At 46.0% G+C, this 144179-nt stretch overlaps 1 protein-coding gene across 1 annotated transcript; it reads right to left on the bottom strand.

Moving 5' to 3' along the window:
- Positions 1–34245: 34245 nt before the first annotated feature.
- On the bottom strand, positions 34246–111513 carry SYNDIG1 (synapse differentiation inducing 1). The gene is made up of 3 exons (XM_065632617.1): positions 110982–111513; positions 95926–96063; positions 34246–34404 (listed from the first exon to the last, which is right to left on the bottom strand). Exons 1-3 carry the CDS (start codon positions 111459–111461, stop codon positions 34246–34248), a joined length of 777 nt encoding a protein of 258 aa, XP_065488689.1. The 5' UTR covers positions 111462–111513.
- Between the last annotated feature and the right edge of the window lie 32666 nt (positions 111514–144179).

The raw sequence follows: 144179 nt of genomic DNA, 5'->3' as shown, positions 1-144179 counted from the left end.
TCCTAGAAAAAGAGGAATTGTTCCAGTTGTCACTGTGATGTCCATCAAATGTCTTTCAGAGATAATCACACCAGCCACTGAACTTGCACAGCCTCCCTGCAAGGCACAGCACTGTGTCTGCCTTACTGCTGCAAACAGCAAGGCACTTGGCTTAAGGAAGAAGCAGTCCCTGACGGGGCCAACACCAGCGATACCAGGCTTCAGTCTGCACTACTAGTGCTTCTGCATGGTGCAGTATGCAACCATCAGGTTACCAGAGACAATTTGGGATGAAAGAAAGTACTCCACCATCACAGAGGCATTAGCGTCAATTCAGAGTCTCACTCGGAAAAATGCTGTGTAAATATTTTATTCTTTAATGTAACAAAACAAAACTGATTGCTTAGTGTGCTGTGGATATCTACCAGGAAACACTCCTATCAGCACTGGCTGAAGCTTTCAGAAGAGGATATTTCTCCTTGCAGCTTAGCTGATCTTTCATATTGCAAGCTAACTCCTCCTCTACAGGGCAAAACATCACTGTGTGATACTGATTTGAGTGAAGCTGTGCAGCTTTACACCTGGGGAGGATATTTTGCATTGAGCCTTGTGCAGGCAGACCTGACTCCTGGCAGCATGGGGATTGAGTATGATTGCCCTGGCATACCAAGGGTGCTAATTACACAGTGGAGTTTATTTGGGTCGGCTGGGTCTGCTGGGATTTACAGGCCCTCACAAGGAGGCAGGTGGTTTGTGACCATGGTTTCACATGACTTCTTCCCATGCAAGTCCAGACCAGCTGCTGAGGGATGAGTTGTGCTTAAAAGAGGGATTCTGCTGCAAATTCCCACAGCATCAGAGAAGATGAGTTGCAGCTCTCATTGTCTTTTCCTGGAAGGCAAACTCCCTCAACACAGCATCCCCCACACACCCTTGGATGAGGCTGCATCAGCCCATATCTCCATCAGGACAGGTTTGGATGCAATTTAGCCACACAGTCACAGCCCACCCTGCCTAGCTCAGAAGAAGTTTTGGACTATCACAGGCTGCCTTGCCAAGGACTCGGTACCTCAAAGAAATGACAGCTGTCAGCAGGAGCTGGTGTGAGACCCACTGATAGCAGCACTTGCAGGAAGCCCCAGGTCAGATGGGGACCTGAGCTTCTCCTACCAGTGCTGTGGGCTTACAAGAGGGCACCAGGGCCAGCAGCACCCTGCAGGGCCAGGATGACTGCTACGCTCTTCTGCGAACTAGGTCTGGGGCATGATCCTTAACATCGTGATGAAACTGTCTGGATCCAATCTCTGGCATCAAATCAAAGCCTGGGGCTGAGTCTGGACATGAAGGACTGGACCAGCTCCACTATCTGCATTTTCAGGTTCAGTCAGGCCTTTGGGCCAAGCTAAAGACACAAAGAAGAATGTGATATTTAATCTAGCTGGATTAACATGTGCATTTAATTAGATTTAATCTACTCTCAATAAAATCTAGAACACGCTTTAGAAAAATGGTGTTTAATCTTTCTCCAAGCCTCTACCTATGCATCTGAGCAGGGGTCCTGCAGCTTAGCCATGGGCAATTGCAACAAAATGAGAAGCCACGTTTTAGTAGCACCCAGAGGATGGGGCTAAGATCAGTGTCCTGTTGTCTTCAGATTTGCTCTAGTCTGATTCAGAGGTTCTTCTGCCACAAAACCTCTCTGTGTGACAGAGGTGAGCATGGCGAAGGCAGAAGAAAGTGAGGAAGGAATGGTCACGGGGGCTGGTACCTGCCAGCCTCAGCCCTGCTCCTGGCTTTGCTTGAGAGGCAGCAGGGCTGATGTTGATGATGTCCTCACGTTCCTCTCGGTGCCCTCAGGGACTGCAGAGGCCTATGCTGCTCTGCCAGCTCCAGGGGAGTTCCAGCAACTGCAGGTCTCCCCTTGCAGAGCTGAGAAATGCATTCTCATGGGCCAGGCAAGTGCATCAAAGTCAAGGTGGCCACTCTGGTGCCACCAAAGTGAAGTGCATGTGTCCTTTGGGAAAAGCACGGTGCCAGGTTGCTGCTGGGGACTGCTCATTGTGAGCATGGCTAGGTCCTCCAGGAAGAATGTACAGCCACAAAAAGCACAGTATTGCACTCGCTTTGACCACATTTAGGTAGTTTGACAAAAGAAGGCTCAAGTGGCTCATCACAAAGCAAAACATAAAATGATTTGGAAATATTTATCAGGAGGATATCACCTATTTTGTGGAGTTCAAGTAACATTAACTTGCAAGAAAGACAGAGATAGCAAGAGAAGGAGAGGGAGAAGGCATTTTATTCCTTTCCTGATTTTGCCTGCCCTGGATAAACACAGCCTGGCTGTAGCAGAGGGCTGGAGGGTTAGCTGCCCAAACCAAAGGCAAATTCATTTGAGATCCAGAGATCATCATCATACCATCATTTGATCTCAGATTAAACAGTGGATGAGCACCACAAAGGATAGATTAAAACATTTGGAAAGGTGTTAAGGAAAATCAGCAGGATTAAATTACAAAATAGCTGCATTAAGCTAGAATGCCTCCCCAGATCCCAGGAAGCCAGGCATCGAAGAGCCTGCCAGCAGGGACAGGCAAGCACACTCAGTGCCAGGGCTCTGCAGCATCTGGGGATTGAGCAACTGAGTATGGGAAGAGCAGGGCAGAGTCCTGTCTGGGGCAGGTGAGCTGTGCGTGTGATCTGGCAGAGCTGGTGTCCCAGCCCAGCCTCACCAGTCCCATTCAGGGCTCTCGGGATGGCGCAAGGGCAGCTTGGAGTCCCCACTGTCCCTGAGCAGCCTCAGGGATGGAGCAGAAGGGATCACAGGGGACCTGTCTCATGACTCCTGCTGGCTTTACAAACAGCATTTTGTGAGCAGAGGAGCACCAGGGCTGCCAAATGGCTGTCACTCCAGATGAGGGACATGTGGCAGGTGCACAAGATGCTTCACATCATCCCAGGCCCCCAGTGCTCCCACACCAGCACTGGCCTCTCACTGCTGCGCAAGTTCTTGCCACAGCCTCACTGTTTGCAGTACCTTGACCTCTGTGCAGGAGATGCAGAGCAAACCCCAGAAGCCCGGAGCATCTTTCCTCCACGACCACAGGGCCATGCTGATGCCCTCCCTGCTCTGCCAGCACAGCATTCAGAGAGGGATAACTTGAGCTTCTTCAGTGCTGTCAGCCATCCTACAGCATTTCTATTTCCCACTCACCCTCTGAGTTGAAAACAACAGGAACTTGCCCTGCCTCACATCAGTTTGTTGTTCATATTGCACCGCTCTCCCTTACACTAAGGGGAACATGCCCACCTGCCAAAGATCCTTATTAGGAAGAACTTACCCAGTAAAAATAGGTTAGCTAGCTGTAAATGCATGCTCGAGGATGGCAACCCCAGGGCAGCAAGGCTTGGGCTCTGAGCGCAGTGTGGCTGCTTCCTAGCCTTGCTTTGGGAGCTTTTGGGAGCTTTCTCCACCAGCGTGGTTTCTTTGCCTGGACTTGGCCTGTATTTCCTAGGACAAATCACCCAGCTCCCACCAGCAACTGCTCATTTGCAGCCAACACAGGTCATCACTAGCCCTTACCAAAGGTCTCCCGGTATCCTCCACATACCTATTTTGGCTACTTTGTTCTGCAGCACCTGTTAAATGAGTGTCAGTCCCAGATGGGCAGAACCACCCAAAGTTATTGCCTGGGTACTGTGGCACTAGCCCGACCCCTACATGCTGGTAGCTGCTGCAGGGGTCTCAGCCCCACCTTTTGCTCCACTGCGACTTTATGGAATGCAGAGAACAGCTGTGAGGCTGAAGGACACAGAACTGTGCTGGTTGGACACCAGGTCTCCACCAGGTCTGGGCAAGGTGCATCGGGAACTGGCAGCCATCAGCTCCTGCTGCACCTTGCCCAGACCCAGCACTCCAGTGACAGGCTTGCACCCATCAAGCTGCAGCATTCTGCCTTTTCTCACAGTGGCCAAAGCCACCTCCCCACTGTGAACATCAGGCCACCAGCTTTACAAATAAGTTGTGCCCTTGTAAGGCTGGTGCTTCCATCACCAAAAAGCATCTTGCAACAAGGAACCCCAAAGCAGCTGCTGGGAAGGGTCCAAGTGTGGGACTGCCCAAAATCATGTAAGTGCTTTTCTTTCTTGTTCTTCTTGTCCAGGGCACAGTGGTCTTGCAAATCACAACCTGTTTTCCAGACAGCCCCACCGCCAGCCGCAGCCACCTGGCAGACGCAGTGACCCCAAGTGATCATTTAACAGCGGATTGTATAACAGAGCAGGGCAGCCATTACATTTCTGTCCCTGACCTCAGCCCTGGGACATCTCCCACCCAGAAAACTTTCAGTCTAATCTTTCAGATCTTGGGGGAGGAGCCTTGGGCATCTGACGCTATCCTTCAGAGAGGAGCGATCAGTGGAGACTAGGTAGCTCTGGGCAGGAACGTGCTGCCCAACACATCCCAGTCCTGCAGAGGCAAGAAGAGAAGACACCCTGATGCCCCACCAAAGGCTCAGGTCTGGAGCCCAGACCTTGCTGAAATGCCTAGGTTGACCCTGCAAAGCCCCCCCGCTCCCTGGTATCCATTTAAATAAAGCACCACAGTCACCTCTCCGTCTCAGGATGAGCGCTGCTGGTAAGGTGGAGGTTGATGAGATGGCCTTGGGCAGGGCCAGCCAGCTCCCCTGGGTCCAGCCACACTGTCTCTGGGGTCTGAGAGCAGCTGAGCCCCCTGGGCCTGCCCCAGCAGAGGTGGGCAGTGTCCAGGTGGCAGTGGAGAAGTGCCAGCTGCTCTGCAAAGCCCCACAAAGTCTGGGGCTCAGGGTATGTCAGCCTTGTGCTGGTAATGTCCCCAAACTGTGTTTCTCCCAGGAAGATGCTCCTTCACGTGGTTGAGCAGAGGAGATGGTTCAGGGCAGTGTCCTATGGCCTTCAGAAGGATGCTGCAATGTTGCAAGGAGACAGGCATGGGCAGGCCATGCTTATCACTGCTGGGCAATTGCCACCTTGTTCAGATCCATCTCATTCAGAAATCAATCAAAACCAGGTTTTCCTGAAGCCTTAGTTGAGCAGACGCAACGGGGAGCTTGTTTCTGAGCTTGACTTCATCCTGCCCTGGCTCTAAGGAACCCCTTTCAGCTAGTCTCAATGGCTGTGAACAATGCCTCCAGAATGAGCATGGATCTGCTGGGAAGCTGGAAAGGACCTAGCAGGGCCACCTTGCTGGTTGAGGTCAGGAGATGCTGTCTACAGGGAGAGGTGGAGATAGCTGCCTGGGTTAAATGGGAAGAAGAGGAGATTGGGGTGATTTAGCAGCAGTCTACAGTGACTCAGAAGGCAGATGCAGGGAGGATGCAGCCGAAGTTCTTCCAGTAGGTCAAGACAATTTAACATGAAGCAAGAGGCAGAGATTGCAGCCTGGCTGGTTCAGGTAGGGCGTTGGGAAAAACTCCTTCCTCAGAAGGGTGGTGCAGCCCTGGGACAGGTACCCAGACAAGAGGGGTCTCCATCCATGGAAGTTTTTCAGCCTTAGCTCTGCGGAGCCTCAACTGCTCTGACCCAGCATTGGCAATGGTCCTGTTACAAGGGTTGGTTGGATCAGAGACATCCAGAGGCCCCTTCCCACCAGCACTTTTATCAGTCCATGATAACTTGGGTGGCAATTCTACACCAAACTGAGCAGAAATCAGCCTCCTGCCTTCAGCCATACATGCTGACTTAGATCAAACACTGCTCTGTGCAATTTACAAAGAGGTACCTGATCAGGGGTGCAGCAGCCCATAGAGGACTTCGCAGCAGCCTGAGCTCAGGAGTGCAGAGTTTATCAATAGCCCCAGCAAAAACAAGTTCAAAGGTCAAGATCAGAAAATATAACGTATAAATCCATGACTCTTTCCACAGCTGGGTGAGGGAGCCAGCTGCTGCAATGTAATTAAGTCTAACCATTAACCAGGGAGCTACAGAGGTGTGATGCTCTCTGAGCAGCAGGGTGCCACTTTCCTGAGCCTGAGGTTTGTGTGTAGCAGTGCTGGGAGGTGACATGCAGTGAGGCACAGGGATGCTCCTGCAATGACCAGTGAGCAGCACAGAAGGATGCTCACTCTGTGAGCTGCCACTGTGCCTGACCCCTCCGCACCCTGCAGCAGCAACTGGCTGTCAGAATTCACCTGAAACCACATCTTACCAATTTCTTTTGCATAAAAGAAAAGAATACAAGGCTAAATTAATTTCTTTTTAATAGGTTACATAAACAATGAACTCCAAAGCTGCCTTATAAATAGGTGGCACAAGCTGTCAGTGTTTTCACTGAAGGGTAAGCTGGGCCTTTAGTGCAGAAAACATTTTGGCTGTTTCAAAGGCAAACTGCTCTCCCCTTGAGTGAGTCAAATCTCATCTGGAGGAAGCAGCTTTGGCTTGTTAGGAGTATTTTGATTTTGCAAATCTAGTGTGCTTCATTTACAGGCAACAGAGAATTGCTTTGGAGCTGGTCCTTGTATCTTATACATCTTGTGTGCATGCCTGGTGCTTTACAGCTCAAAGCAGGCTTGGGCTGGATCGTGTTGTGGAGCTGGGGGCTGCGCAGCCTCCCTGGGGTGCAAGAGCTCTGCTCCAGCTGGGAAGCAAGGTCTCTGGCTCAGATCAGCTTCCAAAAGAGCCAGTCTAAGCAAGGACATAGTTTGAATGTAGTAACGCTACAGGAACACACTCACTGTGGCTGAAGCTGCCATGGCTATGCCTGGTTTTGCTGCAAGCAAGTAAAGCAGTGCTGCAGCACCTGCTCATGCTGAGAGTTGAGGTTATTCAGCCTGGAGAAGAGAAGGCTCCAGGGAGACCTTATTGCGGCCTTTCAATATTTAAAAGGAGCCTATAAGAAAGATTGGGACAGGCTTTTTAGCAGGGCCCGTTGTGATAGGATAAGGGGTGATGGTTTTAAACTAAAGGAGGGAAGATTCAGGCTAGACACGAGGAAGAAATTTTTTACAATTAGGGTGATGAAACACTGGCACAGGTTGCCCAGAGGGGTGGTAGATGCCCCGTCCCTGGAAACATTCAAGGCCAGGCTGGCTGGGGCTCTGAGCAACCTGATCTGGTTGAAGATGTCCCTGCTCATTGCAGGGGGGTTGGACTAGATGACCTTTGAAGGTCCCTTTAAACCCAAACTATTCTGTGATTCTATGGTCCTGGGGCCAGCAGTGCTCCTGCTGGCAGGGACAGCCCCTGCTTTGCTGTCGCCCTGTCACCCACTCCAATATGATGTAAGAGATGTGTTTGCACTTTGCCTCCATAGCAAACCAGAGCTGGCAGCAAACCCCCAAGGGAGGCAGCTTGGGGTCACATGGCAAGCACAAGAGTCTGGGGGTTCAGGATGGCAGCACGCTCACCATATGGCAGGGTATTTAACAGCTCTGGGCAAAGGGTTTTCCCAAGAAGCATGTCTGGGTGCGAGTGCTCCCTTAGCATATATTCATATGGCTCTGTTTATCAGGCTGGTTCTCAGGCTCTCTGTGAGCTGGAGTTTCTACCATGTTCAAAGGGCAGAAGCTCACAGTTGCTTTTGCCATCTCATCATGCTGATACAGCAATGCTTCAGCCCTTAAGGACAACTTGCCGCACTGCATGGCAGGAGGTGTTCCAAGAGTCACAAATATTGGAGGAGTCCTGGCACAGAAAAGATTGAGACCCCAGACCCTGTGCCTCACCCAGGCCAGCAGGACAAATGTCAGGGTGTTCCCCACCTGTTACAGCTGCCTGGGGAGCAGGGATGCTGCCAGCAGCCCCACAGCACTTATGCAAGAGAGACAGAGCAAGGGCCTCTCATGGGCCAGAGGCAGAGGGTTGCTAGAGATGCCAAACGGAGGCTGGTTCTTTTCCCCTGAGAGTTACAAAATCCAAGGCCAAGGTTAAACACTGAAGAGACTGTGACCTCTTGGCTCTGGGCTGACCCTTGGAAAACATATGCCCAGGCCTGAAAGGAGCACAGACAAAAGGAAAACCAAAAAAGAGCAAATCCAGAAGGAAAGCAAATCAGGAGCGAGCTCAGGCTGAAGCCAAGAAGGGAGGGCAAAGGAACAGCTTTCCAACGGGTGCAGTTATTCACAGCACTATGCAGCTACTGTATGACTGATGCACCATTCTTGTTCTGAAGCCCTGTTTAAAGCCAATTTTTGTTACATGTAATGAGGATGGAAAACAAAAAGAAGGTGGACATTCCCCCCAAATCACCAACATGGTTTACTTCGTATCAAAACAACTGTTTTCTTTTGGGTATAAGCGATCTGGCTCCAAATGTGAAGCTGGCCCTGTTCTTTGCCAGGAGTGAAGGCAATGCCAGGGAACCCAGAAAAGCAGCCAGAGCTTGACAGCACACACTGGTGGGACCAAGCCTTTGGCTTCTGCTCTGGCCCAAGGCAGCCTCCACCACTGTTAATGTTTCTCCCTCACCTGCGTCTTCCTTCTGCAGCCCATTATTATGATACAGGTCTCCTTGAAAAAAGCCACCAGAGAGCTCCTCAGGCACGCAGCCAGGGGGAAAGGGGATGGGACCCTGTCCCACCACCTCCAGGTAAACCTGCAGGTTCCCTGCATCCCTTTTGTCACCCTTTGAGGCAGATGTCTTGCCCCATGGGGGACCCTGATCTATTCTGGGCTCTGCTTGTACTACTGTGACAGACAGTTTTCTCATGTCTCTCACTACGCCTCTTTGCATTTATTTAACATACACTCCTCAGAGGTCCCAGGACACTATAGGCACTGCTCATGCCTTGGTTGTTGGATCCTTTTCCATTTCTTCCCAGTGGAAGCAATCACATTTCTCTTGCAAGATTTGTTCTTCCTTAGCCAGGCTGCCATTTCTCCATTATTATTGAAGTATCAAGGGCATTTGTGCATGTTTGGAAGCACATCAGCTCCCTCAAGGAAGAGGGATGAAATTTCCTCCCCTGCCCGATAAATTAAATTGGTTACACAAGTGGAAATAAATCCAGGTTTCTGGGTTATTCAGTGGGGCTCTTTTGCAATGCTGCTCTTAGGAGAGGGGTTGCAGAAATGTCTTAGCTCACACATCAGAGCTTGCAAGACTGTAGGAGGGATTCAGACATCGAGTTTACCAACTTGGACGTTTCTGGGTAACCCAGGGAGGATTCCCAAGTCAAGGATGGGTTTCTGCAAAAACAACCTTATACACTACCCTCTCCAAAGCATAGCTGTGTTCAGCAACATACATGCTTGCTGCCCTTGGCATGCTCTACAGTCTCTCTCCTCTCCCACAGATGTCTTGGCAAATTGCCCCACGCAAGCTGGGGCAGACATCCTGGTGAATAGGAGTCCAAACTCAAGCACTATGGGCAACCATGTCCAGCAGCTGCTGCTGAGAGGATGTCCTTGCTCTTCCAGCAGATGTCCTCCCTTGGGGTGCCACACCTGCATGGGGACACTCGACAGACAGGTAAGCACAGCTCCTCCAGGCTCCGGCCCAGGAGAGGGGACCCATCTGTCCGGCCCTTGAGACAGAACTGAGGCAGCAGCACCTCAAGCGCTCAGCAATGTCGAAAAGGTCCTGAAGGCTCAGCTCTCTCCTGCCAAAGTGTGATGGGTACTGATGTCCTCTGGGCAAAGGGCAGCAGCAGCATCCTCAGTTCTGCAGACATGCTGGATCAGGAGAAGGGCCTCCTTGCCTTTCTCTCTAAAACTCACTTGGTGAGCAGCCAAGTTCCCCTCCATTTCCAGATGAGGCTGGCTCAGGCCCTTGCTTGCAATCAGCCTGCAAGAACCAGGCTGCACTGAGAGAGCAGCCCTACAGCAGTAAGGGCCACCGGCGAGCTGCCACTGGCACGAGCAGCCTGAGCATGTCAGAGCTGAGACCCTCTGCCCTCCTGGGCTCTCTGCCCCAAGGTTTCCTCCCAGCATCACGAGTGAGGACGTCCTGGCTTTCCTTGTTGGCTCCCCAACCCTCTCCACACCCCAAGTCGCACTGCAGGACCCTCCCCTCCCACACTAGCTCACCCCACAACCTGGCACAGCCAGAGGCAGGTGAAAGGCAGCCATTCTCACCTCTGCCTGGCCCTCCATCAGACTCTCCAGGCTCCTGGCACTGAATGTCCCACGCTGGGCAAGATAGAAGGAAGGGAAGAAGGTGAGCAGCCATGCCTCTGCTTCTCGGCTGGGGGAGCAGTGCTCGGGGACAGATCTCAGACCAGAGAGACAGGGCATGGTGAGGCTCAGTTGCTTCTGCAGGTGTTTGATGGGTGGGAAGTGACTCACTTGGGGCCTCCTGGCTCCTTCTGCTGTCCTGTGCACCAGGAAGGGACAGGGAGAGATCTGGGTGCACCCCAAGCTGCCTCTTCTCTCTTGTCAGGCAGGTCTGTCTGAGAGCTGCCCGCAGCCACGGCGGCACTTCTTTCCAGCCGGGGAGCTGTGTTCCCCCATCCGGCTGTGCCTGGAGCATCTCCCTGCTTGCCCCAGTAGTGTGCCCACCCACAGCTCCTTCACCACCCAGGAGCTGCAGAAAGACAGGAGAAAACAGCATCAGGGGCCAGCTGCCCCCATAGCCTGTGGGCATAGGCAGGCATCTGCACAACCCTGCCCCATGGGGAAAGACACAGGGGCAGGATGAAGCCTAGTGGGGCTGGACAGAGTTGCTGCCCAAGCCCTGGCTCCCTTTGTCCTGCCAGAGCAGATGCTAGTGCCCTTCATTTCTGTGGACCAAAATGTGACCGAAGGTGCAGGGATGGGATAAGCCATCTCAGAGCTTCCAGGTTTTTGTCACAGCTCACATCGCAGCAAAAGAGGACCTATCTCTGTCCATCAATATTGTATCCCCTGTCCTGACAACTCTTCTGCCCAGAAAGAAAACATCTTGCCTTTGTCATTAGCTAAAGAGAAACTACCCTCTGTGGCAAAATAGGAGCACTCATGTAGAAAGCCGCATGTGGTAATTAAAAGAAGGAAATGAAGTTGATACTTCTGGTTGTTACAGATGCGGCAAAGCAGCACATCCTCTTTGTTACAGCCCACCTTCATCATAGGTGACAAATGGTGGCACCTTCCTCCCTTGGTTGCTGCACTAGCGATAAGCAATGTCCCCCATTGCATAGCTCTCACCACCAACACCTTCCCACCAAGAGAAGAACTGTGTAAGATTCCTTCAACAGTTGTGCCTTGTGCCACGTTCACACCTTTGTCCAATGACTTTGTGTCAACACAACCTGAGAGATCCAAAAGCTCAAGACAGGAGGACACTCAGGTGCAAGCTGTCAGTCCACACAAACACACACACCTCAAGCGGTGGCTGTGGTGCGGCTGTGCCATTGCTGTGCAGAACACTGGCAGGAGATGCAGGAGGACAGTTGCTTCACTGTGGAGATGCCCAAAAGGGCCTGGGATCAGAAGTGTGTTCTGGCAGTGCAAGAGCCTCCAGGCCAGCACTCCCAGATGCCGTCCTGCCCTGCCCTGTCTAAAGTGTGGTGCTGAGTGGTGTGGCGCTGAGTGGTGCAGCAAGACAGGCAGGGAGCTGGCAGCTGGAGTCATGGCTCCAGCTCAGTGGCTCAGACGCTCCTGAGAGCCCACGTGCCACTGAGACAGCCTGTGACAGCCCTCGTCCTGCCCTCCTCCAAGCTGTGGGCAGCAGCAGAGGCTCCATGTCCCTGCAGAACCACGTCCAGCAGCTGCTGCTGAGAGGATGTCCTTGCTCCTCCAGAAGACGTCCTCCCTTGCGGTGCCACATCTGCATGGGGACACTCGACAGGCAGGTAAGCACAGCTTCTCCAGGCTCCGGCCCAGCAGTGGGGACTCATCTGGGACACCCATGCATATGGGCACCTCAGTCCCAGTCTCTCAGTGCAGTTAGGGGTGAGGTTAGGTTAAGGGTTAGGGTTCTGAGAGCCACAAATCCTACAGCTCCAGGGACATTTGGGCTGCAAAAAGCATGCCAAAGAGAACACAGCAGTGCAGCAACATTGCTCCCTCCACACCTTTCTCAGCTGGGCCACCCATACATGTGGGGACCTGAGCCCTAGGACCATGCTGCTATTAGGTAAATGGTTAGGTTTAGTGTTAGAGTTCCAAGAGCCACAAATCCTACAGCTCCAATGACACCAAGGCTGCAAAAGGCATGCCAAGGAGAGCACATCATTGCACAAACTTTGCTCCCTGCACACCTTTCTCATATGGACCACCAATGCATGTGAGGACCTGATCCCAAGGCCCAGGCTGTCCTTAAGCTTATGCTTTTAGGGTTAAGACTACCCTTAGTGTTTCAAGACCTACAAATCCTCCATCTCCAGGGACACTGGGGCTGCAAAAGGCATGCTAAGCTGAGCATGGCACTGTACCAACATTGCTTCCTCCAAACCTTTCTCATCTGGGCCACCCACGCATGTGGGTACCTGAGTCCCAGTTGCTGGGTGCAATTAGGGTTAGAGTTAGGGTTCCCAGAGCCACAAAGCCTACAGCTCCAGGGACAATGGGGCTGCAAAAGGCATGCTAAGGTGAGCATGTTCTGTGATGCCACGTGTGTAGTACTAAATTCTTTACGGCTGCTCAAGGCCTGTGCATGCACAGTGCCACTCTTTGAACATGCTCCGTGCTGCAGTGTGGTGATTAAAATTCCGTGCTGGAGCTCGAAAGCTGCGCATGCTCAGTGGAGATCTTTGAACACGCTGTGTGCTGCCGCCTGGACGAAAACTTTGTTGCTGCAGCTCAAGAACGGCCCGGGCACAACGGTACCAATTTGCGTGCTCTGTGCTGCCGCCTGTTGCATAAATTTGGGTACTGCATCAGGAACACGGCTCAAGCGCAGTGGCACTCCGACACATGCGATGTGCTGCCCCCTGGTGACGAGACATCATATTGCAGCTCAGAAACGGCACATGCGTCCTGGCCCTCTGCGAACTTGATCTGTGCTGCCTCCTTGTGAGTAACATTAGGTACAGCAGCTTGAAAACCGTGCGTTGCACCCCGTGACCGGGGCTCAGCTCCACACATGCTTGAGTTGCCCAGCTGAGAAAGGTGTGGAGAAAGCAATGTTGGTGCAGTGCTGTGCCCCCCTTGGCATGCCTTTTGCAGCCCCAGTGTTCCTGGAGCTGTAGTCTTTGTGGCTCTTGGAACCCTAACCCTAACTGCATACAGCAATTTGTGTGAGGTCCCCACATGCACAGGTAGTCCAGATGAAAAAGGTGTGGAGAGACTAATGTGATTTCAGTGCTGTGCTCCCCGTAGCATGCCTTTTGCAGCCCCAGTGTCTCTGGAGATGTAGGCTTTGTGGCTCCCAGAACCCTAACTGTAAACTTAACTGCAGTGAGTGACTTGCTCTCAAGTCCCCACATACGTGGGTGGCCCAGAGAAAAAAGAAGGGAGCAGTGCTAGTGCAGTACCTTTTTCTCCTTGACATGCCTTTTACAGCCCCGGTTTCCCTGGAGCTGTAGACTTTTTGGCTCTCAAAAACATAACCCCATCTCTGACCCTAACAGCACCCAGCAACTTGGGCTCAGGTCCCCACATGTGTGGGTGGCTCAGATGAGAAAGGTGTGGAGGGAGCAATGTTGGTGCAGTGCCGTGCTCCCCATTGCATGCCTTTTGCAGCCCCAGTGTCCCTGGAACTGTAGCCTTTGTGGCTCTTGGAACTGTAAGCCTAACCCTTAATATAACTGTAACCCTCACCCAAATCATAACTCGAATTGCATCCAGCAAGATGGGCTCAGGTCCACACGTGTGGGTGGTCCAGATGAGAAAGGTGTGGGAGCAATGTTAGTGTGTTCTTCCACGCGTCTCCATCTTTCCCATAAACTGGGTGCGATTTCTAATCATCTCCAAGAGATGCCGCCCGTGGCATGGAAATGACAGCAGTATCATATAAAAATACCAACATAAATATGCAAGACAAGAAATTATGATCTCATCAGTTGATATTACACAGGACAGCAATAGGACAAACCTAATCCTTCTCCAAGGGGTCACAAACAGCACTGCAGGGAATACATATGGCATGTAGGAATTCAGATAACACAGCCATGTGGACAAACAAGTAGCATCATGACCAGTGACTCCCTAACTAATATAGTAAATTTGTATTTTAGCACACTCTGGTCAGCTCTGTCTTTATCACAACCCTTCATTTCTCCTGCCTGTCTCACCAAAAAAGGCTGTTGTAGTTTAGACCCAGCGCTCCCACCCAGCCAGCAGCAAAACCACGTGCTGCTCACTCACCCCTCCATCACCCCAGATGGGACAGGGAGGAGAATCAGGAAACAAAAGGCAAAATTTGTGAGTTGGGATACGAACAGTTTAACGGAATAGTGAAGAGAAAATCAACCAAACAAAGAGTATGAACAACAACAAAAGAATTTAGAAAGCAATGGATACACAGCACAACCTCATCATGTGGCTGTCCTGGTAATAAAAAGGAAATGCAGACTTTCTTGGGCGTTGTGGGTTTTTGGAGAACGCACATTCCAAGCTACAGTCAGATTGTGAGCCTTCTCTATCAAGTGACCTGGATGAAGAATGATTTTGAGTGGGGCCCTGAGCAAAAGCAGAGCAAGCCTTTGAACAAATTAAGCAGGAGATAGTTCATGCCATAGCTCTTGGGCCACTCTGGGCAGGAGAAGATGTGAAAAATGTGCTTGACACTGAGCTGGGGAGAATGGCCCTACCTGGAGCCTTTGGCAGAAAGCACCAGGCAAGACTCAAAGTCGACCCCTGGGGTATTGGAGTTAATGATACAGAGAATCCAAGGCCTGCTGTACTCTAACTGGAAAAGAGATATTGGCAGCATATGAAAGGATTCAAGCTGCTTCAGAAGTGGTTGGTACTGAAGCACAGCTCCTCCTGGCACATTGACTGCTGGTGCTGGGCCGGATGTTCAAAGGGAAGGTCTCCTCTACTCATCATGCAACTGATGCTATGTGGAGTAAGTGGGTTGCATTGATCATGCAATGGTCTCGAATGGGGAACCATGACAGCCCAGGGATCTTAGAAGTGATCACAGACTGGCCAGAGGGTAAGGATTTCAGAGCATTGTCAGAATAAGCTACCAGAGAATGAGAAGTGATATGCTCTGTTCACTGATGGGTCCTGTCATATTGTGGGAAAGCATCAGAGGTGGACAGCTGCTGTGTGGAGTCCTACATGATAAGTCGCAGAAGCCACTGAAGAACAAGGTGAATTGAGTCAGTTTGCAGAGGTGAAAGCCATCCAGTTGGCTTTAGACATTGGTGAATGAGAAAAATGGCCAGTGCTTTATCTCTGTATTGACTCATGGATGGTGGCAAATGCCCTGTGAGACTGGTTACAGCAATGGAAGAGAAGCAACTGGCAGTGCAGAGGCACACCCACCTGGGCTGCTGAATTGTAGCGAGATATTGCTGACCGACTAGAGAACCTGCCTGTAAAAGCACACCACATAGATGCTCATGTGCCTAAAAGTCAGTACACTGAAGAACATCAAAACAATCAGCAGGTGGATGAAGCTGCCAAGATTAAAGTGGCTCAGGTAGATTTGAACTGGCAACATAAAGGTGAATTATTATAGCTCAGTGGGCCCATGATGCCTCAGGTAATCAAGGAAGGGACGCAACATATATATAGGCTCTTGATTGAGGGGTGGACTTGACTATGGACACTATTGCACAGGTTATTCACAGTTGTGAAACATGTTCTTTGATCAAGCAAGCCAAGCAGTTAAAGCCTGTGTGGTATGGGGGGGCGATGGCTAAAGTATAAATATGGTGAGGCCTTGCAGATTGACTATACTACACTCCCACGAACCCACCATGGCAAGGGCTATGTGCTTACAAGTAAACACTTGTGGTAAGTGTGGACATATCTTCGTGTGTGGTCATGGTTGTGCTTGTATGTTGGGGGGTGCATGTTCAAATACATAAGCGTGTATGTGGAAGAGTGAATATACAGTTGTGGAAAGAGTCTGGCCAAGCAGTGCTGCCCTGGCACCGGCACCAGCACCTGCTTCACATCCTCTGTGTGGCTGTCTGGGACACATCCTTGGTACATGGCGAGGATCCTCCTGTCCTGGGTGGGACAGGCCAGGTGAACTACTGCTGCAGCTCCAGGTGGGCTCCCCCTGTGGCACGGGAACATGTGGGCCTGCTGCTCTCTCCTCTGCAGGGAGGCTCTCACTGAAGCCAGGCTGGTGCTGAGCATGACCATGCAGCCACCCCGGGACTGCAAGAGGAGCGAGGGGTGCCTTCTCCTCGAGGAGGATCTGGTCATAGCCAAGTTGCAGTAAGAGCCTCAGAGCCCTCAGAGCCTTTGCCCCATCCCTGGCCCTGGGACCTGGGCAGGGACACCATTGCACCAGCCCCAGACCCTGGGACCTTGGTGCTGGATGCACCAGTGTCTGTCTCAAGGACAGGTCAGGGACAGGGCTCTGCCCAGACAGACTCCAAGAAGGCTACCTCCAGCTCACTGCCTGCATCTCCTCTCTGCTGACATGACACCATCCTGCGCCCACAGCTCTGCCTGGTCCTGGACTAGCTGTGGGTGCTCGGTGATGGGAAGGAGGTGTCAGGGAAGGAAGAAGAGGAGGAGGAAGGCAGTGATGAGGACAGGACCTACATCATCCTCATCTGGTCCACTGGCTCCTGTGTTGCCATTTTTGGGTGAGTTGTGATGCCATGTCCTGTGGCAGGGCAGGAGAGGTTCTCAACCATGACCACGGCATCCTGGGAATGGCCTCTGCACTCCATGCAGAGCCTGGGCAGGGAGTGGGCAGCATGCCAGCAGGGAGGGATGGGGAGGCGTGGCCACATCCTGCATCCCCTTGTCACCTTTTGGTCCTCAGAAGGGAAAGGCAAGAGCAGTTGCTCTGGCAGGACAAAGGGAGCCAGGGCTTGGGCAGCAACTCTGTCCAGCCCCACCAGGCTTCATCCTGCCCCTGTGTCCTTTCCCACGGGGCAGGGCTGTGCAGCACCCACTTCTACCCACCAGCTGGTGAGCAGCAGGGCCTGATGTACTTTCTTCTCTCTTTCTGAAGCTCCCAGGCACTGAAGGAGCTGTGGGTGGGCACACTACTGGGGCAAGCAGGGAGATGCTCCAGGCACAGCCGGATGGGGGAACACAGCTCCCCGGCTGGAAAGAAGTGCCGCCGTGGCTGCGGGCAGCTCTCAGACAGACCTGCCTGACAAGAGAGAAGAGGCAGCTTGGGGTGCACCCAGATCTCTCCCTGTCCCTTCCTGGTGCACAGGACAGCAGAAGGAGCCAGGAGGCCCCAAGTGAGTCACTTCCCACCCATCAAACACCTGCAGAAGCAACTGAGCCTCACCATGCCCTGTCTCTCTGGTCTGAGATCTGTCCCCGAGCACTGCTCCCCCAGCCGAGAAGCAGAGGCATGGCTGCTCACCTTCTTCCCTTCCTTCTATCTTGCCCAGTGTGGGACATTCAGTGCCAAGAGCCTGGAGAGTCTGATGGAAGGCCAGGCAGAGGTGAGAATGGCTGCCTTTCACCTGCCTCTGGCTGTGCCAGGTTGTGGGGTGAGCTAGTGTGGGAGGGGAGGGAGGGCCCCACAGTGCCACTCTGGGAGTGAAGAGGGTTGAGGAGCCACCAGGAAAGCCAGCACATCCTAGCTGGTGGCATTGGGAGGAAACATGCCACATGGGGCAGAGAGCCCAGGAGGGCAGAGGATCTCAGCTCTGATATGCTCAGACTGCTGGTGCCTGTGGCAGCTCATTGGTGGCCCTTTCTGCTGTAGGGCTGCTCTCTGAGCACATCCTGGTTCTTGCAGGCTGATTGCAAGCAAGGGCCTCCCCTGGCATCATCTGGCAATGGAAGGGGACTTTGCCACTCGTCAGGTGAGTTTGGAAAGAAAGGCAAGGAGGGCCAGCATGTCTGCAGAACTGAGGATGCCCTTTGCCCAGAGGATGTCAGTGCCCATCATGCAGCAGCTGGAGAGAGCTGAGCCCTCGGGACCCTTTTGACAGTGCTGAGCGCTTGAGGTGCTGCTGCCTCAGTTCTGTCTCAAGGGCCAGACAGATGGGTCCCCTCTCTTGGGCCGGAGCTTGACGAAGCTGTGCTTACCTGTCCCTTGAATGTCCCCATGCAGGTGTGGCACCCCAAGGAAGGACATCTGCTGGAGGAGTAAGGACACCTGCTGAGCAGTGTCCGCTGGATGTGGTTCTGCAGGGACATGGAGCCTCTGCTGCTGCCCACAGCTTGGAGGAGGGCAGGACAAGGGCTGTCGCAGGCTGTCTCAGTGGCACGTGGGCTCTCAGGAGCGTCTGAGCCAGAGTCACTGAGCTGGAGCCATGACTTCAGCTGCCAGCTCCCTGCCTGTCTTGCTGCACCACTCAGCACTGTGCTGCAGGCAGGGCAGGAAGGGTAGGGCAGGCTCTGGGAGTGCTGGCCTGGCGGTCTCCATTGATGGGCTCTTGCTCTGTTTTCCTTTGCAACAGGAGGGAGCAGCAAGAGGAGGAGGAGTGGGCAGCCCGGCCACTGCCCAGGCGCCAGGGCAGGTGGGCTCCAGCTGCAGCAGGGCGCTCTTTGGCCAGCCCCTGACAGCCCTCTGCAGGTAAGATGGCACACTGCCCCAGTCCATCCAGGTAACCAGCCTGGACAGGGGATCTCCAGCCATACCTCTGGCTGCTCTGGAGATGTGGTGGGTGTCCCCCAAGAGCTCTGGGGAGGGGATTGGGCTTTTCACTCCCAGAACGCATTTCTGGACAGAGTCCCTTTTGGGGCAAGGAGCTGGATGTGGGGCAGAGCTCTGTCCACCACTGTGGGAAGGCACCTCCTCAGTCAAGCAACAGTCCTGCCTCTCCTGCAGGAGCTGCTGGCTGTCCTGCAGTGGGAAGAGCCAACAACGGAGGGGATATTCCACAGAGCTGCCAGTGGGTCCGAGTTTTGGGAGCTGTGGGAGGCCCTGGACTGCGGAACAGGTGTCAACCTGGGTAGCCAGCCTACGCTGCTTCTGGCTGTCGTCTTGAGCGCTTTTGACTTACAGCTGGAGGAGCTCCTGGCTGGCCTGGAGTGTTCAGAGGTTCACCTGGAGCCTTTGGCATTGCAGGACTTCCTCTGAAGTATCCCTGCCGAGCTCCTCACGACCCACCTTTACAAGGACTGGAGGGCAGTGTTGCAGAAAAGCAGCCAGGAGGGGAAGACTGAGAAGCTGAAAGCATAAGTGTGGGCAGCAGCTGGCCTGTCCAGCAGAAGCCTTGACTGCTGACTGAGAGCACCTAGAAAAGCTGCACAACATGGCCAACCTACCTTAGGCAAATCTGGGAGATGACTCTGGGCAACATCTGCTTTATTAACCTTGTGTTCCTGTTCCCTCAGGGTGGCCAAGAAGTTGCCTGCAGCCAATCTCCTGCTCCTGAAGTGGCTGCTGTCCCTCCTTTAGCACATCAGCCACAACACGTCCACCAGCAGGATGAGCTGCAGCAACCTGGCCATCTGCATTGGACCATCTGCTGAGCCCAGCTAATGAGGAGCTGCTCCCACTGGAGGCCATGCTGGAGGTGGCTCCAATACCAAAAATTACTGTTTTAGGCCTCCATTGTTTTACCTCCACCCTCCCTGAGACCATGCCAGATACCCTGGGAGAAGTAGAAGAACTAAAGAGCCTTTCAGAGGAAAGAAGGTAAAATGAGTCAGCTTTATTTAAATCTAGAACTGATTCCCATGGATCCTGGCTTTACCTGTCTAATAACACTGTGGGATGGAAAGCCTTGCAGGCACCTCGTAGGAAATTGAAAACCAAAGAAAAAGAAAGAGAAAAGAGGCTTGGGCAGAGGAGTGGGAATGCCAACAAGAATAGAAATGAAGGAAGAGAGAAAAAGATGCAAGAAGGCCAGGAAGCTCAGGTGTGTACCAGGTTCTGCTGCCCATATTTCCCAGCTCTCAACACTGCTCTATACAGTCCACCTCACTGGCAAGGGACAGCAAGGGATGCTGCTGTGCAGAGTTTGGAAATAACTCCACAGCAGCTCCCCAGGGGCTCCTAGTGGAGCCCGGCTCTGTGGCACAGGGACACTGGGGATCTCTGCTCATGTACGGGTCTCTCAGGGCATCACCCATGGGGAGAAGGTGCCAGAACCAGCTCGTAGTCAATGCCAGCAATAGCTCTCTCTTTCTGGGCCATGAACAATTCCTTGTAAATGGCGCTTCTCAAAGAAAGGAGAACCAAGTTGTGCCCATTCCTGCCTTTGTGGGTTTATCAGAGCTCTCTGACTCTCTCATTGTAGGTGCCAATTTCCTGTTACTGGCTGAAACTCTGTGACTCCTGGGCTCTCATGTTTGGTATACATAATAAAATTATATTTTCTCTCTTCTGACTGTGTCTGTCATATCATATTCTGGACTAGGTAGATGATGTTTAGTGATGAATGGTGGTGAAGGAGTTTGGGATAGTCCTTTATCCCAGCATCCTTTCCAGCAGGAATCGCGGTTGAGTTCAAACCAAAGCACAGGATCACACAGAACGGCTGAGCTTGGGAGGGACCTCTGGAGGTCACGTGGTCCAACCCCTCTGCTCAAGCAGAGTCGCCTAGAGCAGGTTGCCCAGGACCGTGTGCCCTTGGGTTTTTAATATCCCCAGGGATGGAGACTCCACAATTTCCCTGGGCAATCCATTCCAGCGTTTGAATTCCCCAACAGTAAGTAGTTGTTTTATTGTTTTCAGCTGGAATACCAAGTGTTTTAATTTGTGTTACCTCTGGTCCTCTCAGTTGCCACTCTTGAGAAAAGCCTGGCTCCCTCATCTTCATTCCCTCCCAGCAGGTTTATGTATATACATGCATATAGAGAGAGAAAAAACACACACATCTCCAGGTGGTGCAGAAAGAATAAGCTAGCTGGCCTAGATCTCTTCGGCTGGGGAAAAAAAAAAGGCTGACAGAAGACATAGCAGGGATATGATGAAGACTGATGAATGGCAAGGAGAGGCCATAAAGGGACTGACTTACATTTCTACTTCCAGCAAAAGACCCAGCTCTTTTCTAGGTCAGAGTGAACACAAAGAGGTGGTTCTTCATAGAGCATGTAGTTAAACTATATACTACTAGACACTGTAGAACTGAAATGGTGTACAATCACAGGGGTTATTTTTGTTAAAAATCCTTCTAGAAAGAATTCTTCGTAAAGGTAACTACACCTGGGAACCATGAGCCCCGTTCCTCCACCTGATTTGGGAGAACTGCGTGGCCCTCACTGGACCAGCCTGGAGCAACAGCTTTTTTCTCCTCTAGGCCTGGCAGCTCATACAACTGAAAATCAAAAATGGGCTCATATTTAAACGTGAACATTTTAATTGATGCATCTGATTGATATTATGTTGTAATTAAATTATATTCCCATGGTGTGTATAACATCAGGGTTGTGGTAATACAAATAATTAGCAATCAACTCTAATGAGATCAGTTAGCAAATGGCAGATTCCAGGTGAATAAGCTGGCGAAATTCATTTTCCAGAGAACATCTCTGCCAAAGAAAATAATAATGCAATCTTAAATATCCTTTAGACAATAGTCATCACCCTGCAGCTCAGTTCTTGGAAGATACTTCACTTGGACCTGTCATACCCTGCCATGAGTCCCTTCCAAATGCTCATGCTTCTTGTTGTGCCTTAGTGCTGAATTAAATGAAGGGCCAGTACAGCAGCATGCACAGAATACCTTCAGCGAAAGGGACCTTCCTGAGCTGCCCCTCATCTGACAATCCCTTGATGATGACAAGAGATGATGGCACTTCTGTGCCTTCCTTGGCATGCCAGTGGCACCTTGGCTTGGGAATTTAGGAATGGGTTCCTAACCAGTCGCTCCTACTAATCTCCATGCATCTTCAGAGCTGCAGAGGCAACTTGGAGCTGCAGAAAGAGCTGGAATAGGAAGGTACATGGATATGTGGTGGGAAGAGCAGTCTGAATATACTCCTGGGTCCTTACGAAGGACTACAGCACAGGTCATAGGAAAAGAGAGTCAATATCTTGATGGTGTTGCAGATGCACAGAGCCAAACTTGAGCACACTAGAGTATGTTTCCCAAGGCTTCTTCTCTAGCCAGCAGAGAATTACATACCTCCAACATGTATTATAATGCAGAGCATTAATCTCTTGTTCTGAACTTCCCTCAGGAGGCACTGATTTCTCTCTATTAATGACTGCAGGAGTCAGCAGACACCAGCCCTCCTGGGATGAAGCTGGCTGTCAGGAATCCCTTTCCTTGAATGAGTCCGAAAGGAGTTCAATGTTCTGCTGCAGTACAGGGTCCAGAGATAACAGGCATGATCTTCATCTCAGCTCTAAAAATGCTGAACTAGCTCCTGATCAACCTGACAGCTTAGCAAATAGTTGCAAGTCTTTGGAGTTTAGGGTCTGGCAAGATCCCAAGGGCTGACAGCGTTGTGTCTAACCTTCAGAAGATCAGTGTCAGGACTGGATGGGAGCCTGTGCTGGTTTGACTGAAAATGAGTTAATCTTCTTCATGCAGTTAGAAAGCTTTCTTTTCCATAGCTAGCACAGTCATTATTTGGACTTAGTTTGAGAACAAGAGATAACACCCCAGCACAGAGTTAATGCTCTTAATTGCTCTGGTCTGAGAGCCAAGGACATTCTGAGTGCTCTGCCCACAGGTGTGAGGCAGAGAGGAAGTGCGGCATGGATGGGGCAGAGCTTGACTGACATCCAGACTGATCAATAAAAGTATTCCATCCCATTAGTGTCATGCTTCATACTTAAGGAGAGTCGGGATCTTCCGTTCTCTCTCTTGGGTGCTCTTGCTCTCTTTCATGTTCTTTCTTTGTTCTTTTTGTCAGAGCTGGGGGAGTTTGGTTCAGGACATTTAGTTTGGCCTTTTGCTGTTTTGCAGAGGCCTCTAGGCCTTTCTGCCTTTTTCCTTTTTTCTCTCTTCAGGATCAGCTGTTCAGGACCAGGTGCTGCTTCCTGGGACTGACTGCTCAGTGCGGATACAGTTTGTGAGGAATTCCCTTGAGTATCTTTTATTTTATATTATATTTCTCTTTATATATGTATTTACTAGTAGTGTATTGGTATTTTGTTATTTTATTAAACTGTGTTTATCTCAATCCAAGTTTCTCCCTTCCCTTTTGATTCTCTCCCCTGTTTGGGGGTGGAGGGGGGACACGGGGGTGAGTGAGCGGCTATTGTGGTTTTATTGCTAACTTGGGTTAAGCCACGACAGAGCCTTTGAAGCTGGCCATAGCAGAAACCCAGCTCCACCTTCCTGCTGAATAGGGGCACACAGCACACCCAGGGTCTGGCATAGATGATGTAGGACACTCACTGCTTTCTTCTTGGTGCAGATTGTCTGTCTTCGTTCAACATCTTTTAGTTGTCTTCTTTCTGCCTGACTATAGCAGGAGGGCCGCTGTGCATCAGTCTGCTAGAATGTTCAACCCTTCAGCTTCAGCATGATGATCTTCACTGTAGAAAAAAGCAGAGTATATGGTTCCTCAATGCAGAAGGCTTAGGATAACCATTCTTCATGGGGCCAGGGAGAATTTTTCTACAGACCAATGAAGTATGAAAGATCTGAGAGTGGGAATTCCTATGTGCCAAGTAATACTACAGTCTGAACATCTGTTTCTGGCTTGAAACAGAACAAAATATTGCATTTTTGCAGTGCCCTCAACAAAAGTAAACAACCAAAATATTTTTAACAATTTCAGTCTGCATCTGTCAAACAAAGTTTCAATTAAAATAAAATTCAAGATGTGCTCTTGCCAGCTGGGCTGCAGTTTGATCAATATCAAATAGAGACAAAGAATTTCAAAATAAAATAGTCTATGTTCCATCTCAAAAGGGTCAATTTGAAATATTCTGACATTGTGAAAGGGTTTAGCTTTTTATTTTCTAAATTATAAAACGTCCTTGAAACAGACATCTTCATGAAGCAAAGCTTTCATTTTGATTAAATGGCATTTTCTGATGGAAAATGTTTTAAGCAAACACAAAATGATTAGAAAATGTGACCGCTACTAATTGCTGTTGTACCTAGAGTATGCCAACCGGCCCTTTCTTGGAGGCCAGCAGGAAAAGGGAGGTTGCCTGGGCTCTTTTTATTTGATGATTTAGCATGTCACTGGCTGCTCGAAAGTTACTGGTAAGAATTCACAGGCAAGGCTCCAGAAATGGTCAAGTGAACTAATTAATCAAATGAAATAATAAAGGAAGGTAAGGACAATTTGTAATGAGTAGACTCATTTCAGTTCTTTTCCAGAATCCTACAAAAATATGAAGAAACGGGAGAAAGAGATATGTTAGTGCGTATCATATAGGGTACGAGCAATGCTCTACAGGCCCATATAACATCAGTGACAGTGGTTTATCGAGGCATTTGCAAACACTCTGGAGTGGAAAAGAGCCTTGTAACTATATGTATATGTGCATTGCTCTATCCGAACATGTAAACGTTTATTGAGCAATTTGCTGAAACAAGGGCTGCCTGCATTTTCATGCCTGTCTCCTTTCTTGATTAGAGAGAGTCTCCACAGCTTTGATGTGATGAGGAAGGTTGGCATAACAAGAATTTGCAGTATCCCAGTCTGCATCAGATTCAATGTTAATCATTGTTCTCAAGGCTCAGGTCACCTGATTACTTTCAGATATGACTTTTTCTGCATCTTCTACTTAACTGACTGTTTTCAGAAGTGCCACTGTTAGGTGTCATCTTAAAAGTTATTTTCCTCTTGCATGCAAAAAAAGTGTTCAGCCCTCATGACGTGTTTTGGGTCACTTATTTAACAGTTCAGTTTTGTGGGTTGCCTTCGCATACCTGTGACACAGAAGTTTCTTGGGGCTACTGGAACTGGGATCACTCCTCAGGAGCACGGGGAACTGGGACTTGGGATTCCCAGCTTTCTGATTGAAATCCAACAGCTCAATCCCTTCTGGTTTTCCAGTTTTCCAGAGGAGTAGAAACCAACAGTAATGACAAAAAGTTCCTGGGATCATCCTTCCCACAGGAATTCTGGTAGACTATTGCCTTAACCACATGACAGAAGATCCTGAGGAAAGAAAGTGGTGCAGTAGTTCATACTCAAGAGAAATTCTGATTAGATGTAAGGAAAACATTTTTCATCATGGGAGTGGTCAAACAGTGTGGGATCTCTGTCCCTGGAAATATTCAAAATTCAATTGGACAACCTGATCTATTTGGCCTTGTCTTGAACAGGAGTCTGGAGTCAGAAGTTCTCTGCAACCTGAGTTATTCTATGGTCTTATATGCAGACCACCATCTCCAGTTTCTAGAGATTTCGGATGACAGGATGACTAGAGAGTTGGTAGACTCTCTCTGGTGAGCTGCCAGTTCCTGGAGGGCAGTGCAGACTGTATTAAGCCTTAGCTAAACATATAGAGGAAATCCATGGCCAAGCTGGATCAAGACACCCCTTCCTAGGGGCTGGGTCCTTTCTGCTGCAGATTAGTGGGCAGCATGCTGCTAAGGATGTGCCAGTACCACCTCCATGCATGATCATCATCTTGCTCCCACTCAATGCTAGCAAAATATGCATTGGGCAAAGGTGGCAGGGAGGAGAAAGCAGCAAACAAAACAGGGAAGTAGCAAAATCTTGCTCTCATGATCCATTTTGTAGAGGATTATTGATCAGTATTGTTGGGGTTTCTTTCTGTTGAAATCCATTGCAGCATTCTCCTTGATGGAGAACAAGTCAATTGATTTCTGTGTGCCTCTATGTTCAGTATTGCACATATACATCTATGCCAGATAAGTATATGTATGTGTATGTGTAAGTATACATGTATATATGTATGTATATGTATGTATACACATGTATGTGCACATATATGGCACTAAAAAATGGCATGAGTCTGAAAGAGGGGCATCACCTCTGAGTTTCCTGGAAAGTCAAATTGAATCCGAGAGGTATGCAAATATTTGACCTTATGTTGGGAAGGCTACTGTGACCAACCTGGTGCATCACTTCAGATGCTTTACCTTCACACAAACACTGTTACTGGTCAGAAAAGTCTGTAGAGGGAGGGTTCTGACCACAGGAAAACAGCCCACTGTAGATTTAGCAGCCAAGAGAAGGTGGCTTTCTCCCCAAGCACATGGCACTCTCGTGTGCAATCATAGCTTGCATGTAGTAAATTACAGGCTCTCTCCTATCTACCACCTTATAAAAACCTGTCTCCCAGAGCCCCTTCCCATCCTTCTGCTTCCATCCACAGACAGCTAGCTCTACCCTGAAATATCTAGAGCAGCCTGTCATAAGTACACTTGGACATGTCCAAAGAAGCCAATGTGATGTCATGGACTAGCACCTACCACCTGACCACTGAATGCAGCAAGGGCACCAGAGCTGGCTCATGATCTATAAATGTGAGACATATGTTGTCTCCAACATAAAATACAGCAGCGTTGGTAGCTCCTGCTTTCATTCCCTTGACATGGCTGTGATCCTGGTGTCTGCAACACCGAGCACTGCCCATGATGTCTGATGCTTCCAGACAGCCCTGCTATGCCCTCTTCTTGCCTCAGCAGTGAGCTCTTGCAAAGTAGTCATACGATGGGTGTTGCGTGGAAGATGGGAAAAAATCATTTCAGACTGACAGAGCAATAAAAAATGCTCCGGCTAGCAAGGTTCCCAAATGAAAGCACTGAGAATCAGTGTAGAATCAGGGGATCATGAAATGCAATCAGATGGCAGATGTAATGTATAATTAGTCTGTGACCCAGCTGAGAGTGTCTTTGTTCCCTTGAGCTTTGAAACTTTCACAAAGAGGATTTTTTTCTTCCCTCTCAGTGAGCTTCCAGCACTCCCTATGCATCTTTTGAGGTTAATCCACAATGACATCCTACACTATACCATTAAGTTGGAGCCTTCTGACCCTGGACTTTACAGCTTGGTATTTTTCCTTGTAGTAAAACTTAGTTGTCTCTACAGCTTGTCATCTGGTAAAGATATCAGCGCTACTTCTTTAACACCTCCTGATTGAGCCAATATGGGATGAAGGTCTCAATTCAGAAAGGGAGGGAAGAGTGAGGCAGCTGGAGTCTTTCAGAAACTGGCTTATCTCCTCTGTCTCTGGAGTGGCACAGATCTTTCATAAACAAATTAGGATCTCCCTGCATACATACACAGGAGAGCAGAGCACTCTGCTATGCCAAAAGGGATGTTTGTCAAAAATAAAATTGCCTTTAAGCCTGGAGAGAGCATAAAAGGAGCAATGGCTTCTGAACAACAGGTAAAGCTCAGGCAAGCTCAGAAAGTGGTGGCTGGATGAATGCACGGTGAGATGGGTCATGAACTGGCTGTATGGCAGAGCTCAGGGGGTTGTGATCAACAGTGCAGAGTCTGTTTGGAGGCCTGTAGTTAGTGGGGTTCCCTAGAGGCCAGTATTAGATTGAGTCCTGTTCAACCTGTTTACCAATGACCTGGATGAAGAGACTGAGTGCACCCTCAGCAACTTTGCTGATGATACCAAACCGGGAGGAAGGGCTGACACACCAGAAGGCTCTGCTGCCATTCAGTGAGACATGGGCCGGCTGGAGGACTGGGCACAGAAGAACCTGATGAAGTTCAACAAGGGCAAGCGTAGGGTCCTGCACCTGGGGAGGAATAACCGCAGACACCAGTACAGGTCAGGGGTGGACCTGCTGGAAAGCAGCACTGCAGAGAAGGACTTGGGAGTTCTGGTCGCCAATAGGTTGACCATGAGTCAAAAATGTGCCTTTGTGGCCAAGAAGGCCAATGGTATCCTGGGGTGCATTAAGAAGAGTGTGACCAGCAGGTCGAGGGAGGTTATCCTACCCCTCTACTCTGCCCTGGTGAGGCTGCATCTGGAGTACTGTGTCCAGTTCTGGGGTCCCCAGTTTAAGAAGGACAAGGAATTACTGGAGAGAGTCCAGTGGAGAGCTACAAAGATGATAGGGGTCTGGAGCATCTTTCCTATGAGGAGAGACTGAGAGAGCTGGGTCTCTTCATCCTGGAGAAGGCTGAGAGGGGATCTTATCATTGTTTATAAATATCTCAAGGGTGGGTGTCAAGAGGATGGGACCAGATTCCTTTCAGTGGTGCCCAACGATAGGATGAGGCACAATAGGCACAGATTGAAGCATAGGAGGTTCCATCTGAATATGAGGAGAAACTTTTTTACTTTGAGGGTGACAGAGCACTGGAACAGGCTGCCCAGAGAGGTTGTGGAGTCTCCTTCTCTGGAGACATTCAAAACTCGTCTGGACACATTCCTGTGAAATCTACTCTAGATGTACCTGTTTTAGCAGGTGGGTTGGACTAGATGTTCTACAGAGGTCCCTTCCAACCCCAGCCATTCTGTGATTCTGTGATTCTGTAAGTTAAAGGGGAGGTTCAAGTTAAACTGAATGACAGATAGTTAACTCAGTGTCAGAAAGCAGCCTTGAAAAAGGAAAGTGCTTGTCAGGCCATGGCCTGTAGCAGTTTGGAGCTGGTCCTCAGGAGACAAAAACTGGATATGTGGTTTCTGTTGCAGCCTGTGTCACACAGGCTGTTCTTGGTGAATAAAAGGACATGAATCTCATGTGGCTGCCAGTTTCAGAGCTGTGTTGTCGAGTTTAAGCAATGGAGACTTGTGATTTCATTTGCACATAGACCCTCCTCCCTTCCACTGCTGAAAAAGGTTAGAAATCCCCCTAGGTGTTTGAAAAGCTGTTTCCTGACTTTGGTAGTTTAAGGTTTTCATCAACATCAAACAATGTCACAGGCAGCCCAAGGCATCACTCTTACCTTTGGTTCTTGCTGTTCATCTTGCTCTCATATATCTTATGAGAGTACAAACCATGTTTCTTGCAGCTTTTTCTAGCTGGGCCCATCAGGATGGCAGAACTTTATGCATCTCCCAAGTTGATGCAGAAAGAAGTACTGGTATGCAGTGGCAAATTTATTTCTTTCAGGAGTATCACTGCAGATAGTGAGATATATACACATCGAAAATCAGGGTGAGCCTTTTTTTTTTCTTCTGAGTGGCCATGTATACATGCAAACCTGAAAACATTTGGTATTCCCTCTGTGTGTGTGAATGTGCAGTGACTTCTTGTGAAACCATACATCTTTGCAAGGTCACTCCAGTCACCTGCTCTGTTCCTCCAGTTCTGTGAGAGTCAAGCCCCTCTCTGCCAGGATGGCCCCACTGATGTGCTGACTGGAGGCTCCTGGCCCAGGACACACCATAAACCTACAAGAAAATTTATTTCAGGTGCACAGGTAAAGCAAAGATAGCTCCTAAAGTCTGCCTCTGCAACAGGCTACTTCAGTGTCTCAGACTGGTGGTAGTTTGTATCTGACTCCTCATCCTGGTGCGATGAGGTGATGTGGACAGGCAGCAGCTGAAATGCTATATCAGCTCCTCTCAGCCCACTGTGCACTGAGCATAAGATACTCTTGCAAGAAGGTAATCTTCCTGGGCAAACGCATCCTCCTGCAAGCTGTGAGACAGTACCAGTGCACCCCATGTGGTCCTTCTTACATGGTCCTTCTTGCTCTTCCACCAGCTGCCCCTACTCAGAGGCAGTTCCCCTGCTTCAGCCACATCACAGCATGTGGCAACCCCAAAGCCTGAGCTGAGGAAACCCCGAGTCAAATGCTACCTCTACAGCATTTCCTTCAAATTTTTCCTTCCTTCATTAGAACATTCCTAATGTTGAGCAGCAAACTTGTCCCATCCAGCTTCAGAAGTCTTTCCTCAGCAGAAGCTCAGACGGTAATGTGATGTCAGTGGCACTTTCTAATCTTAATATCATAGATTTTTCTTTAGAGGATTGTATCTGTTCTGCTGGCCAGAGATGCTGCATCAGGCCATGCCAACCTCACTTACTTTGGGAAGAGAGCCTGTTCAGCTCCTGGCTGACCCACAGCCCTGGGTAAATAACCATGCTGTTTATTCAGCAAAGTGGAACCATACTAAGGCATGAAAGCTATCAATAGGAGCTTTATCCCCACGTTGGGCTGCAGTGAGGCCCAGCTCTACCTCCCCAGGATGCAAGCCCCTTTTACGTTCCCTGCTTGCTTCCATGAACTGCCATGCCATGTGCATGGCCCACGTCGTGTGGTGGGTTGCTCCAGCATGTGCAGCACAGAGGCACAACCTCAGCTTTCAGCCAGGCGATGCTCTCTGGAGTACTCTTGCTAGGCAGGTCTTTCCCACTGTGCTGCTCCTGTTTTCTCTCCCCTGGGGGATCCTGGAGACATGCAAGACTGCAATCCCCAGTTGGGGATATTGTTTTTAGGGCTAGATGTGAAGGCTTTTAAGGCATTTTTCAGACTGCCCATCTAGGAAGATTTCTTCTAGCTGGAGAGCTGGCTTTTGCTTCTCAGGTCAACATTCAGCCTGCCAACTAGCATCAAAAATCATAAGGCAGATCCCTCAACCACAAGATTGTTTTAAGAATGGCATTATTATTATTATTAGGCATGTATAATGACCTTGGAGTCTCTGTTTTTGCTTTCTAATTTTTTGAACTCCAGGTTAAATTCAGATCAGCCCTAGGAAATATTAGTTCCTTTATTTTTAAATGAAAAATCTGAGTTTCTTCTTCAATACCATGTGCCCCAAAATTCAGATTTTGAGGGAAAAAGCTAATTCCCCACAAATCATGCTGACATAAGGGAAGAGCACATTACACATGGCAATTCACATCCTTGGCTGCATGGTTGTTCAGGCTGATGTGAGTGTCAGGTGCAAAGCATAGGAGCCCGTGGTGAAAGCCAAGTCCTAACTGAAATGTGTCTGCTTGCCCAAATTCGAGCTCACCAGGCACCTGCATGTTGCAAAAGTGAACATGTGTGCTCACAGGTTTCATCGTTTATCTCACATGCTTCAGCATTTAGGGCCTTTACAAAGAGATAGAGTGGTGTCCTGGGAGAGCTAGCTTGAACCCAAATCATCACTTTCTTTTCTTGTGATGAATCACATCCCAACACACTTAAATCTGAGTTATTTAGCAAACAGACTAGTTGTTGACATATGGTGCTCAGCTTTGGGGTCTTGAATTGGGCTTATGCGGTCCTCAAAGATTCCCAAGGTGGTGACGGATGAACAGGTGGGTTGTCACTTGTGGGCTGAGTGAGACGAGAGGTCTTCTGGCAAAGCATGGGGCTTTTGCTGTGAGATGGTCCCTGTCAGTGATATGTAGCTCCCAAGGACCTCCAGCCATGCATATCACCTACCTATCTGACTAGCACAGGAGTCACCATGTGAACAGGCTGCATCTCTGCCCTGTGACAGTACGAGACCTTGGCCTGGCTGCTGAGGAGCATGAGGCAGAGGGAGACACTCACACCTGAATGCACAGAACCAGTCAGGTCTGCTGAAACATGGTGGATCCTGAATGGGTCCTGTGCTGTACCCCAGATAAGACAACCATGACAGTACTGCTAGGAGTGCAGCTGAGGGTGATGTGCCTCATAGTGCTGCACCTCCTTTCCCCACCAAGTCTTCATGAGTATTTTAGATTAAAAACAACTGGGAAAAGGCCCAGATGGAAATGTCTCCATTTAAGTTAAATAAATAATCAGTATTTTCAGTCCTTGTATTTTCTTGTCACATAAGGGCTTTCCTAGCCTTAGATAAGGGCTTCCTAGCCTCAGACAAGGTTTTCTCTCAGACAAGGCATTACTACACTATGAACTGAGGCAAAATAAGACCTGGACTGAGATATAAATTTGACTACATCCAGGCTTTGCATACATGACCTTGTTGTCATCCAAGTCTGGCAATACTTCATCCTTAAAAACAACCAAGAAAGAAGCTTCTCATTCTTCCTGAATGAGAAGAATAGTTTGAAATGGGGCAAATGTGAAACAAAATGGTTTTATCCACCTGATTTCCAGGAGGAAGTGAGGCAAGGACTGCAACACACATCCCAGGTAGGTTTTTAAAGCCATGACACACTGTGTTAGAGAGCCTGCTGTACGCACCGTAGCTGGAAACCCTGTGCATCCTCCTGGAAGAATAAAGATGTAGTAAATTGTGCCCTTGTGCCTCACCTTCCCAAACCCAGATATTGCCTACTGGGGCAAATACAGAGTGGGGACTCTAACTTGCCCGCTCACTACTGCCTTGCTTTAAAGGGAAGGGGCTTCCATGACAGTTGCTAGAAAAAAAAGTTGAAGGGGCAGAATTGACTTTACTGTAATAGAGCAACTTGGCCAAAGAGCTGCATTCACTAGGCCCTCAGCTTTAGCAGTGGCTGAGAAGTGATGAAGATGACTACAAGTACATTGCTCATCTCCAGGCCTAGTCTGAAGCCCAACAAATCAAGGCAGAAGATGAATTGTCAGTGACTGCAATAGGCTTTTGGGTCAGTATGGGATGGTCCATACGGATACTTCTCCAGTTACCTGAACTCATGGTATTGGGGCAATTTTCACTCAGTGTAATCCTTCACATCTGTCCAAAGAAAGTGTCACACGGAGTATCAGCAGCTGCATACCATGTGTTTTAATAAACTTTATAACTAGCAGGAAAATAGTTTTGGATGTGTTTGTCCTCCTCCCCCCTAAAATTAAAAAAACCTCAAGTTAAAACCAAAATAGTGCCAACTGAAAACAGAAGGAAAAAACTGTCCCAGAGCAAAGCTGACACACAATACAGAGTTGGTAAAAAAGGCCTATGATGACAGTTTTGGGTAAGGCAATTATGTTTGTAAAACACAGGGTAGTGAATAATAAAATGCGTATTGTTTTAATCAATTTCTCTCTCTCTCTGTATATATATATGTAGGTACATATATATCTATGCTGATACGCCCTTGTTGGGATGGAATGATACATCTGTAATATACCAAAAATAAAAGGGTGACTGTGGGGAAAGAGTAAACAAGAAAATAAGTGTATCATTTCAGTTAGTGAAGTAAGGACAATGCTCGATTCCCTTACAATACACCATTGCACTGCTTTTTGAGGGACACGCTTGTCTCTCCATGGCTATGCTGTGTCCCTGGTCCACGGATGAGCTGTGAGCTTGTAATCTGAGTGGTCTCCTTGACTGCTCCGTGTATGAGCAGTACCTACGTATGAAGCATTCCTTTCCCTGGTTAATTCCCATGCTTTAGTATTTCAATTTGCAGGTTTCTTGCATTGACTGCTGTGCAGATTTCCACAGCAAGGCAGAGCAACCCAGATGAGCAATATGCCACAGGAATGTGCCCTTATCATGATGTGGCAGGATAGAGGAATTAATTTTACAAGGGATCCCATGCTACTTTGACTTCACAGTCTGCGGAGCCAAGTCATGCAGTGACCTCATCTGTTCTGCATTGAGTGAACCTGTGGGTCACATCTTAATCCAAAAACAAGGATAGGAAAGAAAAAAAAATTTATTTCTTTTTCTCCTTCCATTAAAACGTACCCACATAAGAAAAGTAGGCAATACCATTCTACACTGAGGTCTCTGCTTCACTCTTAGGCAAATGAGTCCCGCATTCAAAAAACCACATTTTCTTCCTCCTGTTGTTATATTGCTCTTTGAGAGAATCAGCTACTGTCCATGCTTTCCCAGATCTCAGTGCTGTGCTTAACAAGCAAACTAAGCACAAGCTCATGCTGGCTGCAAAGTTCAGGTGACCAAGAAGGTATTAAGAAAACAGTTCAGTTTGCCAGCTTGTAAACACCACACTGCAAAGAAGGCAAAAGCTAAATATCCCTCTCCACACTTCCTCCAACTGCCTTCCTTCTTTCTTTTTCCTTTCCTTTCTTTTCTCTTTTCTTTTCTTATCTTTCCTTTCCTTTCCTTTCCTTTCCTTTCCTTTCCTTTCCTTTCCTTTCCTTTCCTTTCCTTTCCTTTCCTTTCCTTTCCTTTCCTTCTTTTCTTTTCTTCTTTTCTTTTCTTTTCTTTTCTTTTCTTTTCTTTTCTTTTCTTTTCTTTTCTTTTCTTTTCTTTTCTTTTCTTTTCTTTTCTTCTTTTATTTTATTTTTATTTTCTTTTCTTTTCTTTCTTTTCCTCTTTCTTTCTTTTTTTTTCTTTCTTTCTCTTTCTCTTTCTCTTTCTCTTTCTCTTTCTCTTTCTCTTTCTCTTTCTCTTTCTCTTTCTCTTTCTCTTTCTCTTTCTCTTTCTCTCTATCCTTCTTTCTTTCTTGTACAGGGGTTCATGAAGAGAAGCAAGACTTGTGCATCACAAATGATGGAACCATCCCCACCCCAGCCAACTTCTCACCCTACAATAACGCACAGGCCTATCTTATCCTGTACCTGCCCCCAAAGGTGTTTGTTTGTCTCTTGATCTTTTTGGAAAATAATGCAGTCTGATCTGCTGAGGAGTTCTGCAGTGTGGGTGCCAGGTGGCTGATTCTCTCCATTTCCTGAAGCTCATAAGTGATTGTTTTTGGACAGATAGGCAATAAGAGCCACAGCCACCCCAACGTAGATGCCAGTTCCAATTGTGATGGACAGGACAGCCAGGAAGAGTGCTCGCCGGGAGCTGGAGCTTGCATGGTGGAAGTCCCCCTTGGCTATTGCTTTGTTAGTCTGCAAGATATACAACAACAACAATGCAATATATTTATTTTTTTCATTTGGAAATGAAGATGTGATGTTCATTTCTTGACTGAAACATGGTCCTGGAATATGACAGTTGGAAATCAAATACTTTTTCATTAAATTAGGTTATTTGAATAATTAGGATGACGATGGAACCAATGGCATCTCAAGTTGTACTTTTAAGTGCCTTTAAGCTTAAACATATCCTAGGATTTAATATAATGCATCATAATGACTCCTGAGGTGGCTCAGCCTCCCCTGAGAACATCGACAGATGGGCTGTGAGCCAAGGGTCTTCCATCTCCCCTTCGGACACAACTACAACCTTGCTTCCATGGGGCGGTTGGATTCCAGCCTGGCTGGGAAAGGTAACAAGGGAAAAGACATGAGACTTGCACAAAAATGTGCTTCCAAGTCAGCTCAAATGGTTGATCTATTCTTACCTGGACAAAGACAAGAAGGGCTGAATTTTTCCTTCTAGTGCAGTGCTTTTGAGCATACTGACTAGGTGGAATGACTGGCCCAAGTTCACCACTGCAGAGAGGTCAGACACCACCAGTTACCTTGCAGCCACTTTAGGTCTGAGCTTTAGTGCAGGACAAACACCTAGGAAAACAGAGCTAGTAGACACCTTTTCAGCCTTGATTCAGGTGAACACTTATGCATATGAGTAGGGCAGTTCCCTTGATCATCAGAAGGATGTTTAGTGGGGCCATTGGTGTTGGAGCCGTGGTCTTCTCTGTTGGGGTTAGTGCATTCAGGTGGATGTGTCAGTTGGAGGAAGAGTTTCATTTTGATGGTGTTAAAATAGCTTTTGTGTCTCTTGCTATTGTTCCCAGTAGCTCAGAAGACTAATCCAAAGCTCTGGTAATTGTATCACATCTTCATGTACCTTTGAGTACCCAAGCAGGTACCTTGAATTTAACCTCATCAGCTGGAGTTCTCAAAGTTATATGCAAGACATTTAGGCTTGAGCACAACGAACCTCACAAAGATTCAGCTCGTTAGTACAGCTGTCAATAATGAACACAGAAAGCAGAATCACAGCTGGATGGGGATCTCCTGTGATGATCCCACAGTCGCACTTGACATCAATGGGATAGTCACTCCAGAAAGCTACATCTGGAGTTTGAGAAGTATTCAAATATCGGTTCTTCTAATACACCTTTCCAGGCACCTTTGAGCCCAGGAGCCAAGACAACACAAAATCCTTGCTCAAAAGAGGTAAAGGAAAGCTAAAATTGGGCAAGACTGATCCACCCATTGATAAGACCACCTAACACCATTTCAGGGGGTATCAGTCTTCCAGCATGATGAAAGGAGGATGCCGTTTTTATAGACCATGGTATGATATCAGCAGGGTGACCCAGCAGCCAGTAACAAAACTGTCACCAACAAGAAATATCTTGTAGAAGTATATGATCTCTGTAAGTTCTGAGACAGATTTTGTTTCCTCATTGCAATGAATACAGAATTCATAATGCCTCAGTTGTATTTCTGCACAAATGCTCAATTTGCTGGGACCCTTTCTGCTTCAGTGTCATCTATTGCTCTGTTTTTGGTGTGGGTTTTGTCTGTTTTTACTATCTTGCTACTTAGAGCAATTAACAGCAGCCAAATGACAAGTTTCCATGCTGAAAAAAGAGTCTTCTGGCCTTTCCTGTCAATGACTTTATTATGGAAACCATCTCTTCTCATTCATCAACCTAATTTTTTAAGCATAATACCTTATAAATATTTCAGGCATAAGCAATGTCAAACAATGCACATGAAAAGAGAGAGAGACTACACTGCATGCAGGAGGGAAATTATCATTTCAAAACAGCAATATATAAACAACTCCCAGGTTTGCACCTAGTGTAATGTCCTTTAGTTTAGATGGAGAAAGCATCCTACTCACTTTGCAAAGGATGTCCTGCCAGGCCTCTCTGCAGGATGACCAGGGATTTCATGAGCTTCTTGTCTGGGCCCTCCAAACACTCAAAAGAACAGCCTTTTCCAGAAAAATTCCAGAGGCTTTGGGGATCATGGAAATATTTCTTAGGGTCACTTAAAAGTGTTGGCAGGGAAAGCAAAGAAAGCTTCGGAAAGAGCTGGTCATTCAGTTCTCCTCAAAGATTTTATTCAAGTATCTGCTACCCATCACAGCATTAATAAAGGCTTGAACAGAGAGGCTTCTGTTCACTGAATTTAGGTTGGATTTGTCAGGCAAAGGTAAATGCACAGCAACTGAAGTAATTTGAGCCTTTGGATGAACTGAGGCAAAGAGCTTCAACCCCTAAAATGGAGGCAGAGTTTGAAAATGCTGGCACACTTCAATTTGATGTTGCTCAAATGTCACAGTATGTTATGGAAAATTCTGCAATATTTTGGGCTGATCTCCTTTAAATGAAACTTTGTACAGTTTCAAAACTATTTTTTTCACTTAAAAATAGATGGAAACTCAAAAGGAAAAGAAACTATTAAACAAAATGTCAAATAATCTGCAAACCTGACAATATATCTTGACTGGATTCAATAAAAGAGGTCATAACTAGCCAAAATGATGTGTTAAGCGACCCAAAGGGATTCAGAAGGCTGATTTGTTGAGCACTGATAGCCTTTTTTCTGACAGGATTTTCAACCTAGTGACAAGCCTGCTCACAAAGAACAGCTTTTTTTCTTGCTGAGCTCTTTGAGGACACCTCCGACTGTTGTGAAAGGATTGCACCTATGGTGAGAACCCAACTTCCCATTAAAATTTGCAGCCCAGCCAAAATCAGATGTCTCGTATCAGTCACGTGCTGCCATAGAGTTGCTGAATTTTACAGCTCCCATCATTACAATATAGCTTGATTTTGCTTGGAGAATAGGTATGTACTTTCACAGAAGTTCTAGTTTCCAACAGATTACCTAATCCAAGTGGGTTTTGTTCTTTTAACCTAGTGCATGCTTTGTGACTTTGCAAAATCAAATCCCTCTTATATAAAATTCTGAATGTAGAGTGCATAGGTACAGGCACATGGGAAGGACAATTTTATATTCCTTCTTTAATCCATTCAGAAAGGTTTCCATTGATATGAAGCAATCACCAACACAGAAACCATCCCCCGTAAGTGCAAGACTAGTCTGAAAGGATTTGCTTATCACTAAGAAAATTCTTTGTTGGTATTTCCTAATTAGCAAAACAATTCCATGACTCCCCAGTGTCACTGTATGCAAACTACAGCATTTCTGCATGTTTAATCTAAACAGATCTTGAAAACAATTCACAAAATCCAATTGAGGTCAATTTCAATAGGTTAGCATTTGGCAACTAATAAGCATTTTTTCCTGAACTTTTTAAAAAATGTGTATCAAACCTTTGGTATCTCTGTGCATTTTGAGGAACTCCTTTGGTTTTGGTGCTGAGCCAGCAGCTTATGACCCAGAGCCTTTGATCATTGATACAGAGAAGTGACACTCTGGGGGCTTCCACATCAGGAATGCCTGTACTCTAGCAAACTCTATGTGGCAAATTAGGACAAAAAATGACTCGTATAGATCAGAGACCCCAGTGAGACCCAGCCTCACCAGCTTTTCCTTGTTGTGGCAGAAAAGGTGAAAACAATGGTCATTAAGCCTAAAAAGAAACCAAGACATCTAAATGCAGACAATGGTCAGGATGTTCACTTGTCTTCACAGTGTCTGTATCTTGTGTACTGCTAGCTTAAAGATAAAACCTTTCTACTTAGACAAGTCCAGTCTCTACTTAGGTCTGGCCAACTATACCCCATGATCAGACACCACAGACAGAGAAGTAGATGCAGTGGTTCAAGTCTCAAGAACCAAAATAGGTGCAAGTACAGAGAGCAGTATCTGTTGTGAACCCTTCTTGGTAATTCTGCCAACCATAATGCTGGGACCTCAGACATCAAAACAAACTCAGTCTTCCTTTCCAATACATGTTTTTGGGTCAAACAATAAATGCTTTCACAATGCCACTGTGGGTAAAATTGCTCAGAAAAATAAATCAATTTTAGCTAATTAAAAAAAATCAGATAAAAATATTGAGGAAGGAAAATACCCCACAAAATTTTGCTTAAAAATAGGGTTACATTTATGGCATGCTAGTCTGCAACCTAGTGGAAAGCAGGACATTTTAGACTGATGACGTCTCCACTTTCACTAAACAGCCCCATCCTGGATGGGATGGATATGCTCTGCGCATCCCTGTGTGCCACTGGCATCCCAGTCTACTCAAAATCCTGGTCTGAAATGACAAAGCCCTCCATCCACCCAGGCATTTCTGCTCAGTTAGAGGTGGGGATGGAGTAACGGGCACCACCAGCCCCTGGAGCTGGTATGTCAAACAATACAAAGGCACTGTTTGTCCAGACATTCATGTCCATCTTGGAAGTGGATTTCTGTGGGCTCCTCTTGGCAGACTCAGCTCCAGCCTCGCTAAAGCAATATTTGCTTTTGCTACTTCTTTCCCCTGAAAAGTAAAGCCCCAGCTATGAATATTACTGTGCTGAATACTTAGCTGGTATTAATTGGTCCATCATGCTTGACTCCGAGAGTAATGCAGACAGGGCTGGTGCAAGAATTAAGATTTGAATGCCCTACTAACAAAGGGCCTGATTCACTACAGTCTCTTCAAGCTTAATTTAAGTAGTAAGGAATACAAACAGCTATTCTAACAGGCTTAAAAGTTGCTGCAGAAGTAAGCACTTTTCCTAATCAGAATTATATTATCTGTGGAGTTTTACAGTACTTCTATCCATTCATTTCTTCCCTTCCCTGGCAAGACTGTGGCTGGCAGCCAGATGATTGATGAAGTAATTTAATACAGTCTTTGGGAAACAGCCAGACCAACAGGTTTGATAAACAGAACAGAGGATGAGTGCAAGACGAGATGAATTATGAGTGGGGGATAATTTATCACATAGCACCAGGCAAATTCCCTCACTGCACAGCCAGTAGTTGAGATATGTTTCTTGCGAAGGGTTTGTACTGCTGGACTACCCATGTCCCTTCGTTTTCCCTTGGTCTGTGTCCTCTGGATGCTCAGATATGACTATCAACTTGCCAGCTTCTGGCTGGATACTCCAAAGCTAGAAACAGGGGCTTGAAAAGATACCAGACTCAAATCTCTCTTTAGAAGATTTGAAAGTAAGCCAGGAAAGTAAGGAGAGGAGAGGCAAGAATGGTTAAGGAGATCTGGATGGTTTATCTCACTTTGTTTAACTAACAAAATGAATGTCTTGTTGTTTAGAAACACTTTCAAGGAACTTCCCTGGAGTTTCCACTTCAGCTTCTGCAAAACATATTCATCTTGTCTCTGGGCTGCATGTTTTATAGGCTGAGAGAAGATGAATACTGTACCTTCGCAGCTGCAAGGCCAAAAAATTCTGATGCATCTCACAGTGACTCATATATCATACTCACAAAGTATCTCCTGGTATGCTGTATTTGGAAACAAGAAACACACTGATCACAATTATTAATCCTGCATCATCTCCCTGAAGCTGGACAGCAGGAATGGCTCCTTGTAGGAGGAGAAGAGAGTATCCTGATCCCTTTGGTGAGGTGATGGGAAGATTTATTTTCACCTCATGGGAAGAAATGGCCAGCAGGGAGCAGGGATGCACAGCCTCCATGCAGCCACTGGCCAGACCCTGAGTCTAACCTCTTTAAGCGACATGCAAAAAAATGGCACAGAATGAGGAGTAACTCATACAGAAAATGCTCCTGCTCCTGTATCTTCTCCTATCTTTCTTCTAGTCAAAAGCTCTGGCTACTGCTTTTAACTTGCCCAATTTGTACTTCTGCTGACCTCAAATTTCTGGGTAGTATCTTCCACCCTCAGGCTTATACCACTTTTTTTCACTGGTGGTGAGAAAAAGGCTCCAGAGCCTATGCTAAGGATATAGATGGGAAAAGGGTGAAGTCAGGATTTGCCTCTGAACCATGAATGATAGCAGGGAGGTGCCAGTCAGCAGGGGAAAGCATGGAGCTGGCAGACACCCAGTGCCGGGGTTGGGCTACGGCAGGAGAGTTTTCAGTCCTAAGAAGAGCATGAAAGGGACTATGAAGTCCCATCAAACAGCTCCACAGACAGAAATAGTGATCCAAATAAATGACAAATTATTTTTTTTGCTCCATTAGGCATTTGCAAATTCCGTTGTGCTCGTAGTATAATAGAAACTTCAGCCCATGGCTGTCAGGGACCATATTTTGAGTTACGTGTCTCAAAACGTGTTTGCTCCTGTCTCTGCTGTGAATGATGATGTCACTCCCCAGAAGCCTGCCTGGCTATGAGCCCCAGGAAACCTGCCTAGCTACAGGCAATAGGGGACCTGTACTGCAGGGAACCTGTACTGCAGGGAACCTGTCCCACAGGGAACCTGCCTGGCTACAAGCAATGGGAGACTTGCCTGGCCATGAGCAAGTCACCTGCCCCACCAGAGTATGCACAGTACTACATGGGACTGGCATGCCAGGACCAACAGCATATGCAAAGGCGCGAACCAGGCAGTACTTGCTGTTGCCAGGGGAAACCACATCCCAGAATATACCCCGATGCCTTTTTAAACACCGTACGACCACACAGCACGCACGACCTGGAGATCTCCAAGCCACCGACCGGCGCCACGTGTGGACCTCTCAGTGAGGTAATGAGCTGCCTTCCTGAGACGCACCACCCCACCTGCTGAAGCCGATTGGATCCTGGATCCATGGTGGTAAAATTTCTCTTGCAAACCTGTTCCTACTGCTTGCTAAGTTTCCTGTTTTCCTGCCTTTTTCTCCCTGTCCTATTGCTATCTTCTTCACAAGTGTTCAATAAAGCTCTCTAGTTAATGGCATCTGACCTTGTTTGTGTCTTAATCTCACTTCGAGCAATATTAAAGAATATCTCCGGCTCAGGGCTTCCCAGACTGGACTCCCAACAAGGGCAACTTGCCTTTCAGGTACCAAAGAGCTCTTCTGGAGGTTTCCACCATTTCTGCTGGGAAGTTGGCCCAGAAAATGGACACGAGCCTCAAGACAGGAACTCCTGTCTGGAACTTACTGTGGAAACAGTTGGGAGCAGGTGTCACCTGAAATGCAGGCACTTCTAAACAGATACACAAAACTCTTAGACTCAGTGCTGGATTTAATCTCTACTGATGCTTAAATTTCTTCTCCTCTTCAAAGGAAGGCATCCAGCCTAGCCTATTCTAGTCTTCAGACTGCAGTGTCCAAAACTAATTGCCAGATCATCTTCAGGAAATCCCCATCCACACTCTAGTGTTGATAGGTAGAGACTAGATCACTTGCTTGCGATTGATGTCTTTCCTTCAGTGAGGGATCAACCCCACCCTGAGCATTCAGGAAATAAAAAGCATAAGATCTTGACCATAACCTCCTCTCTTACTGTCTGGTAGCACTGGGATCCAGTTGGGATGGCTGTTAAGGACCTTGAGACACTAAATGTGGAGCCCACATGGAACTTCCCCTGCAGAAATGCTGAGATAGTATGAGTATTTGGGTAGCAGTGACAAAAGGATGATACAAGGATATCACCAGAATTTCATTAACACAGAGAGAAGGGATAAACTGGCATTTGCAGCTGCTGCTGCTGCTGCGCTCAAGACTTTTCCATATGTCCTAAGTGTTCTGCTGTACCTCAGAGTGACAAAACAAAATCCAGTGTGAAAACTTAGCCCTGAAGGATTTATTTCAACAATGAATCCTCATTCTAGTAAACAGGCTTGTGCCCTCAGTGGCCTGAGTATAGCTCTGTCCAATGTGAGTGCATTATAGTAGACACTTGCTGCTTCTCGTCTACAGCCTCTCTTTCCTGCCTCACCCCCTTCCTTACCATGACTGTTCAGGAAGGCAATGAAAGAAACAGGCTCATCACAGTGGAGGCAGGAACAGCCACCTATGTGCAGGCAGTGAAGAGGACAGGCTGGTGGCCATCCTGTGTCTAGAGTAATCTCTCATATTGCACTTCAAGGACAAGTGTAGTTGCTGAGAGCAGACCTGCAGAGAAAGGACTGAGGAGTACTGGTGGATGAAAGGTTGGACATGAGCCGGCAAGTGCACTTGCAGCCAAGAAGGCAAATTGTATCTTGGGCTGCATCAAAAAGAGCATGGCCAGCAGGTCAAGGGAGGTGATTCTGCCCCTCTGCTCTGCTCTGGTGAGACCCCACCTGGAGTCCTGTGTCCAGCTCTGGAGCCCTCAGCACAGGAAAGACATGGACCTGTTGGACAGGGGCCAGAGGAGGCCACAAAAATGATCAGAGGGCTGGAACAGCTCTGCTGTGAAGACAGGCCAAGAGAGTTTGAGTTGTTCAGCCTGGAGAAGAGAAGGCTCCGAGGAGACCTTATGGTTTCCTTTCAGTACCTAAAAGGAGCCTATAAGAAAGATGGGGACAGACTTTTTAGGAGGGCCTGTTGGCATAGGACAAGGCGTAATGGTTTTAAACTAAAAGAAGGGAAATTCAGGCTAGACATGAGGAAGAAGTTTTTTCCAATGAGGGTGGTGAAACACTGGCACAGGTTGCCCAGAGAGGTGGTAGATGTCCCATCCCTGGAGACATTCCAGGCCAGGCTGGACGGGGCTCTGAGCAACCTGATCTGTTGAAGATGTCCCTGCTCATTGCAAGGGGGTTGGACTAGATGATCTTTGAAGGTGCCTTCCAACCCAAACTATTCTATGATTCTGTGATACTATAATTCTACGATACTATCCAAATATTACTCCAGCAAGCTCTTCAAGTGGCATTTCCTTCTTTGTGAGCATCACCTTCTCTGTTCTGCAACAGCATAGGAACCTCTAGCCTGGACAAATTTCCACCAAGCTCCTGAACAGTGATGGGGCAGATGAAAACAACTGGCCTGAGTAAAGGGATTTCTACTGCCACCAAATTAAATGATGCTGTGTTGGTGGACAGAGATGTACTGGCAACAATATTTATTCCTGAAAGCCCATGAAAGGCTCAGGAGAAGAGAGTGTGAATGGACACCAGCATGAGTCTGCCGCTTCTATTTGATCAACTTTCATAACATCTGGGTTTGAGCCATTGCATCATTTTGGTATCAATGTTTTCTGCTGGAAATTGAAAACATGTAGACGAGTATGTGATTCAGCGCCGGGCTGGTGCTGCCTGTGACATTTGATTGTGTATTCAAGTGCAGATAAAACTATGAATGTCCAAGTGAGCTTTTGGCACTTGATAAAACAAGAGCATAATAATGAGAACAGCAGGTGTAAAAGGCCTGAATGAGCAGAATGCAGAGAGATGTTTTTAGACAAGATCCTCAGCAGCAGCAGTTCCTTTAATTGCACTTGAGAGAATGAGACCTCAGCCTGCAACACGAGGGCAATTCTGTTTTCCTGGCATATACAGGAATTTGTATGTTTGTGGTGAAGAAGATGATTTCACCCCCCTGCATCATTTCTAGCCCTCAAGCAGATGTTGCCATTTTGTGATGAAAGAGAAGAAAACTTGGGAAAGATGATGTGTGGTGAAGCCTAGTTTACACACACACACAGATGTACCCACACACACAAAGCTGACGATTTGTCTGTGTCACCAAGAGGCTGTGGAGTCTCAGTTCTTGAAGATATTCAAAACCCCACTGGATATGGTCCTGAGCAACCTGCTCCATCTGACCCTGCCTGAGCCAGGAGTATGGTCTAAATGACCTCCAGAGGCCACTTCCAACCTCAACCATTCTGTGATTCTGTGATTTTGTGGAGACTTGACAGCTGTACAAAGTCATGCAAGCTGTTATTCAACTGTCAATTTGTTTATATACAAATATGCCTGTAGAAATTCCTCTCTCTGTTTCACAGGCAATAGCAGGGCTTTTAAAGCCCTGTGATGTCTTTGTTAGGGCTTTGCTGAACGACCTGATGGAGATAATACGTTTTGGAAAAAGCTGCATTCATATCTTTCTACCTCTATCTTGTTATATAAGGTTGGTGTAGAAAGTGAATTCCACATCCAACCCTACTGACCCATGATCCTCCAGCTCCATTTGTATCAAGATGCAATGTGTGGTCCCAGCCTGGGTAGTTGTGGATCTTAGACCTCACCATTGGGACTTTATCTATCCATGAGGATAGATAAAGCCATGTGGGTATGTGTCTCATGTAAAAGTGGTATCAATCCCCAGTTCCAAGTTGAGGGCTCATAATTTTGGCCTAATTTGCTATCCCTTGGGGTAGATGAGCAGGCCATTACATAGTATCACTGGAATTCAAAATGTCCACAGTACCAAGCACGAGGAACTTGGTGAAGCACCAGCTTTGTGCCATTTGGCGTGACCTGACTTTCTTTTGCTTTGGTTTCTTCTATCTGCCCCTGGTCTTCTTCCTCATTTGTGATGGGAGGAAGACCATGTCCGTGGGTACTTTACATTCACTGCAGCAGCCATGATCTCTCTTCCCTCCAACATGAGTCATACTGAAGAGGAAAGGGTAAAAGATGCTGCCCAATGCTGCCAGAGAGGATCTCAGCTCTGGACACCCACCTCCCACCCTGAGAATAGACAGGAAAAGGGTTCTGGGACAGGTACATGATGGGGCTTTCTGTCTTGGGCACTCTGAGTCACATTTGGCAGAGGACAAGATTGGGGAAAGAGAATTAGAGACACTGCTGATTTGAAGTTGTCTCTGAGGTGTTTTCTTCTCCTGACAGGAACAGATTTGATCAGAGAATGAGTTCTGCCCATTCTGAAACCTCATTTTTTTTACCTGCAAATGCCCCTTTTTGAGCTGAAACTAAATCTCTGGGTTTTAAGTGAATGATACAATCTCCTAAATCATTAAGGACTTTTTGAGGTAAGATTAAGAACTCTTGAGGAGATATTCACCCTTGTTTATTGATATCAATAGCTTTCTCAGCTTTGTGTCACAATCACCCATGATTTCTCTATATGTAATTTGTTTTACACTGTTCTTTATCTACTCCCAATTTCATGCATTGAGGACATTCAGATTACCTCTTTCTGGTTAGTTTTTGGCAGACCCTGGTTTCCTTAGGACAGCTGTTTTTTTTTCCCCAGCACTTGGGGTAGGTATCACATCAGTTACATGGAAGTGTCTCCTGAGGATTGTTCCTTGGGGTACCATTTGCCAGTCCAGCCTGCAAACTCTGCAAATCTCTGATCCTCACCAATGCTGTGGTGGCATCTTTCTAGGCAGGAGAAACAATCCGGGCTATTTCTGAGAAATGTTTTGTCATTTGATGTGTTAACTACTGGGGTAAAAAGTTATCAGGCACCATGAGCTCTGCAGCATCTGACAGTGAATGTGAGCTAACTCACTTCTCTTTCTTCAAGGGGTACATTTACCTTGAATGAACTCAACTTTTTGACAGGGTACTTCAGGCACATCCATAAAGTCACCAGAGATCAAATTATGAAGACTATCCCTTTCATGTGACAGGACTCTCCCATTTCCATTCCTTCTGCTTTCTTGAAGCTCACAAGAAACACAGCATTGGGAACAAAACCCCAAAAATGTATGTTTTCTTGCATCACTTCTTTGTTCTCTTTAAAACTTAATGCTCTTTTCTCCCCTTCCCCCAGAGAGGCAACATAAGTGACGCAACAGGCTTTACCAGACAGACACAAGGGACTGCATGAGCAGAGGGCTGATTAATATGGAGCAAAAACCTTCTGCTCTGAGGTGCTCCATGGATTGTGTTGAGTGCAATAAAAGGAAAACAACTGACAAGCACATGCTGCGAGAAAGCTCTTCATGGGTTCCCGTCACATTTAATTCAACAGAAAAAATCCTGGGGGCAACCAAGACCACAGGCTGTGTGTGTTTTAATATACCATCTCTTCAGTATGTCAGAAAGTTTAGTGGATTTCCTTTATAACTGGAGACAATAGCAAGTAATTAATAGTCTGATGATCCTGTAGCACTCTTGCAAGGAGAACAACTTTAGTGAGGATACACCCCTCTTAAAGTCCAGTCTGAATAAAGCATCAGGAGTTTGCCTTTAGTTTCTTTCTGGACAGGAATAAGACCGAACTGAAAGAGTTTCCTGCCAACACCAATAGGCCAGGTTCTCAGTCCTTTGGAGACACTGGAAGGATTCATCTTGATCCAATGTGTTTACAGAACATGGCTCAAAATTACAGTGTTTCTGAGCTTGCAAGATCCTCTGGAGAGACAACTGTGTCTTTTGCATACCTCTCATTGGAAAATGCTATTTTATCCCTAGGACCAAATGCCCACCAAGGTCAGCTCAGTAGGGCTGCTGTGACCTGTGATGGCTGAGGATTTGCATCTCATTTGGTCGACAGTAAAGCTTGATATCAAGGAGACATGGAAGTTTAACCTTACTTATGCTGTGGAGGGCCCCAGATGAGCAGAGACAGAGCATACTGCTGCATGGAGCCTGGATCACCAATGTCTCTCCAACCTCTCCACTCTTCACTCTGGTCCTTTGGTTTAAATTAAATTAAAGAATAATGTCCAGTTTTCATTCAGATTTTTAAATCAGCCAAACCAACTTAATGTAAAAATAGGGAAACAGAGGCAGGGAGAGAGAGGTGGGGTGAACCCACAACATCAGGCTTCTGAAAGGTATCCTGATGCCACTAAGCTTCTTTTATTTTAGCATCAATCAGAAAGAAATCTAACTAAATCACAAAGGTTTCAGAGAATATCTACATAGAATATTTGCTGGTTTAATTGTATTGCTTTAAGAGGCAAATCAGTTTACATTCCCAGAGCCTTTTGTATCAGCCAGCTCAGAGACAGGTTACTGGGTCAGATGGACCCCTCGTCGACCCAGAATTTTCATCTGTTCTTAGGAGGGTTCATCATTGTTGGTTTATAATGCAGAGTGATACTTGAGTTAATCCATTATGCTAATATGCTTTTTCTATATTTATTTAACAAAAGACTGTTGATTTTGATGACAGTAAAATTTCACCTATTTAGTAGAAGAGCTAAAGTCACCACATTTTGATCAAAAAAATCTGTTTATTCTTGATTGAAATACATTAAAAGCACTCTGAACTAGTGGGTCCCTTAAGCTTTCTGCTCAGATTTCTATTCCCATTTTTACTGTAAACTTCTGACCTGTTAAGAAGCTCAGGAAATAAGACAGTGGGTTTTGTCCTTTTTGGTAGACATACTTCTCCTAAAAAATGTAATTAATTTTCTCTTCTCTTCTCTTCTCTTCTCTTCTCTTCTCTTCTCTTCTCTTCTCTTCTCTTCTCTTCTCTTCTCTTCTCTTCTCTTCTCTTCTCTTCTCTTCTCTTCTCTTCTTCTCCTCTCCTCTCCTCTCCTCAACCCTCCTCTCCTCTCCCCTCCTCTTTTGCTTTTTCTTCTTTTTTTTCTTTTAATGTTATTGCTGCTTTTACAGTAGGTTCTATATTTGTATGGCGAAAAATGTTGACTGAAGTCCCGTCAAAAATACAGCTGTGACATTCCAGAAGATAGAACCTCAGAAGGAAGGTTTTAAGAGCTCCAGAGGAGAAGAAAGTTAGAAGGAGAGATCTTTTAATAATTTTAAACCAACTCAAACCGTATTCAAGATTGAACAGAGATATAGGCAAGGGACTGAGCGTGAAAAGTGACAGAAAAAAGGGCAGAAAACAGTGTAAAAAATGTGTTGAATACAAATGTGTGCTATCAGGGTTTTTTAAAAAAATCATGGAAATTAATTTAAGCACTTTATATACATAGTTTTGAAATACTTCATGTTGGTTTTGAGCTTTTGTTATTTTTTATTATATTTATACATTAACCAAGCCTTTCAGATGAAAAATTTCTTTCCAGTTGAAAAAAAGGGATTTGTTTTGTTCTGCTCGGAAATGTATTGATATGGAATGCTCCAACCTTTTCAAAATGTTTTTGAAAACCTTCTGAGACAAGAAATTTCTCAAAACAACTACTTTCTGAAATTCATACAATATGTATATATGCACACACAATCTTAATAAATCAACAAAACTTTGATGCATGAATTCTCATTTGGCTCCAATATTGGTCATGATGTATCCAATTTTTAATTGCTTTTCAGTAACCAACACATGTTGCTCCTTCATAAATATGACCTTTTCTTAGGAAGCTGCTCCTCTTGTCGAAGCCGGGATGGCCGGTGGAGTACTGATGTTCCTGAAAAGAGATGATCTGCACTTATGGTACATTTTGCCCCTGCTGCTGGATGCAGACCTGAAGCTGCCTTGGAAAACACCTAGGAAGGGGATACTAAGGAAATTATTCCTGGCTAGGCTGCTCGTTTTGGAAACTGCAGTTGGCAGGTGGCGTTATCACTGCAGTACATAGAAGATATTATCCATCCTTTGTGCCTAGCCCCCCAAACTGTCCTTGGATGGGAAAAGAATGAATAAGGAGAAAAAGATATGCTATAAGGTAGGCATCCTACCTAGACACCCACCAGCATCCACTAATGCCAGCAACACCTCTGCACAGAGTGAAGAAACTGGAGGGCATGTTCATCTCTTGACTCAATTCCATAATCAGTAGAGGAGGACTCAAGAAGATCTCATTTTTTACTTTGGGGAAAGTTCATCCACTGACCTGGAACAATTCATTTGTATTTGTCACCATTGCTGTTGGTATGGAAAAAGAAGGTCTAACCTTGTATTAAGGTGTCAACACCCTGAAATAACTGCTCTTTCCTGCGACTCTGCATCTGCAAGACAAGAACTCCATGTTCTTCAGCAATAACACAGCACAGTGTTGTCATGTCAGCAGATATCAGCCCCTAACTTCTTGTGTACATAAGTCCTCTCTCCTACAACTACAGTACTCCCAGGCAGATGGCCCTGTGCAGGGCCTGTATGTGTGAGGATTCTATCAAAGGGCTTTATCTCAGCCCTTGCTCTTCCCCTGTAGGCTTCTTCCCCTTTGATCTCCTCCTGTAAGTAATTTCTGCTCCTCTTGTTGCCCTTCTGCTCCTAGTTCACCCTCTCTTTCTTTTATCCAAACAGAAACCCTGCCTTTGTGTTTTGTGGACACTATCTCAACCCTTTAAAAGGGTGCAGGATGTCTGAAGGGTGGAAGGTGTGGTATAGTGCATTCTTATGCTGAGTGTTCCAGCAGGAAAAGAGCTCTCTGCAGAGCTGAGACATAGGAGTAGAGAAGACATCCAGGAAGCAGCACCACCTTTCCAGAGGTGGGCAGCTAGAAGGAGCCCAGCAACAGCAAGAGTGAGCTGGAAAGGCTTTGCTCATCCTTCTGCTGCACAGTGAGCAAGGCAGAAAGAGAGATCAGGGGAACTCTCCAGAAAAGCTGCTGCTGAGGAGTGAGTCACTTGCCTGAGCACTAATAGTAGCCTTTCCCAACCCAGTTTGTCTGCTGACATCACAGAAAGAGCAGCGAGCTCCCACACCTGCTGTGCAGTTAGCAAAAGAGGGAGAGACCTCTGCAGGTCTTGCAACCCAGAACTGCTGTTTTCACCTCCATGATGGAAAGAGCATCTTGCTAAAATGTGCTTTCATTGTGCCTGAGCCAGCTCTTATTCCTGCCCTTGGGAAGAAAGCAAACTGTCTTGAGACATGCATCCCCAAGGATTCCCTGGCTTTGTTACTCTCTCTTCATCCAGCATCTTACTAACGCCTGCAATAACCACCTTATAAGAGGGAATTGAGTGTACTATCAGCAAGTTTGCTGACGACACCAAGCTGGGAGGAGTGGCTGACATGCCAGAAGGCTGTGCTGCCACCCAGCAAGACCTGGACAGGCTGGAGAGTTGGGCAGGGGAAAATTTAATGAAATATAACAAGGCCAAGTGTAGAGTCCTGCATCTGGGCAGGAACAACCCCAGGTTCCAGTATAGGTTGGGGAACGACCTATTAGAGAGCAGTGTAGGGGAAAGGGACCTGGGGGTCCTGGTGGACAGCAGGATGACCATGAGCCAGCACTGGGCCCTTGCGGCCAAGAAGGCCAATGGCATCCTGGGGTGTATTAGAAGGGGGGTGGTTAGTAGGTCAAGAGAGGTTCTCCTTTCCCTCTACTCTGCCCTGGTGAGACCACATCTGGAATATTGTGTCCAGTTCTGGGCCCCTTAGTTCAAGAAGGATAGGGAACTGCTGGAGAGAGTCCAGCGCAGAGCCACAAAGATGATTAAGGGAGTGGAGCATCTCCCTTATGAGGAAAGGCTGAGGGAGCTGGGGCTCTTTAGCTTGGAGAAGAGGAGACTAGGGGGTGACCTCATTAATGTTTATAAATATATGAAGGGTGGGTGTCACGAGGATGGAGCCAGGCTCTTCTCGGTGACAACCAACAGTAAGACAAGGGGTAATGGGTTCAAGCTGGAACACAAGAGGTTCCACTTAAATTTGAGAAGAAACTTCTTCACAGTGAGGGTGATGGAACACTGGAACAGGCTGCCCAGGGAGGTTGTGGAGTCTCCTTCTCTGGAGATATTCAAAACCCGCCTGGACGCCTCCCTGTGTAACCTCATCTGGGTGTTCCTGCTCCGGCAGGGGGATTGGACTAGATAATCTTTTGAGGTCCCTTCCAATCCCTAACATTCTGTGATTCTGTGATTCTGTGATAATATTGCTTTCTTGCTGTGGGCTTGCTCCCTGAATCTCCTATTGCCATACTAAGAGGAAGGAACAGGATGGAGCAGAACTGCAGCAATTCTTCCATTGGTGTGCTGGGACCATTTTATTTTTGATTCTTGGGGCCCTCAGTCAGAATATTTGCTGCTTTGATGACAACTGGTGGAACGAAGAGGCCATCCCAAAGCTCTCTCCTCCCTTTAACAAACTGCTCCACAGGGGTAGGACTCTTCCTCAGTGGAAACTCATTAGCATACAAACACAAGTCCTGATTGTCCAACAGGGAAAGTACAGGTTGCTAAGGATCCTTCTTAGTGGCTCTGAGGGGTCATCAACAACCTGGCCAAGTTTTTTAATATTAAATTATACCAGAGTGTACAAAAACCCACAAAGTGTTCTTCTTTTCTCTTTCCATCTCCTTCATTCTGTTGCATAGGTAGAGAAAGTATCTCACTCTACAATTGGCGCTGCTGTGCCTGCCAAAAGTAATGAAAATCAAAAAGCTTCCCTCTCCAGCTAGTTGGCTTGTTTAGCAACAGGCGGGTCAAGCCTGAACAGCGGCTGCTGGGGATGCCAGGTCACCATCAGCAGGAGGGTGGTGTATTTTTGTGTGTGTCCCTGTGTGTATGTCCTCCACCGAGTGGGACCACTGCAGAGAGGCAGGGAATGCATAAACATTTACTGGGGGAGGATGCGACCAATATGGCACACTCTTTCTGTGAAGGACGCCCTGGTTGAACACAGGACTCTTTCTGTGAAATGCAAACCTCAGGAGTCAGAGCAAGCTCCTTTTGATTTGAAAGGACTTTACTTCTTGCTGTCCAGTCCCTTCCCTTTAAGGTACTGGGAGCAGAGTGTGCTACCCTGGACATCGGGCAGGATGACAGCCACTATGTAGAAAATTCCTTTCACATACAAGTCCCTTTAGTTTGGTCATCTCGTGTCTGTCCAGGACTACTCCATCACATACAGGCAGGCAGAGGAATGCTATAAGCCCACCTTTGCTTTTCTTGCAAAACTCAGATGAAAACCCTTCATGCCTGTTAAATACAGAAGACTACTTTTCGTGGTAGGGATCAGCATGCCATACCACTACAGCATGAGTTGCCATCCCTCAGGTGAGCTGCTGACAGCGCACAAGACAGTGCCCTCTGCCTACCCCAGTTCGGAATAACAAGTGCACAGGGACAACAGCCTCCATAGCGGCTGAGCTAATGGGCTTCACCTCAATCTCAAGCAGGCTAAGAAACAGTGTGCCTTGGGATCTGACAGTGCATGGGCCACCTATCTGAAGTTTACTCTTGCCAGGGTTTTCGCAGGAGCTTAGCCAGCTGAGGAGAGAGGGAGGGTGCAGGCAATGGCAGACTGTTGTTAAAACCTGCCTCCTGAGTGAGTCCCCAAGTAAGAGGAGAGTAGTGAAAAAGATCTGGTCTGCCCCTGGGGGTCTTCAGAACTCACTCAGAGCGATTTCAACTGTGTGGTGAGGGTAAACAAGGGGCAACAGACCCATCTCATTTATGCAGCAGAAGTTTCATACAAAAGGATATGGGAGAGGATGGGCCGATTCCAGAGGTGACAAGTGAACAGGGTGAAAATCTGGATGCAGATATAAACCAAGTGGATGCTTAAACATATTCCAAACTGCAACAGTGGAGCTACAGAGAGCTGCGCTAGTGAGGCACAAAGCCTGTCCTGGTCTGAAATCTCTGCTGCATTTGTCCATCAGAAGATTTCAGCAGGAAGTCATTCACATGGGGATGGCCTCTCCCCTTCTCTCCCTCTCTTTCATATCTCTGCCTCGCTGAGCTAATACATGCTTCACAATTGAAATATATCCTTTTTGAAAATATTCCGCTAAAATATTAATGAGCAACTGTTTTTATTATTTGCTGAGTGCTAAATGGCTTCACGATAGCTATGCAGCCACAGGTCTAAAGCAACTATCTGTGGTCGTGACCAGTGCTCCCCCACTGTCTCCTGCTCCCTCTTTGTCTCACTTTTTCTAAGCTATAAGCCCTTGGGGACAGGCTCATGCATTTTTCTTGTCATTTCCAAGGTGATAGATCTGATTTGTAGAGCACAGAGCACAATAGGGATCCTTGACCTGGACAATTACTGGCAGCAGTAAAAAAGATACTGACATTATCAAGAGCATCCTAGCAACACTAAGTTAATTGTATACACCTTTGTCCTCCACTAGAAAACAGCACAAGGCCATGCTCTAACCCTTTTTGGAACAGGATACAAATGTTGTTACAGGGTGCCCTCCAAGCCTTCGTTCCCTTTCAATTTAGACACAAGGTTCTCACAGCAGCAAAGATGCTAACTGCAAAAACACTCTGAGTATCAGATAAGATATGTCGTACTTCTGCTTACATTTCTATCTCCCACTACAAAAAAGCTGTCTGCAGCCAGAGGAACTATTTCTTTCTAGTATAATTACAAATAGAGCTATTCCTGCTCAGTGGAGTTACCTTGTGGTTCCTTGTGCAAGCAGCAGCACCATATGCAAAACTCGCAGAGATGGGAAATCTCTTTCACAAAGCACAGCTCCACCACTCCTGATGGGACTGTGCGCTGCATGACTTTGTCCCTGACTCCCTCAGCAAATGCCTCTGTGACATTTCAAACCTCCAGCTGAGACAGATTAAAGATGTGCTGTGTGGTGTCTGCATGATGGAGGGTGATCAGAAGTTGAGAGAAGTATCAACTTGAGGGAACCATTTCAGGGGATGTGAACAGGTACGTCCCACAGGCTGGTACTGGGCAGAAAGAGCGACTTCAAGTGTCCAGAGACATCAGGCATGATGGGGAACGACTGGAGTGCCAGAAAAATGGGAGATTTGGAAGCCAGAAGGCCTCCCGACATCTCTGGAAAGTGGTGTGGAACAGTCACAACTGTGATTTTGACAGCCTTGGGCAGCAGGACAGATTGCTAGTGGTGTGCACACCACTAGAGATGCCTTGGTCTGTGTTGGACTCCAGAGTGGATATGGCCCCTACCTCTCCAATGTGCTGTATGCCCTCTTGGGCAGGACCAAAGACAGAAATTTCCCTTCTGCAGTTCAGGGTCAGGTAACATAGTGAAGAGCAATGGGCAGGGGACAGCAGGACAGCAACCTGCATAAAAAATATTCTGTATAGCTGTTTCTTGAGTGCCTAACACAAGGGGTCCTAAGCCCAGCAGTGAAATATCAGTGAGGTCAGGTTCCTACTGTGACCAGATGACTTTCATGTGCCCATAGCTGGACTAGGTACACAAGGATGATGAGGGCGCGCCAGTTCATTTGATAGGAAATAAATAATCACAGTCAAGCAGGGGCTGCCCTGCTGAGCAGGATGATATGTGTCTGCAAATGTGGTTTTACTGCACAGTGCAGGAGGAGTTGGGTAAAGGAGCACAGCATCTAGCTTTAGAGCACAACTTTGCAAGAAAGGGAACTTGGTCTCTTTCCCAGCGCTGTGTCCTGACTCAGACCGACCAAAACTCCTTGCTCAAGTTCTGTGGTGCTTTTAACTTGGGCTAGCTGCTGGAGCTGCCAAACTGTCCATGGGAGGGTGCTAACAACATTTCTATTGTTTCTTCTCCTGAGAAGGCCCAGTGGAGGCAATGTTCCCCTGGTAGGAAAGACACACCTGGAGGTTGACCTTAGTGGAGCACAAAGGACTGCTTTCTAGGCTCCTGGCAATGCTGACAGGAGACTCAGCCCCAGACAAGGCCAGGGATGTAGTGATGGACATGAGTGATCAAGGTTCATACAATAATGTCTCCTGCTGGATGAAACCCTGAATAAAATATTGCACGTGTAGGATCTTCACGGGGAATAAGAGAACGAATGCGTGGTTTTGTGGATCAGCCAAACAGCAAAGGTACGCTGCTAAGCTGTTCACTGGGTGATGAGTGTCAAACAGGACAACTTTAACCTGATGTATGTACAAACAAGGGGAGCTGCTTTCTGACACACCAGATGGACTTTTCTATGGCCATCACCACTTCTGGGCTGGACAGTGTTTGAACTGTGAACCAGCTGAGACACATGGCTCCTCAGAAGGAAAAACATCCATGCTGGAAATAGAAGCAGCTGTGTCACCAAGCTGGAATGAGTACCCTTTCAAATGAGCCCTTCACTAGGGAGAAAGAGTGGTTTTATTATTTGCAAGTACGTGGTTTAGAGCAAAGCGCCAGGTCGCAACAGCAATATCGAGCATGTTTCAGTTACCATCACTGCCACTGGAGGAATTAGGCTGAGTCACTTCAGTGCTCTTTAAAAATCATCTTGTTTCCTCTTTAACATCATGTGAGAGAGAACCAAGATTCTGGCCCTTGCCCACAGTAAGGAAAGTAATGAAAGAGACGTCTGCAGCAATTTGAGGCTGCTTTACTCTCTGCTTTCAGATTCCCGCTGCTTTTGGAGAGCCTTAAATTATTTCCACAGGAAAACACTGCCTTTCTGAAACACTGGAGTGCTAGGGGTATATCTTCTCAGGCAGTTCTTTGCTTTGTTTCTCCCTCTCTATTTGGTCCCTAAAGGTTTTGATTTTTCAGAAATGCCATTAGGAGTGTAAAGCAAGGGAGCTGTGCTTATCTGAGTGGAACAAGGCTGATTTACATCCATTGTTGTGTTGTCTCCCTTCTTTTCATGCAGCAGCACTTGACACTCCTGTGACATTCCTGCACACAAGTGGGATGGAGAGATGTGAATCACCAGTCCCATAGCCTTTGAGGGATGGTTGCTCTTCGATACTTGCCAGCAACAGGGCTTGTGATGTCTACTGACCGGCTCCAAGTGGAGTCCCAAGCTCACACCTTTTCCCCTGGATGTCCTGCTCATTTCTGGCTTTGCTGGGGTCTGATCTGAAGCTGGGTGAAATGGATGGGACACTTCCCAGTGGCTTAAGAAACTTTGAACGGGTTCTTTAGAGAAGGCCTTTAAATCTGATTCCTTAAAGAAGCCCTTTAGATCTGAATTCCTTTGTAGGTTTGTGCCAATTTTGGGGCCAGATCTTTCAGTATCTCCCAGCTTCAGTCTGGAGAATCACTGTTTAATCTGGTTGTGGTGGCAGAGAGGAGCTGGCTGAGTGTACACAGGAAATGATAATCCTCTTGAAGATGTCCATGTGTGACTTCTTACAGTCTAGGATTATATGTTGATGAGAATGCCTTTGGTCTTTAGCTCAAATGCTAATTTCTCCCTTATTCACTTCAGCTACTTCTTTCTCACACTGTATTTCCTACTTCAGCAACTGCAAAAGCAGACTGACTAAGTCAATTACGGACAAGAGTAGTGCTCAGTTTTCCGCTTTCTACTTGTGCTTGCAATTTCCAATAAAATTCTGAAGTTTTCAATGTCTTGTCTAAAGAACAGAGATGTTTGGGGAATATGGTGGGCTGGGAAGGGGAGACCTAACACACTTAGATGAACAGCTCCATCTACTGAGTCTCAGTGAGCACTTTTTCTGTGATGTATAGGCAGAAGAGGTGGGACATGCATGGGATATTGGCCAGGGTGGGAAGCAAAGTGGCATGATGCCTACAGTGAAGCATAAAAGCTGAAATGCATTTCATGAGACTATGTGCCATGAGGTCCTGTTAGCACTTAGAAAATGAATATATATTTAAAAGAGAATGTAATAACTACAGAATATTGGACATGGGCATTGCTGAAATTATTGAAATCCAAGCAAACAAGGGTATAAAGACATGTGTAAACCCCAAAGTGGTAGGTGACAGTAGTGACCTTTATGGCCCAGGGTCCCACCTACTAGCATACCTGTCCCTCTTGCACTAGGTACTCTGCAGAGCAGAGAGATTCTCTCTCCTTGGAGCACTTCTTGTCAACAACCATCAGTTTAATCTTGCTGCAAGAAAGCCAGGAAGGAGTTCATGCCTGAACTTCTAAGGGCTGGAGTAATTTTGTATTTGGAAGAAAGCCATGGTGTTACCCAGATCTGATGCAAGCTTGGTTTTTATGGGGATGCAAATGCAGGAGACCACTAGCACACCCAACATAGCCTAATGGCAGGTGAAAGGTAAACTAGCTTTCGTAAGACAATTATAGAAGCTAATTTTCAAACAATGTGCACTGAAGTGTGCCACTCTTGACCTTGAATAAAGCATCCATATTCACATTCTGTATCAGTGCAAGTCTATGTGCTTATAATGTGATTTAAATCAAGCAGGGAAAACTTCTCCTATAAGAAAAGAAGCTATCCTCTCAGTGCTGCCATCCTAAAGCTGAGTGGCAAAACACCATTTTCCACATGTTGCAGGATGGGGATGGACTTGGAAAAAGTATCTGCACAATAGTGTATTGAAACATACCAAGCAGCCAAACTATGGCCACTAATACCTGGCAATATTTAAATATATCTTGTGGTTTAACCTCAGCCAGCAGCTTAGCCAAACATTTGCAAAATTAGGACTTTTTAATGTGTTCTTTTAACTGATGGTTACCAGCATTCTGTGGCTGGCTGAAAGTTAAGACCATTTCTGCAGTTTTGACATACAGACTGATCACTGTGTAGAAACACTAGTTTTAAAAGCAGCATTTTTTAAGAAGAGGAGAGAGCTCGTGATTCAAATTACGGTGAGGTGCTGGAATTTCCATAATTTATTTTATCCTTTTCTCCAGTTTTTACAAAATATGTGCATTTGTATAGTTGTGGCTTTCAAGGGTAGAAGGCATTTTTAACCAGTGCTGGGCTTCAAATGGTAGAAAAACTGCATTTCATAGAGTATTGAATTCAGGCCAGCTACACATAAGAGTAATGTCTGGAACATTCCTAGGTCAGTATCTTAATTAACAGTCTCAGTTTTTATACCCACTTCCATTACATTGAAATGAATAGTGTATCTATGGAAAGACGGAACAGTTTAGATCCCTTTAAAGGCAATGCCTGTCTTCAAGTGAATGGATGAATGGCAGATATATCAGCAGTGTAAAACTGGTGTCATTGTAAATATTGGGCCATAGCTTTAATAATACAGTTGGTTAATAATACATATTGGTTTCCTTATTGAGAAGGATATATTTAAGTTGCAACTGTTGCTAAAATTTTTAATTATTCTAATTGACTTATTAATTCCAGGCAAGCTCTTGTCTAGCTTGTAAAGGGCCAGAGCACAACATGTGCTTTTCTTTATACGCTACAGGAGGACAGGTGAGCAAGAAAGCAAGCTCTTGGAAGGGTTCTCCTGGGTCTAAAGATACATAATCTGCCAGATTTCAACATTTCTGCTATTAAAAATATTTAAAAATTACCTCTGTAATGACATCTTTTTTGGCATATCAGGTGCCGCAAGATTGCTGAGGAATATAAAAGTAAGTGGCATTTTTGGAAAATGCATGCCCTCCTCCTCTCTCAGCAAGTCAGGCTTTTCATCAGCTTCCAAGAGCGGGGCTGTATGACAGCTATAAAGTCATGCTTCAGCAGCACAGACTGACTATGTGAAGCCAGTCTGAGCATCCAGGACATATGGCTGCAAACCAAAATCATGTGAAGGTCCTCCAAGGAAATTCAGGGATGTATAGGCTAGACATCAAGGCTGATATCCTGGTGTGAGAAAGCAGAGTATTTTTCTATTACCAGAGGTTCTACTTTTGAAATCAGATGGATGAGTAAATATGGTGGATGGGTGACAGTTACTGCATTGGATCATGGGCTTGAACCCAAAGATGTTTAAAACCTGTTGCCTTACAGGCATTGTGAAGCTTTTTCTGCTGCACAGGGATACCTGTCTAGCTCTAAAGCAGAAAGGTGGGTGACTGAAAAGTAGCCTATTCACGACAATGTGGATAATCAGTCAGACAGATCTCTTCATTGCTAGTCCCTGAGTGGATATGGGTTTATCTGTCTCCATGTGCCAAACCTGGATATTGCCCCTTGCAAGCAGAGTTGAAAGGAGAAGTTGGAAATCTTGCTGACAGACATCCCACTAACTTGTTGGTTGGCTTGTGCTGTTTACTCCACTATTCTGAGACAAACAGAGACTGCAGCTGCTGAGCCTCTGGGAGGAGAAGAGCCACCAAGTAAGAGAAGTCAAGGATGTTCCCTGAAGACTGAGCTTGCATTTATACCAGTCATTTAAGTCAGTGATATTTACCCTTCACATGCAGACTCAACAGTTTGGTCATCACTGGTCTCATGGGCAGAGTGATCTGGGATACTCAGGACATGGCCTGCATGCAAAGTTCACGATCACATCAAATTTTTAAGTTTGGATAACTTCCTTCAGATATTCCTGTGCTTGACTCTTCAGAGTGGGCCATGGGACACATCCAGCCCTTGCTTGAATTAATTGCAAGGGCACATCTTGGGTGGATATGAACCTACGCACACTTGGACACACACATAATCTCTGATATAAATAAAACCACTGTAAATCAGATGCCACCTTTGAAAAGAGTTCAAACCACTTTGGATCAAGTTTTGAGTGAGGATCATTCATGTTTTCAGGGAAGAAAGTACAGCTTTCCTGCCACTGTCAGCTGATGTCTGTGCCAAGTGGGGGTGGCATTCGCGTTTTGCAAATGGGTCTGGGCGATTTGCAAGGAGCTGTAGCTTTTCTCACTGTTGTCAAGCTTCCTTTGAAACTTTCTGCAACAGTTTTTTTACACTCACCCACACAGAGAATGACACACTCCCAAGGCTGTTCGGGGAACTTGGCAACACAGTTTTGCTGGGAAGCCACGCAGCCAGGTCTGAAACGCCTCTCAGTGTCTGCACCAGCTATTCCCCTCACCTTCTCTTAGACAAATGCAAGGATACTAATGTGCCTCATCAGGGATCTTGCCTCAAAGAACAGGATCTATCTTTGGCATCAGTCATCTTAGAGTGCACTGCATGGAAAGAGGGGAAAGCAAAATCTCAGATCACACAGCAGAACCAAGAACAGCCTTGGCTCCCTCAGTCCAACCTTGAGCTGGGTGGCTTGCTCTTTCTCTGGTGTTTAAGCATAAATTGGTGGAAATGGCAGCTCCTCGGTACAAGGATACTTGGTGATGAGGCACATCTGCAGCTGGGACAGGGTGCAAATATGGTAAAGCACCAGCCTAAACTGCACTGGAGTTTGACCATGTCTTCAGTGCGCAATGCAGAGAGGCACATGGAGGGTTTATCAAACTCCTCCTACGCACACAGAGGTCAGGACAGACTTCTGCAGAAGGGAAAGGCAAGTGGAGGGCCAATGTGCAGTCAAGTCTTTCAAGAGGTCTGACAAAGTGTGACTCAAAAAAAACTAAGATCCCCTATGAGCTTAAGCAACATTGGCAGCCACATACTGAGGATGGCCCTTTCATGGTCCCTGCTAAGGGAAAGCAATTGATGAGTTCTTATGGGATAACAGAAAACCTACAAGAGGTTTGGGGAAGATAGAGGGAGGAGAGGCAGCCAGACTTTGCAGGTGAACCAACCATGACAAACCTTCCTCTTTCCCCAGGCTCTCCTCTGGCATCCCTCACCCAGTTTGCACAGCTGGTGGAGTGAGTGCCTCTTCAAAGCAGCGATCTCCCAGAGACCTTTGCCAGTGTCCCCTCAGTTTCTCCAGTGGTACAACAAAGATGTGCCATGTGTGGGGCAGACTTGAGGTGGCCCAAGGACAGGACCCATCCAGGCAAGTTTGATTCTGTGTTCCCATCTTACAAAACAAACCCCAAAGAGTATTCTGGCTGCTTTTTTGGTACCCAAAAACCCAAGTGAGCCTTGAATGTAGTTGAATGTAGTGATCTCATTTCATATGTGTTGATCTGAATGCATCTGAATCCTTGGAAATCTCATCTACAGTGCTGCCAGGTTTGGAGGAGAGACTGCTCTTTGACATACAAAAAAAGCTGAAGATCACTGCTTACTCCATCAGCAGTACTGCTGTCCCTCAGCAAGTCTGAACCAGGAAAAACTAAGAGTCTGCATAACATGAAATAGCAGACACAACAAGTAAGGCAAGGCTCCCCTAATCCTGGTGTCCAGCAGTAGGAAACATGTGATCCCCTGGGAAGTGTAAAAGGGCAGGGCAAGGACACCGTGCTATTTCCTCTAAACAGACCTCTAGTATTCAAGGACGTTTGGCAGGGAACAGCAGTGATTTAGAGATCTTAGATCCCATTGTTCATTTTGTTCCTTTATTCACTTCTTCTTGCAGTGAAGATCTCAGCAGAAGCATCACCCTGGCTAATACAGTGACTGACAGATCTTAAACATTAATAAACATATCTGCCTTCTGTAATTTGAAGCAATGTTCTGGTAGAGGTGCTGCAAAAGCAGCTGTTTGCTTGCATGATCTAGTTGAAGAGGACGTGCATGTCAAAAGGGACAGATGCAGAATGCAGCATTTGCAAAAGACGGTTGTGAAAATATCTGTGACTGCTAGTGGAGCACACAGTAGCAGTGCTCCTGTTGTAAATTGGTAAGTTGCAATGGAGGAGATAGCTGTCAGCTGGCATAGATATTTACCCCAAACAGCCCAGAAAAACAGACCCCTGAGGGGGAATTTGTCATAGCCCTTCACCAATAAACTTGCAAAGCCTAGATTCACAGAAGCAAACAGCAGGGTCTGGCTGAGAATTTTCTCTCAATGTATTTTATGTCTGTTTGCCTGTATATGGAATTTGACAGAACATGACTGTTCTCTGTGAAGATTTTCCTTATTTGTAAAAAAGTGCTGAGAAAAGGCAAATACTTCAGCTCCAATACTCTGATGCAGTGCTACTCCAAGGCAGCTGCAGTTTGCCTGCCAAATATCTCACTTTCATCTGAGGACCAGGGTCCCCACTGGAACCACCATGACACACTGTGGCCAGGAAGCACCAGGATGCTCCTACAGGGAGTCCTGTTAACACTCAAGAACATGAATATAAAGCAGGATAGTAATTCTGTATGGAGACGTGTAGTCTTTTAGCTGCAAACTTGGTTTTTCTTTTGTTTTGCTTTGCCTAGTGCATTCTCACCAAAACATTTTTCTTGTTGGATGAGCTACCGAACCCTTTTTGATGGCCATAAATATATCAACACAGCCTGCTGGTATGAATTGATAACTATTTTTAGTCATCCAGTATGGGTTTACTGAATATTAAGAAACCCACATGACAAACAGTTTTCTTCCTGCTGGAGGAAACTAGCTTTTATTTTCAGAGTGTAGGGGTTTAATGTCATAAAGCACCAAATAAGTAAGTGTTACTCCAAAAATACAGTTTTGAACTCAGCAATCCTGCAAAAGCAGTTAGCTCATCATCTAGGAAAGTTGCCAAAACAGTACATCATATGTAGTTTCTTTATGACATCTGACCAAGATCTGAGCAAGTTACAGATGTGACAGAGCTCTCTTGTCAGTTCAGTGAGGTTACCTTCACCAATCAAAGGACACAAAAGCTGCAGGAAGAAGTGAGGCGTAAGAGTACCATGCAAAGGTGAAATAGAGAATTAAACGAAGTCTGACTGTATAAATGGCACAAAGAGCACCTCACAGATAACCAAAATAATTCAGAACCATCCAGCCCAGAGTCCTGATCTGTCCCATTGCTCAGAAACTGAGTATAGAACTTAAGTTGAAAATGAAACCCTAGAATCTTAAATGCACTTTTTAAAGGCAAATGGAGAACTGTTACCTGGTAAGGCAGAGTCTCCAGATCTGCAAATTGATTTTTAACCATCAGACCCACCTCTTTCCAATCTCTTCTTGAAAAGCATTGGAAGTTCAGAACTGGAATTTCATGCTAAGGCATATTTTTGTAGTCTTGAAAGATCTCTCAGAATGATTTTTTTTTTTCTCCCTCTAGTTGATGGCAAAGTTACTGGTTGGACAAAGCAGGCACCAGGTCTTTACTGCAAACTCTACCTTGATCCTTGAAGAAACAAGTTACTTTTCAGTCCCATTCACCTGCTTCTGTGGCTTGAAAGACTGCTGGCATTATGTTTTATAACAAAGTTGAGAGGCAATCTTGACAGGACTAGTAGCCCACATCAGGATTTGTAAATAGGCTGGTTCCGAACAGACTGCAGATGCACCAGTTACAGAATCACACAATCACAGAATCACAGAATGGCTGGGGTTGGAAGGGACCTCTGGAGAACATCCAGTCCAACCCATCTGCTAAAGCAGGTACATCTAGAGTAGATTTCACAGGAATGTGTCCAGGCGGGTTTTGAATGTCTCCAGAGAAGGAGACTCCACAACCTCTTTGGGCAGCCTGTTCCTGTGCTCTGTCACCCTCAAAGTAAAAAAGTTTCTCCTCATATTCGGATGGAATCTCCTATACTTCAGTCTGTGCCTATTGCCCCTCATCCTGTCATTGGACACCAGGGAAAAGTATCTGGTCCCATCCTTTTGACACCCACCCTTGACATATTTATAAACATTGATGTGATCCCCTCTCAGCCTTTCTTCTCCAGGCTGAACAGACTCAGCTGTCTCAGCGTTTCCTCATAAAAAAATGTTCTAGGCCCCTAATCATCTTTGTAGGTCTCTGCTGGACTCCCTCTAGTAATGCCTTGTCCATCCTAAACTGGGGAGCCCGGAACTGGACAAAGTACTCCACATGCAGCCTCACCAGGGCAGAGTAGATGCAGAGGATAACCTCCCTTCGACCTGCTGGTCGCACTCTTCTTAATGCACCCCAGGATACCATTGGCCTTCTTGGCTACAAGGGCACACTGTTGACTCATGGTCAACCTGTTGTCAACCAGAACTCCCAGGTCCTTCTCTGCAGTGCTGCTTTCCAGCAGGTCCACCCCTGACCTGTACTGGTGTCTGCGGTTATTCCTCCCCAGGTGCAGGACCATACACTTGCCCTTGTTGAACTTCATCAGGTTCTTCTGTGCCCAGTCCTCCAGCCTGTCCAGGTCACGCTGAATGGCAGCAGAGCCTTCTGGTGTGTCAGCCCTTCCTCCCAGTTTGGGATCATCAGCGAAGTTGCTGAGGGTGCACTCAGTCTCTTCATCCAGGTCATTGATGAACAGGCTGAACAAGACTGGACCTAATACTGGCCTCTGGGGAGCCCCACTAACTACAGGCCTCCAACCAGACTCTGCAAGTAGCCAATAAACCAATCCAAGACTGAGAGAGATTGCTACAGTGTGAAATTAAACATTATTATGCTTTTTTTTTACTGAAGTTAGTTAGATGTAACAGAGCAGAGGCACATTAATGAATCAGTTCCAGTGTGATCAAACCAGCATCAGAGAGGATTTTAGTAAAAGTAATAACAAGCTTGTAGAAATCTTAAGCTCTGCCTATAAAAACTGCAAAGCCATTCTTTTCTGTTCATCTAAACTATTCTCCATCCTCTGCCCAGGTGAACTGATATTGTATTTTCCCTTCTTTACCTCTAGAAAGCTTTTTCTAAAGCTGAACCCAGACCTACCTCACTGCAATCTGGTGTTGTCATTACCGCTTAAAAGAATGAATCTTGCCTGCAATTGCTAACCTAAAGATAGGTAAATCCTTTCAGTTTTAGGTCAGTCCACTCATCTGACAAAGTCTTGGAAAATACCTAATCAGAGAGACTGACCTTGCAGCTTTAGACATTCTGAAGTCCACACAATTAGTTGAGTCTTTCTTTTATACATATCTCAAGACTATTGGATAAAGTGTCCTTTAGCTGAACATTGCTCATTATACACTAAAAGGATGATGTAATGCAATATGCAAATTTGTAACCAATGGGCTCTTTAGGGTGTGAACGTAGTGATAAGATTTTTTATATAATGACTGTTTACTTTTCTTTCTGGCATGTGGGCTTTGTTCTAGCACCCAGGCCTGAGGAACTTTGTAATAAACAATTTCTTGTCTCTTTGTGCTACAATTTTGCTTTTTTGCACACTGGGTGACAGAATCCTGGTTTTAGGACAACACTCGGGCTGAAGTTTTTTAGCCATCCTGGAGTGGATGTGAAGAAGTTTATTCTCTCCCTGTTTGCATCTGCCTATCACACACCTCACACACGTTTCTGCATTTCTTCCTGTTCACTTCTTCTCTAGGCTTTTCCTCTGCTCTGATCTACAGCAGCAAGGAGCCCTAGCTAGCGTTCAGGAGCTGATAACACTGCTACAAACTGAAAATATATGCAACAGCAAGGAGGAAAGGCTGGCACAGGCAGAGATAATAATATGTATTATGCTGAATTTTGTGTCGTGACCAGAAGGCTCTATATTACATAATTTTCTTCTTTACAGCTCCCAACAGAGCAGCAAATGCATATATTGTAAACCTCTACAATGAAATCTATGTAAATCACAAATATAGAGCCATGTAATGGTTCCCTCATGGTGATCCAACATCAGCATCATCAGCACTGTCAAAGCCAAGTGGGATGCATTCTTTCCTTTGCTGGCTTGTCTTTGCTAGCAGAGATAACAGAAAGGATTTCTCCCTTGCTTGGGTTGCACCCCCCAAGCCAAGTGGCCTAAACAGCCACTGCTGACTAAGTGACCAGTAGCTCATTATGTTGCAGAGACACTGGCATGAAAGCTGACCCACAGGACTGTGCAGTCCTGCAAAGTCATCCCAAGAAATTCCTCTGTTGTTGCTTGCTGGAGGTACCTGGGAGCTGAAGGCTGAGCTAAGCCCTGGAGAGTGGGAATCTTAAATGCTTGTGTGGGAGCCCCACATGCTTGCAGAATGGCTGGCCAGTGGTTACTGCTTGGAAATTTCCTTGCTGTCAGGAGAAAATGAAAGGCATTCGGTGAAAGGGATTTTCTGAGGATGGGGAATAACTAGTGGAAGGGACCAGGGATATCTCCAGGCACAGCCATTCCCAATACAAGGAGACTTAATCAAGAAATTTTATAAGATGAACAAAGGAAGTGCAAGACAAGGGTTCCCCTTGAGTTGAGAGTGAAGGCATAACACAATGTTTAATGATCCCAGAGGACTCGCCTTTATTCCTAGCTGGGGTTTTGCACCAGAAATTAGTTCCCTGCTCCTAACATGTACAAAAACTGCCCAGTGCTGCTGTGTCAACACCACCAGGGAGGAGCAGCTGGTGGAGTTTGTCACTGTGCCATTGGCATCCCCTCTGAGGTGGGAGGTCATTGTAAAACAGTCTTGAGTTTTGGGGAGACCCTAAACTGGCCTTCAGCCCATTTCTCGTCCATTTTCCCACCTGGAGCTTGAAAGGAGGTGTGGAGGAGGGAAATAGAAGTGTATATACCATTGCATGGGAATGCTTGCAATACAGGATACAGGTGGCATGCTGGGGATGTTTGTGCCTCTTGCAGCACCTGCAGGGAAAATGTCCACAGACAACTCTTTGTTTCACGCTCACCTCTGAGGAAGCAGATTCACTTGGTGTTTGAAGATGTTTCACTAGAGGAAATCCGGCCTGTGAACCAATCAAGAGACCTGACTGCTGAAATACACAGTGGCACATAATTTCATGTTAAGAGGCATTTGCCTCCTGAGGGCCATGTTAATGGAGTCTGACTGGGTGTTGATTTGGTTATCCTTTGCTGATAGGTATACAGATACCACTTTCCACAGGCGAGGAGGCTGCATGTTAATGGTCCTTCCTTGTAGGGGCTCAGAGGCAGCAAGCTCTCACAGAAATCCCTGCCACAGACAGCTCATCAGACAGTCATGGCATCCTCATGAGGGAGGGTCTGTGGGAGGGCGGCTGTCCCGGTCACTCCTGATACAGAAGGAAGGCTTGGACCATGTCAACATGCTGCTGAGGCCACAGCAAAAGTGATCCTGGGAGCTGAGGAGTGAACTCATCAAGCGTCCTGAGAGCAGAGTTGATGCACATCAGAGAAGTATTAGGTCTTCATATGTTGTCCTGTGGATAATGATGTCCAGTGGGTTCTCATGATGTTAGAGAACACATGTGGTCAGAAAACAAGTGAGGTGAAAAGGTAACTGTCTAAATGTACATGCTGGCATTTGCTGATGCAAAGCCATATTGCCAGCTCCTGCAAAAATGCTCCCAGGACAGCAACCAGAGGACCTAGGCTCACAGTAAAACAGGAACAGCAGAAGTGAATGAGTAAGCAGGAGAGGCAGAGAGTATGACTGGCTTATGTGTGATTAGGTTAGACACAAGGAAGAAATTTTTTACAATTAGGGTGATGAAACACTGGCACAGGTTGCCCAGAGAAGTGTTAGATGCGCCATCCCTGGAAACATCCAAGGCCAGGCTGGACAGGGCTCTGAGCAACCTAATCTGTTGAAGATGTCTCTGCTCATTGCAGGGGGTTGGACTAGATGACCTTTGAAGGTCCCTTCCAACCCAAACTATTCTATGTTTCTATAATTTCAGCTCCTAACTGAGAGGTACTGGTGCAATGCACCTGCTGAATAAATATACCACTTGTCTGTACTGCACATAGGAGCACCAGATGTGAGTTGGTATGCCACAAGGCCATAGCCTTGAAGGATGGTCCCTGTCCCACCCAAAGGCAATGGTGTGCAGGGATTTGACATGTGTCATTCAGCCTTGTCTCAGGGGCACCAGGGTCCAGGTATGCCAGGTTCTGTACAGAAGTATGGTAACAGATGCTTTCTCCTCCACCAGCTTTTGTTTCCAGGCTTGCCTCTCATAACTCTGGATCTCCAGCAGATTGCCTTTCTTTCTAGAAGTTGTATTTTTGACTACTGAACCTGGGATATTTCCAGTCACAGATGCCCCCCCCATACAGGATGCTCTGGGGCTTTATTGTTCCCAATGAGTTCAACCAGTGGTTAAAGAAAACCAGTAGCTCTGAAAATTAAGCACTAAATCTAAAAGGAAGTCACCAAAACAGGCACGTGACAGAGAAATAGTGGGAAGTGATGTAAGCAAGAAGAAAGGGATAGAGGAATGGGTAGGGATGCAAACAAGCTCTTCCCCTGTGGAAAGACTCTTTCAGCCCAGAAAAAGTGAGATTTCTTTCAGTCTCATTCGACACCATGTGGTGTTGACTTCATTTGCATTGACTTCATGGTCTCTGGTCTCAGACCCAGGGTGGTATACACAAATGACCAAAGAATATCTTAGTACTCCCATTCTTTAAGAGAACATTGTATCTGTCTCTAATGTGGTTTTCTTGTTTACTGTTCTAAATAACAACCCAGTGTTAGCAGAAAGATGGGCAAGATGAACTTAAAAGTCTTTGCCATGCCTAATGTCTAGGATTTTGTGAGTCATTTCAATCAGAAAAAGAGGAGATTAAATGTTTGATTGGAGTTTAAAAGGCATGACATCATGGTTCTTCTTCCTTTCTTTGGAATTAGTAATAAACTGAATTATGGTCAGCCACCTATCATTAACAAAAAATCTTTAACCTGCTTTATGCAAAATACATTTCCCCTCTCTCCTAAATCAATTCACCAGAGAAAAGCAAGAATCTTTCTCTTGTATATGCAAAGTAGAACAATTTGGTCCTTGAGCAAGCAATAGAATTTCATGCATCACAAGTAAATCAGCAGTATCTTGGCCATATGTACATACAAACAGCAACTGAAATACCTAACTGTGGCCCTTAGCAGCACTTTTTGTTCTGGCTGCTTTGTTGAACATCCTGTCCTGCTGGGCTGGATAAAATGCCCTAGTGAGATCCTCTTGTTATGGCTCTTCATGCCTTTCAGAGTACTGCTCTCTTTAGCTTATTTCATTTTAAAGTGAGAAGTCAGGATTTTCCTCAGTGGACTTTATGGCACAGTGACTGGTGACCAATGATAGGACCCCAGGGAATGACAGGAGGATGTGCCAGGGGAGGTTTAGGTCAGATATTAGGAAAAGGTTCTTCACTCAGCGGGTAGTGGAGCACTGGAACATGCTCCCCAGGGAGGTAGTCACGGCCCCAAGCCTGACTATTCAAGAAGCAATTGGACAACACACTCAGACACATGGTGTGAATTTTGGGGTTTTCCTATGCAGGGACAGAAGTTGGACTCTATGATCCCTGTGTGGCCCTTCCAACTCAGGATTCTATGATTCTATAATAATTTTGCATTAAGTATTCTATGCTTCTGTGATTCTAAGTGGTGTTCACCCGCAAAGGGGCCTGAGCTGGTTCAAGGAGTCCATATCATTCATAAACATTAGATGAACATGGGCTCACCGCCCTTCCAGCATGTGCCTCTCTCCACCTCCTTGGAGCACAGGAGCCCTTCCTCCAGCACAGCCTCCTCTGTCCTTATACCTCCTAATCCTGGCCCTGCTCCAGGTCTTTGCTGCAGAAAAGGAGGATTACAACCTGTCAAGGGTGATGGAAGGAAGAGCATTGCCCATCTTCTGCTTCTCCCATGCCCCCATACTGATTGAATCACTGCCTGGTTACAAGAAGGACTTTGAGACAAAGACACAGGAGCAGATGATGGCAACCAGGTGTTGAGCTGCAGTTTCATCTGTAAATGCTTGCTGTGACAGTACAGGGATATTGGAGTAAAATTCACCTTTTCTTGAAAGACTATCCCTTCACTATTGACAGCTCAGTGACCTTGGGACTTTACATGAGGGAAGAAGAGATGGAGCCTCCCAACGCAAGCACAGGTGGTGTTAGCTGACTTGCCTCTTTTATAGTGAGTAAAATGCTGGTAATGAGGAAAGAACTTCCAGCTCATGTCAACATTGCTGTTTGATTTTTCTTCTTTGCTTGTCTCCCAATACAGACTCCATGGTTCTGCAGTGTGCACCATGCAGCCAATAAATAAAAATAGAAACTATACATAACACAGTATTTGCTTCTGCAGCTGCAGGGCTGTAAAACCAACCCAGAGATGCCATACCTAAACATTACATCTTATCCAGTCTTCCTGCCTTCCCTACAAAGCCAGAGCTTCCTAATGAAAATGGACAGAAATCTCTTCCCCACACACGGTCAGATTTTCCTTTTCTCCTTAGAGAATTCTCCCTTTGTCCTTGCTGCTTTGCACCACTCACACCAGTGTCCTTCACACCCTTCCAGCACTGTACCTCATCGTTTAGTTGTTGCACAGCCTGACTCCATCTCTTCCAGGTTTTCTACCACAAACTATACTGCTCAAGCTAAAAAAGCAATTTGTTTTCAGGTATTCACAGGCACAGGTTGAAAGCAAAAAGCAGACACCAAACTCTGCAAGGCATCATATTAATCTACCTCTCTGACCAAGTATGAGGATATACCAAAGTGGCAATATAGCAAGCAAGTCTCCTATTTAAAGGAATAGATGGCTATTTGCTCCTGCTGCTGAATAACTTTTCTGAACTATTCATAGCCATGTAGGTTTCAGATCTTATGATACGTGTCATCTTGTAAAAGTCCAGATAGAATCACAGAATGTTAGGGATTGGAAGGGATGCCGAATGATCATTTAGTCCAATCCCCCTGCCAGAGCAGGAACACCTAGATGAGGTTACACTGGAAGGTGTCCAGGCGGGTTTTGAATGTCTCCAGAGAAGGAGACTCCACAACCTCCCTGGGCAGCCTGTTCCAGGTTCTGTCACCCTCACGGTGAAGAAGTTTCTTCTCAAATTTAAATGGAACCTCCTGTGTTCCAGTTTATACCCATTACCCCGTGTCTTATCATTGGTTGTCACTGAGAAGAGCTGGCTCCATCCTCGTGACACTCACCCTTTACATATTTGCAAACATTAATGAGGTCACCCCTCAGTCTCCTCTTCTCCAAGCTCCCTCAGCCTTTCCTCATAAGGGAAATGCTCCACTCCCTTAATCATCTTCATGGCCCTGCACTGGACGCTCTCCAGCAGTTCCCTGTCCTTCTTGAACTGAGGGGCCCAGAAGAGGACACAATATTCCAGATGAGGTCTCACCAGGGCAGAGTAGAGGGGGAAGAGAACCTCTCTTGACCTACTAACCACCCTCCTTCTAATACACCCCAGGATGCCATTGGCCTTCCTGGCCACAAGGGCACAATGCTGGCTCATGGTCATCCTGCTGTCCACCAGGACCCCCAGGTCCCTTTCCCCTACACTGCTCACTAACAGGTCATTCCCCAACTTACACTGGTACATGGGGTTGTTCTTGCCCAGATGCAAGACTCTACACTTGGCCTTGATATATTTCATTAAATTTTTCCCTGCCCAACTCTCCAGCCTGTCCAGATCTCGCTGGATGGCAGCACAGCCTTCTGGCGTGTCAGCCACTCCTCCCAGCTTGATGTCATCAGCAAACTTGCTGACAGTGCACTCTATTCCCTCACCCAAGTCATTAATCATTGAATAGTACTGGTCCCAGTACCGACCCTAGAGGGACTCCACTAGATACAGGCCTCCAACTGGACTCTGCCCCATTGACCGCAACTCTCTGGCTTCTTTCCTTCAGCCAGTTCCCAGTCCACCTCACTACCCGATCATCCAGTTCACAGTTCCTCAGTTTAGCTGTGAGGATGCTGTGGGAGGCTGTGTCAAATGCTTTACTGAAATCAAGATAGACCACATCCACTGCTTTGCCATCATTTAGCCACCTGGTTATGTCCTCATAAAAGGCTATGAGGTCAGTGAAGCATGACTTCCCCTTGGTGAAGCCATGTTGACTGCCCTTAATGACCCTCTTATCCTCGATATGCTTCGAGATGGCACCAAGCATAAGTTTTTCCATCACCTTCCCAGGGATGGAGGTGAGGCTGACTGGTCTATAGTTACCCAGGTCCTCCTTCTTGCCCTTTTTGAGGACTGGACTGACATTTGCTTTCCTCCAGTCCTCAGGCACCTCTCCCATTTCCCACGACTTAGCAAAGATGATGGAGAGTGGCCTAGCAATGACCTCAGCCAGCTCCCTCAGCACCCACAGGAGTGGAAATGCATCCCATCTGGACCCATGGATTTATGGATGTCCAGATTGCTTAACTGGTCCCTAACCCAGTCTTCATCAACCGAGGCAAACTCCTCCATTGCCCTGCCTTCCTCTGGGGCCTCAGGGGTACGGGGCTCCTCAGGACAGCCTCCGGCAGAGTAGACAGAGACAAAGAAGGCATTCAGTAATTCTGCCTTCTCTGTATCTTCTGTCACCAGGGCACCCACCTCATTCATCAATGGGCCTACATTGCCTCTAGTGTTAGTTTTATCTGTCATGTATTTGAAGAAACTCTTTCTGCTGTCCTTGACCTGTCTTGCAAGGTTTAATTCTAAGAAGGCCTTAGCTTTTCTAGTTGCTGCCCTACATCCTCTGACAACAGTCTTATATTCTTCCCAATTGGCCAGCCCCTCCTTTCGTGATCTGTAAACTCTCCTCTGCCACTTGAGCTTGCCCTTCAGTTCCCCGTTTAACGAAGGAGGTCTCCTGCCTCCCTTCCTTGACTTCCTATGTGTCAGAATGCTCTGATCTTGAGCTTGGAAGCAGTCTCTGAATGCTAACCAACTATCTTGGGCCCCTTTACCTTCAGGCACCCTTGCCAATGGGATTTCCCCTAGCAGTTGCTTGAAAAGGTCAAATTTGGCCCTATTCAAGTCAAAGGTTGTGATCCTGCTGGGTATTCTGGTCCTGCGACACGAGATCTTGAACTCCATCATCTCACGGTCGCTGCAGCCAAGGCAGCTCTCAACCTTTACCTCTTCAACCAGACCCTCCTCGTTGGTGAGGATGAGATCCAGCAGTGCACCTCTCCTAGTTGGCTCCTCCACCATTTGCATTAGGAAGTTATCATCAATGCACTGGAGGAACCTCCTGGACCATGGATGGCTGGCTGAGTAGTCCTTCCAGCAAACATCAGGCTAGTTAAAATCCCCCACAACAACCAGGGCCTGTAATTGTGAGGCTGCTCTCAGCTGCCTGTAGAAGGCAGCTTCCTCACCCTGATCTGGTGGCCTATAATAGACACCCACAACAGTATCACCCCTGCCAGCCCGCCCCTTAATTCTCACCCACAGACTCTCAATTCGCTCCTTATCTGCCCCTGGACAGTACTCTATACATTGTAGTTACTCTCTCACATAAAGAGCAACTCCCCCACCACGCTTGGCTGGCCTGTCTTTCCTGAAAAGGACATAGCCATCCATGACCACATTCCAGTCATGTCAGCTGTCCCACCATGTCTCTGTAATTGCCACCAGATCATAATCTCCTGACAAAATGCAGGTTTCTAACTCCTCCTGCTTATTCCCCATGCTGCACGCATTGGTGTACAGGCACTTCAGGGAGCGAGCTGAGCACACTGATTTCATCCTAGGGGGGTGGGGGGCCTCCTGGTCTTCATCAATTCTAGAGTGCTGCCCCACTGGTGCAAGCCCAGCTACAACCCCATCCCCCTTCGAATCTAGTTTAAAGCTCTCCAAATGAGCCCTGCTAATTCCTGCCCCAGCATCCTTTTACCCCTGTGGGATAAACCTTTCCCATGAATCACTGTCTGGACAGTTGTCTTATAAAACCAGCCATTATCAAAGAAGTCAAAGCCCTGCCTGTAGCACCAGTCTTGTAGCCAATCATTTATGGACTGAATTCTTCTATTCCATCCCGTGTCATCACCCGAAAATGGAAGGAGGGAAGAGAAAATCACTTGCGCCCCAGACTCTTTCACCAACCGTCCCAAGGACTTGAAATCTTCATTCCCCTTAGACTACAGGATGCATCTTCCTCCCCACCTGTCTGGAAGATCAGCAGTGGGTAGTAGTCTGTTGGGCGCACCAGGTTGGGGAGCGCCCTGGTGATATCCCTGATCTGGGCTCCAGTTAGACTACATACTTCACAGAATCACAGAATCACAGAATCACAGAATGTTAGGGATTGGAAGGGACCTCAAAAGATCATCTAGTCCAATCCCCCTGCCAGAGCAGGAACACTTAGGTGAGGTTACACAGGAAGGCGTCCAGGCGGGTTTTGAATGTCTCCAGAGAAGGAGAATCCACAACCTCCCTGGGCAGCCTGTTCCAGTGTTCTGTCACCCTCACTGAGAAGAAGTTTCTTCTCACATTTAAGTGGAACCTCTTGTGTTCCAGCTTGAACCCATTACCCCTTGTCTTACTGTTGGTTGTCACCGAGAAGAGCCTGGCTCCATCCTCGTGACACCCACCCTTTATATATTTATAAACATTGATGAGGTCACCCCTCAGTCTCCTCTTCTCCAAGCTAAAGAGACCCAGCTCCCTCAGCCTTTCCTCATAAGGGAGATGCTCCACTCCCTTCATCATCTTTGTGGCCCTGCGCTGGACTCTCTCCAGCAGTTCCCTGTCCTTCTTGAACTGAGGGGCCCAGAACTGGACACAATATTCCAGATGAGGTCTCACCAGGGCAGAGTAGAGGGGAAGGAGAACCTCTCTGGACCTACTAACCACCCCCCTTCTAATACACCCCAGGATGCCATTGGCCTTCTTGGCCACAAGGGCACAGTGCTGGCTCATGGTCATCCTGCTGTCCACCAGGACCCCCAGGTCCCTTTCCCCTACACTGCTCTCTAATAGGTCATTCCCCAACCTGTACTGGAACCTGGGGTTGTTCCTGCCCAGATGCAAGACTCTACATTTCCCCTTGTTATATTTCATTAAATTTTTCCCTGCCCAACTCTCTAGCCTGTCCAGATCTCGCTGGATGGCAGCACAGCCTTCTGGCGTGTCAGCCACTCCTCCCAGCTTGGTGTCATCAGCAAACTTACTGATAGTACACTCAATTCCCTCATCCAAGTCATTGATGAATATATTGAACAGTATTGGTCCCAGAACTGACCCTTGAGGCACTCCACTAGATACAGGCCTCCAACCAGACTCCGCCCCATTGATCACAACTCTCTGGCTTCTCTCCTTCAGCCAGTTTGCAGTCCACCTCACTACCCGATCATCCAGTCCACACTTCCTCAGTTTTGCCGTGAGGATGCTGTGGGAGATGGTGTCAAATGCTTTGCTGAAGTCAAGGTAGACCACATCCACTGCTCTGCCATCGTATGCTCTGCATACTTCCCTATGATGAGGGTCAACTCTGCATATCGGGCCCTCTGTCCCTCTCACCTACCACAATGACCTTTCTTTCTTTCTTATTGGAGGCAGTCTTGAGGTGTGGAGTCAACTGCCTCTTCCTATGTGACCTTGCACCACATCCTCACCTATCTCTTCTTCAAGATCCAGGGCCTCAAGCCTATTAGAGAGGGGCACCTGGGGAAGCAAAGCAGGTTGGGAGGGGGGTTGCCCACACCGCCTAACTGGAACTTGCTTCCACCCCTCCTCCTCTTTTTGGTCCCCTACCTCTGCCCAACAGGGACAGGGCAGGGGCTGTCCCAGGTCTCCCCCTCTGCCTGACAGGGCAGGGGGTCCATCACCTTTTGGGGAGTATCTCCCTGGAACCTTTCTGACTGGCATGCCAGGGAGTCACTCCACCAGTCCATCTCCTTCTCACACTCTCTGATGGTCCTCAGTCTCTCGACCTCCTCCTGAAGTTTCACCACCATGCCGAGCAGATCTTGCACCTGCTCACACCTCACGCAGGCGGAATGCTGCCTCCCTCCCCCGGCAGCAGCAGGCTCTGGCACTCCCTGCAGCCAGACACCTGGACAGCCGCGGTTCGAGGCAGGGCCTCTGTCTGGGTCGCCACAGTCTTCTTGTGATAAGCTCTCTTTCTGGAGGAGACCGTGGTCAGCAGTAGTCTGGGACACTGGCAATAATTGAGATGGTCTAACAAGCGAGGGGTGACAACCTCTGCACCCCAGCTACGCCACCCGCTGCCGCAGCCCGGTGTGGGTGGGACTCACCGCATCACAGCTGGCGGCCTCGCCCAGCGCCCGGTGGGCAGCGACGCGTTGCTGCCCTCTCGGGGGCTTTTTCAAGGCGAGGGGCGGGGGTGTGATCGCCGTCCCCGCGGTAACGCCCACGCCACATCAGCCGCTCTCGCAAGGGCTGCCGGCTGCTTCCGAGTCGCGAAATCGAATCCGAAAAGCCCTCCTGTACCCCGGGATCCGCCGATGCAGCTCCGGCCGAGCTGGCTCTGATCAGCTGACCTCGGGGATTGAGAGCTGGTTTCGGGTTTCGGCCGCTTTTAAATCTCCCGCCGTCACCGTGGTAAAGACTTTACAACTCACCTTATCTGTACCCCCCTACACCCAAGAATGCCTTCCCAAATCAGTGAACCGTGTCTCCAGACGACCTCGTGCTCCAAATATCATTTCTTTAGTCTCTGCAAAGGTCGAAGGGTAGGTACCTGTTGTCAGGGCTTTGAGTGCAGCAACGGGGTCTACTGTAGAGCTGTGCTGAGGTCCTGTGGGACTGCTCCCTGTGATGATGAGGACACTGCCCTGCCACACTGTCACCCCCAGGCTCCCTGTTCCCCTTCTCTTGTGGGGCAGCCCTGATCTTGCTGCTCCCTGCTGCCTCTGAGCAAGTGAGATAACCTAGAAACTGTTTTCATGGGGTGAATGGAAATTTGTGTGGAAAAAAGGTGTTATATAGCCTACCGAAGTTTTACCCTCAGATTTATCTATGTTTGTGGTATCAGTTTGAGATTATTCTCAGTGTTGATATTAGTTGATATTATTCGCTGTCTGGTCACCCTGAAATAGAAGCTCTGGAATCCCTAACCTGGATGCCCAAGAAAGACCTGAATTAGACAACATTTCCATCTCTGTTTAGTAAAAGAAATACCAGGCATGGTATCTGGTTGTCACCACTTGTAGTAGCACCACTGCCTTCAGTGTCTCAATTCTCTCCTGATTAATCATGCAGTCACACCCAGGCAGTGGTACAGAGCCACATCCCTGCAGGAGCAGTGAAAGTTCACATTCTCCCAACTGTTATATCAAACATCCTCAGACAGGACACCTAGTAGGATAAGCAGATCACAGATTTGTCAGGGTTTACAAATGGTGGCCTTTCTACATTTTACCCTTGATCCTCAACATAGCAATTGGTAGGAAGAATGATCTTTCTTGCTTTGCTAACAGATGCAAGCACATATGGTGAAGACTCCAGGTTAGTGAGTTATGGGCTAGTAGATTAAAAGAGAAGCTAAACATACTGGAAGGGTGATTTAGTGCTGACAATACTGTCATCACCCTGTGCTCATACTGAAGATGGCAGATGATGCACATTCTGCCAAAGAGATTTCACAGCGGTTGTGATTTTCCTTTGCACAGAGCTATGACAGCAATCTCACAACTTAATTAGCCATTGCCAAAATATGTCACACTTGGTAGGTAAATTATTTTGGCCTTGTCAAATCATTTTCAAACACACTGTTTCCTTAGTGATCACAAGAACATTACAGCCTCAAATCCCAAGAGACCTGCTACACAGGGGGAAAAAAAAGTTTTTGTGATAATAGGTCTCTGAAACAACCAGTGAATACAAGGAAACAGAAATCTCTTTTCCAGGTTTCACTGTGACATTGCTCACTGAGAGATTGTTTAGGTCTGGCTGATTTCCCAAAATGAGTGGAAGTAGCTATTTCCCCCAAATCACGTTATGGAAAGCAACAAGTCAACATAATATTCACACAGGTCCTATTTCAAAAGCAAAACAGAACCTCTCCAGCTCCAAGTGGAGCTGCAAGCCTGATCTGCAATGTTGAGAGCAGTTCAGTTTCCCACCACTTAACCCTTTTTTTCCCCAAAGACATCTTGGATTTCCCCAAAGACATCTTTGTTGCCAAGCTGTGACGTTTTTAACTTCTAAAACTACAAATGTAAGATATGACTCTGACACCTGCATTGGCAAGCCTGGCCTGCCCTGTACAGAGGAGATGGCTGTTTCTCTTCCTTCCCAGTGTTCACCCCTTGGCTTTTTTAAGAACTAGCTTGGACTTTCAGTTGTTGCATTCTCACGAATGACCCATTTGAATGCCTTGATTGCCTTTGCTATGCAGAAAGCTTCCTGAATCTCTGGTAAGCACCACACCACTGACTGATCCTTTCCTCTTTCTTTTCTAGGTGGCCCTCTCTGATGGGCCAGGTGCCCAGAGAGAACAAATATCTCTGACCTTCAGTGGGTTTGCTTTGGACACTTTTTGCCTATGAAGTGGCTAATGAATACAAGGTTGCTTTTCCAAAGCTGATGGATAACTCAGCATCTAGAATCCCACTGGCTTTCAATCTGATCCGTATTCCTCCGCTTTTTTTTGGATTTAAAGATAAACAGGAAGGTCCCTGGCACCAAATGTCATAGAATCATAGAATCATTTTGGTTGCAAGAGACCTTGAAGATCATCGAGTCCAACCATTAACCTAACACTGGCACTAAACTGTGTCCCTAAGAACCTCATCCAGGTGCCTTTTTAAACACCTCCAGGGATGGTGACTTAACCATATTCCTGTGCAGCCTGTTCCAATGGCTGACAACCCTTTCTGTGAAGAAATTTTTCTGAATATCCAATCTACACATGTGCTGGGCTCAGCACTGCAAGCAGCATACTTCCACTGATGTTCCCTGCCATGCCTGCTCCTCACACGGTTCTTCAGCTCCACGGGGCTGTTCTGCTCATTTTCCCTGAAAAAAACATCTTCCTGTGTGCAACACATCATTAAAGGCAGATTTATTTCCTCTCTGACACCACCACACTCTGGTGTCCCCATTCTAGCTCTTTCAGCACTGTAATTTGTACGGTTCTCACTCATCACCCCAGCAACATCCAGGATGTCACAAGGGAAAAGTAAGTTCAACCTACAGCTTGGCGGTGGTATAACTGCACCCAGCAGGACACTGTTTTCTCTTTTGAGCTGATCGTAGCAGAGTGTGCCAGTATATTTGTGCTTCCTGCAGGATGGATTTCTCCCTTCTACACACTCTCTTATATCTGGGAAGATGTTTTCTGGGATAAAGGATGTTTTCTGGGATAAACCTGCATTACAGGGATGGGCTGCCTGAAGTGTGCTGCTTTAATTAAAACAGTATAACTTCTATTTGTAATTAATCCCTAATGGATTTTGAAGATTGAATCATTCATTTATCCTGGGCCACAGAAAATGGGAAATCTCCAATTCAAGGAGCATGGCGCTCAAGAGGGAGAGAGGGCAACATCAAAGTGTTCAGAGCCTGACTGCAAGGACAGTAACACAGGGAAAGTGAGGCTGTACCATGGCCAGAGTGTCTTAGTTGTGGTCCCCTTCCAAAGTCAACCTGTACATGCCCTTCCTCTTGTCTTCTGCAAATGGAGAGGAAGCAAGACTCAGGCTCAGCTCTTTCTGAGGCAAAGCTATACCACAAACTACCACCACATCAAATCTAGCAGAGTCATAGGCAGCCTTCAAATGTACTTGCTGTTGCTTTACGTACTGACATATAAAAGAAACACAACTGAAACCTGTGCCATTATTAAATGCATTACAGGTCAAATCACTATATAAATTCAGGAGAGTACAGATACTTCCAAGAACAAGAGAGTACTGTTATTGCAGTATTCCTACCACAGCTTGTTTCTGCTACCAGGAGGAGCAATGTCCTCTCTCAGCATATTGGAAACACTGCTTGATGAGAGAAGGAACCCCCAGTAATAATGAACATTGCAGAAATTCACTGAGTTTACTCAGCTTCTTTTTCTTGAATACTGGAAGTTGTCATCTGCCTAAGCATGGAGTGTCCAGGGTACCCAGCGGTTATGGATGCGAGGGATCCCAGATAAAGGCATCATCTGCAGAGGGCTGCAATATCAGGAGATGCAGGAATGCTTTTACAGCCTTCCCAAGATGAAGGCCTTTCTGCTCCTGAGACCCCAGTTCCCTCAGTGAAGGGGAGCCACTGTTAAGCGCCATTTAGACATAGCATATACGGAGCAAGAGCTGAGTTTGGTCTCATGGTCACACAGGAATACAGGAACCCTGAACTAAGACACTCATCCCATGCCACAATGAAGAGTTGCTCCTGGACCTTACCTTGAATTTTGCTTAAACGCGACTTCATTCTTCTCTGTTTCCTACATTTCTGCTAAGCAACTTTGAGAAATATATGGAGAACACGAACATCCACTTGCAGTTCATGAGCAAAAAACAGGTAAATAATGTTACCACTTCCTCAGGCTGAATTCAACACCCTGAAATAAATTGAAGTTCCTTGCTGTTAACAAAGAAATGAAGGGGAACTAAGGCTGCTCATTCCTTTTCCAGCCAGAGTGCATACATGAGTTGGAAATATCTATGATGATCTGTTTTCCAACCAGCAGATATATAAAGTGTGTATTATGGTTTTGTTGTTATATATACAATAGAAAAGTTATTAGAAATGGGGAGAGGCGTAAGGCATCACTTCTATGCCACCTTTAGAATATCTGAAAGCTTGAAAAAAGGTTGACGGGGAAAATGCTAAAGTGTTGACAGAACAAAGTGAGATACAGAAGAATAAAAGCCAATGCCTGTGTGATTTAAATATTCATTATTGTCATGGAAGTACTGAAAGCCCTGGGAAACAAGAAATTTGTGTTCACCACAACTTAGGGATGTAACTGAATGTTACAGGACAAGGTAGTCTTCACCAGGAAAGAAGAAAATCTTTCAAATATAAGTGAGACATTGTGAAAACACATCAGGAAAGGCCCAGATGATGTTCAGGGTGAGTCCAGCTTAAGCTGAGCCAACCTGTTGCAGATGCGGTTCAAACTGAGACTAGGTGGATGCACTGAAACTTTGGCAAAGATGACTTGGACAGTCTTTGGACCAGCTCTGTGGCAAGGTCTCATAAGGTCACTGAAGTTATTGCTTTAGAATAGCTTTGGTGTAAGTGCAAGCTCCTAATTAATTCCTTAGTTAGTTGTAGTCTGTAGAAACCTGTCTAGAACAACGCCATCTGTGCAACAAGGTCAAGCAATGAGGACACATTCAGCACAATTACTGAGTATGGTGTCTTGAATGAAATCCAGAAATCCCAGGCTGGGACAATTACTATTTAAATTAGTTCAGAGTCCTACATGTCTCTGGACAACACATTGCATTTCCTCAGTTATCATGCCTGGGAGGATTTAGAAGTTATTCTGCCATTATCAGCCCAAGGACCACCTTCAGTTTTTGTACCATGTCCTTGACATAGCAAAGGGAAGTGCTGTGAGCAACTACTGGGCTCTGAGACATGGACAGGGAATTCTCCACCAGCTTTTGGTCCCCATTGTGAAGAGAGGACATGATGCCTTCCAGAGATCCACCATCAGGTCACTGAGCAACCAGAAGTCCAAATCCTAGCCAGAGGTGGCTGCCTGAACAGACCTGGGAATAAAAGATTTGGTCTTTCCTGCTCCCACCAACACATTTCTACTCCTCTTGCCAGAGACGTTAGCTGTGAGGAGAGGTCCCTCATGGCAATACACCTCATGATGCTGGGATGGACATTAACATCCATCGGCCACCTGGGAATTCTGTTTAACAGCTGGCTTGAATTGCATCCTTTCTACTGGAGTTCATGATGGCAAACTACTCACTCTAAGGAAGGCAGGATGAGGAATGTGGCTGAGGAGGGATTGCCAATTCCATCTCTCCTGCTCAATGCTGTGACCTCTCCTCTTTTATCCCTGGCTTCCCTCACTGTCTTGGAGGAAGCTGTCTCCCTCTGTGAACATGCGTGGACTTGTATTCACCCAAGCAACCATGACTCTTTCACACTTTGTGGAAATAATACAAGCAATGCCAAGATGTGTGAATGTCATTCATAACTCATTGCTCATCATGTGCCATAATGAGTGCATTTTAATACTAAAGTGGCACGGGGAAAGGGAGAAGAAAGATTTTCATTATATGAAAAAGTTGGTGTTTTGCCCCCCAGCACATAAAATACTACATTAGTTTTATTACCAACAGTACATTAAGATCATGTGTCTTGATAGATGCATTTTAATGTCCTGTCTACCTCTGTGGATACAGCTGGAGGCAAAGCATTCAGCGAATGCTATTGTTTAGATTAGGAAACAGTGTTTGGGAACAATGCAATAATATTAGATGATCAACTAATCTTTTACTTCTTAAAGAAAGATTTCAAACATTTTAGGTTGAAACAAGGGCTGGAAACAGGGTACCACAGAGACTGGTAAGAGTTAGGATGAAGATCATTACAGATGGATGCCAGAGTTATTGAAGGGAGAGAGTACCTGTATATCTGAATGCCCCCAGCAGCCTGAATTTCTAGCGGCTGCCTCAGGGAAGTTGTTCCTGCTGGGCTCAGTATTTTGTCCAGAGTCATGGGAACAGAGTGCAATGTCTCCATCTACTTTCATTGGACAGGTTTATTTCTTGCTGGTCTTGTTGGCTCTCTAGCTTCTTGGCTGGTACAGAACTTAACTTTACAGAGGTCTCCCTGGACATTGTCACTAACAGAAACCTGTCTTTTACTATGTTGCCTTCCAGGGCCCCATGACATGACTTCCTTATATGTTTTAGTTTTCACTTGAAGAAACCGTTGCACTCAGCAGGAAAGTCTGTAAGCTCGTTGCTGGGACAGCTGTAGCGACCATTTGCCCTGGAGGAAAACCTCAGCACATAACCACTGGGCTGCTTGGGAACAACAGCTGGAAATTGAGAGTCTTCTCCCTTCTTGTCTCAGGTGTTTTATCAGTTTATACAACAATTGCATTCCTTTCCCAGGTTCTGCTGTGCAGTGAGTCCTAAGACTCATCTATTTTGATGCAATGGATAATCCAGTATTTTAGGCTGCAGAGCATAGTTGTTATAGTGAAAATGCAGTGCCTAGTTTTAGACATAAATTGCACAGCTGTAGGCAGGTCCTAGTCCCTTCCTTTTTAGCTAGTTCTTGTAGTTCATCCCAAAATAAATATATAAAGACTATTTATTTTCGCTGCTGGGAACTCAGTCAATTCAATGAGGAGTTACAATTGTCTGGCAAGGATCTTTGGATGCCAAGCTCAGGTCTTCACTTTAAAGTGTTTTTATGCAGCCCATTTAAAAGAGATATGTAGACTGTAATCAGAAGTGATCAATTCACTTTACTGTGCATCCAAACAAAGTAGTAATTCAGTAGCCCTAACCAGAACAACTGCTGAGAGATAGCAAGCTGTATATTCAATCTTAGAATATAGCCCATGGTATCTGGTACATGATATTGATCTCTGAGAAGAAAAAAAAAAAACCCTGAGTATTCTGCAGACTGATAAAAGGTTAACCTCAAGTCTTCGCTGTTGAAAACATCCATTCATTTTCTGCTGCATACATTAAATATCAGATGTGAGTTCTTCCCTTCATTTGTTTTTATTTTGGAAAAGGGTGCTGTCACAGTGTGAGACAAAAGAAAAGGTCTGTTATATAAACAGCACCCAAAGAACTACTCTAGACACACCCTCTGTCCTCCTTGCCACAGGAGAATTCAAGGGAGATCATCTACTAGCTTGGATGTGAAGAGCTTCATCACACCACCAGGATTCTGAAACAGTCATTGAAGAAGCATCCAAAGCTTTTTGAGTTTTCTGACAAGTGAAGTAGACATTGGGATGGCCAGAACAAGGGGACCGTGCTCTGTTCCCATATCTGCAATGAGTCTCTTCTCATGCTTCCTTCAGCAGGGCAATCTAGCAGGGAGGTGCAAAACCATGTGCCCTGTTTTTGCCCTTGGACTGTGTCCTCTCCTGGAATGTAATCCACCCTGGACACTCCACCTTTGCAGAAGTGAAAAATCAAGTATTTAGCTGGCACATGTGACGATTGCTAACAAAACTCCCTCCATGTCCCTGCTAACAAAACACATCCTCACTGTCTAAGCTCAAAAACACAAAAGTACCCACTTCCTAAGACTAAAAAGTTGTTTAAACTTAGTGAGAGTCGCCTAAATGTCAGGGGGCCTGAACCCCCTGATCCATTGCTGTGGAAGATTTATTACCTTGCTCTTCAGATGCATTCACCAGACAGGCCTCTGAATGGTTTTGTGAATACTACAGACACACCAAGCTTAGTGGAAGGCATGCAAATAAGCTGCTGAAGGTGCAATATCATGCACTGAAATAATCCTTACTGTCTCATAGGCCTGTGAAATAATGAGCCAATAGATGAGCAACAAAATGTTACAACAGGACAAAAAGAGGATGCCAGGAAGGAATAATGCTTTATACCCTTGGAGCATGACTATATTGATACACCTCTGGGCTCTGGCTGGCTGAGTGTAATGTGTGAGGCATAAATATCTGGCACAGAACAATTAATGTACAAAGTTTGCCATTGTACAGGATGTTCTTGCTAATAAAAGAGGACCCTCATCTCCTCAAACATTTTGAGTTGGTCTCTCTTCTGTCCCCAAACTTCCTTGTAATTAAACGCATGCATAATGAATTAAAGTCTCCAGGGAATGTTATTTGCGAGCTACCCTTCCAATTATTTAAAATTAGCTTAAGGGCAAAAGCAATCAGACCATTCATTAATCTAATCCTGTTTTGTAGTTGTAGTTCGTGACTTGGAAATGTGACCACAAGATCAAAAGGACAAAGACGAATGAAGAGGAAATTATACAAGACACTTACAAAGTTCCCTGGCCCAAGACCTCACCCATAGCTCACTGAAATTAGCAGCTGCTGACACACAACACACTCTAAATGGCCATTTTCTTGTGTGCACAAACATAACTCTTCTCAGGAGATGTGTACTCTGAAGGGAAAACTTGGTATGAGCAAAGTCTAACTGCACTCAAACCACTGGCTGAGAGCCAGCTTCTGCTTGGGAAGCAGAGAATTAGAGGTCCTGGTAGTTAATAAACCCCACTTCAGAGCAGCTGTCATGGTCTGAGGCAGACCCTGAGGAATCAAAGGGCCATAAGACATCCTCTGCCACTCTGTCCAGGACTAGGCTTTCCCTTTCCTCTGAAAGGAGCAGAATATAAATAACCATGTGACGAGCTTTTTGCAAAGCCAAGGGATGTCACACAAATGTCCCTAACCAGGGCCTAGGGACATCCATTTCAGAGCTGCTCACAGAATCACAGAATCACAGAATGTTAGGGTTTGGAGGGGACCCAAAAAGATCATCTAGTCCAATCCCCCTGCCAGAGCAGGAACACCTACATGAGGTTACACAGGAACGTGTCCAAGCAGGTTTTGAATATCTCCAGAGAAGAAGACTCCACAACCTCCCTGGGCAGCCTGTTCCAGTGTTCTGTCACCTTCACTGTGAAGAAGTTTCTTTGCAAATTTAAGTGGAACCTCCTGTGTTCCAGTTTATACCCATTGCCCCTTGTCTTATCATTGGTTGTCACCGAGAAGAGCCTGGCTCCATCCTCATGACCCTCACCCTTTACATATTTATAAACATTAATCAGGCCACCCCTCAGTTTCCTCTTCTCCAAGCTAAAGAGACCCAGCTCCCTCAGCCTTTCCTCATAAGGGAGATGCTCCACTCCCTTAATCATCTTTGTGGCTCTGTGCTGGACTCTCTCCAGCAGTTCCCTGTCCTTCTTGAACTGAGGGGCCCAGAACAGGACACAATATTCCAGATGTGGTCTCACCAGGGCAGACTAGAGGGGAAGGAGAACCTCTCTCGACCTACTAACCACCCCCCTTCTAATACACCCCAGGATGCCATTGGCCTTCCTGGCCACAAGGGCACAATGCTGGCTCATGGTCATCCTGCTGCCCACCAGGACCCCCAGGTCCCTTTCCCCTACACTGCTCTCTAATAGGTCATTCCCCAACCTATACTGGTACCTGGGGTTGTTCCTGCCCAGATGTAAGACTCTACACCTGGCCTTGTTTTATTTCATTAAATTTTTCCCTGCCCAACTCTCCAGCCTGTCCAGATCTCGCTGGATGGCAGCACAGCCTTGTGGCATGTCTGCCACTCCTCCCAGTTTGGTGTCATCAGCAAACTTGCTGACAGTGCACTCTATTCCCTCACCCAAGTCATTGATGAATATATTGAATAATACTGGTCCCAGTACCGACCCTAGAGGGACTCCACTAGATAGAGGCCTCCAACTGGACTCTGCCCCATTGACCGCAACTCTCTGGCTTCTTTCCTTCAGCCAGTTCCCAGTCCACCTCACTACCCGATCATCCAGTCCACACTTCCTCAGTTTAGCTGTGAGGATGCTGTGGGAGACTGTGTCAAATGCTTTACTGAAATCAAGATGGACCACATCCACTGCTTTGCCATCATTTAGCCACCTGGTTATGTCCTCATAAAAGGCTATGAGGTCAGTGAAGCATGACTTCCCCTTGGTGAAGCCATGTTGACTGCCCTTAATGACCCTCTTATCCTCGATATGCTTCGAGATGGCACTAAGCATAAGTTTTTCCATCACCTTCCCAGGGATGGAGGTGAGGCTGACTGGTCTATAGTTACCCAGGTCCTCCTTCTTGCCCTTTTTGAGGACTGGACTGACATTTGCTTTCCTCCAGTCCTCAGGCACCTCTCCCATTTCCCACGACTTAGCAAAGATGATGGAGAGTGGCCTAGCAATGACCTCAGCCAGCTCCCTCAGCACCCACAGGAGTGGAAATGCAACCCATCAGGACCCGTGGATTTATGGATGTCCATTGTCCTGCCTTCCTATGGGGCCTCAGGAGTACGGGGCTCCTCAGGACAGCCTCCGGCAGAGTAGACAGAGACAAAGAAGGCATTCAGTAATTCTGCCTTCTCTGTATCTTCTGTCACCAGGGCACCCACCCCATTCATCAGTGGGCCTACATTGCCTCTGATGTTAGTTTTATCTGTCATGTATTTGAAGAAACTCTTTCTGTTGTCCTTGACCTCTCTCACAAGGTTTAATTCTAAGGAGGTCTTAGCTTTCCTCGTTGCCTCCCTACATCGTCTGACAACAGCCTTATATTCTTCCCAAATGCTCTTCCAAGAACAAGAGACCCAGCACTCTCACACAGTGACACACATTCCTGGCTATCTCAGCATGTAGTTTCTCTCTGTATCACAGTTGAGAACAGCAGCCATATATTTTTATGTTGGCACAGGCCATGCTATTCAGTATTCACTACTATCCTCTGTCATCCTCCTGATGGAAGCAACAGGAGGAGTGTGGACAGGCATCCAGCAGCAACCTTCTGCAGACCAGCCTTTGTGATTATAGCCTTGTCTGTGCCCAGGCCATGCCCTTGTTGTTCCCAAAACAGGGTTCTGTCACTCAGTGTGCAAAAAACCCAAAATTGTAGCACACAGACATGAGATATTGTTTATTACAGAGTTGTGCAAGTCTGGATGCTGGAATAAAGCCAGCACACCAGAAAGAAAAGTAATAGCCATTATATACAAAACCTTATTGCTACATTCACACCCTCAGGGCAAGTCCTAAGACCCAATTGGTTGCACATTTGCATATTGGTTACATAATCATTTTACTACTATGCATGCTTGTTGAGGAAGGGTCCCAGGCTGGACCTGGGTCTCCCGTCCTAAGGGTGTGTATTTTAGTATTATAATGAACGTATAATGAGCAAAGTTCAGCTAAAGGACACTGTATCTAACAGTTTTGAGATACATGTTAGAACAAGACTCAACTAATGGTGCTGGCTTCGGAGAGTCTGCACTGCAAGGACAGTATTCTTTGTAGTTCATGATTAGGAATTTTGCAAGTTACTCTTACATTTGTTAGAGGACTGACCAAAACTGAGAGGATTTACATATCTTTAGGTTAGCAATTGCTGGCAGGATTCATTCTTTTAAGTGATAAAGACTACACACCCACTCTGCTTGACTGGGCCATTATCCTTGAAGCCTTTGCCTTTCACTCTAAGCCTGCAGAGATACTTGGTGTCAAGGGAGAGCTCCAGTCCCACACAAAACTTTCTAGTTAGGACAGAGGTTATCACACCAAACTATTTAGTGCCCACAGCTGCATCTACCTGCCTCATGAACATGCCCACTTGGAAGCCACAGTGGCAGAGAAAGCCACTTGCAGTATTCATGCATTCCTACATTTAATCCTTCTTAACAGGGGAATTCTCTTAACCCGCCTTTTTTCAAGCAACACCTACCTGGAGAAGTAAGTTGGCACTACCCGAGCTATCACATCTCACGTTATGCTCCCAGATTAACCCTGCTCATCACAGCCTGTCTCCCACTCTCAGTTTCCCCATACAACACAGCATATTTCCTGCTCCTTGATGCCCTTTATTCCTCCCCAGAAAGGCTGAGGGATCCTCAGTGGGCAGCCTGGGTACCTGAGCCCAGATACTGGACGGATCCACATTGCACAGATGCGTGTATATATGTGTGTGTGTATATCTATCTATCTATAGATCTATATTCTCACTAGTGGACCTCCATCATGCTCAGACAGACAGAGAAGCAGGATGAGGTTACTGGTGGTGTCTGCATTTGAGGGCTCTGAGCGTCTTTCTGTGATGAGTGTGGCCAGCCATGTATATATATAAATACATGGTTTACACGGTGTATATTTGTGCTCTGTGTGTGCATGCCTGTGTGCTGGTTTGACTGAAAATGAGTTAGTTTTATTCATGCAGTTAGAAACCTTTCTTTTTCATAGCCAGCACAGTTATTATTTGGACTTAGTTTGAGAACAAGAGATAACACCCCAGCACACTGTTCTTAATTGCTCTGGTCTGAGCACCAAGGATGATCTCAGCGCTCTGCCCACAGGTGTGAGGCAGCGAGGAAGGGAGACAGAGATGGGGCAGAGCTTGACTGACATCCAGACTGATCAATAAGAGTATCCCATCCCATTAGCATCATGCTTCATATTTAAGGAGAGTCGGGATCTTCCGTTCTCTCTCTTGGGCGCTCTTGCTCTCTCTCCTATTCTTCTTCACTCTTTTTGTCAGAGCTGGGGGAGTTTGGTTCAGGATGTTTAGTTTGGCCTTTTGCCATTTTGCAGAGGCCTTTGGGCCTTTCTGCCTTTTTCCTTTTTTCTCTCTTGGGGATCAGCTGTTTGGGACCAGGTGCTGTTTCCTGGGACTGGCTGCTCAGTGTGGACGGAGTTCATGAGGCATTGCATTGAGTATCTTTTATTTTATATTCTATTTCTATTTTATATGTATATTTAGTAGTAGCATATTAGTATTTTTTTATTTTATTAAACTGTGTTTATCTCAATCCAAGTTTCTCCCTTCCCTTTTGATTCTCTCCCCTATTGGGGGGATGGTGAGTGAGCGGCTATTGTGGTTTTATTGCCAGCTTGGGTTAAACCCCAGCAGCCTGCCAGGAGTGCATCTTCAACCTTGTGCTGGTTGGACCTGCAGGCATGGAGCAGCAGCAGCTTCACCCCTGGATCTGGCATGACGTGTTTTGCTCTAACAGACTCTACCTCTGTGTCTAATGAACGTGCATGGTCAGCAGTTTACTGGGCTTGTGTCTGTTGCTCATGCACCAACTGGTGCTGCTCAGCTCAGGGAGACCAGAGTGCACAGCACTGCTTCTTCCCCCAGGGACAGACCCACCTCCAGGTTAGTATCAGTCATGTCCACAGACCTGTCAAAGGCAAGATGCCTGTGACACATACAGGCAGCCCCTGCCCCAAACCCCTGAGTGTACAAGGTAGACAAGGGGTGAAAGCCACCAATGAGTCTATAGTCCATAGGCACCTAGAGGTAAAGCCATGTAAGCATGGGCTGTCCTAGCATTGGTCTGGCAACCTGACCCCCTGGGTGAGTACCTGGCTTAGCCCGCTCCTCAATAGGACAGAGTCGGCAAAGACAGATCTTCCACACAAAGTGAGTGGAGAGAGGGTGACTTCTACCAACTGAAGAGTTGGCATGTCAAGAAATAATAAATACTAGCTAAACAGAATCTGTATTTATCAGCTATTAAGACTGAAATGGGCTCAGAGGAACCCATAAGTCACAGTGTCTGCCATTCACCTTGCAACTGGGACACAGCTCGGTGAGCGGTGGACCTCCCAGGGCCGGGGCTCTCGTGCAAGGGCAGCAGCCATACCATCAGCCCATGGCCAACTCAGCAAGACAGTGGAATACATTCACGTGTGCTGAGCACCTAGTCTCTGGTCTCTGATAAAGGTTTAAGTTTGTACTGTCTTGTCCCTCCCAGTAGAGACAAAAACATTATCACTCTTTACACCAGTGACCACTGAAAGGTGTCAAAACCCATTTTTTTCAAAGCCTCTATCTCCAAAAACTGGATAGAAAGTAAAAAACTGGCTCAGAAGTTATTATGAAGAAAGGAAAGACAAGCTGCTCCTTTGCCTGATGATGTATGCCTCATGTTTGTATGAAAACTGTAAAAAATCCTTTTACCCAGTGTGCAGTCTCTACCTTTCTTTAAAGATAATCCAAGTGACGGTATGTGGAGCTGTGCCTGCTCAAGCAGTCCGTGGGCTGGGAAAATAATTACAGAGCTGTGCATCCCTTGATCACCTTGCGAGGGAGGTAATTATGGTGCAGGGTAAGTGCAGCAGATGGGAACTGATTGCTCTCATATGCCTGGATTGCAGTCTGGCAGGTCCCACATGCTGCTAGGGAGGAAAGTGGGTTTGGAGGCTATTTGAGAACCTAAGCATGCCGAGAAGTGTCCAGTGGAATTTTTCAGGTGTTTGTCTATGCCAGCCTGATGGAGGTTGCATGGAAGATGGATAGAGAGGTGTTGTACATACTCTTGTTTCTTTCTGGCCCGGCTGGCATCTCTTTGATGCTTTGGTGGGGACTTACGAGGGGTGAAGTGCTCCACATAGAGTCATAGAATCATTTTGGTTGGAAAAGACCTTTAAGACCATGGAGTGCAACCGTTAACACTGTCAAGTCCACCTCTAAACCATGTCCCTAAGAACCTCACCTATGCATCTTTTTAACACCTCCAGGGACGGTGACTCAACCACTTTCCTGGGCAGCCTGTTCCAATGCTTGACAAACTTTTCTGCGAAAAAAATTTTCCTAATATCCAATCTAAACCTCCCCTGGTGCAACCTGATGCCATTTCCTCTTGTCCTATCCCTTGCTACTTGGGAGAAGAAACCAACACCCTCCATGCTACAACCTCCTTGCAGGTAGTTGTAGACAGCAATAAGGTCTCCCCTCAGCCTCCTTTTCTCCAGGCTAAACAGCCCCAGTTCCCTCAGCTGCTCCTCATCAGACTTGTGCTCCAGACCCTTCACCAGCTTCATTGCCCTTCTCTGAACTCGCTCCATCACCTCAATGTCTTTCTTGTAGCGAGGGGCACAACACTAAACACATTATTTGAGGTGCAGCCTCACCAGTGCCAAGAACAGGGGGACAATCACTTCCCTAGTCCCGCTGGCAACACATGCCACAAGACAGCAGGTACAAAGTGAAGCTCATTCACACCAGCACAGACTTAGGTCTCTGATAATGAATTTCTTTTTACAGAGGGAAAGAAATGTGTGCCATGGTATTGCTCTCTTTCATAAAAATAAATGCAGGGAGAAAAAGAAGATTCAGACAAAAAGATCTTGCAGGATTATCAACCCCCACCAAGCAGAAATCCTGACAGGCCACAATAAATCATCTTATAGGTTTAATGGTAAACTTGAGAAGACAAAAAGATTTTTTAAATTTTCTTTCTCTGGCTTACAAAGCTTCAGATTTCCCTGCAATCTAGAAAGCTAAAAACTTCTACAAAAATTAAGCTGAGGTACCTGCATGACTCCAGAGGGTGGAGATTTATGAAAAAATAAACATAATGAGGTTTTTTTGATCAGACACTGGTTGTGGAGAACAGTTTTATGGTGAAAGGCATAGGAAATCTACATTTTCCTCTGCAAAGGCTTCCCTGCAAAATGCACAAAAATCCCTCTGAGCCATTCAGACTCAGCTAAGGAAGCAGATAAACCAAAACATTGCAAGCATAAAAACTCATATGACCCATTTGTAGAAAAGTGGCAAATTAGCCAATAAGCACTGTCTACTGTTAAAAATCAGATACTCTGAGACGTTACCCCTCCTGAGAGGTCACCCTAAAGCAGTGGCCTCTGGACAGGTCACCTGAATGACTCATGTGTGCAAAGCCCCTGTAGCTCAGCTGTGACAGCTCAGGTGAGAGGGCGACCTGGATACCACTTAGCGTGATGCCAGTGTGACCAGGAGGACACCACATGCCTGTGTGGCAATGAGAGCCACATCCTGACCTCATGGTCTGAAGAAGCAAGCATTCTGCTCTGATGAGGCCCCACCTGGATTACTGTGTCCATCTCTGAAGACCTCAGTAGAGGAAAGACATGGACATGTTGGAGACGGTCCAGAAGAGGGCCACAAAAATGATCAGAGGGACGGAACAGCTCTGATGAAAGGTTGAGAGGGTTGGGGTTGTTCAGCCTGCAGAAAAGAAGACTCCAGGGAGACCTTATTGTGGCCTTTCAGTACTTAAAAAGGGGACTATAAGAAAGATGGAGACAGACTTTTTAGCACGGCCTGTTGCAATAGAACAAGGGGTAATGGTTTTAAGCTGAAAAAGGGCAGATTGAGATTAGATAGAAGAAAGAAATTTTTACACTGAGGGTGGTGAAACACTGGCACAGGTTGCCCAGAAAGGTGGTAGATGCCCCATCCCTGGAAACATTCCAGGCCAGGCTGGACGGGGCTCTGAGCAACCTGATCTGTTGAAGATGTCCCTGCTCATGGCAGGGGGGTTGGACTAGATGACCTTTGAAGGTCCCTTCCAACCCAAACTATTCTGTGATTCTGTGATGGAAGATGGGATACACGGGAAAGAAAATGTCCCAGTCCTGACAGTAATTTACTGGTACCTGACAGACAGAGCAGGACTGGGCAGCCACAAGCAGTGGGTGTGTCTTGTGTGAAGGAAAACACAGATTAAAATAGAAGCAAGTAAATGAGCGAGTGTACAACACAGTGATAGCCTCGGGCTATTTTACTGAGGGAAGATGAAAACCACCAACTCTGAGTGTTGGTTGGGATAGGAAGATCACCAGGCGATGCCCTATTCATGAAAATCAGGTATCTCAATGGAAAATAACTTCTTTTGCTTTCATAAAGTGCATTTCTAAATCCACTGCTCCTCCCTCCTAGCTCAGCTAAACCTGATGTGCATCGTCATTTCCACTATCCAGGCAGATCCTGCTCAGCTGCATTGCTTGATACAGATGGCCTACAAGAAGCTCTAAGTCAGCAGCACATTGGCAAGAGCCTTGGTGGAAAAACTAAGTCCTACACACAGCAAAAACAGCCTCTGCAAGGAAGCACATTGCTTTTATGTAGCACAGGGAAAACGAATCTATCTGTAAAGAGCATCTCTGAAAACTTGCAACATTGATCTTTGTATAATTCTTTTGAGCCATCACATGGTCATATACAGTGAAATGTACTGCCAGATGCTACAGGAATAAACTGAGAGCACCTGTCCCTTTGGAGTGAGCTGAGTTGTAAGTATATCTTTTGCAAATCAGGCCTTCATCTGTAAATGCATTGCATGCTTACAGGAGACCATTTTTTAAAAAAAAAAGTTCACCACGAGTGCTAAATTCCAGCACAATGAATCCATCCACTGCCTTTGAAGTTCCTACGTGTTACAATTTTTACCAGACTGGGCCTTTTTAGTATAACTACCCAGGAGATTTTTGAAAACATGAAATTTTCAAGAACTCAGGCAACTGAAAAAGAAGGTTTGAATGCAAGTGTCAAGTTTTGATCTTTAGTTATAGTTCTGACTTTTGACAAAAGACAGGGAATGTTGGACTATTAACAAGACATCTCAAATGTTTTTCAGGAGTTTAAATTAAAATACGTATAAAAATAGATATCACATGCTAATAGGACATAATGTTTTACTATCTCATATATAAAACATCATTCTGAACGGTTTATGCTCCAAAGTATGAGTTGATACCACTGTTGATATTAGCTTAGGTGCAGGATTTCAGTGGTTTATACCATCTATTTTAGCCAGTTCTCAGTCATAGAAGGTTTTGGCCTTAATTTGAGCTTAATTTTTCCACTGGAATGTGCCAATTTGTTGAACATGGGGTTTTGAAGAAGTGCCACTTTCAGTGAAGGCTGGTGATGAGCCTTCTGGAGAGGAAGGCAGGCAGTGAAGGTACCTGCCTTGGAACTCAGGGAACAGACAGACTGACATGCCTGTGTTGGACTGGGGCAACCAGGAACTTGAACATCTTTCTGCGAGAAATTTGGGGAAAGAAGTTCTCAGCTGATTCAGCTGTTGGAGAGAGCTACAAGGAGAAATGGGAGGAAAGGATCCTGCAGGGGTGGTGTTATTATTACATTTCTTTTAGTGAGGAAAGAAGAAAAAATTTCTGCTTCCAATGCAAATACAAAAAGCAGAAGTCAAAATTCCTCAGAAACACAGTCTTTCTTACGGCTGGGTTTAGCCACAACTTGCCTTAGTGAATCCAAGGGGTCAATTAACAAAGATTAATTTACTGCCTCTCAACATAATAAAACCAAAACACCTGCCTGACCTTTCTTGCTGGCAGCTCCTGGTTTTAGGCAGTCACATTCAGCAGGATGCCATTGGCCTTCTTGGCCACAAGGGCACAGTGCTGGCTCATGGTCATCCTGCTGTCCACCAGGACCCCCAGGTCCCTTTCCCCTACACTGCTCTCTAATAGGTCATTCCCCAACCTATACTGGAACCTGGGGTTGTTCCTGCCCAGATGCAAGACTCTACACTTGGCCTTGTTATATTTCATTAAATTTTTCCCTGCCCAACTCTCCAGCCTGTCCAGATCTCGCTGGATGGCAGCACAGCCTTCTGGCGTGTCAGCCACTCCTCCCAGCTTGGTGTCATCAGCAAACTTGCTGATAGTACACTCAATTTCCTCATCCAAGTCATTGATGAATATATTGAATAATACTGGTCCCAGTACTGTCCCTTGAGGGGTCCTTCATATACTGGCTCTCAGCACATTTAACTTCTCAGCCTTACTGGTTTTTAGTACTTAATTATGCTGTTTGTTTTGTGTTTATTGGACTGTGCTGTGCTTTCATTTCTTAGATAAAACTGGCTAGCAACCCCCAGGCCTCCTGAAGGAATGTTACTGCAGGAAATTAATGAATGCACTATTTTCTCCAGCACAGAGCTAACACATTGCCACTGGTGACAAACTCTCAACCCTTCCTTGGCTGCAGCATTGGTGAAAAATCCTGCTTAGTTTATGTATGTGAAGAGATGTGACCATTAAAACTGCTAATGAATAGGTCTGCCTGAAGGAGGAAATGGCAGGATGCTAAAGCACGTGTGGATCCTACCCAGTGCTTTACTTTCTGCTGTCATTGTCATCAGCAAATCTCTTCACCCAAACTTGCAAAATCAATAACACTCAAACAAAGAAACTTGTTATTTTCCACTGGACAAACTTTAATTGTCCCAGATGCCTTCAGGTTCAATAACAGACACTTCATTTAAAGCAAAAAATAGTAGTGCTATGTCTCCTTCTTTGATATTGAAGACAAGGATTCTTCTGATCTGAAGTGCCTGCTCTGGCTTGACAAATACCTAGCACTGGTAGATGTTTAGAGGAGGCAGGTGAGAGGGTGAATGATTTTGGTGCTGTGAAGTACGGACGGTAGTTTGCAATTGGTACTGCTACCATCAGTAGACAGAAATATAAGCGAATGTTTCCTTGCAGTCACAGATGAGACTTCCAGTGTGACTCCTTGTCTGTCACATTACATTATCTGCCATGCTGGGAAACTCAATAATTACTCTGCAGGCACTTACAAAGATCTACTTGTTGAAACAAATGATGAAGCATGAGGTGATTGTTAGGCACAGGCTGGAAACCAGCAATCCAAAACACCGTCGCTTCTCTGGTAAAAAATATTTTTGTATTAAAATTGGACAAGAAGAACAGACTAAGCAATTTTTTCAGGGGAAAAGGAAATGATTCCTGGAAAACAAATTCACTCTTGCAGAACAGAAATTATTTTTCTGCTCCTGGAAGGATATTAACTGGTCTGCTTTTACAGATGATCGGCTTAGGAACCAATAGATCAGTTATCCCAACAGGAAATCCGAATGTTTGAGGTAGCAAACGTGTTTTTGGCTCAGAAGTAATGGCTACAGAAAATTGCTAGCTGGACATTGTATAACCTGACATGGAACTTGACCATTGCCAGCTAAATCGTAAAATATTTTGTAGATTCCTCCCTCAGCAAAGTATGTCACAAGACAACGACCACTATCACAAAAACATTTCAAGGTGGGGAACACACTACCCTGTTTAACCACCTCCCACTACCCTGGAGACTGTCTTGCCCACATTTGTGTCTTGGTGAACTTTCCTTTATGGTGTGGGGTGATGGCTACTCCATGGATACAAAGCTCTGAATTAGCAGGAGACATTTTACAATTACCTCATGAGACAGGTAAAAGGCAGCAATTCCCAATGGCCAGAAGCAGCAGAGCATGGAGAACACAGTGAGGCCGAGATGATCTCTTGGTGGCATCATCAGGAAATTGTCTTCACTTTCAGTGTCACTTGAGTAATCGCTCTGGAATAGCAACGAGAGAGAAATGTAGAAGTGCTGGTTAATGATATCACTATTTCTCCTCTGCCATGGGCCAAGGTTGTGATCATCTGCCCATTAAAACTCCTCCCAGTTATGTGAGGGCAATTTGTCAACATCAACACAGGCCTCCAGCACTCATGGTGGAAGGCTTCTGATAACCTATGCTAGGATCTCTAGCATACAGAGGTCTCTAGTCAGGATCAGCTCTGGGGGCACTTGTACCCTATTCATCAGGGCCCATGCACCCTTTCTGCTCTGCTGAGGCCCCACAGTGATGGTACCACAGGAGTTACCCTGCCCTCCTGCAGTGTTCACACCAGCCAGTGGCATCCTTCAGGAGGACTTCAGGATTGGGACTATGGCCATGGCATATCTCCCTCCCTTCCCTGCTGAAAGTCTCACCAGGACACTAACCCTCTGTTTAGCAGCACCCCAAGGCAAAGCTGAGAAACCCAAACCCCTATGTCTGCACCAAAATCAAACAGGAGAGAAGTGGGAACAGAGCTTAGAGGCAGGGTGTTATCTCTGCAAGTGGCAGGTTGGGACTGCAGCTGCCTTGTTGTCACCAGTGCTTGGGGAAGCCACCTCAGACAGCATCACAAAGTCAGCCTCTTTTTCTTTCCTATTGTGTGCACAGCACTGGCTATCAGATGTCCTCCTTACGAGCACCAGGGGAATCTCTATTCACCAACTATGTCACAGCCTCCATCACTATCGCATGAACTTGAAAGCAAGAAATGAGAAATCACAGAATCATAGAATAGTTTGTGTTGGAAGGGACCTTCAAAGATCATCTAGTCCAACCCCGCTGCCATGAGCAGGGACATCTTCAACAGATCAGGTTGCTCAGAGCCCCATTCAGCCTGGCCTTGAATGTTTCTAGGGATGGGGCATCCACCACCTTTCTGGGCAACCTGTGCCAGTGTTTCACCACCCTCAGTGTAAAAAATTTCTTCCTCACATCTAGCCTGAATCTCTCCTCTTTTAGTTTAAAACCATTACCCCTTGTCCTATGCCAACAGGCCCTGCTAAAAAGTTTGTTCCCGTCTTTCTTATGGAAATCTCTACAGGGAGCTGAAAAGTGCCCATTTTACATGTTCTTCTTTCATGAAAGAAAGAAAGTGAGTCTCTAGCCGGATGAACCAGGGTGAACCTGGGTGTGCTGGCACTTCAGAAACATAATATCACATATCTAATGCATAAGTAGTTGTAGGCATTGGGTGCTCTGCATCTCCCAACTCAAATGCTAGTCTTCTGCAAGGTCACTGTACAAGTGGCCAGGAGAATGTCAGCCAGACACTACCCAATGGGGACAAGGTGACAAATGTAGTGCAAACCTAAGCATAAGGAACCGAAGTGGCAAAAGCTGAAAGAGAAAAAAACATGAGTTGCTCCAGCAGCAATGGGATACTGACGGATTTAGTGTGCAGGCAGAAGCACCTGCCCGGGCATGTTTCTTAGATGTCCCATGGTAAAGTTTCAGCAACCCTGACCTAGCCAAAGTTTCTTTCATGGCGATTGCTAGGACTGGTCCACAGGGAACCTGACTACCTTGCAGCTGAGCAATTCTCCAGCAGAGCAGGAGTGGAAGTGAACCTGCTCTCTGGTGGCTTCCTCCTGTCCTGCAGAGAGTCCACATGCAACAACAGGCACCAAAGCTGTTGTTATTCCAGGCTTTGGAGAAGAGTCCTGCCAAGCTTTTTAACTCACCTTAGAAGCATCTCCAACCTGAGACGAGGTGGCCAAAAATCTTCTCAAAAAGCCCTTTTGTAGTTGCATGTTCTTCACTGATTGTAGGAGAAATGTTGTGCAAAATTTTACTGAAAGGAAAACATCAGTATCATGTTTAGAAACTTACCCTTTTGGGCATGGGTATTGGATCCCTCTTAGAAACTTAGCAACCTGTTCAGGAGTTTTTGGCCTCTGGGCCAAGAACAACTGCTAAAGTGGCATAGCTCTACTAGTGAACTCTAAGTGAGAAACTCCTGAACAGGCTGCTAAGCATGCAAGACATGAAAATGAACCCATATGCAAGAAGGTAAGGCTCTAAACATGTCGCTAGTGAGCCATAACTCATAAGAACCTGAGAAATGCTGGCAGCCTAAAGATATTTGAAAGACTTGGCCCTGGACAAAGGGATTGCGTCCCAAGTTGACTCATTTGGGGGACCCACCAGGTGAGATGACCCATCACTTGCTGACATGGAGAGTCTGCTTTGACAGATATTGCTGCCAAGCACCTGCCACAGACCAGAGAAGCCTGGGATGGAGAGCTGGGGGACCAGACAGGTCCCATGCACTGAGATTGTGTGGCGCGCGTGAACACCAGCATGTAGAGCACCCCAGCCTGTGTGGGGACTCTCAGCAGAAGTGACAAAGCTCCATTTAGCACAGACTCAATATAATACCATTTCTGAAGGGACACCTGCTGATGTTGGGGATGTAATGTTTGAGCTTGGTGATTTGTCTTTCTGCTCTAATTTTCAGAACAGGTCTTATGACTAAATTTTAATATCAATAATCGTTCCTTTCAAGAGTAAGAGAAAAGAGGGGGAGAGAGGAAATCCACAACATTGCTGAAAGAGACTCTTGAAGCAGTGCGTTTCCCTGAACTTCATGACAGGTAAGATACAAAAAGAAAAATACTTTTGATTTCCCTGTGCTTTCCTGAGTAGTGTGCTGGCATTGTATCTGTGGAGACTACTTGTCTGATATTTCACATTGCCTTTTCTTGCAGATGAAGATGAAATGGGGCAAAGATTCTCTAGATAACTTTCATCAAGTGCTGAGCTAGAAAATCATCAGTTAATGCTGCTTTCTAAAGGGGCTCACGATCCCCATAGTGGTGGTGTCACGACATCTCAGAGAGCTTCCATGCTGACTGGAGAGGTGGCTTTTAGATTACAAGAGGATAATTGTGGAAGTTTTCTTGGTTATGCTGACATAAAACCCCTTACTGGGGAAGATTAAGTTACTATAGGCTTATACTAATTGAACAGTAGAGTTATACTGTGAATGCCACTTTGACAGGTGAAGTCCCCATAGTACACACTGGATCAGATGACCTGTCAGTCAGCAAGACTGACAGAATAATTCTGATCAGAAAGCCCTAACCATGTAGTTCAGACATTAACCAGAAGGGTGGGAAAAAAAAAAAAGTCACAAATCACAGAAAGAAATCCAATAGCAAAAAGTGCCTCTTACCCCTTCCAGCTAAACACTCATTTCTCCAAGCAAACCTTCCTCCCTAATGTTCTGTCTCTTACAACACGCTACCCAATCCTGAGCTGAGACATCTTCCCTATCCAGAAACCTTTCTGACATTGGGAAACTTTGGACAACTTGGCTGTCTTCAGTTGTTCCTGGATCTGCAAGAGCTGCGCCCTGACACTGGAGGAACTGGACATTAGGGTGCTGAGGAGTCAGAATTACTTTCACCAGTTATAGTCTCTTTGGCTTAGCAGAATAATCCCACATATTCACTAATAATCTTGTCCACAGCACTGCTCCTTTCATATTTAACAGTCTCTTTATAAATTTACATAGAACTTGTCACAATTATATTGTAATTTTGCTAATCTGACTGAAAGCTTTTAACTCTTGCAGAAGTTAGGGAATAGCATAGCTAATTAATTTTCAAGGTTTTGGTGTTGAGCAAGATGGCACAAACTTTACTTAATGTTAAGCTAGATGAGTGTAAGCAATCTAAAATATCAAACTATTAGGTTTTTCTTTCTACAGGTATACCACTAGTGCATCCTCCAACCAAACAATAAGCAATCAAAAGAGAACTTTTGCAAACATTAAACAAATACCTAGCAAAGATCATCCCTTTCTTGGTTGAGACATTCTGTTCATCATCAGAGCAAAGATCTCTAATAGTTACTCTCCTAACAACTCCCAGTTACTCCAGGGTTTTTGCTGAGGTGATAAAGACACAATCGAGTTATCCTCTTCGAAAAGAGCTCTTCTACCCTGTCAGTTAGGTGACATCTCTGTCTTCATGATGCTAGAAAAATCTTAGGATGAAACAAGGCAAAATTCATCCTGATGCAGCTGCAACCACCTAAGTGTCAAGAGACAGGAGGACCACGGGGTGCCAAGGAACAGCAGCAGCAGCCAACAGTCTCTTCAGGATGTTGAGGGACTCACTCCTTTTTAGGCATGACATCTGTTTCCAGTGGTTTCCACTGCAGCTGCACAACCACTTCTAACCATAACACACAGATAACATTGACAGAAGGCAATGCCTTTCCACTGCAACTCAGACTCTGCCTTGGAGACACATCTTTGCGCTTTAACATGAAAGATGTAATCTCAGCAGGTTCCTCAGTACTTCCCCTTGCCAAGTGAGCTGTGCTCTCTACAGCTCATGCGAGGTGCTGCTGTGAGAACAGATACCTGTGCAAATGGCCCTGTAGCAGAAATGACACATCTCTGAAATGATTAAGTACACAGTGGGGATTTCCTGCTTCCAATGGATCCTTTGTCACAAAAGCAGTTATTTCAGTGACAACAACCTTCCTCATCCTTGCTGACTAGTGCTAGTGTCCCTCACCAACATACTTGGAGTTCAGCTGAGAAGGCAGCACAGGATAAAGTAATCTCAGTCTCGGTTTATCCACAGATTTTGTGGCTGTTATGAGGAAGGGGTGACCTTAGGAGCCTAGGTGAGACTGGAGTTACCAGGAGATCAGGTGCCAGAGGACATCTCCCCAGAGCATTAGTTCCTGCAGAAAGCACAATGCCCTGCCCAGGTGAATGTTGATTACACTGAATGACAAAGAAAGCGAATAGCCTTTCCCTTCCCTTCCCTTCCCTTCCCTTCCCTTCCCTTCCCTTCCACTCCCTTCCCCTCCCTTCCCTTCCCTTCCCCTCCCTTCCCCTCCCTTCCCCTCCCTTCCCCTCCCTTCCCTTCCCTTCCCCTCCCTTCCCTTCCCTTCCCTTCCCTTCCCTTCCCTTCCCTTCCCTTCCCTTCCCTTCCCTTCCCTTCCCTTCCCTTCCTCCCTTTTTTTTCCCCTGGTAATACAGCAACAGGAACTGAAGACAGTGCCCTGTTTCCCCAGAGGACTAGGTGATACCATCAGAGAAGGCTTTCACTGGCTGAACCAGCTGGGACTTCCCTTCACAAAGCTCTTCCACCCTGTCTTTTTTGCACATGTTTTTCAACAGTGCACATCTCTGCAGCCATAAAATGTATTAGGTACAAGCGATGTGGGCAGGATATAATCTGGATTTCTGCAGAAAATGTAGATGTGACAAATGCTGAAGAGGAGAAATTAGCTTTGTTGGGAGTAAGGGAGGTGTCTACTTTCCAGATGTGGAATGCGTGTGATTTTGCAGTGGCTGGAATTTGAGTGCTAGACAATCCAACAGGAAACCTGGACCTCTATATTCAAGAGGGCTGCTTCTGACACTTCCCAAATGACCTATGCAAGAAATCAACCTTGAACATAACCACAAATGTGGCCACCCTGGAGACTGATAGTGTGAAGCTGAAACACTGGCAAATTTTAGTCTGTGAAATTCAACTAGCTGCTTCACGTTGATAGTAATGCTTCCTCAGCAAATGACTGCAGAAGGGATGGGAGAAGAAGAAGATATTTAAAATGGAATAATGAACCATGTACACACCCCATTCTTGGAAGGACCATGGCTTGGGAGCAGGCGTCACCTGGCACAGAGCAAAGCTGTCTGTACACAGAGCTGAATGCAGGGTGTGCACTTTGGACTGTGTTTCAAGAGGCAGTAACCCCAAGAACCACTAAACCAGAGTCAACAGCAAGCTGCAAATAAACCTCTTCTGTGATGCATCACAGGAAGAACCAACGTGATCCATTGAGAAGGAAGGAAATGTACAGTACTACAGACATGTACATACTGGGTCCAGTTCTGGTACCACTATTTCCCAAATATGCTGGAGAAATCAGGAATCAAAAGGCAGGTACATGTCATGCCACAGACAGTCATCTACACAGGAAGAAACTAGAGAGGACAACTTCACTTTTAAGATAAATTTAAGATGCAATTTCATCACAGTCTGTAAGTGTCTGCATGAGTAGATAATTTCTGATCAGAGACAGCTCTTTCATTTGGCAGAAAAGCAGAAGAAACCCCAGCGACTGAAAGCAGAACAGATGAAGAGCAGACACAAGGTGAAGATTTTTAACAGAGATGGTGATGAACACTTTCCTGCAGCTGTAATGGATTTTCTATTACACGAAGCCCTTTCCTAAATTGAGGCTAGCTATCCCTTAAAGCTATGTGCCTTACTTCAATGGAGACATTATGAGTGAACAGAAGCTCTGCAGGCAGCCTGCTGTGGGCTGCCTGTGACATACTGGAGGCTGGACTTGATGGCCACATAGTCCCTTCCAGTATTAAAAAGCTAGACACATAGCGGAAGTCAGACAACAAGGTCTGCTGTGAACTGCAGCTGACAGCAACCTCTGATGGATATTCAGGAAACAGCCCTTTTGGTATTACTCCTTTTTTCCATCAAAAAGACCAGCAACACTGCATACAAAACTGATTTCTGGTATGGCCCTATGCGATCTGCTTCAAATCCAGATGGTCCAGTGGTCTGTTTTTGACAATGACCAACACATGATGCAACTATAAGATAATATATGTTCTATTTCCCTCCACACAATGCCTGTTTCAGTAATGCAGTTAAACACAATGCCCTATACTGACCAGCAGTCTTTCCTCTTCTGCAAGCAGTCTGAGTTCACCTAAATGCAGCAGACAGAGAAGGCAGCATGCTGGATGGTAGCTGTCCCACTAAGGGCTGTAACTTATCACTGCGCTGCCACTTACTTGCCACTGAGCAGCATCTGGTTGATGCTTGCTTAAGAGGTGACATCTTTCAAACCTGTTGCCATCATGGATTCTTTGTTCTGGTGATGTTTCATATATTTATTTTTGCCTTTTTTTTTTTTAATGATTTTGAGTTTTGCAGTTGCTCCCCTTCAATTTTAATGTATCTATAACCCATTAACCCTGAACTGGTCCATGTCTTCTTGTTTCCCCAACTCCCAGTCTAAATTGCCTTGTCAGTCGAGCAGCCAGCCTTGCAGAACAGGCTCACAGAGGTTCCTCCTTTCTTAGAAAGCTTTTCATATATAAACTTGCAAAAACAAAACAGATCAGGGCCAAAACCCCTGGATGTAGCTGTCCAAGACCATTCTTCCCTGGATTTTGATCATCTCCCTTGTGATGTTTTCTGGACACTCACAGCGAGTTTGCCTATAGCTCATCAGTAACCTGTGTTCAGCACATTGCCACTGGAAGGGGATTACTGCAGGCAGCAATAAACAGATCCATACTACAACAGGCCAGCTGCCAGAGTCTCCTAAATCACACAGCCATAAAGTATAATAAATATTCCTAATTTCTGTGTGAGTGACAGGGGCTCTCAACAACCCTTTGCATTCATGAGGAGGGCCCATGTGTATCACAGCATGCTTGTGCCTTTGCAGGTGGGCCAGCAGCCACTGCAGAGAAGTGGCTCTCAGCAGCTTCCAGTTGTTGACAAGGGTGAAGCTGCAGTGAACACAATGCACTTCATCAATGTTCGTGGCACAGGGCATCACTTTAGGGCCCCCACTCAGGGAGAGGAAGATCTCCATAGTCTGCAGACACAAAGGTTCTGCCAGGAGGAGCAGAGCAGGTGGTCCATGCAGAGCAGATCATCTTAACACTGCCTGTTGAGGAAGATGAGGGAGATGCCTCTCTTCACTGAGCACCTTCAGCAGGAAAACTAGCAGTACACACTCAAGCTAGGGGAGTGGACCTTCATGATTGTTCTCCTTGTGCTTTAGAGCTGATGGAGCTTCCAATGTGGTCCAGTCCTCAAAGAAGCGTGCCCCATCCCCGCCTTCTGTAAATGACAGTGTCAGCTCCTCCAGAGCTCCTGCTGCTTACATGTTGGAAGGCAGGGTCCTCACTGCATAGCATCAGTCTAAAAACTCGGGGAAGTGATGATGAGAAAGGGAATTGCTCTGAGCCCTGGCTGCTATTAAACAAGATTCATAGAAAGGCACTTGGAGACTACTGAAGGTGACATCCCAGCTATGCTCCCTTCACCTAGGGCTGACTAATAAAGGTTAATATCCCTTGGCAGGGCTCAGTATCTCCAGACTCCAGTGGCTTCTTCTTTAAGGGAGAAAAATAAATCGAATGCGAATGAAGTGTAATCACTCTTGTAACCTGTTAATAATATGTCCAGGGACATAAAGCATGTCCTATGGGGTCAGACCAGTGGTTCATTGAGCCCCGTGCTTTGACTCTGACAGCAGCAGCAGGATGTGACACAAAACTGTACACTTTGCAGTCCAACCCTTGTTCCCCAGCACCCAGAACTGTTGTGTTAGAAAGAAAAGCTTTGCCAATTCCTTTTAATATGTTCATGGATTCCTCATCCATGTCTAGTCCCTTTTGAACTTGCCAATCTACCATTACCTCTTGTGGCAGCAAGTCAGCAAGTGTTCACTACTCCAAGTGTGAAGAACGAATTTCTGTTACCTGTGTTAAGCCAACCTCTTACTACCTTCCCCAAGTGTCCCCTGCTCCTGATATTGCAGGTTTGGCAAACAGCAGCTCTGCATTCACCTCATCCTTCACCTTTATATCTTGTGCAACTGGTTCATACACCCCTTGGCTTTCTTCTCAACAAAATGGAGAGTCTTAACCTTTTTCACTGTTCCTTGTAAGGAGGCTGCTACTTCCTCTTGATCATTTTCTTTGCCCTTTTCTGTCTTCACTATGTCCGTAAAAAGTGGGGACCACAATTGCCCACCCCATTTAAGAAAGTGTGTTGCACAGAGCTTTAATACAGAACAAAATGTTGCTGGCACCCTGTCTTGTTCTCAAAAATATTCTTTAAGATATCCAGCATTTTGCTGACATATTGGCTTGCCCTGCACACTGTTCTGTGGGACTTCACAACCCTGACAATGATTTCTCCACCGTTGTAGCTCACAGTTAAAAGCTTAGCATTGAGTTCACATCGATTAGACTATTTTTCCACAAATGTACCAGTTTACATTTATTTACATTGAAATGCATTTGCCACCATTTTGCCAGTCAGTTCTGTGAAGTCCTTCCAGAATTCTTCTCCACTGCCATGCCACCTGACTATTCAGAAGAAATTAACACAATCCACAAATTTGGGTGGGTCTAAGTGTTTCCAGAAATAAGAGCCCAAATGCCTCCATCTTTCCCTGCGACCTTATCTCACATCCCTGTATTCTTCTGAGCATGTGCCACAGGACAAAAGAAATGAAAATGATATTCCCAGATCCACAACACATCCCTAGGTGAGCTTGAGCGAGACATTTTTTGCACCATTTTCTTCAGTTCCCCAGGTGCAGAATGGAGAAAATACTGTTTTCGCACCATGCAAGAGTGCTACAAAGACCAGTCAATTCCTCAGTGAAAAGAAGGTGCAAGACCCTGAAGGGAAATGGCCAGATAATCAAGTACCTAAAGCATACAAGACTTGCCTCAGATGTCATCCATACTGCAGCCTCCCACATCTGCACTAGACTGCCTTTTCACCCATGTTGCAGAGCTCTCTGGAAGGGGAACCCCACCATGCTCAGCTCTCCAAAGGGGTGTCCAAATGTGCTTTCTGGACACCAGTTCCCAGGGGAGGCTCAGGACACAGCAGCTCAGCTCTTCTGAGCAAAATACAGGATCATCCAAGTCTGGGCAAGCTGGCCATATTGAGCAAAAGCATGCATGTCATGTGGCTTGACATGCATAAACCCCCCTCAAGTCCTTCTCTTCACATTGCAGAAGAGACATGGTCAGGAGGTGCTTGGGAATGTTGAGAAGAAGGGTTAGATGGAACAGGACATGGCTTAGGATCCACATTCTGTCTCTAGACTTTTATGGTCACGTTGAAGGGATGAGTTTCACAGCAGCATCCAGCAATTTGTAGGAGAAAAAAAAAAAAAAGAAGAGAGGTTTAGCTTGAAAGCACTACATTTCCTTTCTTCTTTCACCCCCCAGAACATTCTATTTATTTCATTTTCAGAGACTGCTTCAGACATTGCTGGGAAAAAGAAAAAAGGGGTTTAAGAGAGAGCTCAGACGTATTCTTTTATGCGACATATGAATAATTCAATTTGCTGCCATCAATAGCTTGCGTTTCTCTAAATAAGCCATCTATCTAGGGGTTAGGAGGAAAACTAGCTGGAGTGTAATATGACAAATGATGTTTCTGGATAAAAGATGGCACTGCATTTACACATGAACCCTAACAGGAGAGTATCTCAGCTAGCAACTTGTAATATTTCACTGCCGCCACATTTGACAAGTTGTCTGTCCATTAGTCGTGGTGTAAAGAACTCATAAGATATTTATAAGCATTCCAGAGATACCTAAATAGGGAATAATTTGATTTCAGGGATGGGCACTGAAAAGAGAAGTATAAAGGTTTGACAGAATGCGCAGCTTTCTGCTTTCATGGCTGGTAATTGCTGGAGCAAAGTGGGATTGTATATGCTAATGAGAGCTGTTTCAGAAATGTTTTTCCCTCCAGACAATTATGATTTTCATAGGCAGTCTGAATAACATTACAACAGGACCTGAGAAACGCTGCTAATTTAAAAAAAAAAGTTAAACACGTACATGTTGTTGCAGTGATGTGCAGGACTCCTGGTTAGGATGTCTCCTGCTCCTCTGCCAGGTCTCCCAGGTTCTTTCAAGTCCCTGGGCTTGGGGAGGGAAGAAGATGCCTGCTTCAAGGCAGCTTTTCAGAGACATTGGTGAGCTGGACAGACCCATTGTGAAGAGCATGACAGGCAACAACCCCTACAACCTGGCTGGGTCAGTTCTTTAAACTAAAACCAAATCACTCTCAGTCCAAATAGCTAGTATTTTTCAAAAACATTCTCTGCAACAAAGTTTTCTACAGGAAAACAACACCCTTTCTGATTAGCAAGAGCCGAACTCTCTTCAAAAATGAAACCCTGGCAGAAGTACACTGACCAGCAGGGTCCGTAAAAGCTATTTTCACATGCATCCATGGACTCCTGCAAGTGTTGAATGGAGGCAGTCATTACAAAGGGGTAGTTAGATTTTTCTGCTCTTCTAATAAACTAAATACCCAGTCCTGAAAACCACTAGGCAGGCACTTTGCACTTTGCAGTACCAGAGAGATGTGGGTGAAGCGAAGTGACTCACAACCCCAGGGTTGTTCTGTCCTCCAGAAGGCATTTTACTGAGATGCCTGAGTTGGGAATCCGCTTGCCTTGCCCTGACACATAGACAACAGGTAGTAACTCCCAGCTTTCAAGAGACAACAGCTCTTCTGCACAAATCTTCCTTCTTTGCTCATGTTTGCATAAAAGGGATATGTTTAGAGTTTTCTCCCAGAAAGAAGTGCCAAAGAAGATATGTTACAACAAAAAAACCCTTACAAGAACTGAGCCCTGCTGTGCTCTTATACTATGCAGGTCCTGTTGGACGAACTGTAGCATGACAGTCAATGTGGCAAGATACCCAGCAATGTGCTGTGCATCCTAGATGGCAGAATCAAATCCTTCAAGCCTCTCTCACACTGTGGAAGCAAAACCTTGCACTTCTGCTGTATCAGCCCCTCTCACTATTCTGCTCCCAGTCCTGGCACTAACCCCTTCCATCCTACTTTGGGTCTATTAGTAGTTTAAAAAAAAATTTGCTTCTTGTCAGTAACCGGTGAAAAAATGCATTTTAGTGGCCCAGACTTGCACTGCATGATTCAGGTGCTATTTTTCTCATTTGGACAGATAGACAAGCTTTTATATAGTTTACAACTCGGTATGGATCACTTCCCTATTCAGTGACTGCTGTCCCCAAATATTTTTCTTTCATTCCTGGAGTCTCAACACATGAAGCTATGTTCCTAATGAACCTTTGTACTAGTCAAGCCCAGGAGGCTCTCATGCATTTGGCCGCATAGACAGAGCATCTGTTCATGTGGGAACCAGAAGAGCATAACACAGCAGTCACCTTTTTTGCTGGTCTTCTGCTGTTAAATGCATATCTCCTCTCCATCTTTTTGCGTGACCAGCTGCATCTGCAGAGTCTGGATCTCTCTGGGATGGAAGTCAGTCTCCATGCTGAGACCCCTCGTGCTGAGTGCAGCTGCTCAACAGGTTGGTTGAAGGAGTATGAAAATTGCAGCACTTCACTGAGCTGGCCAAATAACACAGTGACGGAGACAGATACTGGGCTAGAAGCAGAGGCTTCTAGCAATTCTAGCAATGCATGTGTTTCCAGTCAGGTAGATCCTTCCCCAGACCTTGCCTCATGTTCTTCTTCCTTTCTCCAGTCCCCTTGTGGAGAAGCCCCGATACGGAACACAGGATTATGCACAGGTGTGTACTTAGAATCATAGAACAGTTTGGGTTGGAAGGGACCTTCAAAGGTCATCTAGTCCAACCCCCTGCAATGAGCAGGAACATCTTCAACAGATCAGGTTGCTCAGAGCCCCGTCCAGCCTGGCCTTGAATGTTTCCAGGGATGGGGCATCTACCACCTCTCTGGCAACCTGTGCCAGTATTTTACTACCCTCATTGTAAAAAATTTCTTCGTCATGTCTAGCCTGAATCTCCCCTCTTTTAGTTGAAAACCACTACCCCTTGTCCTATGCCAACAGGCCCTGCTAAAAAGTCTGTCCCCATCTTTCTTATAGGCCCCTTTAATGTACTGAAAGGCCACAATAAGGTCTCCCCAGAGCCTTCACTTCTCGAGGCCAAACAACTCAAACTCTATATGCCTGTTCTCATAGCAGAAGTGTTCCAACCCTCTGATAATTTTTGTGGCCTCCTCTGGACCCTTTCCAACAGGTCCATGTCTTTCCTGCACTGGGAGTTCCAGAGCTGGACGCAGGACTCCAGGTGGGGCCTCACCAGAGCAGAGTAGAGTACTTTGTGAATGTTGTCCTCCGCTCAGCACTTTGTATGTGTAGGTCAGGGCAGCTGTCCATACACCTCCCTGTTTGTTAGCACAGTAGCACCTTGCAGGGTTCAGTGAGGCTGGGAATCCCATGGTGCCAGATGCAGTACACTCACTTAAGAAGGGATGTGTATGACCTCACGGGGCTATAGTCCAGAGAAACAGGTCAGAAATAAGGAGGAGACAGCAAAAATGATGCACACACTGTCACGGCATGGTACAAAAATTTGCAACAACACAGGCAAAGAGACTTTCTCTTCCTTTGAGATCTGGGGAGGGGAAGGATGAAGTTCCTTTCCCCAGATCTTCGGGTTTACAGGTGGTTTTCTAGAAACACACATTCTCTACAAAAAGCAGATCCAGCTCCTGTGGTACCACCTCGAAGAGACACCCTAATCAAGGGCCCTCCATGGCAAAGGCACCTTAAAAATCCCACCAAGAAAAGGGAAAATATTTTTGGTATAAAACATTTTTTTCCTTGTCCTGCATATTTTCCTGGCCTTTTTTAGCCTATTCTCCAACAGCTGGCTAAAGAAAGTCTTGCTAGATTTGGATTGGCAAGAGGAAGACTTCTTTTTTATCTGCTTAAATGTCAGGTCAGATGTGTCAATAACACCATTAGGCAAACACATGCCTGCTGCAGTCACTTGCATCCCTACTGCATGAGAGAAACTAGGGCAAAAAGGCAGCAACTAGGGATTTTTGTTTTTATTAGGAAAATAAGAATTCCCACAGCCAATTTTGAAACGCCGTATAAGGATGTAATTTGAGCTAACACCCTTACACGCCTCAGAGAGAAATTTTTTGTCTCCCTGTAGATGCATTGAATACTGCATTACTGGCACACATTGGGAAAAACACCTTTCTCTCCCTACGTTATCAATACAGAGAGAAAAGAGAATAAAAGAGAGGTTGGGCTCTTGTTCATTTGCCCTCATGCTGATCACAAGATGAGACACTGGTATTACAGGAGGTAAAAATAGGAGGTTTAGGACTCATCAGGTCTCAGTGGAGAAAACTCCTGCAACAGAGAGACACAAAAAAATCATATCTTATCTTGATCTCAGACATTCAAGTCAAAACTGTGCCTTTGCTCAATATAGCCAGTCTTTGCTAGGGTAGGAGTCTGTGATCAACACTGGAGAAAGTTTTGGGATCGGTAGCATTATGCGCACCCTTCATTCCCACACACACTGGTAAACACAAGTCTGTGCCACACTAGGGCAGCTGGTTTCAGCCATAAACAAAAGATTTTTTTAAAGCAAAAAGTGCATTATTTAAGGAAGAAAGAAGTTGATTCCCACAGTCTGCCCCATTTGGAGAACAAAATATATCTTGCTTTACTGTGAACAATCAATGCAGCATAGGAACCTAAAAGAAAACATTTCATTTGGGATCTAATGAAGTGTTTCACACCATCAGAAAAAAGTAAAATCAGTGACATGGGATTCATTGCAGCTTGAAACCCAAAGACTTTTGGGCTTGTGTTCATTCACAGACAGAAATGTTTTGTGTTTGTGCCAGTATGCAAAACAATCTGCTTTATACCCAGCTTGAGTGAGGGGAAAATGGAGATGGTGTTGGCCTGCTGAGCAAGACAAGCTTCATGTACAGGAACAGATGCTCCTGGCCTCAACCTTACACAGCATTTAAGCACGTGTCATCTTCAGTTTCTGACCAGCCCATTTAGAAGCAGGAGGGAAATGCTGATCCCGGTTAGGGCCAGTGGGAATTCCACCATTAGTACCCACAGGGTTGGGACTTTACCCAACACATAAAGTTGAGCGATCACTCACTGTCCTGGCCAGAGGAGAGAGCGAAAAAGCTGATCCCATGCAGACCAGCTTCCAAAGCAGCTGATCCCATGCAGACCAGCTCTTGGAAGCTGTACACTTAACGCAAATATGCCCTCTTCCCCCCAGCCCTCTCCACATACCCCAAATGACATCTGACCTCTAGCTCCTGGAAATCGTCCTCTTCCTCCACATCATAGGAAAGCGTGTGAATCTTGATGTCATCCACTGTGAGATCAATGAACTTGCTGTCCGGGTACTCCAGGCTGTCTTTGGTGGGGGAATGGTCCTCAATGAAGGTGGTTTCACAGCACTCTGGGCCAATACTGTCGCCCCATGAGTGCAGCACATTCTCCGAGTAGAGGATGATGTTCGGCCGATAGTGGGACTCCACTGTCTGCTGCAGCATGTTGGGGTCCAGGAGCTGCTGCACAGGGTCATTTCTGCCATTCTCCAGGCAGTTTGGAGAGGAAAGGCTACTTGCTCGGTGGCTCTGGTAGTGAGGAGTAGGGTACACAGAGACGAGACCATCTCGGCTCTCTGCCACTAAGTTCCTTGTGTTAATTAAACCATTCCTTCTCCCGGCTTCAGTGATCTTATTGTGCATTAGCACACTGTTCTTCTCAACCAAGCCATCCATACTTGGAGGTGTCTGAGGGAGTAGGACGAGTGGTCTTTATTTTGTTGTACCTTAGAGCAGGTCACACTGGGGCAGCAGCTCCCATTTTCCTGATGAGTAAAGGAAATAAGATACCAAGCTGAAGACATAGGCAATGAATAATATACCAAAATACACATCAGCTTGTCTTTGGTATCACCTCATGAGAAAATATAGCCCCACATATGTGCACACCCTGCCCTAACTCTCAAAATATATCCCCACTTGGAGAGGCAAAAAACCTGACCCCAAATCCATGGAGTGAACAGGAGTTCAGAACAATGTGTGGTGAGAACAGAACAATGTGTGGTGACAGAGGACTTCCTGAAATGTCTTGGTAATGGTGTACCCTGTCAGAGAAGAGCTATGATGCCTCTTCTATCCTGCCAGAGTTATGCCACTGTCATTCTGGGGACAATGTCCCTTTCCTCTAAATGTTCTGATAAGAGAGGTAGGGGGAAAAAATATAAAAGAACCATTTTCAGTTCTCAGAAATCTGCAGTTACAAAAGGCAGATGTGTGTTCAGCTGTCAGTCTCTGCAGCTACCCTTCACCCTTGGCAGGTGCTTTACTACACTTTGAAAATCAGATGAAGGAAAAGAAGCAGGCAGCACTCTTTAAAACAACTGAAAAAACATCACCTGAAGACAAGATCAGATCTGACCCACAGGAATTAAATATTCTCTGGATGGGGTCCCAACTTCCCTGTGTTGCTCTGGATGCCCTACTTCATCCAATGCCTCCAAGGCTGCCCCAGGGAAACAGACCTAAGGGCGGTGATGAGGCTTGTCAGTGTGTCCATTCCCATCCAGATTCACCTGGAAGGCATGGAGGCACAGTCGCTTGAGCTCCAGGAGCTGGTTGTCTCCTTTTCACAGGAACAACAGCCATGCTCTGTCTCACCAGATCACCAGCCTGGTTCCATTTTGTGTGGATTGCACCAAGGTGTAAGAAATCACAGGGACAGTTCAGAAGGCCAACAGTACCTCTTTCTAGCCCAAACAGTTTCTCACCAGAACACTAAGTTTTGTTCAGGTGCAGCCAAAGGAAAATGCTTTTTGAAATGCAGGTGAATCCACCACAGCAACAACAAGCTCAGGGTTTTGTTTAAGGGCCTGACCATAGAAACCACAGAAATGTTCCTGGCTTCAAAGAGCTTCATATTAGATGCTCAGGCCAAATTCCTAAGGTAGAATTACCTGTCCCCAGTGTGCTGCATAGAGGAAAACAAGAATCACACATACATATTTGCGACAGGATGGATCCTGACATGCTTCACTTACTATGTAGGAAGGAACCTGTGGTGTTGCTCAGTTCTACCACAGATTTAAGCATCTATCTGGCCAGTGCTCACCTGCTATACATTTAAACCAGTCTTGTACACCAATCTTGCAGACTCCAAGTGACACTTTCCCCTTGGGATGGGGGAGGTGGGGTGGAAAACATCCAAAATGAGGCAAGGACAGCACAGGAAGCATCCTTCCCACACAGAGCTCCTCCAGTAATGGGACTAATGCATTGGTCAAGACATCTCTGGAGTCCCACATAGCAGTGCTTTTTGAACGCTTCAGGGAAGGTCAGCAGAGATGTGGATGGCAGCATGCAATCAAGGAAAATTGTTTAACCCTAGAGTCATTTCAATCTGTAGATAGCTGGCTACCTTACCAGAGCTGGAGCCAATGTTCTTGACCCTCCAAGTGTATTGCTCAATGGTAAGGAGCTGGCAAGACCCTTAGGCCTTTTCATTACAATAGTTTAACAAATAATAACAATAATGATAATAATAGTAATAATAATAAGGTGGCATTGATTTTTCTTTTCTAGGTGAAATTCCTGAGTGGCTGGCCATTAGGGTTAAATCAATAGCGCCTTAATTGCCAATGCATTTTGATGAATAGCTTAAGCAAGGTCAATTGCTGTCTAGGGAAACTAAGAAACAGTTGAGGTACCTAGAGATTCTTCATCAATAAAAAGGCAGGATTAAGAGTGTTGTCAACCACAAACGAAATTTAATGTCCTTATGGATAAAAGAGAACCTTACCTCTTCCAATCCACTGGCTGAAGGGAGTTAAATCAGATTTCCAAGGCCTTTGTAACCTGTTGCTACCTCAGTGGTGGTGGGAGAGACTCGCAGGCTGGACTTCATTTCACTTACTGCAGATGCCCGAGGATGTTTCTTGGAATAAATCAATCGCAGTTATGCAACATGGACAGGACCAGTGGGCTCAGTTTCCCTTTGGAGTAACAACGCCCCTGTAAAATACAGAGAGTAGACCATCTTAGCTTAATGTTAACCTTCAGAGGAGTGAAGCAGGTGAAATGATTCTCCCAGGTCCAGATGGAGGAGCAATGGACAGTGGCACATGGCCATGAGTGATGCTTAGGGACAAAAGCCCCAGCTTTAGCCTTAACTCTGGAGCCCTCAGTACAAGAAAGACATGGACCTGTTGGAGAGGGGCCAGAGGAGGCCACAAAAGTGATCAGAGGGATGGAACACCTCTCCTATGAGGACAGGCTGAGTTGGGGTTGTTCAGCCTGGAAAAGAGAAGGCTCCAGGGACACCTTATGGTTGCCTTTCAGTACATTAAAGGGGCCTATAAGAAAGACAGGAACAGATTTTTTAGCAGGGCCTGTTGGCATAGGACAAGGGGTAATGATTTTAAACTAAGAGGGGAGATTCAGGCTAGACATGAGGAAGAAGTTTTTTATGATGAGGGTGATAAAGTACTGGCAACTAAAAAAAGGTTGCCCAGAGAGGTGATAGATGCCCCATCCCTGGAAACATTCAAGGCCAGGCTGGACAGGACTCTGAGCAACCTGATCTGGTTGAAGATGTCCCTGCTTATTGCAGGGGATTGGACTAGATGATCTTTGAAGGTCCCTTCCAACACAAACTATTTTATGATTTCTCATTTCTTGCTTTCAAGTTCATGCGATAGTGATGGAGGTTGTGACATAGTCAGTGAATAGAGATTCCCCTGATGCGCGTAAGGAGGACATCTGCTAGCCAGTGCTGTGCATACAGTAGGAAAGAAAAAGAGGCTGACTTTGTGATGCTGTCTGAGGTGGCTTCTCCAAGCATTATTGATGAGAAGGCAACTGCAGTCCCAACCTGCCACTTGCAGAGATAACACCCTGCAACCTTTGAACGTCCCTTCCAACCCCAGCTATTCTATGATTCTGTGAAAAGGCAGCAAGTGATTATGCAATGACTCAGAGCCATTGCTTGCAGAGATGTCTTGGAGGTGGGTTCAGTCTCCATCCTTTCATTAAGGGCTTTCACTAACCTGACCTGGGCCAGGATAACATATCTGCAACTCACAGGTAGGTCCTAAAATTTAGATCGCCCCAGTTTGCAGGCCAGAGGATCTCAGATGGCAGCAGGACTGAGCAGATAACATCTGATAGACTACCTGAGGCAAATGGAGCATGCCTTCTCTGCAGAGAGCGAACAGGGAAAGCCAAAAAGAGCTACTCGTATTACCTAGGGCAGCAGTGAGGTTTCAGAATGATGCTGACAGGAAAATGAAACTCATCAGAGCCCTTTAAATAAAAGAACTGTTCAGTCTGCTCCAAGATGCAGGGTTAATTTAACTGGTTTGATCCAGGTTTCATTTGTCTTTGCACAGTTTGAATTTCTCCCCACAAATCACTCACTGGTACTCAGGCTAACCAGAAATAATTCTGCACTTCCAGACTTGGGGCTGGAACCAGAAGGGAAAACCACTTCAATCTGTTGGGAAATAGTAGATCAAACTTCAGTCTAATTTTTACCTTGCGGATTAGACATTTTTACCAGGGTGTCTGGTATTAAATTTGAAGCCATTAATTATTATAACCTTAATTCTTTCAAATTTCTTTCATTTCTTTTTTTTTTTTTTTCTCCCTCTTGTTTATTTTACTAAGAAGCTTCAACCAGTGCCAAGATATTTAGTCTGCAATGCTGTGGTTTGTTCAGCTATCACTTGTGCTACAGAAGAGCGCAGTGACAGTAGCTGCAATGAGAGCTATGCTCTGCTGGGTGTTCTGCAGGCTCCTGCTATGATGACAGTGGCTGACAACCTAATTAAGCAAAGGGTGTGAGACAGAATTGCAAGCTGGAGAGAGAGCAAGGAGAGAACAATTAAACACTGTGCCTCGGGCTCTGGCAGACAAGGAGTAGAAGGCAGCTCTGCCACTGCCCACCATCCTGAAGCTCCTTGGCTCTTCTGTGACCTGACAGGATGCTGTTGTCCTCCTGCCTCCATGGGTTTCTCCACTTTTCACATCTCTAGCACAGCCTAGGGGTGTTTCAGCCTTCTGGAGACCCCTGCCAGGTACCAGAAGTCCTGTGTGAACAAGGAATTCAGTTACCTCTGAAACACCAGGCTATGGTTGCAAAGCCCCAGCCCTTTAATCACAACAGATCAGCAAGACCTTCATCCAGGCAGACCAGACACCACCAGCCCTAAGGCTTGTTTTACTGGCAGGAAAACTCAGAGATGAAGGCCAGCCACGGTGAGGCTGAAGGCAGAGTTCCCATCTGCTGTGATGCCATAGCCGCTGCCATTCCCTGAAGATCTTGCAGAGCATCAGCCAGGAGAAGGCGCTCAAGTAGCTCATGTGCCTCTACATGGGGGCCTTGGATATAAGAGGAAATCTTTGCCACATGAAAACAGTCAAGCATTGGAAAAGGTTATCCAGGGAGGCTGTGCAGTTTCCATCCTTGGAGATTTCTAAGACCCAACTGGATGAAGCTCTGAGCAACTTAGTGTGACCTTATTGTTTACCCTGCTTTGAGCATGAGATTGGACTAGAGACTTCCTGAGGTTTTTTCACCTTGAGTTACCCTGTGATCCAAATCTCTGCTCCTAACAGATTCTCACCTGTCACCCATGCTCCCAACAAGACATTCACTGCTCCCACATCCTTCTGCCAACCCGTTAGTGACTCTAAATCTAACTGCAGCATGGCAAGAAGGGACAATAACCACCCTTTGCAAGGCTGTGCCACCAGCAGAACATGATGTAGCCTCATGACTACAAGACTCAACAAAGTGTCGCTGGGTTTGATGCTGGTTCCCCTACTGCCAGCACACAGAAAGCAGAGAGGAGAAATCTTTCTTGAAGAGAAGGCAAGCCAAATGGTGAGAGCTGCAGCATGATAAAAAGCACATTTGTAAGAGATTTGGAGGCTACAAGTTTCATGGTGAAAGCTTTCAAGTATGAGGGAGTTTTAAATACATAATGCAATAGGCTTCAACATGGTTTAAGGTATTTGAAACATCTAGAAATTGCAAGAATACATATGGACCTTTTGCATGAGAAAAATCACAGACAATGTATGGGTCTAGAGAGCTGATTACGGAGTGAAATATTTAAGGAAAGGAAGGGAAAAACCTTTCCCACTTGTATTTTTGTTCTTTGATTTATCCGGTCTCATTAAAACAGGTTTTGCTTCAAGGAAACACTGCTATTTCAGCAGCCGAAATTTGTTTTGACCTATTAAGTAAACTACAGGGAGTTTCATAAGGCAATACAACTAACTCACACAGAGACAGTTAGGAAAGCATGCATTAGCGATATCTAAATGTTTAATTGCTAACAGTGGAAGTAAAAAGACCTCCATGCTATTTTAGTATCGCCAATATGTAGAAAATCCAGTGTGAGACATGGGCCTGTCCTGTCCTGCCATGAAAAGGAGGGACTCAGGGCACAGTGAAATGCCCAAGGTCACGTCAGACACAGTAGCAGAGCTGGCAATAAAATCCAGGTCTCTTGGTTGCCTGTCCAGAGGTATATTTAAATGTGGAAACAATTACCATATGCATATTAGATCTGCCTGAATAATTGATTGCTTGATTCAGTAGCTGAACTGAAGAATGGGGAGGAGAAAGGAAGAACTACCTTGTGGTGACCTAAAATATAATATGTTATCCCTACAACAAAATATTTTCTTTTGAGCAGATGGAAGAATCTTGCCTGAGCCAAAATGAAATGTAATGTTTCATTTATTTATTTTTAATTGAACGTAGTAGCTTTTAGTTCAATTTGCCTCAAGTTGCCTCCAATTAAAAAAATGACACTTTCAGGCTTTTCTAGCAGTCTTCCTTCCCAAATAATTTTGACAGCCTCAATTCTTTGTTGAGTTCAGTCCAGATTCACAACTTCTTTTCATTTGATGACAAAAATGCACTTTCTAGCTAATAAACAACTGACCTGAATAACAACACCTGGCTGTAATGTAAATAACCCTGGCTGTTGTGGAAGGCACCAGTATAAAAACACCTTGCTATCTGCACGACTCATGGCAATTACTTTGCGAAGTGAAAGCAGTCAAAAATCAGGCTCTGTGCCTTTTAACGTGAGAAATTCATTTCACCAACACCATTGGGGAAAACTCAGTGTCAGAAAGCTATTATCAATCACCTAACTGCATCTGGATACATGAATACTGTGGATCAGCCTTGACCAAGTGGCTGGTCAGCTCAGTGCAAACCTGTAGAACAGCTGGATCCTGTCCTAACTCTGCAGCTCCACATGAGCAAAGCCTTTCGTGTACATGCCTGACACACACTTCCCTCATGCCTTCTCCTTCTCTCCTGGCTGCAAATACGTACCCTGCACTCTGGGCCTGACTATACGGTAGCACACACAGCAAAGGGTGCCTTTGTACCAGCCTGTATCCCCATGTCCTTTACAGAGCTGCTGTTCAGAGGGTCCCCAATACCACAGGACAGGACCATTTGGCAACTCAAAATGTATCCAGCCTCATCATACCCCTCTGAGTCCCTCACTCCCATTTCAAACTGGGAAGACAGTGTCACCAGGAGTCATTCATTTTTTAAAAGCTGTATCTCTCCCAACAGAAGGCCAAGCTGACATTTCTTCTCCCTCTGTCCATCCCAAAAAGCTGTTCTTTAAATTATGTCCAGCACAATAAAACTAAACTTCATAACATAATAAATAGACAGACACATAATGAAGTAGCTCGTCACTACCTTCAGCAGTGTGGTCAGGCTGAAGGATCTGTTTGCCAACTTGAAGAGCAGAAAATTGTGCTGCCTTTCACTTTTGAAGCAACTTAATGCAGCTGTTCTCTGGGGTGTATAATTGCATCCTTAATTGTTCAGAGTGCCAAAGAGAGTCCCACGACTCTCCTGTAAGGCTCTGCCCAAGAGCTACTCCAGCTTCTAGAGAAAACTTGACTCAGACCCACACTTTTCATGCCAAGTTTGGTGCCAGAACTATTGCTCATGTGTATTTAACCATGACCCATGCTTTGCTGAGTGAAATCTTAACACACAGCTGAACTGCTTTTTTGACTGCGTGTTTACTTGACAGACAAGCTGCAAGCTCAGGTGAAAAGATGTGATGCTCCAGTTCTCTTGGTCCCTACGCCATAGAGTCTGGACAGTTTTGGAGTGTCAATCTAAGATTTAAAGGTCAGGAAAGGACTTAGTTACCACCAAAAAAACCCTCTGTCTAATTTTAGTGATTTGGTGTTGCAACAGAATTAAAACTCTCCAGCCTAGAAGAAGCTATCTGATACTCTGCCCTGTAGAAACCTGCAGCAAAGGAAAGTCCCTGCTGCACACAACAGAGCATCTAAATCAACATCACAGCATCATCTGGCCCTCTTTGACTTAAAATCCCTGGTTAACTGTGTTTATAACCAGGCTGGAACACAGAGAGAAACACTCAGAGGTGGCTCCAGGACTGGAGGCAGACGTTTTAGCAGGGCCTGTTATGATAGGACAAGAGGTAATGGTTTTAAACTAAAGGAGGGGAGATTCAGGCTAGACATCAGTAAGAATTTTTTTTATAATGACGGTGATGAAACACTGGCACAGGTTGCCCAGAGAGGTGGTAGATGCTCCATCCCTGGAAACATCCAAGGCCAGGCTGGACAGGGCTCTGAGCAACCTGATCTAGTTGAAGATGTCGCTGCTCATTGCAGGGGGCTTGGACTAGATGTTATTTGAAGGTCCCTTCCAACCCAAACTATTGTATAATTCTAACTCAAGTCTCACTCTTGTTGGGCAGCCAAGCACCCATAGAGCCTGGTCCTTGTGTACATTCTGCTCATCTGGCTCTACACACATTTATTTCCTACAATGTATGCATGAAGCAAAGCAGAACAAGACACCTGTCTCACACTTGTTCTGCATGTAACACACCAATGCTATGCTCTAGGGTGGTGTTTGAGATATTCCTGAAGGAATGATAAGTAAAGAGAGGACGGAACAGTAAAACAGTCTAGTGGTGCAGACCTGGTGCAAAAATGAAGGCTTTCGTATCTCCTTCTCCAAGCAAAGCACCCTAGGGTTGTAAGTCACTTTGCTAGAAAAATGTTTCTGTGATACTGTAAAATTGCTAGTGCCAGTTCATCAGGGCGAGGATGATTAGATTAAACAGCCACTGCTGGGGCAATAAAATCAGTGTTGCTTCATCAGGCTCTAGAAGAATTGCAGAGCCAGGAAAACGCTGTGGGACAAAAGCTTTACAGAATAAGTGATTCAGACATAGTGAGACTGGTAGCAGGAAGCAGAGAGGGCAGGCAGGGAAACACTGAAAAGTAGCATCAGTGGATGTAGATTGACCTCTACAGACCTTTCTTAACACCATGCTTATCCCTCCCGGAAGAAATCAGCGCTGAAATGAAAAATGGGGCCCATTAAACTCAAGGCATTGCCAGAGCCTGAAGAAAAATCCTATACCCTCTTCCCTCTGGGAGGAAAAGGAAGATAAGAGCTAGGAGATTTTTGTATGGGAGGCACAGGCATTTGATTGGCAGAATATCAACTCAACATGCCTCTGTGATCTTGCAAGCCACGTACAGTGGGGAGAAGGGACATCATTTTGTTGCAGAGAGCACAACAGGAACTGGAAGGTGGGTGTGTGGTTTGGGGACACCAGGCACTGGGAGAGGACTGGATCAGCCATTGCATGCAGAAGACAGCACACTGAGCACTGTTGTCCTGCAGGACCTGACAGCAGGTTGGATGTCTCATGGGACCTAGGATGGGCAGGTCTCACCTCAAGGAGCTGAAATGTTTGATTATGGCATAATTGCCTCCCCAGTAAATTATCCAGTTGCAAGCACCATTTCGGAGATTTTAATTCTCCCTGAAGATTTTTAAGGGGTCTGAGCACTCAATTAAAACACATAAACCCCATTAAACCACTGTTTGAATTAGGCCAAATTGAGGTGAACAGTCAGTTCATTGTTCTTGTTCCTCAGTGAACTAAAGTCTCAGAGCTTAAGGATAGAAATACTTTGCAACACAGATTCAGATGGGTGGTTAATGAGGGAACTTTGCACATTCAGGTTTTATGTAGATACATATACACAGATACACATCTATAGGGATGCCACGTATAAAATTGGGAGTGCTAAAGGCATGCAGGGACTCATACCTCTCATGCAGTGCACGACTATTTTAAAATGCAGTCTTTGCTGGTGCAATGAAAATAACCAGAGTTTGTCACTCTTCTGATAGTACATCGCCAAATTCAAAGCACAAGATATTTAGATTCTTAGGTACTATACGTAGGACCAGCTCCACCCGAATCCTCAGGGTCACAGACACTGACATTTGCTGAGGAGCATCATTGTTCAAAGTAGTTTCCAACTTTTACTAGAGAAAGAATATTCAGGAACATTTGATTTGATGGCCAGAGAATGGGTATTCAGACATGACCAAATACACACTCACACACTTAAACACACACACAGTTCATTCACATTTGTCAAAACAAAGTCACTGAACATTCAAAGTATTTTCCTCCTGTTTAAATCTCTGCAATTCTTTTTCATTTTTTCCCAATGACACTGTACAAACAATAACCTGTAAAATGTCCAGTCTTCAAAGTGAAGAAAAAAAAATTTGGAAGTCCCAGTATGTAATTTGCAATCTTAATAACCACATAGGAATTACTAAAAACTTTTCTGGACAAAAAGATTTATAGCTGTCTGCAGATATTAATTTACACTTGAGAGAAAGACAAAAAACCTTATCCAACTATGTTGCACTTTTCCTCTAATACTATCCTTATAAGTGAAAGCATTTTAAATCCAGAAAGCAGCCTTCATCAAGTTAAATGTATTGTGGTGGGGCCTATATACACTAGTGCTGCATTACATCTGCATTTGTATAATGAAAAACCTTCCTAGGCGTGTGAGATTTATTCTAGAGCATACGGCACCAGTCATGTGAGATGTCTGCTTGCCCACTTAATAAAAGGAAGCCTCATTTAATTCCTACAAATGCATTCATCCTACCTACACCTTGGCATGACCTGTAGTTACTAAACTGCCAATAAAATGTCACCTTAGTCAGTAAAATCAGAAGTGGCTTATTCTTTGGGGTGAGGTAATTTGAAACTAATATGGAAAGCATCTAAATGCAACTACTTCAAAGATGATAGCTCATTAACTATAATTAAGAGCAAGTCATTTAAATACATGAATGTAGAAAAGTGCGTTCTCTGCTCTGACTGCATTTCATAATACACAATAATCCCCCTGAAAGTACCAGTTAACTCATCTTCTCTGGTTTAAGAATATCAAAGCATCTTTTAATTGTTGTTAATGCCCTGTTTATGAGGGATTAATGTCTAATTATTAGTGATTTGAACATTTAATCTGCCTTGAAAGTTTAGATCTTTTTTTTGGGCTTCTTTCTTTCTCTCTTTCTTTCTTTCTTTCTTTCTTTTTCTTTCTCATTACATGCTGCAGCCTTCCTCCAGTCATTCTGAAGACACAGTTCAACAGATTGCTCTCCAGAGCAACTCCTGCCACTAGGTAGCTCCATGTTTTTACGGTGGGAGAAAACCAGCCATCACTGCCAGTCCCTGCATAGACCCTTGCACCTCTCCTCCTGCAGCGTACTCTGGACCAGTGAGCACTACCAGTCCCACTCCAGCACTCCCGTAGTGCCTGTTCCAGAAAGGTCTCAATGCATTTGTCAGCCTCTTCCAACCTAAGGGTTCTCCTTGATCCCTTGACAGATGCTTTAGTGATACCTGACCCAGAAGGAAGAGACAGGCATGGGGGACTTGCCCAAGGTCACCTCTTTCTGCCACTGATTTACAGGGATCACCACTGTCTTCTCACCTTAATCATTCCTGTCTCCAACTTAGCTGTCACTGCCTGCAAACTAAAGGATGGGAGGGAAAAGAAATTCAATCCGGCGCCTCTTGAGCAGAGTGGTGAGAGGGCAGCTGTGGCTGCAAGGAGCCCAGCCTCCTTGACGCCCGCCCCCCGGGTCAGGGTCTGCCCCTGTGCCCTGCACGGAGCCGTGCATCCCCGCACAGCCCCTCTCCGCTACCCGGCGCAGAGGCTGCACTGGACTGGCAGGATGGCCGGGTGCAGTGAGGGAAAGATGCTTTGCCACAGTGAGCTGGAGGGATTTCTCCTGGGGAAGGGAAGGCAAAAGGAGGACCCCACGCACAGTGCTCCAAACCCAAACCTTGCTACAGCACTGGAAAAGCCTGATCCCTTCCCTGACCCCCGCCAGGCGCGCCGTGCAAGACCGGGCATGCTAATTTCGGCTCTCATCAGGGCGCCGGGGAAGCACCGCTGCGGGCGTCCCCGCGTTGCCTGGCGGGGGCAGGATCCCAACCGCGCCGGCCCGGGGGCAGCCCCGAGTCCCTGCGCTCCCCGATGCTCCCTCCGAAGACATTCCGCCGCGGCGGCTGCGGGAACCGCGATACCCCCCGCACCCGCTCCGTGCCCGGCGGCCCCGCTCCGGAGGATGGGGGGTGGAATTTGGTGCATCGCTCCTCGGAGGGGATGGGATGGCCGGGAGGGGGGGTCACTCACGTCTCTGCAAGGCGAACCGCAGCGCGATGCTCCCGCCGAAGGCTGCAGGAGGGGTGGTGGAGCTGCGGCTTAGCGACCGGGCTCAGCGCCCGGCAGCATCCCAGCGGCCGTGGCGACCACGGTGGGCGGCGTGGGACCGGGGCCGGCAGCCGGCCAGGGCCAGCGGCCGGCGGGACTACGCCGTCTGCACCGCCTGGGTGCACTGTGCGCTCAACTCGCGGGAAGAGGAGGAGGAGGGAGGAGAGAGAGAGGGAGGCAGGCGGAGGGAGGCAGAAGAACCAGCCCTGCGTGGTAGCGCGGCCAACTTTCCTCCTGCAGCAGGAACAGCATCACATCCCCCGGTGCGTAATTCCCCGTGGAGGGCATGGCAAAACCCTCCCTCTCTGCCCCCACTTCTTCCTCCTCCTCCTTGGGCCTTCCTCCTAGCCAGGGGTCTCCACTGCTCCCCACTAACCCGGAGCTCAGCGCCCCTCCCTGGGGCACCAGGTCCTCTCGCCTCCCTCTCCCGGGTGTCAGGCTGCCTCCCACACCTTGCCCTGCCGCAGAGGCACCCTGTACAGCTCCTCCAGCCGCACAGGCACCTGCAAGCACGGAGCTTGATGCAGCAGCTCCCCAAGGCACTGGGGAAGCTCCAGCAGGTCTGAAGAACTTTATTTTATTTGTGTTCTATTTTTCAGCATAGTGAAAAGCACACCTCGCTGCATGCTGCAGCACTGAGGAGGTGTTCCCTGCTTTCCTAATAACTGTACATAATATGGGTAAGCAGGGTTCATTCATTCCTCTTCCCATCCCTAGCAGGCCTGCTAGCCCAGTCATTTGCCAAACAGCTTCTCTGTTACCACTTCTTTCTAGATGTTTCAACATCTATAGCTCAAAATGCTGCTGGAAGATCACATGCCCAGTTTAGATCACTTCTTTCCTTTGCCGCTACAGGGAGGGAGACACGAAGCCTTATAGCCCCTGTGCATTTTTGTTGCCTCCACCTCTCTTCTTGGGTTCAGGCTGTTTTCTCTCCCTGCTTGCTTACTGCTTGTTGTTATTCATGCTCCCAAAATAGGCTGTGCCAAGTCTTTGCTGAAAGAGAATGTTCAAGATTCAAAACACACATTAACTAACTTGAGCCCATCTTGGGGATCATAGAACCGTTTAGGTTGGAAAAGATGTTTAAGATCCTCAAGTCCAACTGTTAACCTAGCACTGCAAAGTCCACCACTAAACCATATCCCTAAATGCCACATCTACACATGTCTTTTAAACACCTCCAGGGATGGTGACTCAACCACTTCCCTGGGCAGCCTGTTCCAATGCCTGACAACCCTTTCAGTGAATAAATCTTTCCTAATATCCAATCTAAATCTCCACTGGTACAACTTGAAGCCATTTCCTCTTGTACTATCACTCATTCCTTGGGAAAAAAGATCAGCATTCCCCTCACTACAACCTCCTTTCAGGTAGTTGTAGACAGCAATTAGATCTCCCCTCAGCCTCCTTTTCTCCAGGCTAAACAGCCTCAGTTCCCTCAACCGTTCCTCACAAGACTTGTGCCCCAGACCCTTCACCAGCTTCGTTGCCCTTCTATGAATTTACTCCATCATAACAACTTTCTTGACGTGAGGGGCCCAAAACTGAACACAGTATTCAAGGTGAGGCCTCACCAGTGCCAAGTAGAGGAGGGTGATCACTTCACTAGTCCTGCTGGCCACACTATTCCTGATACAAGCCAGGATGCTGTTGGCCTTTTTGGCCACCTGCACACACTGCTGGCTCGTATTCAGCTGTCTGTCAAACAACATCCCCAGGTCCTTTTCCTCCAGGCAGCTTTCCATCCACTCTTCCCCAAGCCTGTAGTGTCGCATGCGGTTGTTGTGACCCAAATGCAGGACCTGACACTTGGCCTTGTTTAACTTCATTGGGCCCCAGCCCAGTGGTCCAGATCTCTCTGTAGAGCCTTCCTACCCTCAAACAGATCAACACTCCCACGCGGCTTTTTGCTGTGTGCAACTCACTGAGGGTACACTTTATCCCCACATCTAGGTGATTGATAATGATAATAAAGAGAACTGGCCCCAACACTGAGCCCTGGGGAACACCACTCGTGACCGGTTTCCAACTGGATTTGGCTCCATTCACCACAACTCTTTGGGCCCGTCCAGCCCAGCGAAGAGTACACCCATCCAGATCATGAGCTGCCAGCTTCTCCAGGAAAATGCTGTGGAAAATGATGTCAAAGGCTTTACTGAAGTCTAAGTACACAACATCCACAGCCTTTCCCTCATCCACTAAGTGGGTCACTTTTTCATAGAAGATCAGGTTAGTCAAGTAGGACCTGCCTTTCATAAACTCATGATGACTGGGTCTGACTGTTTGGTTGTCTTGTATGTGCCACATGATGGCACTCAGGATGATCTGCTTTATAATCTTCCCTGGCATTGAGGTCAGAGTGACAGCCCTGTAATTCCCCAGATCCTTCTTCTGGCCTTTCTTGTAGATGGGCATCATATTTCCTAACTTCTAGTCAACTGGGACCTCCCCAGTTAGCCAGGACTGCTGATGAATAATTGAAAGTGGCTTGGTGATCACCTCTGCTGGCTCTCTCAGCACCGTTGGGTGGATCCCATTTGGCCCATAGACTTGTGTGTGTCTAAGTGGTGTAGCAGGTTGCTAACAATTTCCCCTTGGATTATGTGGGCTTCATTCTGCTCCCGATCCTTGTCTTCCATCTCAGGGTGCTGCATACATGGAGAACGACTGGTCTGACTATTAAAGAGTGAGGTGAAGAAGGCATTAAGGACCTCAACTGTTTCCTCATCCTTTGTCACTATATTTATCCCCACATCCAATAAAGGATGGAGATTCTCCTTAGCCTTTCTTCTCTTGCTGATGTATTTACAAAAGCCTTTTTTTGTTCTCTTTTACAGCAGTAGCCAGGTTCAGCTCTAGTTGGGCTTTGGCCTTCTAATTTTCTCCATGCATAACTTCATGACAACCTTGTAGTCCTCCTGGCTGGAGATTTTCAGCAGACAATCCCTCCAGTCCCATTTTCCCCTCTCTCGCAACATTTTAATTCTCTTCCAAATTCTAACCTTGTTTTCAGTATGTCCTAGCATTACTCACAGAAGATTTTTCTCTCTATCTAAATTTCTGGTCCCTTGTTCATTCCCAGCTTGCTCTGGACTTCAGGAAGGGTTTATGTCTTACAGAAATCAATCTCTTCCTTCATGTAATAGGTACTAGGAAAGAACAAATATGTAATCAGCAGGAGAAATAGCCCCAAATTATGATCACCCTGATTCTCCAAAGTGCTTTTCACCTTTCCTTTCTTGGGAATGAAAGCCTATAAACCACATTCATTATGCCTTTACCTTTTAGGAAAAAGACTGTCTTTCTGTTCTTCCTGTACAGGAACAAAACTGTAGGGGATTTGGCTTGCAACAAAATGCCTTCTAGCTGCTACAGTGCAAATCCTTGTCATCAGCCGTTACTACTACTGATTGGAGATACCAGCTGGCTCTGTTGACTGTTGAATTCCTGGTTGTCCTGGTTTTGTTAAAAACAAGACCAGTTTCTCTTTTAGCGAATTTTCCTTTCAGCTAGGTTCTTCTAAGTAACTGCACTTTTCTGAATTTTTGCCTGCATGTTTTTCGGACACTGTGCTCCGAAAACTCATAAGATGACCAATTGAATGCTGAAGAAGCTCATGTTTACATTTATTGATATGACAGCCAAGAAGACTGATAAGATTCCACACATCCCATAATTGAGAGGGGCGTGTTTACAGGGGGGGCGGACAGGACAGGTGACTAAAACTGACCAACTGAGTATTCCATCCCATAATTGTCATACACCCTATAAAAGATGTAGATCACGAGGATCTCGCTCTCTTTGACCATGGCCAGCATTTAGAGAGGACCCTGCCTGTCTGCCTGCGATATTAGGCCTTGATCCAGACCCTGCATCCCTGAACCCAGTATCTGGTTTTGCTGTGAAGTCCTGCGCATGACTTCTGGGTGCCTGCCCTGCAGCTGCTGGAGCCACACCAGCTCCTAGCTCCACCGCTGGTAGAGTGACGTCAACTCCATATCAGACATTCAAGACTGGGTTTTGTATATTTTGTATCATTTTCTCTGTTTATTAGTAGCACTAGTAAAGCCTTTAAAACACTTCCAACTTAAAACATTCTCTTTCTTATTCCTTCCTTATCATCTTTCCTGTCAGGAGAGGGTATGGGAGGGATAAACAGAGAGCATCTGCCATTGTTTATTGCCGCCTTGATTTAAACTGTGACAGTGGTGAAATACAATTTCTTAGTGACCACAAAGATTTGTGAAATAGGAGGAAATGTGGCAAGATTTCCAAAAGGATTTGTTAGATTTTTCCTTGGAAGGAAAAAATGGCATTTATATAGAAAGAGCAGGCAAGGGATTTCTGGGTCAAGTCAAATTTTCTGGCACCCAGGCAGCCGTATCCTGTGATCCTATTTGTTTCCTACTGACGCTTCCAAAATGCAATGTTTTCCATGCTGTTATCAAGGTGAGGTTCAGTGACATCAAGGAAGTAATCTTTCTAACACTGTTCCTCCACCTGTCCCATTTTCACTGCACCAAACTGAGCACATTCTTCGTTCAGTTTGGGAAACACATGGGCCTTTGTGTAGATGAGGAAATCAGGCCCAATTTGGTTTATCTGAGTTTTGCAGCAGAACCAAGAAAATCTAAGTAGTGGAGCAATCACAATCCAACAACCATAGTCGTTGTAACTTGTGCTACAGGCCAGGACGTACTCACTCTCTGTTGTCTTGTCAACCTCTTATCTTGCCAAAAAACAACCATTAAGGAGTTTGCCAGTGCTCTAACTAGTGCTAATCATGCCACTTCCCTCTTTGCACAAAGCCTGCCATAAATTGGCCTATTTCTTATGCTGGTAAGCAAACAACTATGCTTGATCTGATTTTTATATTTGCAGCTCTCACTGTGCACATGGTACCTTGCATTTTGACAGTGCGTCTTGCATTACCCTTGCCACCTTTGGAGAAGGGTTTTCAAAGACCAATATGTGAGGTGAATTGCAGCAGACTCATTTGTGATTTGGAGGTTTCTCTTCAGGTCTAGCAGCATTGCCAAGAATCCCCTTCAACACCAGGTAAACATGCACAGAGCATCCTTCATGCTTTGTGCCAACACATTTCACAGCTTCTTGGCAAGAGCTATGGATGGGAAGAAATTGGGAAGATTCATGCTATGTGTCTAGCAATGGTTACTAACCCTTTCTTTCTGTTTCTGAAGGTATTTTCATCCCTCCGGGGCTGATGCAGATGTATGTCTGTAGGAAAGATTCTGTGTAGACAGGAACACAAAGCACTGCATTGACATAGAACACCATGAAGAGATATTTGAAAGGAGCAACGCAAGAGAGGAAGAAAAGTCCACCTCCCTTAGGTCTGATGATTGTTGGAGGTTTACTGCAGCTGCTTGCTGTTCTAAGTTTATGCCAGCAACCTGCTAGGACAAACTACATAGCACCTAGGGACTTCATCTTGCTTTGAAAACAGGGATCTGAATAAGTGCTCCTCAGGGCTTCTGGTCAGGGCTCAGCTGTGGTCTGAACTCCTGAGAAGCTATCGTTTGAAGACCTGATGAATAATAAGAGCAAGAATAATCCTTGCAAAGAGGAAGAGTGGGAGGCAAGGCCACTTAGAGCAGAGGGAGAGATGGCAGTTGTTCTGGGAGCCTCCATGGGTCCTTTGGTCTCCTGCTGTCTGTAAGGAGCTAGGGATTTGGGAGCCATCAAGGCAGGATGTAAAGAGAAAATGCCACCTGGAAGCAGAAATTACCAGAGATATACAAACAGCTATTCTTGAAACATGGGGTTTCGTAGAAGGTAAGGAAGGGATGAGACTTTATAGGCATATGTGATTATAGCTCCAAGGAAGTAATTTCATCACTTGTTGTTCTGATTAGGGCTGTTACGAGGACTTACACTGACCAAGCATTTGACCACTGGCTTCAGCAGAAGCAACCTGAGTAACACCACCTGGCTGGAGAGACACACAGTCCTCATCAACTGCCTTCTCTTTGCTCCTCTGGATGCTCTGCACCACTGTTAGCAGTCACTCTGTGGGTGCCCTTGGAGACATCGTTGCCCTGAAAGCCTCCTGGCCCAAAACCACCTGGGAGGCATTACAATGTGGGAGCAGGAGAGGGCCTTCGTCTGGAAACCACATGTCAATTGCTGAAGGAAGTGAGGGCAAACTTTGTGGTAGCCATGAGGATTTGGGGAAGATCATTAGCTGGTACCTCTGTTGATGTGCTAAAAAGCTCATGGGAGCTGGTGGGAGAAATGTTAGGCTGTGGTCCTCAGCTGTTCAAGCACGTATGAGGGTGTCCAGTGTGGTGTATGCTCTCACAGGCCCAGGACATCCCAAGTAAGAATGCAGAAAGACTGCAAGTACATCCCTGGGCTCTAGGAAGAGCAGCAGCACCACCTATCAACGAAGAAGAAAGGAGGATGGAGGACAAGAAAAGTGCTACTTCTTCTCACTGTTCCTAGTACAAGACTGGACCCCAGACCTTCTAGATGACCAAAGAGAAACTTCCTTCTTCCAGCAGAAGAACCTGGCTTAAATATTTCCCTGCAGACGTTCTGTTGAAGGCTCCTACTGGCTCTGTGGATAGCTCCTTATTTATCTATGATTTAGTATCTTTCACTGTAAAGGAAACAAAATGCCAGTTAATTCCTCTAAAGCAACCACTGGGTGGTAGACTGTCCCCTGAGGTCACTTCAACTCAACAGGAACAGAACCCAGCTAACAGCAGTGCACGTTGGCTTAAGTGAGATAGCCCAGTCAATAAGCTCAGCATTAACACTTGAGGGTGTGGTTGTGGAGTGATATCACTGTGGTGCAGAGCTAGCAGAGGGAGATGGAGGGTATGGAAGGGAGAAGGTTTGGGAGAGAAGTCCTGAGGGCTGGTATGTACAGTGATAGTTAGACAAGAAGAAAACAAGTCTACAAGACTGGAAGGATTGTTCATTGTTTCGAGGACACAACTAGGCTCTAGGACACTGCTCCAAAGCATGTAGTACTTTTGGCTTGCAGGTCAGCACATAAGGGCTCAGTCTATTGAAAATCCTGGCACCATAGGGACTGGTGTGGTCTGAACCACATTTCATTTGATTATAATTCAGAGTGATGGTACAGAGCAATCAGGAAGTAGCCCAAAATCTGTCATCTCTTCCTGCCAAAGGCAAGAAGAATCTTTCCATCTAATTGGATTGGACCCCAAAGGTATAGCCAGGAGTGCTTTTCATTTTATGAGAAAGAAAAAAGCTTTAGCTGAGATGACTGAGCTGTATGGGTGCTGAAGTCTGTGTTGGTTTGTTTGCTAGTAGTTCTGAAACCAGAATAAAAATGAAAGCTTGGGTTAACCCAAGCTGAGCATTTTTTCTTATTCTATATTTATGGCAAATGAAAAAGTAAAATATATATTTTTTTTGCTGAGTGAACCATGTAGCTTAGATCAAAATCACGTGTTTCATTGCTTTGAACTCTTCTTTACTCTTTTATAAACTGGATATGCACACTTACTTGCAACAGAGGAAGAATAGAAACACAGTCACTGCCACTCTTTGCCTAACTTGCATCAAGAAACTGTGGCTGCTGGATATCATCTGCTAGAAGGATGAAGTAACAGGGTGTAGGACTTTACATTTGGTACTAAATTATTTTTGAAGGAGCTGTCAGCAACAGTGGGGCAGGACCATCTTTTTACATACACAGGTCTTCAGCCCAGTCTCTGAAAGAGTTTGTCTGTATCTTCTTTGCTCTAGACAAGTTACATGAATTCAGCTGAAGTGGCAGAGTTTCTCATATGCCCAGGAGCTGAGAGAGTCAGAAGCTCAGGAAAAAAAAGAAAAGAAGTCATGTTGCTTTTATTTTGCCATCTGTACCTCATCTCACTGCATGCAGTTCTTGTGTTTGAAATTTTTGGGGTTCTTCCAGGAAGCCATAGAGCAAGTGCTGGCACCAACACTTCCATATTCATAAGGCAGCTTCTTGACCACTGTGGATGGCTCCAGGAGAGAGGGGACTGTACCATTTCTGTGCTTTCTTGCATTGCTGTCCTTCCAAGACAGACAGGAAAGGCATAGGTTAGTGCTGATGGAGATGTGGCCATCTGTCAGATAGGAAACATGCCAAAACCACCTTTTGATTTTTTATAAGGGAAGGAACCAGTCATTGGCGACAATATTTATGTGCTACAGATCTTGAACAGAGTCACGTAGATATCTAAGAAGGTAAAGGTTCTCCTTGGATATGATTAGGGATCTCCTGAGTTGTTCAGCATCTCACATTAAATGCCTTTTCATCCACCGTGAAACTGCAACATAACTGCTTTATTTAAGTCAGACACTTCTTTGGAGCTGACTGCCATGAAAACTGACTTACTATTTGTCTTATGGTATTGCTCAGGCTCCTGGTATGTAAGGACATGTATAGAAACATGGTAAGACTCTTTCCCCAAAGATCTGGTACTTCAGGTAGCCAGAACAGGAAAATGGCTGGGAGGAGAAGGCAGGATACTCACCAGAACTCTTAGATGTAGATTTATATGGGCATGTTGATGACTAACTGGACAGACTTCAAGTTAAACTAAATGAATTGCAGAAAGTCACATTGAGTTGGATCAGCCCCTTGAAGAAATATGTCTGGGCCTACGGAGAAGCCCTGTGCCATCCAGGTAGGATCAGTGGACTCAGTGTGGGGCATCAGGGAGAGCTGTACCTCTCTGGAGCAGTGGCTGGAGGCAGGAGGACGCTCCAAGTCTTAGGGAGCTCAGCTGAGCCCTGTGGGCATGATTTCCACCTTGGCAATTGTGATTTAAGGAGAGTATCAGACCCCTTTCTTGCTGCCTGCAGCCTACATAGTGCAGATCAAACCTCATAGCTTAGTATCTTCAACAGCAGATGTGTCTAAAGGACAGGGTAATTTACAAATACTCCATGATCCTGCAGATTTAAACTATTTAGGGCCTGGACTGTAACATTAGGAAAGTGTTTTGGGGTTGGCAAGAAACAAATGAAAAAGCCTTTTCCTTTCTGCACTAACAGGCCATGAAAATAAAGAGGTGTTCAGATGCCCACCTCTGGACTCCTGCTGCAGGTCCTGTGGCAAGGATGCAGTCCCACTGCTCTTCAGGATGCCTGCCAAGAGCTTGCCGAGGATGATAGATGTTAACGCATGCAGGCAGATGACAGGACCTGGCCTCAGGCTTGTCTACCTGGACAGACAAAGGGAGACTGCTGGACATGATGAGAGAAGATACTGGATATGAGAAACAACTGAATGAGAAGCTGATGAAAGTTACAGACGGGTCCATGAGAAATGGTCAGGTTTCACAGATGGGGAGGAGAACGACATTGACATGAAAACTTGTGGAAGGGCAAACTTGAGGAGACAGGCGAAAATGGGAAATGGTTTAGTGGTAGACTTGGCAGTGTTAGGTTAACAGTTGGACTCTGTGATCTTAAAGGTCCTTTCTAACAAAAATGATTCCTTGATTGTCCTAAGCTAGCCAATGCTCTCATGCTCAGGGCATGTGGAGATGGGTTGGAATGTGTACAGGGAAGTTGCTCAAGAAGTCTGGACCCTAAAAGATCCTTCTCAAGGGAAAAAAAGGCATCATCTTGAAAAAAAAAAGGCAACTTTTTATCTCCTGTCCTTGCTGTCCATGGGAAGAGGTCTGGATCCCAAACTACATATCCTTTTCACCTTGCTCATCAGTGTCCCCAAAACCAGATCTTTTTTTTCCAGATAACAGTGAGGGAATCACCTATAGCTTATGGTTCTCTGCTGATCTCTTTGTATGTTCTTATAGGCAAGCAGAGTTTCCTTCTCACAAAAGACATCTATAGTGAAAAAGGAAGACATTTTCCATGTAAAGACAATATTAAAGGTAGTCAGGGACAGATCAGGCCTTTGGTGTTCGAGAAAAATCTCCTAACTGAAATCAACGAATGGTTGTGCTTCCAAATTAATTGCATGCTTCTGTCCTTAGCATCTGGGCATGGAATCAAAAGTGATGAGCCAACAAAGCAGCACTGAGCTACTCCTGTGAACAGTCACCATCAATAATGAGAAATACTAGGAGAAGTACTCTTTGAAATTCAAATCACATGGAGCATCATTTAAAAGGCAACTCAGGAGAAACAGAAATACCATGCACCACACATTAATTGTCATGCATGTGACAAAATCCTCTGTATTGCTGTTACTTAGCAGCATTAAATTTATTCACATATTATTAATGCCATACCTGGGATGAAGTAATTAAACTGGCAGCCCATTTCTTCTGGACTAGAGGCCAGATCTTCAGCTGGTGTAAATCAGAATAGCTCCACTGCAGAGACTTGGATTTACAACTGGCTGGAGAGCTGAGGCATTGTTTCTAAAAAGGGAGAGCTGAAAATGAAGTCAAACCCATCACCGCTATATGTTGTTCCTTCTGTCCCAGAGTATGGAGCTAAAGCCCCTGCTGAACTGGAACCGCTCCCAAAGCAGACTGCAAACAATCCGGAAACCCCTCCCAGCAGATTTAACAAATTAAATTTGGAAGGTTAAATATTTAATAACATGCTAGTGATTTCTTCCAAATGGGCACACTTAGTCTCTGCTATATTCTATTCCTTTTATAACCAAATTCATCAGAAATACTTACAAACCTGTTTTGACAGAAATGCTACATTATATATGCAGGAAAAGAGCTGATGTGGAGTTCATCACCCTGCTCTCCCCTTTCAAGTCTTCCAGCCACAGCTGCCTTTTGCCCACCCTCCAGCCCGGCTCCCAACATGCTTATACCTCTGCAACAGCAGGACAACGCCACCTGCATCCACAGCACCTTTCACATCATGACCCCAAATGGCAGGTCTAGCCTGTGGACAGGAGAAGCGGTCAAGAGGATGACTGCAGTGATAGCATGGCCCTTTCAGATTGTGTGTCTTCTGATGCCAGACACATCATTATTCAGTGGATGGCACCTTGTAGAGTCTAAGAGATTTGGAGAAAGCCAGAATCTCACCTAGGCAATCTAAGGCCTGTTTGAAAAATCCACTGAAGCCGAAGGAAGGAGCTTACTGGGAAAAGGACTGCATTTCTAGTATGTAGATTGTGCCTGCCCTTCTTGTGTATAAAGGGAATAAAATATGCCTTTATGTGGACACATGGAAGAAAAGGGAAGATGCACTGATTAAGCTCCCCAGGCAAGACAGGAGTAGCAGAAGGTGGGTTTTGGCATATAATTAGGCTGATTTCTAATTACTATAGCTAACATCAAATGAAGATAAGAGTGCCAAGGTTCTAAAGAAACAGAGGGAATGGGTTCCCTGTACAAGTTGCAGATCTGTAGAACATCTTGCTGAAAGACATTGCAGATAGAACAGCTTACATGAGTGCAGAAGGGCATAGGACAGGTTTATGGAAGAGCTTACCAGAGAAGTGGGAGTCACCATCCCAGGAGGTATTTAAGACATGTAGATGTGGCACTTAAGGACATGGGTTAGTGGTGGACTTGGTAGTGTTAAGTTTATAGTTGGACTTTGGGATCTTAAATGTCTTTTTCCAATCTAAATGATTCCATAATTCTATAAGAGGTTCAGTGACAGAAATTGGATAAAGATTATGTCTTGTTTGGAAAAGGCTGGGCCTGCAAAAGGCTGGGTGCTAAGATGTTCTTATGGCTTTCCCTCTGCACATGCTTTTGCCCACTGTTGGAGGAAGACCTTTGGTCTGATCCAGGATGACTGTTCTTAAGTTTCTATGGCATTCCAACCTGCCAGAGTTACTAGACATGCGTCGTCTTCCTGTATGGGTGCAAAAAAAGTGTATGCATTTTCAACAGCCAGCTCTTCCAGGTGACTTTTTTGTGCTTCTTTGCATTTCTAAGGTAGAATTTTCTGAGGCTTATATAATATTATATACAGTTTTACAGGCACCAGCTGGCCATTAACTAAAAATGGTAAAATTTTCCATTAAAATCACTTTTCAGTGGAAATTGTTTGAGGGGTTTGGGGTTTTTTGTTTGTTTTGGTTTGGTTTTGGTTTCTCTTCAGTGGGTGTTTGTTTTCCTTGAGAACTTTTTCTTTCAAAAGGAAAATTGAACTTCTCTCCACAGTGCTTAGGTGTTTCAACTTTTCACATCTTCATTAATGGAAAACAGCAGTGTTCAAGGTTTGGGGCATATTTTTGGAAAAAATGTCACAACTTCTGATGAAGAACCCTTCCATATTTCAGGGCTCTTCTGTATTGTGTACAGTAAGATACTGATGCAAATGAAAAAATCTTGGTTCAATTTGAAAATATGTTCCAGGTATGTGAGTTTTTTATTATATAAAAAAAGAAGCTGCCTTGGATGTTTATACAAGGTTTCCTGTTGATCTGAGTGGTATTGGTGCCCAAATCTCTTAGAGAGCTTTGAAATTCATTCCCAGGCATTTTGTCTTAAATAAAACTGCAGAAGTCTCTTAATCTTATTGCTCCTTAATGTACTAGGAAAAAATTGCCCTGGATTTGCCTTGTATGCATCTACTTCAAAATAGCAGCTTCTTCCCACATTTGAGGGGCTACCACTTAAAAATGCTTTGGATTGATAACCCAATATTTTTGAACTTCAGATGTCTGACTTCATCTGAACTTCATCTGTCAGCTGATCCAGTGATCACTGGAAAAGTTTTTCTTTCTGCTTCTACTGACAAAATACCAATACATTACACCAGTTTTTATGGGTGTCTTGTGAATTTTTCTTTGATTAGTAGAGATTCTTTCTTACAGAATAACTTGTCTCCATTAAATGCCTCTGGCTTCCAAGCAGTTAGTCTGCCAGCTTGATCAGCCTCTTGTAATCTATCTGTTCTATAAATCACTGGAATCACTGAGACAGTAACTCTCCTCGGTCTTACATTTCCATGTAACACTTACCAGGAAGGAGGCAGAGAAAGTTGAAACTTTGGGATTTACAGCAGTCATTGCTTCATAAATAATGAATCATAATAATATACAGCAGTTACTAGGTGGGTTTTTTCTTTTTTTTTTTTTTTCTTTTTTTTTTTTTTTTTTCCCCCAGGCCAAAAATTTCCTTTACTCCAGAGAAATGTAAAGCAGGGTCCCATAGGGAAATTTTCTACTGATCAGCAAGAGGAAAACAGAGCAGACTATGCTGAGCATACAAAATGCAGAAATCACAGTCTGCTCAAGACAGTTGACAAAGTAGAGTTACTGTATCCAAAGTGGTACAACTGCAGCTCTGACTTCACAACCGGTCAGTCTAAGCTTCCTGAGGTATGCTGGTGCTATCGCTTCAAGCTATTGTAGCTTGTAACTGTAACTCACCTACGGGTAACTCAAGGAAGAAGACATTTGCACTTCATGTAAAACAGCTTCAGCTGAGGCGAGTTGTCATGGCTGATGAAATTAGGCTGGTTTTCATCAGGAAATACCCTAAGGATCCTACAGCCCATGACTCTATCTTAACGTTACTTTTTGAAAAGAGTAAAAAAAATATGTCTTCATATTTATATAGAAAGCAGATATGTGTCCACATTCTCCTTGTTTCATATGCCAAAAGACTTGGATGCAGACTGCAAAGACTGTGAATTCAGGTGGTTTAGCGAGGGTTTATCTTTTGTCCATCTTTCTCTTCTGTCTGAACACCTTCTCTCCCATCACTGTCCTGACTTCATGTCTTCCTGGAGGCACTTGAGGAATGTCAGTGGGATAATTCTCTGAGATGCACTGAAAACCAAACTAGCTCATTTTTAGCCCTGGTCAGAAAGGTGCTATGAGAAGGTACTCAAATATCTTGCAAAAATACTGAGAAAATCCTTATCTCTCATACCTCTGAACATCTGAAGCTTCAAGGAAAATGTTCACTGAAAAGGCAAATTAAAAAACACTGAGGTGTTTACACTTTGATGGAGTGTGCACCTTTAGTGTGTGTGAGAGGGCCTTTCTCCTCCCACTACTCCTTTGCTGCTAAAGAATGTCACGCCTTGACTTCTTCAAGCACAGATTTCCCAAGTGTCTCAAGTACCAGCTGGAGTATTCTCCAAAAATCACTCTCTAGCACTCCTCATTGGTGAGGAGACAGTCCTTCTCCCACTGAGTGCAGTGGAAAAGCAGGATCAGGAATTTCTTTAATTCCCATGGATCTGGGGTTCTGCAGTTTTCTCTGCAATGACCCTTGAGTATAGTTTTGTTCCAAATGTAATTATTGAGGGAGACAAATTGTTGTCTGCTTGATATAACCAAGGTATAGAGAGGTAACCATGAGGCCTCTGCTACTGGTTAGAACATCTCTTTGGACTGGTGCTGTTGGTGACCTTCAGAGATCTGAAAGAAGGACTGGATGAGTGTGTATCATCCAGAAATGTGAGCTGCTCTCTGATCAACACTTCCAACTCTTCAAGTCTTGCTGTCGGGTTTACAATTTTGGTTAAGTACAGTTGTGCTGCTTTATAACAGGCAAATACTATTAGTAACTTCCATGGGGAGTCTCCAGCCTAATCCAGTTCCTCCTCTGACATTTCAGTGTCTTGAATTCATGTAATCACACTGGGAGGATAACATCTAACAGGTCTCCATGTGTGATTCCCAGCTGCAATGTATGCTCTATGCACCTTTCACTGGGAGTCTGGACACAGCAACCATTCAGAGCCTGTCTGGCAGATATTTGCCCAGGAAACACTGTTTGAGGTTAATATAAGTATTTTCCCAAATGGAACTTGAACAAGTTCTGCATCAATTTTTCTTGTATACCAACTTTTGAACCTTGGTCAGAATTCAAGAAAGAGACCAAATGAGACATGTCTGTGATAACAAGGTCATTTGTATATGGATTCCAGATGTTGTGCTAAATTGTCAGAGAAATTGATATCATTTGCATCTTTTATGAGATCATACTGACACTGACAATTCTTGGGTTACTTGATACCTGTTCCAAAACCCAGGCCATGGTTGCAAAGAGTATCCTCAAGTCAAAGATACACCCTGCCTGTGTTCCTGTTGTGATGATGAACCCAAAGGGAAATCTTCCTTTCTTGCTGTTGTATCCTTGTGAAGGTCATACATCACATGTAGGAGGTTATTTAGTCTGCTGCTGTCTTGTGCACCGACTCTCTGCCAGTGGAACAAAAAGCAAGTTTCCTATCTGTGAAGGCAGCATGTGAAGCACAGCTGAGTCACTGGTGTCTCTCTGCCAATAGCTGTAGGACATACAGCACCCATGGCTGATCAACCAGAAGTGAAACTGGATTGTTCTGGGTGGTGTTTACGAGTCAGCAGCAGCAGCTGAATTGTGGCCAGGAGAAACTGGGCATTGCTTTCCCGGAAGCAGACACAGCTGCAATTGGAGGCCAGCAGCTGCAGTCTGAGAGCAGACCTTTGCCTTTGGCAATGACCTCATAGCACTCCCCTTCCACTCTGCTGGGGTCTTGCCAGATACCTTGCCTCTCCAAAGCAGCTCACAAATTGTGAGTGCAGCTGTTTCAACAGCTTGGGCTTGTAGCTCTGCTAAAACAAAGTCATATTCTGTTGTTCAACAAAACTGGAATTTCTGCAACATAACATTTTACACCAGTGAATACATCTATGTAGCTTCTGCAGTGAAGGAGATTTGTCATGTGCAAAATGTACTTGGTCTATCTCCAGGTGCCACTTCAACACGAGAGTGGAGATAACCATCTGGCCTGTGGACTGATATGGAGCCACTGCCAGCAAATGACAGAGGTAGCTATCATCTACAAGTCAGCTGAAAGACATGATGAACATGAGTGCTATCAAGCAGTCTTTTGTAGAAAACTTATGTGCTTCACTTAGCTTTTGCTTTATAGCCTCTGTGGAAACTTTATTTTAGCCCTATCCTTGTCATTGTGCCTTTTTGTTCTAATGCATTGGTCAACCACAGCTACTTCATGGGCTTTCTGAGCCTTGCGAATTCATCTGCAGAAGTTAACATTAGGACACAGCATTGCATTCTTCAGCATTACAGGTTGAAGTACAAGGGCCAGTACACACTCCCTGAATTGGATAGGTCTTATCTCCTCTGGGTCCCCAAGGTGAGCAGGAATTTATTTTGATATTTGCTTCAAGAAGACCTATTTAAAATGCCAGATCCATGACAGATACAAGTTTTGTTGATGTTCCACTGATGATCACATGATCCTTCTCTATCAGGCTGTAATTCAGCAGCTTTCTCCACCAGGGCAAGTCTACCTTTCTGAGCTAGGAACATGTGGTAAGAAACCTGTGCAAGAAATGCAGAAGTAGAACAGATGTTCTTTGCAGCCGGTGCTCCTGCTTCACGGTTTTTGCCAAGTACTTGTACGGTTGGGTAAAAAAGGATTATATCTCCTGGGTAGCAACTCCGAGCAGGATGTCCAGGACAAGCCCTGGCCTCAGTTAGGTTATTGCCTACACCAGCTCTGTGAGGAAAATGTGCATTAGGCAGTGAGTGTAACAGTGTGTAAGTATGTAAGTAAGATGCAATATCCGATTCCACCACCTCTGCCTGTCTGCCAGGTTCTTTGCCTTTTCCATGACCCCTCTGTGATTCCTCCCAGACCTCAGTCATGGGACTAAATGGAAGTAATGATAAACCTGCCTGCCTCCTCAGCCTGCAACTTGCAACTGGTGTTACTGGGATGTGCAATAATGGGAGGTAAAACTGAATCATGGCAGAGTTAATGCGAAATTCACCAAGGGAGGTAAGATAATTTACAACTGTATATTTTAATCTTTCCAGACCTTGTCTGAAGTCAGATTCTCATAGAATCATAGAACAGTTTGAGTTGGAAGGGACCTTCAAAGGTCACCTAGTCCAACCCCCTGCAATGAGCAGGGACACCTTCAACTAGATCAGGTTGCTTGGAGCCCCATCCAGCCTGGCCCTGAATGTTTCCAGGCATGAGGTATCTACCACCTCTCTGGGCAACCTGTGCCAGTGTTTCACCACTCTCATCATAAAAACTTTCCTCCTTATATCTAGTCTGAATCTACCTTCTTTTAGGGTAAATTTCTTCAGAGCTTTATATTTCCCCAGGAAGCAAGTGTAAAAATCACCTCATTGCTAACACAGACCAGACCTGATGAGTGCAGGTCAGTTTTTCAGGAGCCTCATGTCCAGCTGAGATGCTGCTGCATCTTGCCAACAGACAGTTGGAGGGAAGGTATTACTGTAGCAATTAATTTGGTTCCTGAGCAGACTGCAGTATGCAATGCTGGCACCAGTGTGTTCCAGGCTGAGAGATGATTTCCACTGAGAGCAGAAGTTCCCAGGGGACCCTATATTTGGGTCAAGGAATCATGTGAGGGCACAGAAGAGCAGTGCTTACAACATCGTAACTACAGTCACAGCAGTTTGGCATGGGTGTGGACTTGTCCTCGCTGCTGCATGAAGTCAAGCTGAATGCTGAGGGTGAGAGTCCAGTTCATCCCTGGAGTTGGGACAGTGCTGGCTAAGGATGGTGAGGCTGTGTGAAAGTGTTGCCTTGCTCTTCCTCATCCTTTCCACAGGTCCCATGTCTGTCCCAGGACAGACAAACAGAAACACGCAGCCAAGCACTAAATGTTTAAAGGTATCGCCTGATTGATTTTAAACTGTGCGTACTTAGTAACATGCCTCTCAGGACTTGTTACATAAGATTGGAGATGTTTCCTCCTAATGCGGCACTCTGGCTTGTAAACCTGTTGTGCGTTGATAACGTCTTAAAAGCCTGTATTTAAAAGCAGAGTGGCAGTAGTATTTGCTTCCCACGCCACCAGCTCTGCGTCTCCATCCTCATGGCCTGTGATGGGACAATGCTGCCCATAGCAGTAAATCATCATGGTGTGCAGTGGCTAAGCCTCAGCTTCTCAGCTGCCATCTTCCCCCTGCCTTAAGCAAGTACAGGGAAGGGACATCCATGTTACTCAGTCAATGATGAGTTACAAGCACAGCAGCAGATACGGAGAAACCGTGGGAGATTTAAATGCAGTGAAACGACAAGCACAGCAGCTGCTATAGTACAAGCTGAGGCTGGGCATGGATTGAGGAGACAAGGAGGGAATCCCGGAGCCAGGGAAACCTGCAGTCCTGAAGAATCACCCAGTCCTGAAGAAATAATCACTATGAACTAGCTGATCTTGCGAGAGGGGCTGACGCGGAGTGGGCATTGCCAGGAAAAAAACGAGGGATTTTTAAAAGGCCTCCTGCGGAGCGCAGCAAACAGAGTCAGAAAACAGGCAGCAGTTTGTGCAGGCAAGGTGAGCAGGAAGGGCAGGGAAGCTCTGCCAGCTCAAGTGGTTAGCTCAACTGGTTGTTATCACCCCCACAGAAGGAGCCGACTATGGTACCTGCTCTGCACTCAATAGGAAAGGGGCAGCAACCCAGACAGAGCTGCCACAGGAACATGTAGCCACTCAGACCTCAGGCTGCAGAGAATGCCAGAGGCTTTCACTGGTATGGAATAGCAGTAGAGAAAAGAGTTATGTGACGTGTGAGCAGGTGGATGACCTGCTCAGCCTGGTGGTAGAGCTGAAAGAGGAGGTTAAAAGGTTGAGAAGTACTGTCACGTCCCACCCTCAGGTATGAGTGAGTGGGAGAAGTGACTCAGGTTTGTGGGTCCCCTTTGGTTGGAAAACAGTATACACAGTACTTAAGGTCCGCAAACAAAAGGCTTTAATTTTGCAGCTTGGCCCGAATGGTATATGGCAGAAGGATTCGGTGGCAGAAGGATTTACAGTATTGTAGGTTTGATTGGTAAACATAAAAAGTTTGCAGCATGTGCAGGGTTGTAAACCTTATGTTTCTATGTTAGTTATAAAAGGGAAAGCAGAAAAGGTAGAAGTATAGGAAAGGAAGGGAGGAAGGGAGAGAGGAACGGAGGAAGGGAGGAAGGGAGGGAGGGAGGGAGGGAGGAAGGGAGGAAGGGAGAGAGGAAGGGAGGAAAGGAGGAAGGGAGGAAGGGAGAAAGGGAGGGAGGGAGGAAGGGAGGGAGGAAGGGAGGAAGGGAGGAAGGGAGGGAGGGAGGGAGGGAGGGAGGGAGGAAGGGAGGAAGGAAGGAAGGAAGGAAGGAAGGGGGGAGGGAGGGAGAAAGAGAGAAGAGAGAAAGAGAGAAGAGAGAAAGAAAGAAAGAGAGAGAGAAAGAAAGAGAGAGAGAAAGAGAGAGAGAAAGAAAGAGAGAGAGAAAGAGAAAGAGAAAGAGAGAGAGAAAGAGAGAGAGAAAGAGAGAGAGAAAGAGAGAGAGAAAGAGAGAGAGAGAAAGAGAGAAAGAGAGAAAGAGAGAAAGAGAGAGAGAAAGAGAGAGAGAGAGAGAAAGAGAGAAAGAGAGAAAGAGAGAAAGAGAGAAAGAGAGAAAGAGAGAAAGAGAGAAAGAGAGAAAGAGAGAAAGAAAGAAAGAGAGAAAGAAAGAAAGAAAGAAAGAAAGAAAGAAAGAAAGAAAGAAAGAAAGAAAGAAAGAAAGAAAGAAAGAAAGAAAGAAAGAAAGAAAGAAAGAAAGAAAGAAAGAAAGAAAGAAAAGAAAGAAAGGAGAAGATTTCACCATCCTTATGGCTCCGCTTTATGTATGATGGGGTTCACAGTCTCAGGTCCAGTGATGTGTGGTGTCCTCTAGTGTCCTGTTCAGTTCATGTAATGAGACTGGTGGGCAGAGTGGTCCTCAGGATTGTGGGTCGGCGCCGCCAGTGCTTGCACAAGGTGGGCCTTTATAGCCCTCTGGGTTGCCTGCTTGCATAACTTTCGGTGTTTTGTGGAGGTGTTATTGTGAAAGAGAGAAATGTCTGGGGGGAAGGGGTAACTGCGAAAGATCGACAAGTCTCGGGCCGTATTGAAGGGTCTCAGCTTTTCCCTTTGTGCCATGCTGGGCGTATCAGAAGGTGGAGCTGTGTGCCCTCTGGCACATCCTCCACCTCCTGTATTGGCCAGCCAGCCTGGTCTGTGGCTCGTTAGCTTGTCGTTGATAAGTAAATCACAATTCACCCTATACTGAATGTATTTTCTCCTGTAGCTGGATGAACTGTTTTTGCCACAATGTTTTGGCCATTATCTTCATCAGTAGATGACAAGTACCAGAGAGCTGGAAAAGGAAATAGACTGGTGGGATCAAGCTCTGGCCTCCCAGAGACAGGAAAAACCACCAGCAAGAAGCCAAAATCAAGGGAGTCCTGTATCCTTCCCTCACCTGACTGAAGACAGTAGGTCAAGCGAAAGGGATGAATGGAAGCAAGTCCACACTCAGGGTGGCAGGAGAAACACCCCCTTGCCCATCCCACCCTCCCAGGTGCCTCTGTTCAACAGGCATGAGGCTCTGGATGTGGAACATAGCGACTCAAGGGACAGGGGCCAATGGCAGCATGTTCCTGCCTGGCATAGAAGGGCAAGGGTCCCTGATGCAACTACCCCACATTCCCAGGTTCCCTTGCAAAATGGGTATGAGGACTTGCAAGTGGAACCAAACAACAACATTGAGGGAGGTGGTTCATCTAAGTTGGAGGTGACACAGAGAATAGGTCACCCTGCACTGATAGAGTGAACTAACACTTAAAGAGTTAACCATATAGCAGTTGCCTAGCTTAGAGCTTTGTGTAACTTATTGTGTGAGAAACAGGAACTTGCTGACGACTTCGCAGGCCTTGCAGAGATAAAAACACAGCTGCATCCTTGGGTGGACAAGATAACAGGAGTCTTGAGCACCAAAGAAGATAATCCGGCTGTAACCAGCTCATCAATTTAAGCCTTGGCCAATTCAGCATACCAGGCCAAAGGTAAAAAGTGCACAGCGAGGTAGATGAGCAGCCTTCATCCAAAGATCCCAACCCACGACCACCAGGAGGCACTGAGCAGGTGTAACCAGGAGGAGCCGAAGGTGGAG

The sequence above is a fragment of the Caloenas nicobarica genome, chromosome 3, assembly GCF_036013445.1.
Source record: "Caloenas nicobarica isolate bCalNic1 chromosome 3, bCalNic1.hap1, whole genome shotgun sequence".
Classification (NCBI taxonomy): domain Eukaryota; kingdom Metazoa; phylum Chordata; class Aves; order Columbiformes; family Columbidae; genus Caloenas; species Caloenas nicobarica.
This window is presented reverse-complemented; position numbering and strand designations above follow the sequence as displayed.

Coding starts and splice junctions, on each gene's coding strand:
- SYNDIG1 (XM_065632617.1), bottom strand. CDS start 111,461: ATGGATGGCTTGGTTGAGAAGAACAGTGTGCTAATGCACAATAAGATC. Junction 96,064..110,981: donor ACGATTTCCAGGAGCTAGAG/GTCAGATGTCAT, acceptor TTGCTATTCCAG/AGCGATTACTCAAGTGACAC. Junction 34,405..95,925: donor CCTTTTACCTGTCTCATGAG/GTAATTGTAAAA, acceptor TATATCTTGCAG/ACTAACAAAGCAATAGCCAA.